This window comes from Leptonotus elevatus, chromosome 4 (assembly GCF_054856555.1).
Source record: "Leptonotus elevatus isolate MCC_2025b chromosome 4, RoL_Lele_1.0, whole genome shotgun sequence".
Classification (NCBI taxonomy): Eukaryota; Metazoa; Chordata; class Actinopteri; order Syngnathiformes; family Syngnathidae; genus Leptonotus; species Leptonotus elevatus.
This window is the reverse complement of record NC_141242.1, coordinates 26,742,870-26,887,048: the sequence shown is the minus strand read 5'-3', so window position 1 is coordinate 26,887,048 and position 144,179 is coordinate 26,742,870. Positions and strand designations below refer to the sequence as shown.

Sequence of the window (144,179 nt, the reverse complement as noted above, 5' to 3'; positions counted from 1 at the left end):
GTGCACTTTTGATTGAGACTGGCAGAAAAGATTCATTTAACCAGATGTTTGTTTTTTGCAGGGGTGCATAACTGGACCACTTGACAGCTGTTTCAATACCTTGGCTCGTATTGGATCACATCACATCATATTGATCCTATTATTAATAATACTAACAGAGATTATTGGTTGGATATTGAAAATCATCAATTACAGCCCAATAGTTTATTATCCATTATGTTTTCTAGGATACATTTTTTAATTAATAATTTTGTCATTAATAATACCTCAAATATGTGGGGGGGGGGGGGGGGGGGAGGAGAAAGCATCTTTTAGGGGTAGAGATATGAGATTTGGAATCATCCTTCTATTAGAATTCAGGGTAATACTGTACATTAATGTGGAAAACTTCGATGAATGGTGGTGTGAGGACATTATCATTCGTTCAAGTAAAATACTTTCATTTGATATATTAAAAGATTGATTTAATCTTAAAGACTCTGAATTATTTAAGTACATACGGTTTAAAAAAAATGGATTAAAGAAAATTGTGATATAGAGAACGGAGTTCCAGCAACAGTAAGGTACCTGTTGGAACAGAGTAATCAGAAAAATAAATTTAGAAGTGCTCTTTACAAATTCTTTATCAATGCTAAAATTAGCAATGATTTATTAAGTAAAATATATGATGGCTGGGACAGGGACATACAAAACTTTGAGGCCAAAATAAGATGGAAGGAATGTTTACAGTTTACATATTCAGTTACAACCAATGCAAATCTCAGATTGATCCAGTATAAATTGACAAGAATTTATTATAGCAGGGATAAAATTGCTTGCAGGTGCTCACACAGAATGATCACATCAATGTATCTCCTTACAAGTTGATTGCTGAAAATTCCAGCCTTACTGTTCCAATCATGTTTTCTCTCATAAGGTGTCTCTTTGGGTGCTACTCAAACTTTTGTCTACATCATGTTGTCCGAGCCTTGAACGATGGCATGAAAGCAAAGCCCAAAGGGGGGTGGGGGGGGGGAGAAGTATTCTATTTGCACAACAATAATAGAAGACTCGCTGTGTAATGTAAATAATATTGTGTGCTTATTTATTGGATATGAAAACAAGTAACAAAAATATTGTGATAGAAAGTAAAAAATATATATATATAAAAGAAGAGAAAGCTCAGTTCAAAATAGAATAGGAAGAAGTAATAGAGTCTGATCTAGTCATACCCTGTGTTGTAAATACAATCTCTGTATTGTTTAATAAACTGAAAGATTGATGCAAACAGTGAAGTTTGTTCCTTTGAGAGGATCCCCTTACTTTTTTAGGCCGTACCCCACTGAACTGCGAACATTACCGAACTTTGCGAATGTAAAATTCACAAAATATGAGGTTGTCGTCATTTTACAACATATCTGCAACGTGTTTGCGATGTAAAAGCGACATTTGAGACAACGCGCAAATTAACCTAAATTTGAGTCAAATTGACCCACACAACAGATTAAAATTATTTTTCGTTTCTTTTTTATTAGAAGATGTAATTATTGGACATTTTTGTCCAGTCAGTCATCGCTGTCGACGCGTTCATAAAACCACCGTAAGGACTGGTTGCACACATCAATTGGCTATGTCGCACTCCGCTCCATGATTCACTTCTACAAATGCCTTTTCTCCCCTTTCTTTCTCCAAGAAAGAATATGAAACCTGATTGAGTAATATCTAAATTATGGCAACATACTTGACACATATGCCTATTCATTTTTATAGCACAATATAGTCCAGGAAATAAGTCCAAAACGAACAGGGCCATTTGCCCCCCTGCGCACCACGTTACAGCATAAGAAAAAGTTCAATATGACAGCGTACATGGTATGTCACCATTTTAACACTTAATGGGCTTAAACCTTTTTTCAGAGTCAGATGCCATTTATATTTTAATGTTTATAGAGCCTATATGCCCGCACGACAACATCTTGTTGCGACCTGCTTGACTGTCCGCGCTGCCCATGGTGGGCTGGGGCACATTGAGTAGGCTACTTGTAAAACATGAAATACAAAGTAGAAAATATGTTCAACATATATCTCGAAGCTAGCTTTTTGTTTTTCGTTTTTGAAATATGATTTCAATGCGTGTGCTGTTCCAGGAAGAGCCACACTTCTCCAAACAGAGTGGGCTCCGCCTCTACACAAGCCCTCTCTCACGCTCTCACCGTAGTATATGGGTGTCAGAGGGAATTTATGAATGGGACCTCGGAAAGAACTTTGCAGACACATTTATAATAAATTACGATGAATTACTACGGGATTACGAGCAAATGTGCATGTTGACGAAACGATGGATTCGCGACAATGGTGACAACTACGAATAACACTGAAGTTAAAGTTAAAAAAATTAAATAAATAAAAAAGTTAAATAAAATAAATAAAAACTGCGTAGGACATATGCATACACATCATTTTGGAAGAGAATGACATCCCAGGCATGAAATTTCAACATGGTTCAATCGACTGTTTGAAACACACTTTGGAACATCTTAAAAGTGGGCGAAAAGAAAGCAGTTTTCGTAGAAAGGTAAGAGTTATTGTATGACCGTTGCTGCCACTCCGGTGCGGTCTAAATGGCTGCTAATATCGTGTTGGTCACAAATTTTCACGAAAACGAAACACAAAGTAACGATTTTCATGATGATGATCAAGATTTTAAGCCTACCTTTGGGCTGTTACTTCTGTCTAGTTACTTTTGTTAAAGTGGCGTGGTGACACAGTGACCGCTCACACCTTAGTGACGATGATCAACTAGCATGTTGTTGTAGGCATAGGGTTCTATAGCGCTAGCATGTTGTGCAAGGCTAGCACTGAAAAAGCAGACGATAAACATACCTGCAATTGATTGGTTCTGGATTTTCAGCTGCTGGCCCATTTCCACCGACGAAATGTAGAGAGCACATGTAGGTGTGTTCTGTGACATTTTTTGCGTAAATCACTGCTGTTTAATTGTACATGCTTAAACCCAGCGGATACATTCCTTCATTCGATCCCGGTCACAACATCGCCAGTTACATAGCGGCAGAGGTTTGTTGTAACCATAATACGTCTGTTAAGTCTGCTAAGTATATTTATGGTGAAATAAGCGAGTCAGTTCACAAGTTTTGCCTCGTACGAATACACTCCCTCAGTCGCTTGCCAGTGTTTCTTGTCAGAAAATCAACTGGCCATGCCCATGCGCTGTTCTAAAAATAGTAGTTTGGGCGTAATTGTAAAACTGCCCTATTCCGAACCCTGTAGAACTCTGGCGAAACGCTCGCAACTCAGTGGGATAGGGGCTTTACAGAGATCCTGCTGATAACAGTATTTTCTATGAAAACCGCATTGAAGTTCTCAGAATAAGAGCAGCAACGTAAAATGGATGCCCTCTGGTTTCACTCATGAGGGGCCATTGATGGTCCATACATATGTAAATCCGTGGATTCCATTGGATTACGCAGGTGCACCTAATAAAGTGTCCCCAGTGAGTGCGCTCTTCCTGACTGACCTTGACTGAACGCAGAGAACAGTGGCCTTTTTCTGTGTGCACCTTGCAAATGTCACACTCCATGTTCTTCACCTGCACGTTGCCTTCGGCTTGAGTGCTAATAAAGAGATCTGTGACACACATGCACATACTTAGAAATTGCAGATAAATCAGAGTGTCTCATAATCTGTAGCTAATTTACACAAATGCATAAATCATAATTTGAAGTAATGCATTTGCACTAAAGTTAATTCAAAAAAGAATTTGCCATACAGTAAATCATCCCATTGCACTACTATACAAATGCATATTCTTTATATTAAATCTTCTCATTTATTGGTTGCAATTTGTGTTGTACATTGCATACTACTCATGATCACAGCCTGTTTATTATTGCATTGTATAATTGTGTTGTGTCGTATTGTGAACTCACTGCTCTTGATGGGTACAGACAAATGGACAGACAAGCTACTGTCCGCCCTCTCGGTCGAGACAAGCAGCTCCTTGCCGTGGTCGTCGTAGTGGACACAGAAGTCCTCCACGTCCTCCCCCTGCTCCCCTCCGTAGACCGCCACCAAGGCTCGGTCTGCTTCGGGAAACGCGTGCGGGTCCAAGGGCCGGACGGAGATGCTGCAACCCAGACGTGCCCGCAACGTGCTGAAGGGGCTGACCTTCACGTTCCACTCCTTCAGCGGCGGCCGGGAGCTCGCCTCGCCCTCGGCGTCCTCTCTGGCGAATTTGCCAGCAGAAGACGTGAACAGAGACCGCTGTAAGTGCAAGCAACGCCAGCGGCTGGCGGTTCGACAACAGAAGAATCCGACGCCGCCCCGTAGAGCATGCGAGCTCCAAGACAACATGGTAATTAATTAACACATTTACGACCGAACGGTACGTTATTACAGGCGTATTCCGTTGGTCGAAGCTGCCATACTGGGACAGCGACGCCACAAGTCAACGTACAGACTGATGACGTAAAAATCTGACTTCCTTCTCAGAGTGTCGCACTTCCGCCCTCAAAGCATTCGAGGCAAATGTAAACAATAAAGATGGCTGATTCCGATAACTTCTTGCCCCCCCCCCCCTCCCCCCCTCGTCCACACACAAGTTGTTGTTCTGGTTAATGCAGTCATTCCAAATCATGTTGTGTCACGTAAACATATGTCTTGTATTTGTACATTTACCTCGAACGCTTTGAGGTCGGAACTGACATAATCCGAGTGGGATAATTCCGATTTCCCACTGCCCTCGAATGCAGCATTTTTCTGGGAGAATGACGCTCTCAGCTCATTGAAAAGCATTGGACTTTGGATCGTTGCGATTTGTAATTGTTTGTGAGTATTATTTTGATTTGAAAATGTGATAAAATGTTTGACTACTATAACAATATGCCTGGTTTGTTGCTAGTGAAAGCACTACAACCCCTTTGCATTTATGTATTGTATAGAGAAAGCACGTAGCCTTCCACAAAATGAAGTCTAGCACTTGTTATAGTTACAAAATAAAATAATTGTCTTTATCGATTGATAGTTTTCATTTTTCAAAGAACCAAACAACACTTTGTTTGTCATTTTGTGCTTTAATTTGCAGGGGGGGGGGGGGGGGGTAGTAGGTATAGAATGAAAAGGAGAGAGAAAAAACAAATAATCCCATCAACCTTTCAAACACTTTCACGCTATATCACAAAGCCTTTATAGCTGTACAATAAACACTATGTTAATTATCTCATCACAGGAGTGCTCTGTTCATGCCGCGGCCGAATTTATTGCTTTTCTCTTTGGTTGTAAAAGGACCCCGTTTATATCAGCACACAAGTTACTGCAGCATGAAAAACTTTCCACTAGGGGGAAGTATTGTGCCAAATTGGCCAGCGCAGGTGTGTATTGAGTACTGTTTTTTTTCTTGAGTTAATGTTAAATGGTACAAACTGAGTTGATGTGATTGATATAAACACACATTACTCGACAAAAAAAAATAGGACTATTGAGCTTTTAGTTGCCATTTCAAGATGAGCCTAAAATGCACTATAATCTTCAAAGATCAATTCATTTTGACCTTGAATGCCAGTGCAACTGTTTGTTTTTGTTTTTTTGTCTCATCCTTAAATTTTCCCCAAACCCCAATATCCCTAACTTTCTGAAAATAGTATTTAACAATAATATGTTCATGATAAAAATCCCCTTGGTCGGATCATCATCCTGACTGTTTTAAAAGACTGCCTTTCATTTGTGAGGTAGAACTCGGTGGAGATATTATGCCAGGCCCCCCAGTATATGCCATCTCGTACCCCCTTGTACTTCCCAAAATAGTACCTTCCATTGAGGTTTGCAGCCATGCATGCGTCAAACCACCAGCCGGAACTGTAGTAAGCCCCGCAGTTCCCAGCTGGGTAGCGGTCATTGTCCCTATCAGGGGTAGTGAAAGCCTGGTTGTTGTGGTTGTAGCTGGAGCCGAAGCTGAGTGCATCTCCCGCTGTTCCAGAATAACCCCCCACCGTCAGCCGAAAGCGCATCCTTTCGCTCGCCACTCTAAAGTGCTCATACTCTGCGTACCCTGACACCCCAGAGAAGTCCTGCAGCTCCACTCGCAGTGTCATGTCCTTGACCCGGGTCAAGAGGTGGATATATTGGTTACCCAACCAGAACTCCCCTCCCTTCAGTAGCTGCCCGAAGCCTGATCGGTACTCAGCCCAGGTGCGGTTGAAACTGACGCTGCCATCTTGCCGGAGCTGCAGGAGGGTCCATCCTCCACCGTGTACCTCCATGTCGCACAAGACCGGAAAACCGCTGCCGGCATGGAGATCCGGAGTCACTTGGTAGATGCCACTCTTCATCACCCGCCCTCTGACTTGGTGATCCGAGCAGTCCCTCTTTACAGCAGAAACTGCACCTGAGGAGCATTTGATGGAGACACAAGTCACAAGCTTGTCTTTGATTGGCCGAGGCCTCACTTTAAAGCAAGCGTGTCCAAAGTCAAGTAACTGAAATAGTAAAGTTTCTATTCATACCACCTTGATGACTAAAGATAATTCAGTTGGAGAAGCAAAAATGGACACTTCTACTCAAGGTCCGATTTGTGAAGCATAACACTAATGACCCTTAAGTTAATACTGCTTGAAAGATTGTCATCTTGTTTTGGTTCTGAATGTGGAGTTGGGGTTCTGCTGCTGATTGCTGCCAAAGCCAATCTTCTCTAGTAGGATACAGGGCCATAGGTCACTTGAAAGTTCTTGGAAAATCCTAAACTTATCACGTCAAATATTAAACTGCATGAGCTGTTGTTAAAAAATATACTGTATAAAAACAATATACAATTGCTTGACTTTACAATTTAAAAGTGAAGAATGCCAAATTGACCCTTGTATTTTCCATTTTTTTCTGTACATAGCCATTGGAGGTAAAAGTTTAGACACCATGCTTTAAAGTGGGGGTAATTACGATCACCTTGCAGCAGGAATGTAAAAATGAGTTAACAAGTGCAACACGACTACTTTCCTACTGTAAACGAGGTCTGTCAACATATTACCATCCCAAGAGTGGACCTCCATGGTGGATGCGTTCGTGTGATTTATTTAATAGAAAATGTTTACTTTTTACCTTACAGGATATAAACACTTTATTTTATGGTTTGGAAAACACGCTAATGTTGATCTAAGAAGATGGTATGGCTTTTAAAAGCAATTAACTTAAGAGGTCTGATTCAAATAGTGGTTAAAGGGGAGATCAACCCCATTTTTTCGACAATAATATGTTCTATGCAGCCGCACTAGTCTAAATACGTTATTCTGTTTAATATTGCATTAGTGGAATATGAGTTAAAAAGGCGAAATCCAGCAGTTTTTTAAATCAATATCAGAAGGCGGCCATTTTGCCACTTGCTGTCGACTGAAGATAACATCAATGTTGCTCAGGTCTCGGGTAACAACCAATCACAGCCCAGCTTCAGAAAACAGGTGAGCTGTGATTGATCGTTGCTTGAGCCCTGAGCAACATTGATGTCATCGGCAATCGACAGCAAGTGGCAAAATGGCCGCCCCTGAGATGAATTAGAAAAAGGGCTGGATTTTGCTTTATAACTCATATTCCACAAATGTAATATTAATCACAATGTCATGTTTAGACTAGTGAGGTCACATATAACATATTATTGTCAAGAGATGTTTAAGGTTGACTTCCACTTTAAAGTATGGGATTCTTTGGGTTTCCATGGTCCCAACTTACGACTTTTCGAAGTTAAGAGTGATATGTAATGTAAGAATATGTTATCACAAGGCACAAAACAACAACGAAAGAACGACTTCACCAGAAGAAAATCAATGTTCAGAATAGCCCCGCCCAGAATCCTGACCTAAACCCTAGAGTGCCATGCACAAATTTGAATTTGATTTATTTAAAAGAGGACATTGGAATTTAATAAAACACATAAAAAATTCACGAATTAAAAAAGCCAGAATTAGCCAGAAGGCTATTTTCCATCTGTAGTCCCCTGGCCATGATGTTAAAAAAGCAATAACATACAAAAATATAAGTACAGCATAGACACACAATTAGTAAAAACATACAATTAATAATAATAATGCATTGGATTTATATAGCGCTTTTCTAGACACTCAAATATGCTTTACAATGGAATGGATACATAATAATTCTTGCACTCAGACATTCACACCGTGTGGCAGGCTGACTGAAGCGTGGCTACCAGTGTGCGCCTACGGCCTCTCTGACCACCACCAAACATTCGCACCTTCCATACACCAGTGTGAGTAGCACTGGAGGCAATGTGTATGAAGTGCCTTGCCCAAGGGCACAATGACACATTACTCATTGAACAGCCGACCTTCTGGTTACTGAGCGACCGTCTCTACACCCTGAGCTACGGCCGCCACAATTTGACTAAACAGGTCAACACACTAAAAAGACAACACAACTTTGCTGTTAAGAATAGAAACAATACAATACATTACAAATACACATAACAACAGATTAAGTATATTTTAGTGTTGACAAGTATATGATTCAACAAGCCACTTTTTCAAATGTTTAGTAAAAGCCCTATATGTTAACTGTCTAATCTGATCTGGCAGTGAGTTGCATTCCCTGGCCTCTCTCACAGTCCAGGCGGACTGACTGAAGATGCTCTTACGAAGAGGGATAACAAAGTCTCCTCTCGTAGAACCTCTCGTCACACACTCACTGTTATTTCTCTGAATGATAAACTTGGATAACGGAGCTGGGGCTAAATTGTTAGTAACCTTATAAATCAAGCACAAATCTGCAAACTTACGAAGGTCAGTCCAGTTTAGAAAACCATATTTGTCTAATATATTACAGTGGTGGTAGTGACTTGTTTTTTTTAATCCAAAACTTTGATGGCTTGCTCATACAAACATATAATACTGGTCTCATTGTGTTATTTGAGGCCTGAGACCAACTCGTCAAACAATAATTAAGGTGGCTAAAAATTATAGTGTAAAAAGATTTTTGCCGCAATCAGCAGACATTCCATTCCTGATTGAACAAAAATTTGCAAGATTTAACTTGATTTTTTTTTTACATAATTTGTCAACATGAGCTTTGAAGGAAAGGGTAAAGTCAATCAATAGTCCAACATATTTATATTGATTAACAGTCTGTAGTTTTTTTTTTTAACCTGAAACCCATATATCAGGACCATGGGAATTTTTATTGGTTTTACTAAAAAACATGCTGACTGTTTTGGAGACATCCAGCTGAAGACACCACTCTTGCAGCCATGTAGTAACATTATCCATTGCTTTAGTGAGTTTGACTGCATCAGTGTCTTTGGAAGGACCGTAAGCAAATACAACTGTATCATCTGCATACATGATACATTTGACATCTCGGCCTATAACTGATCCCTGAGGAATACCTGTTGATAATTTGAGAAGCTCAGATTCATAGTTGTTAATTGAAACACACTGAGAGTGATTGTTTAAGTAGGATTCAATCCATTTCACTGCAGAGATGGAAAAGTTAAAATGTGAAAGCTTAGTGAGAAGAACTGAATGATTTACCACATCGAACACTTTCCTAAAATCCAAAAATACTGCTCCTACTACACCACCCAAATCTAGAGATACTTTTATTTTTTCTACAGACATATAGCTGTCTCGGTCAAATGTTTGGCCCGAAAGCCAAATTGCATTGGGTGGAGAGTGGAGTTGTTGTCTAAATGATGAACAATTTGATCAGTGACCCATTTTTCTGCTACTTTTGAAATAGTTGGAAGAATACTTATTAGTCTGTAATTATTTAAAGAGGTTGCGTCACCATATTTAAATACTGGAGAAACTGTAGCAAACTTCCACACATCTGGGAAGTAAAATAAGAGAGATAGTGCTAGCAAGAATTGAACCCAGGTCCTTGAGCATGCTCGTGTCCATTCCAAAGATATCTTTAGCCTTAGAGGCTTTAAGTGAGTTTATAATATTCATAACTTTGGTCTCAGTAATATTTTTTTATTGAAAAATGTGCAGTAACCTGAACAAGATAGTAATTGTTTGATTTTGTAAAATTTTTAGAAAAATCATTAACCGAATTAATAAAGTATGAATTGAAGGCCTGTGCTATTACATTTGACTCTCTAAGGATTTTTCCATTTAAGTGGATTTCCAGATTTTTTTTGAATTTTAAGGGGTTTACCTGTCATTTTTTTAAATGTAGTTCCAAATAATTTTGGTATTTCCTCTTGCACTATTCAAAGAAGTAATGAGAAAAATCTGCCTTGGCTTTTCTGATTTCTTTAATTACTTTGTTTCTTAAGGGGACATACTGATGAATACATCCCATCTTTATAGTCAATTTTAAAGCATTGTCTCGTTCTTTTATTAATCACAGAATAGATTTATTTAACCAGGGAATGTTGTTCTTCTTAGCTCTGTGTTTAATTTTCTGTGTGAATTGTAAAACAATTTCTTTTAATTTACTTGTTAACAAAGAACAGTCACGATCTACGTCAAGTCCTGAAAACAGTCCATTCCAGTTCACCTGCTCTACTGAGTTTTGGAAATTGTTTTGTTCGTGTTTTGGAATCCAATAAGCTTCTGTGACAGGCAAACGCTTTATTTAGTTTTCTATTTATCATGATCATAATCAGATTGCGATCTGACAAACCAGTCAGCATGTTAAATGATTTTAGTATTCTCTCTGGTCTGTTAGTGAAGGCTAGATTTATCTGTGTACTTGCGCAACTTGCTATTCGTGTGGAGCCATTAATAACTTGAGTCATATAAAAATTATAACCCTTTTCAGATGGTTTCCGTTTTGTTTAGCCTCACAATTTACATTTAAATCACCCATAATAATCACTCTTTGGTCAAATTGAATTGTTATAGAGAGCTATGAGAGTAAAATACATTTGCTGTGACAAAGTTAATTTTAAAGCAATAAATTCGAGTCCAATTTCATGTGCCACATGTATTTCATTACAATTAAAAGTGTCCTTAGCATAAATCAGAACTCCTCCACCCTTTGAGCCCCATCTATCTTTTCGAAATACTTTATAGCCAGGTACAGACAGTATTGTTGGAGCTGAAAATTCATGAAGCCATGTTTTACAGAGGCAACGGAAGTCAATATTTGAGTCAGTAAGAAGATGGTGAATTTGGTCACTTTTTTACTTCAAACCATGTATGTTTAAGCGAGAGAGGCCCTTGTAGTCTGACTCGCCATCCATCTATCTCTACAGGTTCTTGCGATAAGACCTAAAAAAACGTTATCATGGTGTGTGAAAAATTGTGTCTCTTACCTTCAGATGGTATCAGCCTCAGTGATCCGCTGGCTGTCTTGCTTTCATTCTCATTATACTTTGGCAGATCTTTTGGATGCCTCTCCGGTGGTGATCCTCCATTTGGGCCCAATTGACTGCCGTTGAAGAATGCCGCAGCCACCTGCTTGATTTTCACACGCAGCTCGCGAGCGCTTGACGTAGATGACGTAGCAGCCGGGTGAGCCACAAGGCCAGTGGTGGTTGTTGAGCTGAAGTCGGAGCTGGAGGTGGTCTGGGCACGAGGGGGAAGGGGTTGGATAGTCTTTTGAAGGGTTGCTACTTCATCCCTAGCATGAAGCTTTGCGGGGCCTGGAGTGTTGCTCGGAATAACATTGTGGAGCCCGATCGGTTGTGTTGATTTTGGAATTGATGAAGGTTTACTGGTTGTTTGTGGCCTCAGATCAGACACCGTCCCACTGTGTGGGCCCATGGGCAGGCTGCGTACGCCTGTGAAGGTCTTTGGAGTGACAGTTTTCATCATGCTGGGCTTGAACTCTGTGTCCACTCGGGAATGAGTCAACTCAGCCATTTGTGAAACAGGGCCAGGAGTAGGAGGAAGGTGAGCATAATAGAAACTACCTGTTGTCGTCCTGTTAAATTGGTGAGGTTGGGGTGTTGTTGTGTTCTGGTTTAGTTCAGTTGGTGTTGCTTCTGGCTCCAGTGTCAGTTTCGTTGGTGGTCTGTCATTTGAGCGAGACCAGGGTTCAGATATTTTATTGGAGTCCTCACCAGGACTTTGAGTAGACACAGATTGATGGTCAAGATCAGCAAGTATTTGGCATTCTTTAGCGTTTTGGTTTCTTGCAGGATTGGACTGCTTTTTTTTAAGTTTGGGCACCTGACCAGTTTTGGGCTTTCCGTTAATATTGGGAATTTTTTGGCTGGATTTCAGCCTTTGATTGGGATTAGTTGTAAATGTGTTTTCTGTCTCAGAGTTCCCGGAAGAATTATAATGAACTGATTCTGTCAGTTTTTGCCTTTTTTTAGAATCCGTCTGCAGATCTGGTTGGAGATGTTGCTTTGCTTTATTTTGATCAAGTTTTTCTTTTGTGTCACTTTTTAACTTTTTGCCAGGTTTTTGCTTCTGGTCATTCTTTATGGTTTTAACAGGTTGAACAGGTATTTTGTTTGGATTAGATTTTTTATTTAACATTGGAGTTTGGTCTGATTCAGGTTCATCGTCTGTCACAGGTTTAGCTTGTTGATCAGTTGCTACGAGCTGCAGATTAGTTGTCCTGTCTTGACCATGTTTGGGTTTTGGGGTTTTGAGATAAGGATCAGTTGTCCTATTGTCAGCTCTTTGAATTTGAAACCTTTTAGTGTCATCACCAGGTTTTAGTTTAATCTCTGCTTTGTTTTTCTGTTGAGGCGGTTTTTGTTTGGTTTTAAAGTCCAGTTTACGCTCATGCTTGGAGTCCTTTGGCTTATTGTTTGCATCAGTCTTCATTCCAAGTGTATGCTTTTCCTCCGGCTTGACTTTCAGGCCTGGTCGGTGCTTCAAGCCTGCATCGGTGCTTAGCCACCTGTTGCCATCTGTGGCTGTGAGGGAGGAAATAGTTGTGTGGAGGCTGTGTTGAGGAATGATGGAGGCGGAACTTGAGCTTGGGGAACTTATTACATCCAACTGATTCCTTATGGTGGTTGATTCCGTCAAAGCTGTTTCGGTTCTTTTTGGATTAATAACTGGTAAGTAATTGGAAGTGGAACTGGAGAAGGGAGGGGATGGAAGAGATGACGTGATCCTCTCAGTCTCATCCAAGTCTACTAGCTCGGGCCTTTGAGCTGAGAAAAACGTCAACACAGGAGTGGGACTGATTGAAACAAAGTCTGTCCTCTGAGTGGTTTTGCTGGATGTTGATTCTCCATCGCCATCTCGTTGCACGTTCTTTGCTGCTTTTGCTCTCTCTGTTTTTACACTTCCCATTTCTCCGTCCTCCTTCTCCACCACTCCGTCCTCATCTTTTTTTATAGGCTCTTTTTTGTCCGCGAGCCCTCTGTTTGCATTCTGTGTTGGTTTCTCATTACTCCAGCTGGTTTTTACCCCCTTTTCTATTTCCTTTTTCTTCTCCTCCCGAATCTTCTCTTTATCCTGCCTCCCACAGTCCTGTGACGTCTTTATTTGTGTATTTTCCTCCATTGCATTTGTTTCATCTGGCCACATTTGATGCTCTTGATTATTTCTAATCTCTTTTCCACCATCCTCTTTGGCTTGTTCACTTTCCTCCTCATCTTTTCCAGCTGCTTCCTTTAGGGATACTTTTTTGCCACTTGATTCTACATCGCACATAGAGCGTTCCACTGTCTTTCCCAAATTATCTTCGTCTTCTAAACCTCTCTGTCCTAAACATTGTGTCTCAGAGTGTCCCTCCTCGCCGTACCTGCTCTCTTGGTGTCTCCCACAGTCGCCACACATCTTCCTCAGCTGGTCCACGTCGTCCTTCAGTGTCTGTAAATCCTTCATCAGCTTCTCTAGCTCCCGGAATTGCTGCGGCAGGTGTACAGTCAACGGTGGCAGGCTCAAAACATAAGGGCACCCGGCTTGCCCCAGTCTGCACAGCCCCCCGGCCCGCAGGGTGGCTGTGCATTGGCCGAATCCCTCGTTCCCTTCCCAAGAGAGGCTGAAGGAGGTCAACAAAGTGAAAAATGTGTACGGTGCTGTTAACTTCATCTTGAGTCACAAGAGTGAGAGGAGGAGAGGAAGAGAGGGTAAAATAGAGCCACCCCTGTCAGTCAGTGCGGCGGTAGCAAGGTGGGCGGGAGAAGATAAGGGAAGGAGGTGGAGTAATGGAGCTCTTAGGCTGCGTTCAGACTGCAGGCAAATCGGATTCCTCCTCAAATCAGATTTTTAGGGCCGACTGTCCAGACTATTTTTAGCAAGTGTCCAAATCCGATCTGGCCCTGTTCAGACTGAGCCACTTCATTGACCCATCTGACAGGTTGCTGTAGCAACGACGTCGAACGGAGGTGGCGCCCAACGCGTGTAGTGTTTGACGTCATGGTGACGTTTACTGCTCCGTACTTCCCGTTTCTCGCAAGCACGTTAAGCGGTTTTCTTTTCTTTTCTTTTTAATTCTTTTTTTTCTTTTCTTTTTTTTAACGACCATATATCTATGGCTATGACCGGGCACTATTTCGCTATTTCCGGTTGCGCATGTGAAGATCTGATAGGGTAGCGAGACCGGCTTCAGTGCAAGTAACGTAAACTGTCACCGTATTTCCGGTTGAGCATGACAGGAGCCGACGGGGCAGTGGAGTCGTCAAGGCGATTGACTGCCGAGCATGCGAGGAAACAGCCGGGCAGCGAACCGATTGGATATTGACAGCGCGAGCGCATTGGTTTTGCACGCGTAGAGTGACATCAGGACAGTCAAATCAAAGAGTGTTTCGAGCTGATCAGACTGAGACGCATCTTGTCCAAATCAGATATGAAACTACCTCCCGAATGTTTTTTCAATCCGTCCCGCAAAAATCGGATTTCATGTGCTTGGAGCTGTTCAGACTACAAACTGCTATTTCATTGCAAAACACCCACCATTAACTCATTCAATCCTAAAAGCATGTCTACATGTTTCTTTGTTTTTAATGCAAGAGCATACAGAAGGCTTTGATGCAGCTCCTGACATGAAGAGGTGGCTTAAAACAATTGTAGTTGTTACAAAAAACGGCCAACAGGTGGCAGCAGCGCATAAGATATCAGCCAGAGTCATGTTGCAAGAAGCTCTTTTTCGCAGTGTTTTTACCAGGAATAGAACACAATATTCTGTGGAACCTCGAAAAATGAGTCAAAATCCAGTATAACAGCCGCGAGTGAAGGGGGTTGCTTCAGTGAAAATGGCTGGGAGGGAATAAGTTAATGTGACCTGTACCACAACTTTTCAAGAGGGGAAGTAAAAATAAATAACTGAGATAATGCGATTGGGTTGCACTAAGTGTGCTCAAAATTAACCAATCACTTTCAAATTCATCAGTCATTCATGAGTACAGCATCATACACTTGTCAACATTTAAAGTGATTAACCCCAAATAAAGTTCAGATTTTCTTGTAGGCTTTTCCAGACAGTCTTCGCACAAAACCCTCCGGTTTCTGCTAGAAAGACGGAAGAAAAGAAGTTTGGGAAAGTCTACTAGGAACAGCTGAACTTTATTTGGGTTTAATCATAGGCACCTTAAATGATGGCAGGTGTGTACTGACTTCAATTTCTGTAACAGTCATTCTGACTGTAACAGTCATTCTGATTAATTCTGAGCTCAGCCGCATCCCCTGTTATAAGGGTATGCACACTTCTGCAACTACTTATTTGTTTTTTAAATTTATTTGTGCGGGTTAAACGTCACATTAATGGTGGGGAAAGTTTTGAAATTGATTTCTTGGTCTAATTTTTTTAATATATCGTAATACCTGGCATTTAAACAGTTTTTGTACACTTCATATAACCACTTACTGTCAACTGTATGTGTCCTAATATTTACGACAAATTTCATGGAAACAAAGAAGGTTGTTTGTATCGTTTTCCACAGTACTGTATGTGTGCCAGGTTTACGTATGTCAGTTTGTCATATTTCCACTCATCATAATTAGGCTCACATTGTGTAATGGAGACCACTCACGAAACATTCTTCCTGCATGCTGTCATGCAAATATAGATGACCAAAGGCAGGGATGCTTGCATGTGTGTCACACTTGCAGATGAGACACGTTTGACGTATTTCATCATATTTAATGACTGCATCTTGGTTGTATTTCATCTTAAAAAAAATAAAAAATAATAAGCTAGTGGAAAAGATGGTTTAGATTATAAAAGATAATGTACTGTATGTCTTAAATCTAACAAACTATTTAATATATCTAATTCACGTAGGCAAGTCAGCCTCTAGCATGAGTTAATATTATTTTATTTATCAATTTCATGTACATATTAAGCAAACTATCATTGTTTGTGTTTTAATATATATTTTAGTCTCCTGTAGGTTTCTCAGCTCATTGCGTATTTAATAATTTTATTTGATCTTTTATTATTTACTTTATTGATTAAATTAATGTGGAGAGCAAACCGACAATTTCACTCTATTCATAATTAATTTGGTTTACATTTATTATGTTGTGCGGTACAATTAAATTTGATGTTTGTTTTATTTAGTTTGATTTTATTTCATGTAGTTTAATTTTGTTTAATGGGTTGATTTTTTATTTTATTAATTTGGTTCATTGCTTGATTTCATTTTCATTTGTTTGAAGTTTTTTTTATTAATGAATATGAATTTATTTTATTTTATTTTATTAAAGCATATTGAATCAATTAAGGAAGTGTCTTTGCACAGCCGCCTATCATCAGGTGCTGGTGGGCAGCAGGAACTCGTGTTGTGTGACAAGAAAAATAATCGACTGCACACTTACTTTGTGTTTTTATTTGAGGGAACAACACGTTTCAGCGTTATCAGGTTCACCTCAAATCTGACATGATCATTCACAGGTGGGTATAAATGCTACAAGATAAGCAAAATACAAAAATAGAATATTATTATTCATGAAGTTGGAAAAAAATTGTTATCAACCATTAAAAACAAATACATAACAGCAACACGTGATTTAACAATACACAGCAAGGAAACAAAGCATGTATTGCAATCTTGCATATCTTGTAGCATTTAACCGCACCTGTGAATGATTATGTCAGACTTGAGGTGAACATGATGACGCCGGATGCAAAACATGTTGTTCCCTCAAATAGCACAAAGTAAATTCTATGTCAGTGTGCGGGGTATTATTTTTTCGTATCACATATATAAAATATATTCATTTGGTAAATTCTGTTTAATTTAGTTTGAATTCTTCTTTTTTTCATGTAGATAGTAGGCAGCCTCACGTAGGTTGCTAAACTCACTTTGTATTGTTTAATTAAATTTCAGTTTAATGTTGTGTTGTTGGAATTTTTCCCATGTAGTTGACATTAGACATTGAGCCCTTGTGGGTTGCTAATCTCACTGTTCAATTGAACTTAATTTTGTTTGATTTTACTTTGTTTTTATTCATGTCAGTTTCTCTTGTGGCTTACTAAGCTCAGTGTGTATTATTTAATTCTACATTCTTTTTGCTAGAATTTAATTTATTTTCTTAACATAGCAATGAGATGAGGGGAGCCTCTCTTGTGGGTTGCTAAGCTCACTGTGTTTTACTGTTCCAATGTTTGTTAAAGTGTTTTACTAGTCTCCTCACCTCCGCCCAGCAACGTTCTGTTTTTATCACCCACTTATTCATGTGTTTGTTAGGGGGATTTCATGAAAAAGCAAAGAAAGAAAAAAAGCTCAGGCCATTGATATGGTACATCGGCCAAAAGGAACCCATAAAATTTTGGTGGTGATCCGGCTAATGGTGCAGATCCAGAGAATGTGTTTTTCCACTTGTGTTAGCATTGCGACATCGCTCTTTTGGTTGTTTTCATTCATTTCTACTTGTATAAGGCGTGATCTTACAGACAAAATATGCAAGAGGTGGGTACTGTATCTGAGAAGATGAGCACTTAGGTAGAACTGATTATCCTTGGCGGAGGTCTGCACTCTGAGCAATACTAGCTTTAGCTGTTGTGACCTTTTCAATTGTTGTTTTCTGCCTCCTGGCTGGCTGCTTGTTATGACAGCATCAAGGCTGGAGACATTTTTCAGATGTCTTTTTAATAATGAAATATAATGGCTACGAGTGTGGGAAGCACGCGCTTTTAAATGGAAAGTTAAGTGAAGGAGATAAAGTGTGGAAGCGATAAGCTGTGACCAAATTGGAAACAGAGGCATCAATCAAATCTTTGACTTTAATTAAACCGTACAGTGAGTGATACCTCAATTTAAGAGTGACCTGACTTACGAGTTTTTGGGGGTGCGCCGACCACAATGCAATAGGCGTACAATGTCCATTGAATTAGAGCATAAAATTATTATGCTGTTGTTTAATTCTTTACATTCCATCAAATAAAGCTGAGTTTAGCAATAATGTTATTCATGTTTTAGAAAACGACAATTCTGTAAAGTGCTATTCTTTGTAATAAAATACGTAAAAATATTGTCGCAAAATTATTTGTTGGTGTTTTGCTGGGGCTGAAACAAATTATAAAAGTATAAAGTTATAATTTAAAATAGCAATAATTTATATTTTAGAACAGGGGTCACCAGCCTTTTAGAAAGTAAGAGCCAGTTCTTGGGTACTTATCAATGCTAAGGGCTACCATTTAATGCCCACTGCTGAAATAACACATTTGCTCAAATGACCTTTAACAATGTTATTATTGCATCTTTCTTTATGTGAAGACTGATCATTTCTCAAGATTAGGAAACAGATAAATGTTAATATGGAACACTATTTATATTCATCTCTGCCAGTGTTTTACGTTTTCAAATGATCACTTATACAACATTCCTAGAAAATCACAATGTTCCATCACTGATAAGCTGTTTGTAGAGCAGACACACGGGCTACCCATATAGTCCTTGGGGCCTTGAGTTTGTTGACTAGCCTACTATATATTGTATGCATCTACATGTATTGCACCACCGTTTGTGTTCAAAGATCCATTGCTTTTGGGTTGAAACACTTCAACATAGATATTGTTGGTTAGTCGGGCTATGTTTTTTTATATTTTGTGTTACCATGAATCTTGTGAATTTTAGGGCAAAGTTCTGTGGCACAGACTATGGATGGATGAGTGGCTGGAATATAAATAAAATATACACATATGAATATTGCGCAATAAAATGAAATGGGTGCTTATAACCGAGTGTGGCTGTGGATCATTCTCACAGATATCTTCTTCTCTAGGCTTTTAGCCATTTATGGACAACAGGTTGTAGTCGTCGAGGTGCCCTCCTTGTGAACACTGTTTTGAATTCCTCCCCTTGGCTCACTCTCTGTCCTGGCTGGTGTAAACACTGAGCTCCCCCTTCCCCTCCGCCACCACCACCTCCTCGCCGATAGAACAAACATCTGACCATTTGTTCAGCTTCCAGACAGGCAAAGAGGCCACTTCATCTCCATCCAAGTGATATTGTTGAAACAAAGCTTGAACTCTACCTGGATCATTCACAGACATCATATCTGTCTTCATCCCATGGATCACACAAGTATCCAAACTCATCTTTTGTCTTTTGTCACACACTGTGACTCTCATCCACTTAATGCTTCATAATATGTAGAGACATTCTTTCACCATGTGTCAGGATGACTTACTAGTCGCTTGAAAACAACGGAATGTGTCTGGTCACATGTAGGATGGGTTTGCTGTGGTGAACCAGCACCAGATTAAGTCTGGTCAGTCCATCAGTCAGTCAATAACCTCAATACCTGTAACCCATTAGGATATTGTTGGACATTAATTTTCCAAAATTAAGCAATCAAGGTTAAGGACATGATGCGTGCAAAGCTTCAGGGCCTGCTATAGCCTGATTAGCTAGGGTTAGTTTAAATAATAGATGGCAATCATCCACTCATCTGTTTTCTATAGCGCCGCTGTAATCTTTCCCAACTGATTTATGAGAGACAGGGTGCATGGCCCTAAACTGGTCCAAAGACCATCTAGACTTGCAGGAAAACTCCCGGTGGGCCGCAGGTTCGTTTCAAAATCAGCAGCAACAACAACAAAAAGCCAGGCCCAGAGTGACTAACCTGGAGCGGCCTGAATTTTCCTGCGTGGTCGGCCTGAATTATGGACCATTCGGGATGTTATTTCGTGGAGAAGGGATCATACAAGCATTAGCTAAGCAAGCGTCCCGCTCACTCCCTTGCTCTCTCTCGCTTACTCTGTCTCCCCTCCCCCACTCCCGCCATTGCCAGCTGACCTCGCTGGCCAACAGTCAAACAATACTCTGTCCGAACTCAACTCGAGCTTAGCTTAGCTTCACACAGTCACAAAAGGCGCAGTCAAAAGTAAAGATAGCAATAAGAGAAAGGGTGGCGCAGAAAAAGGCAAAATTAAAGAAAAGGTGTGCAACTGAGCTGACAAGGCCAAATGCGCCCAAACTCAAATGTATAAATCATCACAGATCCCTGAAGTGCATAGTCTAATATCATGTTTGGCTAATAATTTTTTCTCCTAGTAATTTAATGTTGTGGTATTTGTATTTGGAATTGTAGATTACACTTGAGACAAAAAATTAAAATAAGGCCATGCCCCCTGAGAAGACTGAGAAGGAAGAGATAAATAGCAGGGCTTGACATTCTTTTTGTAATAATAAATATAAGACATACAATGAAAAACAAATAGAAATGACTGGTTTTTAAATGTGATTGAGACTAACATTAGCATTTTGCATTAAATTTTGTAAATCCTGCCCTTGCTGTAATTCAAACGCGTGAGCTTGTAGTTGTGATTGCAGTTCATTAACAGTTATAATAAAGAGCAAGTAAGTGATTGAATGTTATGCTTGTTTCATTGCTGACTTTTTTGCGATATGAATATCAATTTGTTTAGCACTGGAACTATTTTTGTTCTCACAATTTTACAAATAAACTTTGATTGTGATTTAGTAAGGTATTAAAGTTATTATTTTAATTTGTTTTTATCAAATACAACATAAATATCGAAGCTGTGGAATGGTAAGCTATTTTAGATTGATACACTATGATGCATAAAATTATACATCTTCATTAAAACACTCTAAAGTTGAAAGATTTGAGTCATGAAACTACAGGGCTGAAAATGAGTCCATGCGGCCCTGCATATAGACATTTATTCACATAAACACCAGTGGACAATTTAGAATACCCAGAGAAAATACACAGAAGAGGGGAGAACGCCATCTCCACAGGGCAAGGGAAAGCAGCCTGAGATTTGAACCCAGAATCTTAGAGCAGTGAAGCGGACATGCCTCAAGAAAGAAAGAAAGAAAGAAAGAAAGAAAGAAAGAAATAATCACTGTTAGGCTACTTGTCACTACTGAGTGTGAACCATGTGTGACCACTTTTAACTGGACTGAGAGATGAGCAACTTTTTTAAACAACAAATTGACGTACTGCATTTATTTCACTATACTGCCTCTTAGCGACGTTGTGAAGAATTGCAAGTTTTTGTTTTGTTTTTTTACATGACTAATGCAGGCGTGCCTTGACGTTTTTTGTTTTAAAAAAAGAGGTTTTATTTTTGGATTATGTTTTTAAAGTTTTTTTTAAAGTAATATTTTACTATGTAATAATTAGTAGATTATATTTATTTTGTGTTCGCTGTCCGATTTTACTAAATAAATTACTAATAAAATTATATAAATAAATAGCACTTTGTTTCACCTGTGTTTGCTTTTTGAAGTGCTCTTTTAATAAAGCTATTGGTAGGTGAATTTGAATGAAAGGAATTGTATCTTGTTTCTTTTATAATATATATTCAGAAGTACACGTAAACGACTTTGACGTTTCCCTGCTCCAACGCACCTGTTTCCAATGAACAGGACAATTATCAGGCTTATGCGGAGCTTGCTGATGAGTGTCAGGTGTGTTAGAAAAGGGAAACCTACAGGACTCCGGTCCTCGGGGACCGACTTTGGACACCACTGAGATAGAGTATCATAATAATAATTGCAATTACAATAATAAAAGTTTTTGTTGTTTGTTTGTTATTTTGCATTTGTGGAGATATACTTTATTTAGCCAGGATGAGTAACACATTTTATAATTAAAAACATATATTTTTTTTTTCTTTGCCTTCTAAAATAACAAAATTAATCATTTTCCCATTTTAGAGTGAAGTTCTTGTAGAACAGTCCAGTCATAAATCAAATTTTTGAATTAATAAAGAAAGCAAATTTATTTATTCATTTATTTATTTTTTACACACAAAAAAAACAATACACAAACTTTCGCTGGGAAATAACATTTGTTTTGCAAACAAAAAAAAACAGCAAGGCACTTTTACATTTCTATAAGCCAACTATGTTCAGTTTCACAAATAATTTGAGACCTCTTCATAAATCATCTGATCTGGACCTGAAGTCCTTCAAGATTGACAAGGAAACAAAATGTGACTGCAATTCAATTTAAAAAAAAACAATGGATGGCTTTCTATTTTGCCATTTGTGAATATGGTATGTCCTTCCAAAAAGCTGTCAAGTGCAATACAGAAGAACCTGTTGATGAAAAACAGAGTTTGAGAGGAAGTTTTTTGAGGTCATAATCACATTTTAACAAAAAATCTATTCCACCGACTTTTTAGAAGACAAGGTCGAGTGGGACCCTATTAATTGTAGGCTCTGTAAAAAAATATTTAATCAGATCCTGCTTTGATATGTAATGACATTTATTTCTCCAAATGTTATCATATTAATGGTTTTTGTAATCAAGGGAGATACAGCAAGAGTGTGCAGTGCGCTGGATATATTAATCCAAACTGTCCATTTTTGTTAACATAATTAAGATCCCTTTGTAACCATAGATTCAGAAAAGCTTTACAATCGTCAACTTTGTTTTTTATGTTCATCTTTTAAGAAACCAATTTGTCTTCAGTAATTACAATGCCTATATACTTTACCTCTTTTTTCCTATTTTTATATTATATAATGATTGCATAGATTGGTCTTTTAATGGTAACAATTCACATTTATGTAAATTTAACTGGAGTCTGGAAGCCTTTGAAAACATACTTATTACTTGCAATGCGATTGGAATTTGAAGCTCATTTTTAAGAAATAGTGTTGTATCATCAGTAAACTGAGATATTATAATTTGTTCATCATTCAAATGGGGACACCATTTGAATTCAATTCTAGAATTATTAATCAAAATAGACAAAATATCTGCAACCTTTATAAATAGTAAAGGGGAACTTCAACAACCGTGCCTGATAACCCGCTTAATATTAAATATTTTACAAGACCCACTGACACATAACTATTAATATTCTTGTAAATTATGCTAATAATATCTTTAAACTTATCCCCAAAACCAAAAATAATTAATAGTTTCTAAGATAAACACATGTTCAACAGAGTCAAAGGCCCTATAAAAGAAGAGTATAAAACCATCATCATCATCAATTAAGTCGCTATACTCTATCAAATCCATAACATGTCTAATATTGTTATGAATAACTCTTCCTTTTATAAAGCCTGACCGTGTCTCACTAATAATATCTGTTATTCCCTTTTTGAGTCTGGTTGCAATTAATCCTGAATTTTTTTTTTATGATCTGTATTTAATCATGTGATAAGTCTTAAATTATCCATTATTCTTTTATCTTTCTCATGCTTTAGAATCAAATACCTCTTTATATATTGAATTATTTTTTTTAAATTAAATGATGAATGTTATGAAAAAGGATATTACAGTTCTCTTTTGAAAACTTAGAATAAAATTTTGAATACAATTTATAAACTTCATTTTCTATGTTTAAATCTTTGCATTCTTCGCCGCTTACAAGAAGAGTAGAGATACAATTTCTTTGTTGTAGGCGTTTTTCCAAATTGAAAAAAAATAAGGATGGGAGTAGTCACTTCACATGGAGTAAAATCTAGTTAATCAGTTTACAGTTTTTAAGCGAGCTCACAGCAAACGCGGTGACTACTCCGCAATCTTGGTACCTTTTTCATAAGTCCGTGGTTTGCAAATACTGTAGTTCTGACCTATATATATATGGTTCTTACGTGCAACATAACACTTCTGGTTTGATCTTCCGTCACCCGTACGTGCTTACGTAGCTATCTAAGCCCCGCCTCCCACTGGTCCTGACGCACCAGTTACGTCTGGCCGTAAAAAATAGAAACTTCCAAGATGGCCGAGTCCGTGGACTCCATGCATTTCGCAGCGAACAGCCAAACAAATTCCCCTCAAGCGTTGTTAGCTAAACGGCCGCCGGAGAGCCGACCGCAGTCTTCCAGCGATATTCACCCGCCACCCCCAAAGAAGGTCCGCCTGGAGGAGAAGCGGCCCAAGCATCGGAAAGTCAACGGAGAGGTGTGCGCAGGGGAAAAACACAACGGGAAACCTAGTTATGGGAACCCAGCGAAATTGAGTTTTGGCCCGGCCAAGGCGAGCCACTCCGCCACCCCCACTGCCACCGCGGTGCTTGTGCCAGGAGCGGTGGCGACTCCCGCACGGAAAATCTTCAAAATAAGCAACTTCCTCGCCTCGCCGTCCAAAGAGAAACGGGCGAAGGAGAAGCGGCATAGGGAGAAAAGCGGCGAAGCGCAGCGCAGTTCGGCCGCGGCTGTGGAGAAAGTCAGCCCCGCTAGCTGCCATACAAAGACTGAGAACGGCGACGTGAAGGCGCTACAGAGAGGTAAGACTGATCCCCCTCGCGCTCCACATTCTTCCCCTCTCAAATACTGAACAAACTCCATGGTTGTGATTAAAACATCTGTTGAAATATTACATAACGGGTCTTGTGCCGCAGGCCACTGTGTGTGCGCGCATCAGGCCCCGAATGCAATGCAATGCATGTGGACCACTCGCTCACACGTGGAAATGTTTGTCCCTTTATCGCTTCAGCATGGATGATAATAACAAGCGTCACTTTGCCCCCCCCCCCCCCCCCCCCCCCCCGCAGATCACAACAGCAAAGACAAGGAGCGGGACAGCAAGAAGGAAAGGAGCAGCAAAGAGTGGAAAAACCACAAACTGCCGCCAGAACGTGACATCTCAAAGGAAAACGGGGAAGTGGTGTTCCTTCCTCAGAGAGGTAAGCAAAAACACCCTCAGATCACACCAAAGCTTAGATTTATGCCATACATCCAAACGCCCAATTCCCATTTTACATCTCCAGATAATCCACTTGGATATACATTGCAGACTCATCAGCAGTGGTAAAAAATGTGAACGATGACTCACAGGAGTAAAATTCATACTTCTGCAACAAGTCATTGCAGATGTAGATTGATGGGTTTATTACCTCCGCCATGAAGGTGTATTCATCAGTATGGCTTTGTTTATGCTTCCCATCTTCTACAGTTGTAGTTAGTGCATAAACTTGTCTCATCTTCCAAGCTTATTGTACGTTTGGAGACATTGATAACAGCCTAAATATAATCGCTATCTCAAACGAATTATCTTTTGTATCTGAAATGTGTGCAGGGTCTCTTTCGATTTGTGTAATTGTCAGCTATTTCAGTTGATTATGTTACAAAGCGCTTTTGTGTGTGTGCTAGATTTAATCTGACTTCACACTGAGTAGATTGTACCAATTTTCTTAATTTTTCTTTTAATTTAGGAGGTGACAAATGTTTAGGTCTGTTTAATTTGTATTAGAGCTGTAACGACTAATTGAATAAATCCGATAATTCAACTTCAGTAAAGTAACATCTCTGCCTCAAAGCTTCACAGCATAGCCTAAAAATCCTGTCACAAGTGTTTCAAGAACATTTGCGGTGACTATATTTTTGACGATATGGGTAATAATTATTGAACAATATGTTTGTGATTGGTGCTCCGGAATAACAGCAATTTATTGTGCACAATATTTAAGCCACCATTTTTTCACAATTGAAATGTAAACAAAGTGCAAAATTGAAAATATTGCACAACCGTAGAAGTGACGCAGCTTGAAATGGAAATAAAAATGGGCCAGTTAGTGTTTTCCCTGCAAGGTCTACCATAATTTCCGGACTATAAAGCGCACCGTGCCCTGACTATAAACTGCACTAGCGAAATTTGGGGATTACCCCAGATTGGTCCATGTATAAGACGCACCCCGACTGTAAACCACAGGTGTTTTAATGTTACCGCGCCGGTATATAAGGGTTTCCGCTACCACAGGGGATTGTGGGTACGGAGATGACTTTTTGGGAACGCCCATTTATTAACATCTGAACAGCATTCGTGAGGTGCACAAATAATAGCGCGCACGTCCTGCAGTCATAGTAAGTACAGTATAACAACAGAACAAAACTTACAGCACTTGACAAGGCAATAACGTCAAATGCATTAATTGTGTTACCATTACTGTAACAAAAATAACCAGCCTACTATGGCAGAAAAGTCAGTCATTACCGGTAATTCTCGTGCCATTGAACCCCTCATCCTCAGTGTCGGAAACGAACAGGCCAAGAATGGCCTCGTCAGCCACTCTCTTTCCTTTGTTGTCGCTCTCCAAACCAAAAAACTCCCCTTCGTCAGTGTCAAAATTGAACAGGTCTTTTCGGCCTTTAACTTAAATGCAGCATCTTATGCACAACTCGGTTTCTTTTACATAATGAGGGCGCAAACTGACTCTGTCTCGTTCTGTCTCTACTACTATTTGGGCTCACTGGTTTGTTTTGCTCTTTCTGGCGTTCTTAAAGGAAGCGTCCATTATAGTGTGCCCCCTCGTGTCCTGGTTTATAAGCCGCACTGTTGTATTAGCCGCAGGATCAAACGCAAGTGAAAAAAGTAGCGTTTTATAATCCGGAAATTACGCAGGGTGTGCGCTCCCTGTTCGCCACGTCGCCAATGACGATGTGAAATGGGGAGTGGCAAGGTAACTATTCCCCACGCTCGCGGCCAAAATGTCTGTCAAAATTGCACTTGGGGAATATCACTATACCAGGCATAAGAGTCTGTACGGTACGCAAAAAAAAAAACATAGCCGTATGCAAATTGAAAACAGTAATCCCACAATCCTCGATGCGGCCAGTGACGCACACGACTGGTTACAGTTTTATCAACAACATCGCTCCAAGGCTAATGACAGCATTGTTTACATCTGCCGGTAGCAGCATGCTGATGCTAGCGAGCATTAGCAACATTAACAAGCAAGCCGTTCTGTTGTGACGCGAGGACGGAGGAAAACGCCAATATTGTGTCTGTTTCTGCACCAAAACGTAACTATATTGACCCGAGTCGCGTAAAACAACTGTGGATTACCCCCTGGTAACATGCTGGGGGGAAAAGGATGACATGGCAGACGAACTCTTTAACCTTGCAGTCCAGGACACGAACCCTTGTCAAATCTTTGTGGTTTGGCAACTCCCCTGGATTTGACAGGACAAGGAATATGTTAACCTTTTTGGTAAAGTGTGTAAAAGAAGGATAATCAGATGCTTTCACAAGCGGGAAGTCAGACAGGACCAGCGTTATTTTGCTGTGAATGTCTCTGATTGGTCAATCAGAAGAGCAAGAAATTATTGGCCTGCTGTTGAATGTCCTGATTGCTTGTAGACATTTACAAGCGGTTATGAATAACAGCTTAGCGGCCGGTTAGCATCACAAAGTCATGTCAACTAGGAGGCGAGTTGCCGGTCACAGCAAAATAACCACTGCTGAATGTTTATCTTGGCCAAACAATACGCGACCGCTTTGGCCACCGTCCACCCACCGTCTGCTTTTTTTTGTTTTGCTTGGTTGAAACTTTTGTTCCCTTTTACGCCAAACAACACTAGCTGGTTTCACGTCCTCCTCATGTGTCTTTACCCTGCGCATATTCAGCAGTGTGTTAAAGCTAGTTTGTGTTTTCTCCCAACTTTAACACAACATAACAGTTTTCCTGCACATCTTGCAAGCGACTGTATTTTTGCGTCATATCTGACCTCTTGTAATCAAACGACCTCCACACGACAAAGGTAGCTCCTACTTTAGGCACTAAATTCTCTCAATTCTAAAACGTGACAGAACTGGCTGCTCACACTCACCAACATTGTTCTTATGCAGCAGCGAACGAAGCCTGTACGTCCAAATGGACACAATGACATATGATGTTATTGATTATGTCATCACATCACACCCCTACCGTGTCAATTTTGCCATAAATTTTTATCGCAAAAAAATACACTGGTAATATCGTAGAAGGTATGATATGGAACACCCCTACTTTACAGTGATAATTTTTCTACACCAGCTTATGTTAATACAGTTGCATACACCTCTCTCTGTAAAAATAAGTTGGTGCAATGGCAGCGAGCCAAGAGGAAGGAGTTTGTAAAATAATATTTGTATTTATTCTTTGTTTAACCAGGTAAGGCAGTTGAGAAGTGTTTCCCATTTATAAAATATGTTTAATTCCATATCCAAAGTTTGATCTTATTTCAAATTTACTAAAGTAAGACGACGTGCGATTTTTATCATCCTGAGTTACTCACATTAGCTGATGCCCACGTCACTCACCAGGCCTGGCCTGGCCTTTTAAAGTCAGACTCAGACAGTCACGGATATTGCAGTAATTTCTGGAATATAAGCTGCTACTTTTTTTCACTTTCAATCGACCCTGCGGCTAATACAAAGGTGTGTCTTATTCATCAGATAATAAGTGGGCGCACTATAAAGGAAGCGCAAGAGCGTCAGGTAGAGCAAAGAAAACCATGTGAGCCCAAATACAGTAGGAGAGACAGAACGAGAGCGAGACAATATGCACCCCCATTATGTAAAAGAAAGTAGCGGGAAATAGGGATGCTCCTATCTGATACGTGGATCGGGTACGGGCCCAGATATTAGGACCTGGTATCTGTCAAAATAGTCCCACAGAGGCTTATCTCCAGGGCGCGTGCATGTTCACGTCTTCAATGACGAGGTGAAACGGGGAATGGCGAGGTAAATATTTTCCATTTGCTCCGCTGGTGCAGCCAAATGTCTGTCAAAATTGCACTGGGGGAACATCGGAAGCCATTTGGCGGGCCCCGCGTTGCCAGCTAGCGGAAGCCGTCTCGCTGCCTCGCCGCAGTCGGGGTAACTTCGCGAGAACGAGCGGGGACTGGTTGGTCTCACCGCTGGCCAAGCTGGGACCTCCGCTCTTTCTCTTGCGAAGGTCCACCGTCGCCCGATTGGGGCTGGCAGGCTCCGTGGAAAGACGGCCGTGTGGGAAGCGGCAACAGAGTTTGCCGAGGCGGGCGAGACAAAGAATAATCAAATGTAATTAATTATGCTTGCTGTAATGGCATTTTGTACATAAAGGTGGCATTTGGTGCAGACATGACAGACAGTGTGTAGACAGAAGCAAGTGGCGCAGGAGCCTTGGCCACATCGAACTCATGGTAAACAGAAGCGCTTGGAATCAGGCGAGCCTTGGCCCCATTATGCACAGTTGAAACATTTACACTGCTTGAATGTAAAAAAATACAAGTGTACCGTCACCTAAGTAATGATTACATTCATTCAATATACATTCAATACATGTATTGAAAATATTGAATCAAAATCATACTCCAATAAATGTCAAAAAAATATTTAGAAGACATTAATTAAATAACATCTGAAAAGCATTTTAGTTTTTTGTGTGTGTCGGCAGATACTGAACCCAAGATATCGGTATCGAATCGGTAATTTAAAAAAGTGGATTGGCTCCCCAAATTTAGCTAGCACGGCTTATAGTCAGGTGCACCTTATAGTCCAGAAATTACTGTACAGCAGAATCTGAGAATTGTGGTGCCAAGTGGATAAAAATAATACATGCACCTCACCTGCATGTTGTTTAACGATGCAAAATAAAAAAAAATACCAAATTACTCCATTAATTGTTAACATAATCGGTAGAATACTCGATTGTAAACATTTTTGATAGCTGCAGCCCTAATTTGTGTTGTCCTGTTGTATGTCGCAGAACCAAAGGAGAAGCCCAAAGCCAGTTCTCAAGAAGACCTCTTGCTCAAGAAGCTCAAGAAGAAGAAGAAAAAGAAGCACAAAGATGGCGAGCGAGCCAAAGAGAGGCACGGCCGCCCCAAAATGTACCACCGCTCATGCCAGACTGTTTATTCCGGAGTCTCTCTTGGATTGTCTGAGTTCCTCAGCCGAATTAACGGCAACAGTGGCGGTGGCGGGGGGCTGCTTCACAGCACACACCACCAAGACCCTCCTTCTATACCCGCCATGGTCAGAGACCGACTGGGCTACACCTCACCGCTCCACTGCACGCCCACGCCAAGTCTGCCCGGGCTGGAGTTCGGTCACCTGATCCATGTGGAGATGCAGGCCAACGGGGGCGCGTCAGTGGCACACGCCTACAGCGAGCAGCTCTCGGTCCTGTCGCCGGCAGAGATGCAGCGCTTTGCCCAGGAATTTGTCACATTATCGTTTAGCGAGGACGAAGCACAGGCAGCGTGTTTCGTCATGGGCATCATTCACGGAGCGGCGTCCTATCTCCCGGACTTCCTGGATTACTTCTCCTACAACTTTCCCAACGCCCCAGTGAAGATGGAGGTGCTTGGGAAGAAGGACATCGAGACCACCACCATGGCCAACTTCCACACTCAGGTGAGATTTTCAGTCATTGTCCATTCATGAGTCACCTTCCTGTGTCTCAGGCTACAAAGGGTTGAAAACTCTCCAGTAAATTTCTATAGGAAGAAGTTGGGAAATATGCCAATTTGGAAACCCTCCACCTGAATCAATAGGAATTAACTTGCAATTAAAGGTTATGTAATGGAAAGATTTCATACGCAAGCATATCAATAAAAACATTTTATTTTGTCATAAGCAGACATCCAAGCAAAATAGCTCATTCACTGTCACCAGGGGTCAATATTAACAATGGTCCGGGGCCACCACATAACTTGTTGGGCCATTTAAAGTTCACCAATGGTGGCCTAAATAGACCAACTCTGTAAACCTCTAAGGCCAACTTATTAATAAGCCTGGATGTGTTCTGGGAACCACAGATATGCAAAATAGGTTGACATGACACATCCGTAACTGTACAGTGCTGTCATGTACTCCATGTTCGTGGAAGACTGTACGTCAAGAAACAAAAAATCAGTGATGCATGTTCTGTATTGACAGCAAACGTTTTGCTGTCAAGAAAAAGTGAAGTGAAAATTGGTTGGGATATGAGCAAGTTAGGATTTCTTTCACATACAGCAATACTTGGGAACTTTTCAACCTTCAAAAAATATTTTCATAACTCTTCTAATGAAACATTGACATACAGCTAGTTAAATGGTACCTTTGTCATGGCCGGAGGAGGGGGTCTGTATTAATGCTGTCACATACGAATCTGTTAAAAATCAATTTTCATATCGATTATTCCATTGATAATTCAAATAACCCCCCCCCCCCTTTCACAAATTAAGTTTTATTTAAATTTTATATTTTAGTTTGTTTGTTTTAATCCACTAGATTTAGACGTAAATTGAATTGAGTGGATAATATGTTCATAATTTATTATCATCTATACATATGCATTATTAAACACCAAAAATCGGTTAGCAGTTGCGATTAGCATTAGTGTGGTCGTGATTACCACTTAACTCTTTGACTGCCAGACGTTTTCAGAAAAGGGATGCTGTCAGTGCCAGCCGATTTAAGCATTTTGACTGATCTTTCAAGGTCCACAGAAAATTTTGTGTTTGGACTATGGAAACACACTTACTACCAAATGAAAGATTGAACTCTCATCTTTTATCAGAAGAAAGAAGAAAGTTTGTTTCTACCTTATTCCGTTTTTCAGTAATCAACGATAGAAAATGGTTAGTTTCACCCAAATGCTCTGTTTTGAAACAAAAAACGGAGAAATCAAGCTTTTTGTGAAACGATATTATTTCATGCACTCTAGTGAATTTTACACCTTTTTTTTCCATGAATGATGCCACAAACACCTAAACAGTGCTTTACTTCTGTAAAACACTACCACCAACAATGAAAAAGTGTTTTTTGATAGCAAAATACGTTTATTTACATTCAACAGTGTAACAATTTTTGACAATTTGACAAAACAATTTCGCAAACCATTTACAAATGCGTGCAACTTTGGTACTATTTACAATTATGTGGATGTTTCAAATACAGTTTTTCTTTTTGTAACACTCCCCTGCGTGCAATCTGATTTGCACAACAGATTAGTTTCACTGCAATTGCCCCTTTCGCGTGCAGACGCTACACTTTCTTGACGGCCTTTTTTTCCGGGGAATAGCAAGTATATACTGCAGTGTGTGTTTGGCCATGTTGGCATCAAGTCTACTATCAGGATCATGATACGGTGACGTTACGGTGGTGTTACGTTTGGCTTCCTCATGTCCTTTTCCTATACCGGGTGGTTGATCCATCTCATCCACTCCATTCATGGTGGCATCGTAGTCCAGAACCAGTGTCTTCTCCGTGATCAGACTGTACCCACTCCTCCGATGAATATGCATTGTACTCGGGGTACTCTTCATCGTCCGATTGAACGTCCGCCAGTGCAGAAGTGCTCGGTTGTGCTCCGCGTTTTCCGGTGTTAGCATCGCTAGCCGGTGAGGCTTTATGACGTCGTCATAGCCGCCGCGTCAACGCTTCCAACTTCGGCATCAACCTCGGAGCCACCATCATCATCATCGTCGTCAACACTGTGCTCTTTAGCATTGGTCGATGCTTTTCATCTTTGGAAAAAATGCCCAAGCGTGAGCTGCTTGCAACCGGTCGCCATTGTTCGCTTCCTCAGCCATCTAGCTCCGCCTCACGTCTTCTACTGCCGCGTCAACGCTTCCAACCTCGGAGTCACCATCATCATCATCGATGATGATCATCGTCGCCATCAATGTGCTCTTTAGCATTGGTCGATGCTTTTCGTCTTTGAAAAAAATGCTCAAGCGTGAGCTGCTTGCAACCGGTCGCCATTTTTGCTTCCCTTCCCCAGCCATTGTCCCCTCTAGCTCCGCCTCACGTCTTCTACTGACGCCTACCCAATCTTGTCAAGAGAGTCATCGCTGCCATCTAGGGGCCAAAAATAGTCATTAGACTAACTAGATCTGCTTGATACTTTCAGCACAGCTGGCCAAGGCTTTCCTCCACCCGTTTCCCCCCCCAAAAAAAATAATAATTGGTGAACGTCTTTTAACGTCCTTGGCGGCCCTCCGTAGGTTTTTACTAAACGTTATTTAACGTCTTTGGCAGTAAAAGAGTTAAGGTAAACATCTATCCATCCATTTTCTAAACAGCTTATTCCTCGCAAGGGTTGGGGGGTGCTGGAACCTATTCGTACGTATTTTAAAACTATAAGGCGCACTTAAATTTGTTTTATGTGAGCACCGAGTTCCGGAGACGTTTTCCTTCCAGCCAAGCTTCGGGGCAAAAGTTGCTACGCCAACGCACGTTTCTGATTGGTGGGCTGGTTCACGCTCGTTATTGGTTGGCTACTAGCCTGTGTTGGGACCGCGATGGACGAAAGGGGCGGGGGGCTGGGGAGGGTGGGCGAAAGCAGAAAAGAGTTAAAGCTGTATGTACTCGAAAGTGGAGATGAAAGGGAATAAAAAGAGACAAAATGAAACGCCAGATTGCATTGTGACCTCCTATCTCCTGTAGTTAATTTCGTTTACCCCGTTTGTACCCCCCCTTTTTGGCGATGTGCAGCGACTGGGCCCTATCCGCGGAAACGACTCGAACTCCGTAAATGGCATCAGCTAAATCGAGACATGCTTACAAGGCGCAATTTAAACTACAATCTATCAGTTACGCGGTTGTACATGGGAATAGAGCAGCCGCGAGATAATTCCTCATCAATTAATCCATTGTTCGGAAGTGGAGGAAGCAACAAAACGTCGGGGCTTGCCATCATTCCGGGATGATGCAACCGCTGGACATTGAAATTTTGCGTTCCAAGTAAAGTTGCGAGAAGCATTGGAGCGATCGACCAAAATAAATTGGGAGGCCGAGCCGGCTGGACGAGTTATGCCACGTATGTGAATGGATTGTGAACTCCTGTTAAAGTGCAAGGCAACGAATAACGTGACTACCGTGAGTTAAATAGTTGAATTATAAAGTACAACTGAACTCCTTTTTTTACTCCAGTTGCAATTTTAAAACACATGGTAGAATGCTTGCTACTGTATTTTAGCATACATGCTACCGTTTGTTTTTAGCATGCATGCGCCAAGTATGGTCGGTGCGCTTGTTTCGGAGCTGCAGTTACCTACAGTTAGCCACCAGTAGCCCTACGTGTGTGTGTCGGTGTGTGTGTGACTGTTGTTTAGTTGTGCCTTTGTCTTTGCTACATTGTGGGGCCCGACTTGAAATTGTGGGGACATTTTGGTGGTCAGTGGTTAGTGTTGTACTGATACTGATATTAAAACAGTGGTATCGGTATCGGCAAGTACTAACAAGTAACATGCCGATACTATTATTTCTGACGCTAATATACACTATGGATTCAGCATCTTGTGCCTTGCTCGTGCACAACATTCACTGATGTGTGACGTGTTCACTGCATGCCGAGCCAAGATAATCGTATTGGGCCTTAAATGCACTGAACCAATGGCAGGACAGTTTTTTCATATTGAGAAAAAGAAAAACTAGGTATTGGTACGGTATCGGTCAATACTTTTAGGGTGTTTTTAGTCTCATGTCTCTTTACTCTCTTACACATTAAGACCCTATGTGTTGACTCAAGGAACCGTTCATTTTGGCATGTATATTACTATATTGTTTAATAACATATTAAAATGTGTCTCAGCTTAAAGCTGAGTTTTTATTCCCCCATTTCCAACATAGTCCTACGCAAATATAGGCTTTTCTTTGACAATGTGTGAAAGGTCTGAAAAACCAAGAATGTAAATTACACATCAGCACTTTCTAGATATATTACGAAGCATCTAATTATATCCACGGCCGACCGCAGCAGCGTGGGACTCAATACGACTGCACTTAAATTATATTCTGGTTTAGTAACAGCCATAAAATGTGCCTTCTGTGTAGTCACACACTGAGAGGGATCCATTTAGGTCACACTAACCTAAAATTATTCCATCCAGGGGCCCCTCTCCGTGAAGAACATTTGCCAAGGTCTTCCTTGTAGAGCTTTGTAATCAGATTATTTAATCGCCTCAATACACCAGTATGACGGGCGTGCGACGGCTGTCTCCTGGCGCTTGATTATTAGCATATATTCTTACTTGAGCTGCTTTGGGAGATACATTTTTGACAAAGTAGCTGCGGGCGAGCAATTAAAAAAAAAAACATGAGCTGCGAGAGAATTGGGATACAGTTGGACTAAAAGACCTGGCCTAAATGCACTAATAAAAGCTAATACTAGACTTGCATCTAAAGCTCTTATTCATTTGTGACATTCGTAACCAAGTTTATGGTTAAGGTAAATCATTTTAAGATTAAAAAGAAAACTTGGAACGTTGTTATTAAGCCAACATTTTGTCGGATATATATAAACTCTATATAGCGTTCCCTCAGTTTTCGCGGGTGATACGTTCCACGCCCGTCCCATAAGTAGAGGTTATACAAAAAATGTATAAATAAATAAATTAGAAGTGCACCGATCGATCGACTGGCAGATTTATCGGCCCAGATTTCCTTAATTTTGGGGGATTGGTGATAGGCCGATCCCTTAAAAATAACCCGATTTTTTCCACCAAACTCATCTCCCTTCTAAGACGTCTGAAAAAGTCAGCCACGGTCCACTTCTGCTGAGATGACTAATAGGCTTTTCATTTTTATTTTGAGGGAACTACTTCATGTGCAGTTAAAACAACTCGTTTGTGTTACTTCACAGATATTTTTCAATGTTTTCCAATAAAACAAGATTGGAACACTGAAGGTGTATGCTACTTCGGTATTGGCAAAAATCGGTATCGGCAGGTCAGACTTTTTGAAAGATCGTGAATCAGCTGGAAAATTGTGAACGGTGAACCCCTAAAATAAATAAATATAGTTTTGTTTTGTTTTCTTTATGAAGAAGTTCATGGCTTTAAAGTGTAAGAGACACCTTAGGCCAAATTTTAATATTTTGTTTATGTTTTCTTGAACAATATAATATACACAACAAAATGAACGGCTCATCGAATCAAAACATATTAACAGAGTATTTCATGATTTTTAATTTACTCGTGCAAAGTCTGCCCAGTGACGCACTCCCAGCATCCAAAATGGATATCACGTCAGAAACCCACAGCGTCCTAAACCTAAGTTTTTTATTGTAAACCTTCAATATATATTTAGGAAAAAAAGCAACTTTACACAAAAAATCCAGTAAAACAAACAAAATTGTAATCGTAATACAGACTTTGACACGTTATTTTTTGTTTGAATTCCTTGTGTGAAGTTTGATGATTTAAAAAATATATAATAATGATTGTGTGAGCCCCATACCAATAAATAGGCCAATAAAAGTGTTCATCTCTTGCACAGTCGATTGAGACCATTGACATTTTTGTCCTAGCCCAGGGGTCAGCAACCCAAAGCCATGTGGGGCTCTTTCATCCTTCTGTTGTGGCTCTTTGTGACAAAAAAAAAAAAAAAAGTATTTCATTAACCCATTTCGGCCCAAAAAACTCCCTCTGAATCATATTATATATGAATTTTTTCTATTTTGTACTTTGTTTGGAAGAAAATAGCATTTTTGTGACCGGCAACAATTGTTGTCAGTGGTCACTAAGCTTATCACTATAGTGAAATGTAATAAAATAATAGTATAGAAATAATAATAATAATAATAATAATAATGGTATACTACGGTAATTACAAAATAATATAGTCATAATAAATAAACAAAAAGGTGGAGGGGGTGAGGAGTGTAAAACAAACAAACAAAAAACATCAAACGGAACATGGATACCAATGGATATGATCATCCCAGGAAGGTAGCTGTAATGATCATGGTTCAAACCTTTAGTTCCCCTGTATAAAATTCAAAACAGTAAACAATTTCAACTGGTTCCTTTATTTGTAAATAACATTTGAAACAACACAGAAATACAATGTATATGATAACCTACATACCATATTCTCAAATATCCATATACTCAAAATCTCTAAAGCAGTGGTATCCAAACTCTGTCCTCGAGGGCCGGCAGTCATGCAGGTTTTGGATGTTTCTCTTCTCTGACACAGCTGAAGCTCATCTGCAAGTTCTGCATTAGCCTGATAACGATCCTGTTTATTGGATCAGGTGCGTTGGAGCAGGGAAACATCCAAAACCTGCAGGACACCGGCCATATTCTAAGCAATGTTCCTCATCAGTTATCGCCACCATAACTGAAAATGTTCGACCCTGCCTACTTGGCTTTGTTTCATGCCATACAGAAAGTTCTGGGATACCAGCCTCTGGAAGGAGAGGAGATCCTTCTCCCCACTTTTCTGGGCCTATGAATGACAAAACAAGCAGATATGATTCTATTGATGAATGTGTACCTGTAATGGCACCAGCTGTTCACCTTGGCACTGTTCAAGTGTGTGAAGAAGCGCACCTCCATTTTCACATAAATTGTTTTGTTGGCGACCAAAGCAGCAACAAATAACATTGAAATTAATTTTAATTTAGTTTGTTTTTAAATCGCATTCTAAAATTGAAGATTATGGTAAATGAGTAACATTAAAATAAAATGTTTTTAATATTTTGGTTGGCCAAAACAATCCGCCACATGATCCACCGATGTGCGACACTCAAATATGTTTACACCTGGCGTACCTCACGTCAAGCACCTCAAAGAAACATTAAGATTTCAGAACATCTATTACCAGACTTTAAAAACAAAGATGAAATATTTCAGAACACAACAGACATACATCTATCTGTTGAAGATGGAAGATTGGAAATGGTCCCCATTTTATTTTATTTTAATTATTTTTTACACTCAGATGAACGTTGACTTCACAGTTCACACTCCAGCATACATGGTTAAACACAGAAGCAGACTTTGCATTTTGGTTTGCATTGGGTTTTTTAGGCTCTGGTGAATACTATTTTGATGAGTTTGGATTTGTGTCTCTTAAATACGAGGAGTAGGGAATAGGATATCCTTTTCTCACTTCCGATACCAATATTGCAGCCGAGAGTACTGTCCGATTCCGATATGCTTCTGTTTGTGGTGTTTTTTCAACTGCGAGTTGAAATTTTCACAAGGGAGATTTATTTTTGAAAACTTTAATAATGCGGGTATTTAAAACATGCTATTGAATTTATGGGCTAACCAAGTGTTTTTCTAGAGAGAGAGAAAAAACATACGACAAACACAAAAGATGTATTTGAGGGGAATGCAAGTAAACTGTGTCTAGCAGTCTATGAAAACATGCCGTATATGTATGCATGTATGTATATGCTGTGTACTTTATGTTAAGCTAAATATGAATACTGTACATTTGTGTTGACCCTCTGTTTTAGTTTAACTTGTTGGCATAAGAGAGGTACTTACTTGCCCGATCCTGACCGGTATGGTACCAGAGGGGTCCAGTCGAAGGCAGCATTCCAAGACGTCGTACACACAATAAACTCTATTTCGTGAATCTGGAGGTGTTTCATCATATTTGAATTGCAACCTCCTTTTCACGATCCAATACCTTAAAATAAGACTGGTATTGGCACCAATAGTATCGGTAGTCGCCCATCATAGTCAGGATGGTACCAAATAGCTCTTTGATTACAAAAGGTTGCCAACCCTTGTCTTAGTGTGTTTGTCCGGAGTGTGTTGCTCGGGTCACTGTAAATATTGCTTTCAATACCGATGTGCCATTCTTCTTCAGTAAAAATGTCACAGTGTAGCATCTGCGGGTATATTAACTTTCAACACTGGGGCGCCGTTGTACCGGTAATTACCTCTGTGATTCGAGTGATAATTTGTCCTTTCAAAACCGTCAAAATGTTTGACATCCTCATTATGTCTTAAGTTACAATATATCACTGTTGACTGTTTCTACTGGTTGGAAATCCTTCAGCGCCGTTGTCTATCACGTCATTTATTTCATAACTCTCGCGAATCTGCATCAGACATGAATGCGCAAATAAAATACACATGAAATTCTACGAGGCTTACATCTCGTTTATGTGTATATTATATTCTGATGCATTTCATAGTCTAAGAGACAGAGAATTGGTCAAAACAAAATAAAATTATTAGGAGTGCACCGATCGATTGGCCGGACGATTTCTATAATTTTGGGGGATTGTGATCGGCCGATCCCTTAAAAATAAACCAATCTCATCTCCCTCCTCAGAGGTCTGAAAAAGTCAGTCACTGTCCTCTTTTGCTGCGAAGACTAATAGGATTTTCATTTTTATTTGAGAGAACTACGTCATGTGCAGTTAAAACCCATTTGTATTATTTCACAGATATTGTTCAATGTTTTACAATAAAACAAGATTGGAACACTGAAGGTAATGGTATATGCTACTTCTTATGGAAAAAAATCTGTATCGGCTAAAATCGGAATCGGCAGGTCAGACGTCTAAAAAGATCGGTGATCGTCCGGAAAATTGTGAACGGTGCACTCCTAAAAATAATGCATCTGCTTTCCCAGTTTTAAAGGTAGAAGAGGTTCAAAAAAAATTGTGCCGTGTGCTCTTAGCATGATGTTACGCCACTAATTAGACCAATATTGAAAACCACCTCAACATTGGCCAGATTGATACTGTGAATCACTCAAAGGAGTCCACAATATCAATCTGGTTACTGGTTACTGGTTGCTGTCACTTTAATCCAAGATCTCCGCTAAATGACGTAGGAGGTAATGTGGGGTCACTGCAGTCAAAAGTAATTGTGAGTCATTTGTTAACATGGCTTTAGTTTTCCCAAAGCAGTTTATTTTGAACCTGCGGCCAATTCGATTTTTTTTCTTCCCGCGAGGTGGCAACTGCAAAAAAAAAAACAATTACGGTTTTACAGGTACAGCCAGCTGAAGTCTACTCAACTCTAAAAACATTTGTTTTCAGTATTAAATTTCGGGATGCACGATAATGCTATTTTCCACCGATACTGATAAATCAATCATTTAGAAAGTACTGATGTCGATAACGATAAGTAAGCCGATAATTGTTTGCAAAATTAACTTGAATACAAATATACTTTAGAATCTATAAGTCTAACATGTACAAATACATTGAAACATTGTGTAAAGCACCATGAATTTTGATTATCTCTGCTTCAAAGACAACCAGTAACTCATTTTGAGTTTGCCAAAACAAGTCACGTTTTAAAAATGTAACAAAAAACTGTGAGGGTAACATTTTGGGGAGTGTTGTGGAATTTTCAGCAGTGTTAGGCGAGATGAATAAAACAAAACAATTAGTTTTTTGTGTTTCTTGATATTTGAAGCTTCAAATATACACAAGTCTTACAGAGAAGTCTACAAGAAGTGTTCTGTGAGAGCGTGTGCAGTAAATTATCATGGGTAAATTGTTTATGTAGCCTGGTTAGGTTTTGGAAGGAGAAAAGGAGGGTCAGCTAAACAGGAAAGCAAGCGGTCTGTCCCGAGCAGGCTTATCAGTCAAGGTCACGTTGATATTGCTTCATATACAAGAAGTGAAAAGCCCATTGTTAAAGAAAATACAGGTGTCCACAATACTTTTGAAAAGAACAGTATGTGACTTTTTCACCTCTGCCGATCATTAGTGGATTGATCGGTCATGATCAGCGGTTGATTGATTCGAGCACCATTAGTAATCAAAGTGAATGATGCTGCTTGCCTGCTTCAACGTGTGATGCGTCTCCCCAGGTGAAGCGGACATACTCCCAGGGAACGTACCGGGCAGGGGCCATGCGACAAGTCAGTCTGGTGGGCGCCGTGGATGAGGAGGTTGGGGACTACTTCCCTGAGTTCATCCGCATGTTGGAGGACTCTCCCTTTCTGGAGGTAGTCATTCATCCATCCAATCATTCATTCATTTTGGAGGCAGTGTGTAGCAAGGTTGCAAAGGGGTGAACATTTTCCTGTAAATTTTTGGGGTACATTTTCATGGAAAATCAACTTTGAGAGGATTTGTGAATACATCCAATTTTGTTAAATTCCTGTTTTATTTCCAATCATTCCTATAAAATCTCGTAATTGCCAACTTTGAAAAATATTGGAATAGTGCTACCCCAAAGTGACTACTAAAATGTCTGCCACATTGCCTCACTTGATTTTTGTGTATTCACGCCACCCCCCAGCGCACTCTGCCCTGGGGAACCTTCTCCAGTCTGCGGCTGCAGAGCCCTACAGAAAGCGACGACGGCCCCATCATGTGGGTCCGACCCGGAGAACAAATGATCCCCATGGCCGACATGCCCAAGTCTCCCTTCAAGAGGAAAAGGTGTGTTCACTTGTATGGTTTCAAAGGGTTGCAAAATTTCCGGTGAAATTTAAACTGGGATTTTGAAAAGTATTCATTCTGAAGTGGTTCCATGAGAGTTTAGTAGATTTAATGTGTTATTATAAAGGTTTTGTTTGGTCATGAGCAGACAAAGAACTGCTTTCTTTTCCCGCATATGAAGGCATTACAGTAGGCCTACCTCAATTGCTTCATTTTTTTCTTCACTCTTTTGTTTTCACTTGGGCAACAACATCAATCTTACTCGTACTACTAATATAAATTTTGGCTCGCAAAGTATAAAATCAACCAAACAACAGCTCATATCTGGAAAACCAAACGACGGCTGATAAGTGGAAAAACTAGAAAGTTGTGGTACTCGCAAGTCAAGGTACCACTTCACTTACATAAAACCTGCGTGTTTTAGTCAGGACTAGGCTAAAATATATTTCTCCCAACACTATTTAAATACCCTACTAGAAGTCAACTTTCAAAGTTGTAAATTCCTGGTCCATTGCTGTTTGTTGCCATTATTTCCCATGGAAAGGTTCTTTGAAAATTCCCAGATTTTGTAACCCTATTCATTTGTTTTTTTGGTTCGTGAGTCTTGTGTCTTCCGCTGTCACCTCGGCTCACAATTTAAGATCAGTTTTAACTTATTTACCAACGTTTTCACATACCTTTTACTATTTTAACAGTTTTAGTGCCAATACTTTCATTGGAATGCCAATCGTAAATTTTTAACTGCTGGATCCAGTTTTTACGCCGCTATTTTGGATCGACTCGACCGGACGGCAACTGACAGCTTGTGGAAATCGAGCATATGCACATAGCGGGCCCTGTAACAGGCCATTGCCAAGCTTGAGGGACAGATCTCAACTAGGGGTGGGGGAAAAATCAATATTGCAATATATTGTTGTGCTCTCTGTTGCAATAAATATATTGATACACTAACGGCAGTATCGATGTATTATGACGACACACGTAATGGATTTTTGAATGTCAGTGAAGCTTGAAACGTACTCAATATAACACGCCTAACAACAAGGCTAACTTAAAAAATAAAGCTTTACCAAACAATACATTTATGCCAATGCAATTGCCTTGGTGAGCTTTTACTTTGAGTGGCGGCGACGTGACCGCCATCTTGACTTCCTTTTTTGACGTGTTTGCTTATATATCGAAGTTTTTATTGAAGTTACATATTTTCTACAAACATTATCACAATGCTATCCCGAAAGAATATTTAATCGCTAATTTAGGATGCTAAGAAACCGCTTGTAATTTCCGTCGTCATTGTATGATACGCCGCAATTCTCCGACGTTAGTGGCTAGCAGCTAGTGTTAGCATTAGTGCCTGGCTAGTACGGTGGCCCTGGAGTGTAAAAAAGGGTTGGCAACAGTAATGAGTGACAGCTACCTGGCTTTCTTTTTTTACTTTTTCTTGACTTTTTCAATATCCTGGGCCTAGGCTACTTTGTAATTCACTCTCCATGTTTAAAGGAAGGGAATATGCCTTAAATTGCACTTTGTCTTTTTTATTATAAAAAAAAAAGATGGAACTTTGTCTTCATTTATTTGATAAAACACCTTTTCCAATAAATAAAAACATTCAACTCACAATGTCAAATATTGACGTTTAGATTTTAGGAAAACAACTTTAAGCCATTAATACCTTGTTATTTTATACATTGACCAGGTATAAAAATAAGAATGTATCTGCCTCTTATTGCACTTAAAGTTGTGTTCCTAAATCCTAAACGACAGACATTTTGAGTTGATTTATTATTATTATAATTATCATTATTATTATTTAATGGGCAAAAGTGTTTTATAAAATAAATCAATTTATCTTGTTTTGTTTTGTTGTTTTGTTCTGATCCCCAAAAAATTATTCTGTAACTCAAATCCGTGATCCAATCCGAACTGTGACTTTTGTGATCCTTTGCTTGTCAGTTCTTGATCTGTCCTGTCCTGTTTGTGGGGGCGCTAATTCCCTAAGTGGTGGTAAAGTAGGCAGAAGCAGTGGCGAAGAACTGGTGTCTAGACACTATTGGCAAAGAACAGTCGGCAAGTTTTCACTGTCACTCACATACTGAATATCGTAATATATCATTGAAAAAATGTCTGACAATATATCGAATATCGTAGATACCATGATATTATCGTTATCGTGGGCCACATATTGCCACAGTATCGAATCTTGAGTTACCCGTATCATCCCACCCCTAATCTCAACGCTCTATAAAATCCACAATGAAGAGATGTACCTCGACTCCCTGGTCACACACAGTGGGCACACCTCCTGACTCCACCGTTCCTTCGATGACAACCACTGCCGTAAATTGGGTGTCAAACGAAGACCGGATTGTGTTTCTTTACCCCGAACCCAAAAGTCAAGTCCTCCACCCCCATAAAGGCTCGCAAACTGTCCATAAAAATACTAATCCTTCCCCTTCCCAAGAACTCCTGCTCTCCAACCGCTTCCCAATCTTCGAAGAACATGACTTTCCTCCGTTGAATCTGGATCTCCATCGCGAGGCCAGCGGTCGTGAACCGGAAGCCAACCTGCCACTTTTCCCTGGCACCTTTGCAGTACCTGATTGCCCGCCTGCCCCGATCTCACCACAAGCGGTCAAGTCCGGCCTTCCTCGGGTGGCTTCGTCTCCACCACCTGCCGTGATTCCACTGCCAGCTCCAGCTCCGCCATGCCCGCCACCATCCAACGCTCCTCCTCTCCTCACTTCCTCTTTTTACTGTCCACCCTGATAGTTGGGGACTCCATCATTAAAATAGTCAGCTTTTTTTAACACAGCCACCGCTGCTTCCTGGGAGCCACCTGTATAAACTCCCGTGTCTACGTTCCTCCCACCATCCGTCCACCATGTGGTGGTGCACGTCAGGGTGAACAGTGTCACCACCACTCACAGCTCACAAAACTGGATTTCATGGCCCTCTTTAAACTTTCAAAACCTGAAAGTCTGTTTTTATCTCCGGCCGAATGCCAACACTGGGGCGGGGCAATGGACAGTTTTAGCAGGATCCTTCAGCTCTACACTTGGCTTCAGCTCACCTGCTCCACACAAGCCTCTTGTTGTGGAACCGCTGCTCATTTGATTTTACGGACGGCCTTCACCCCAGCAAGCTGGGTTGCTGCGTGCTAGCAACTAACATTCAATATGCCATCCAAACTTTTCGTGACTGACTATTTACTGGGCAAAACCTGATTGTCAGTAGTACTGCCAAAGATAACACTGTCTCACAGGACTCATTCCCCAGTCAACCTTAATAATGCGCTACTTGATGTTGTAAGGTCACTTTCCAGTAAGATATTTTATATTAATGGTTTTATTAACACGATCTGTATTTTTTTTTTCTCACTGAATGCTGGCTTTTTTCCACTGCTAGTGCTATTCTTTTTGAGGCGATTCTCTGTTAGGCAAGACAGAATGGGAGGTGGTGGTTCAGTCATGTATTCTAGGTGCTTTCACATCTTTTGAATACCTGGCCATTGTTATTGGAACCCACAGCCATGTCCTGGTATTAGTAATTTATAGACTTTCTAAACATAATCCTGTTTTTCTCTCCCAGTTTCTATGGATAGCTCTGATTAAATATGACAAAGTACTCCTGCTGGGTGATCTGAACTTCCATATTAAAGATGTCTCAAAGATTCCAAATCAATGGAATTCTTCAGCCACTACTGTATCTACAATCAATCATAAAGCAAACATTTTTTACACTTGTTATATTGAATCTCATTTGACAATTAGTTCATTTTCTGGTGTCCAGTTAACAATGTAAACTGTTGCGTTGCAGGTCCACCAACGAGATCAAGAACCTCCAGTACCTACCCAGAGCCAGCGAGCCCCGCGAGATGCTGTTCGAGGACCGGACGCGAGCTCACGCTGATCACATTGGGCAGGGCTTCGAGAGACAGACGACCGCCGCCGTGGGCGTGCTGAAGGCCGTACGCTGTGGAGAAGAGTGCGTGTGCACCCATTATACGGACTTGTAACTGGGCTTCACCACACAACTTAACCATACACAAATGTGTGTGTGTGAGTGGGCATTTGCAGCCCACTGTGCATTTGCAGCCAACTAATCTAGATTAATGTCAAATGTTATTGAAATGATTAAAACTGATTAAAATAAGTTATTTGTTAAAATTTAATCTGCATTGAATTGCATATAAAGTGAAATGAGATTAATTTGAATTATACTGAGTTGTAATGCAATTTAGATAAATTTTCTAAGGTTTCATTAAATTATATTTATAAAACAGCAATTCTACAACTAAAGAACTCCTCTAATAAATACCTTACCTGTAACTTTTTGAGGAAATGCATTGTCTGCTGCAGAATCCCAGCTGGCTTGTGTGTGTTTATGCTGAGTGTGTTTGTGTTTCAGGAGCGACACACCTGCGCGCATCACCAAAGACGTGGTGTGCTTTCACGCCGCAGACTTTCCAGAAGTGGTCATGAGGCTGCAGCTGGACCTCCATGAGCCGCCGCTGTCTCAGGTGTATACACAAAAGAGCCAGAAATTGGGTGCTGCTTTCATCCTAACACTGCTCATGTTGCCCTGTGTACACTGCAGTATTTTTGATGACGACATACTGTATGAAAACTAATAATTTCATGCTCTGGCTTAGCTGTTTTGCTGTAAACCTTTTCTCAGTGATGTCGTATGTACTTCTGAGTGGCAAAAGCTCGAGCATTCACTCTTCAAAGAAATTATCACGTCATTTGACCATGGCAGATTGATTGCGAAAACAGGGTAAATGGCTTCAACGTTAATTTTAGCCTTCTTTTCTGTTAGTCCTAAAACAGTTAATTGAATAATTGCATATTTTGATTAAAAAAAAAAAAAAAGGTAAAAATTGCTTTCACAAGGATAATTATTTTTCTCATGGACTAATTTAATTATAATTCCACTACTCTGATCAGAACTCGAGTGGTGGACTTCTGTGCTCATCATGGGTTGTCCATAACGAACATCATGGTCAAACATAAGAGTGTCCATATGTGCACTTGGCACCAGGACACCCTGGGCCATGATTCGATGATCGGCTTTGATTTGCGGCCACGTGTTTTGGACACTCGGGTTAGGGGCGGAGCTGTCAATTGATCATCACCTGGTTGTGTTTTGGCTCCGATGGTGATGGTGAAATACCGGTTTGACCTGACTGACCCAAACATATTGTGAGGATTTGCTTGGAAATACTGGCAGAATCCCGTCAGAAAGAGTTTCAATACCCTCCTCCGGCAGATATCTCCCTTGTCTTGGGGGCTGCGGGGGGGACATTGACTCTGGGTGGCCCATGTTTCGCGCCCCCATTTTTAAGGTGGCCGATAGGAGCTGTGGCTGTAACGTGGTCAGTGCCTGTCGTGGCGGCAATTCCCGAACCGTAAGGGTTGCCATTGAGCGATCCCGGATACAAGCAGCCGAAATGAGTTTCCTCCGCAGGGTGTCCAGCCTCTCCCTTAGAGATAGGGTAAGAAGCTTGGTCATCCAGGGGGGACTCGGGGATGAGCCGCTGCTCCGCCGCGTTGAGAGGAGCCAGCTGAGGTGGCTCAGGCATCTGGTTCGGATGCCTCCTCCGTGCATGTCCCACCGGCAGGAGGCCCCGGGGACGACCCAGGGAACACGCTGAAGAGACTATGTCCCTCGGCTGGTTTGGGAACGCCTTGTTTGAAGTGGCTGGGGAGAGGTAAGTCTGGGCTTCCCTGCTAAAGCTGCTGCTCCCGGACCAGACCTCAGATAAGCAGTGGATAATGGATGGATAGAAGTTGGCACTAGAAGTTTTTAAGTGTTGGCGCTTTAGTAAACTTTGGGGAACTACTGTTAGTGTTGACCCAAGCATATCATTTTTATTTTTGTTTTTTTAAAGACTTATACTGTTTACCCCAATACAAAATGTTTCCTTAAAATTGCAAAATTACATGAAATTAACGGCTGGCAATTTTCTATTCTTGTAATTTCGTCAAATGGCCACAAGAGGATCGGCCGCCATCGCGAGTACATGCATTGAAATAAGTCCTGGAATTTTGAATTTTTTGTTGATTAATTGCATTTTAAAGCAACTGAGACAAAATAGAGTGCACTGCCGCTATAAGAAGTTGAGCTACAGCCCATCCCAATCCCTCATAATAGTTTTGTCCTTTTAAGACTCGTTATGGAAAATCTTTTTTTATTTAGTTTGTTATGTAACATGTATATGAATGTTTAATGTTTTTATAAGAGTTGGGTCGTTCTCCCACATTCTGTGTTCAACAACATCCCCTAAAACTTTGTCCCTGTTTTGCATCCTCAGTGTGTCCAGTGGATTGACGACGCCAAGTTGAACCAGCTGCGGCGGGAGGGCATCCGCTACGCCCGCATCCAGCTCTACCACGACGACATCTACTTCATCCCCAGGGGTGTCATCCACCAGTTCAAAACTGTATCGGCCGTCTGCAGCTTGGCCTGGCACATCCGACTCAAGCAGTATCACCAACACGACGTCGTGGATGAGGAATTAGACAAGTGTTTGCCTAGCGACATCGTGCTGCATATCAAGGAGGAGGAGCTAGAAGAGAAGGTGATGAAACTGGAGGAGGAGCTACCTTCACCACTGCCCTGTAAGGAGGAATATGAGTCAGAAGCTCTAATGAAGGAGGAGGTGAAAGAGGTGAAAAAGCGGGACGAGGAACATTGTCCATGTGAAGTTCAGGAGGAAGGAGGTGCTTCATTAAAGCCACCGCCAATCAACAAGGACACAGGGCAGGACAGGAGTAAAGAGGAAAATGAGAGGACAAAGGAGGAGAGGGAAAGGATTAAAGAGGAGAAGGAGATGAGTCGAGAAGACGAGAGGAGTAAAGAGAAGGAAATGGGTCAAGAGAAGGAGAGAAATAAAGATGAGAGGGAAATGAGTAAAGAGGTAAGAGAGAGGAGAAAAGAGGAGAAGGAAAGGACTAAAGAGGAGAAGAAAAAGAGTAAAGAGGAGAGAAAGGACAAGAGTAAAGATCGAGATGGGAAGCATAGAGTAAAGGATAAGGACAGGGAGAAGGTGAAGACAGATTTAATGACGGCGAGGAAGAAGGACAAGGAGTCGGGAGGAGGAGGAGGAGGCGGCACCGTCTCAATTTTGTCTCTCAACTCTCGGCCCGAAGAGACGCGAGACATCTGCAAACACAAGTCATCGCAAGGTAAGAAGGAGAAGAGCGGCCACCGGTCGGACGCTTCCATACCCAAATCTGACGCATTGGCACCCAAGTCAGACCCCAAAGTCTCGCCCAACAAGCCGGCTCAGCTCAGGCGAGACGGCAAGAAAGAGGAGCCCAAAAAGCTTCCCAGGACGCTCATCACCTTCGATATTTTCAAGCCCATGGAGGCCCACCAAACGGTGGCGCTCTCCTTTAAAACTCACCATCACCCCCACCACCAACACAGCAACGCCAAGCCCGCAGACAACCGGACGCTGGTTCCCTTCAAAGGGAGCAAAGTGAAAAGCGGGCCCACACTTCCGGACCCCCAAACGCAGCAACAGCACTCGGTCCTCAAGCAGACCCTCAAAACTCACAAAGACTTCCTCATATGAATGTCGGCCCTTCTTTGGTGAGCATTAAACGCGCACGTACGTGTCTACACTACTCTGGAAAAGTTAGAGATGTTTGGCTTTTTGGGGAAATTTTGGGGTGAGCCTAAAATGCACAAGAACCTTAGAACCAGGTGAACTTAATTGCAGTTGGGGCTTTTCTAAGTGAGTGCTGGGTGTCAAAATTCACAACAGTTGTTTGATCTGTGAACATTTCTAAGGAATTCCGCTGCTGTGCCTTTCTGTGACTCCTCCAGTCTCTCTGTTGCAACCTACTGATGTCACTATGTTCCCTCACCTCATCCTGAGTCACAAAAAGGCTTAACCGTGAACATCCTTGGAAATTGTTATAAATGTTGTGCAAAAATGTGTGACACTTGTGAACAGCTTTCAAATTAAGTTCGACTATAACATTTAGTTTGTCCCCAAATTTCACTCCAAGCTAGTATTTCCGAAACTTTTTTGTGGCAAGTGTACGAACAGGATGCACTCCCACATATTCAAACGGAGGAAGACGAATGTTAGCTAAGTAGCTCGCCTCGCATTTGTATTTGTTCTGCGAATGTACGTCGGCGTCTGCCAGTGCCTGCTCACTACTTGGCTTTTTTTTCTTCTTATACTGAATCATGTTTGCCGTTTAAAAAATATATATATATTAAAAAAATTCGGTTTGAAGCACTCCACAAATGGGGATGCAATGAGGGTTTTTTGTTGTTGTTGTTTTTTGGATGGGACTTCCAAGCCAACACCGAACTGTAAATTATTCTGTATGTACCAAAAACTGTACAGCATAAATAGATGTTATTAGCATCAATGTGAGGAAATGTATACAGAAATTGCATATATTTTTTTCTAAGATGAGTTTTATTTTCCATAGAACTTATTTATATCATTTAACTGTCTTGTTTTTATTTGAGGCCAACGTACATGGACAACGTTGTTTTTTAAAAAAATGTAAATACATTTTATTTCCTAAAATAAGACTTGTTAGTGTGATTTATACTCTGATCGGAACCTCAATAAATGGTTCAAAAATATGGATGTCACTGATTAATATTTGCCGTCTAGGTTCTTCTCTCAACTGCTGTATTAAAAATGTAAATTCTTCCTTTTAGTAGAGATAATACAATTACCTGTTAACTAAAAATTTGACTTAAACCAATCAAACATTTTTTTAAAGATTAATTACAAATGTACTTCAAAGTGAAATACAACTAAACAATACTTAACAAGCCACTGTACTGGATTAATAAAACGCTTACGCTACTAACGTTCACAATTTAAACTTGAGTTCAGCGATTATTTTGTGCACCGCACTTTGCAAATCTTGGTTTGAACAAGTTTATTGTGGTTTGCAGTGCATTCATACTGACAACCAGAGCACAAATGAAACAAGAGCTGCAAGCAGTTATAAAGGGCTCCAGGCCACGTTGGGGTACTTGCACGTTAGGGTACTGTTACAGGAACAGTCTAAAATTGTCATGTTTTTGGCAAGCCTTGTGTGTGCAGTTTCATTAAGAAGGCCAAAAATGGTGAGCAATTCCCAAAATAAAATGAAAATTGCGAACTTCCCGTTAGGCTATAAAATACTTTTTTGTAGGTCTTAGGCTGATGTGTGTGCAGTTTCATGAGGTTTCGCCCATGTTTAGACCTTTAAAAACAGCATTAGTTTTCTTTACAATCAGTGCATTGCCACGGCAACAGCGTGCGATGAAATAAAAAGCTCTCTAACTTTTAATCTTGAACATCTTAAGATTTAAACACCAATTTTGAAGACGATCGGATATGTTCTGTATGAGGACTTTGTTAAAATAAGAAAATGACAAAATAGGAACAAATTCTAAAGTAAATCAAAAAGGCGGACTTCCTGTTTCGTTTAGCGTATGGCTCCAAAATACTTTTTTGTACGTCGTCACTTCACTCATAATTCCACGCCCTGCTCCCAGGCCCGGACTGGACCATCTGGAGGGGCAGGACAATTCCCGGTTGGCCGTCCTAAATTTCGGGCTGCGAATCTGCAGGCAGGAACCCACATATTTGTTTCAAATCGCCATTAATAAAGAGTATCCACGTCAAATTGACTGTCTCATTGTCAATCAACTGTAACGCTAATCACCCTTACAGGCCATTTTATTATATATAGCACTGACTGCCTGCCTTTGTTACTAAGGTTGTCACAGAGTCATGCTCTTGACGGCCACCAAAGAGGTAAGCGATTGTCTTTATATTAATTTTATTATTATTTTTTTTTTTTTGGGGGGGCGTTTGGCACTACACCGACTGCCAACAACAATATTGAATCCCGAGGAAAAATGCTGAAATGGCATTGCCACTGTTGTTCGGACCTGTCTTGCTTACCGCCTGATTATTACTTTTTTTGCCTTTCGGGCAGCTGTGACATGTATGAGAATGTATCTGTAGGGCCTATTCTGAATTGAGGATACAGGTTTATAAGCGGGAAGGATATAATAATTGAAAGAATTGAGGTGTAGCGAGTTTTGTTGGTTGTGCCCACGAATTTATGAGTATAATTGCGACCGCGGCGCACACAAAAAAAAGCAATAAAAAATTGACCCCCTACAACTATCAAAGACGTAAGACAACCAGATATGACATATGACAAACAGGGGGCACATGGTGCTAAAGGAAGGATAGCTTGTTGAAACTGGATAATGTCAGTGTCAGTTGCATAGGACGATGTTTTGAGAGAAAAAACTAAACTTTACCGCTGGATCAGGTCTTCAACTGAACATTATGTTCTTTGACGTCTATACCAGTGAATTTGGCACCACGGATATCATTCTCGGACAGAATTTGTAAATTTAGCGCAGTAGACATCTCACTAGTAGACTGTTTACATGCATCTAGCATGACTAGCCGGGCGACTTTGACCACCTCGCTAGACTCATGAATATTAATTAAGTGTGGTGACGTTTATCTTGCGGTACCCCATTACCGTTGCTCTCTTCAAGTTAGCGTTAGTCGGCTCAGTAGTGTGCACCAGAATTGGTGAGAACACATTTCAAAATAAGAGTTTTAACAGGAAGTACAGAGTTAGCTGCCTTAATCTTGCTGGTTTAACTTCATTCAGTAAGTGTGTCTTGTGAAGTGTAAAATGTCTTATCCCATTAAATGTACATTTGCTTATTGGTTTCTTTTTTTGGTTATCTTTCTTTTTCTTTTTTTTGCCCATTTTATTTTCACATACTTGTTCAAATTAACAAAGACCGTGCTCTTGTAATAGCATTCCATTGTAAATTAAACTTGTGATCAAATGCAATATGAATATCGTTGGAGGGAATGCTCATCTATTTTACATTGATACACAAACTGTAACATTGTGTATATTCATTAAAATGTGAACTAAAGCGGGCCGGTCTGAGCCCTAAAACTCCAGGGCGCGAAAATGAGTCCTAGTCCGGCACTGCCTGCTCCGTTGATACCACGCCTTCCACGTAACATTCGAGTAAAAGTCTGAAACTCAAAAAACTGATTTGAAGCTGAACCACTTAAGATTTTGAACTGTAAAATAAATAAAATCTGAATTTGAAAAGATAAAACATGCTGAAAAAAATACCTCAAATGTCAAATTACATATGAAAGCGAAAAGAATGACTAAAGTGAATCAAAATTAAATTTGACCCGAAAAAATGTCTCTTTTTTTATTTTTAATACATTTTTATATTTTGCAAAAATCAAGATCAACACGTGAATTTTCAGTTTCAAATTTTATTTTTTCCAAGTACAAAACTTTTGACCCAATTTAACTTTAATTTAAGTTTATTAATATGTAACGACATATTAGCTCTCCAAAGCCCAAACTATTCAAGTTAGTTAAATTTAAAGAAACAACAAATCATCAGTAACATCAAATCAATTTATACCATCTCATATTATGGGGTGCGAAACAAATCAAGGATGGTGAATTTTAAAATGGAAGGATTTAATTTGGTTAAATCAAAACATGAACATCATTATACGCAAGAGTAAAGTTGTAATTTTGCATGGTGGAAAAAAACTAACATATATTTATATTCCAATATATTTAGTGCTGTACTATTGGTATTGAAATTGGTAAATTTGCTACCATATCTGTGTAATTTAATGTAAGTGGAAGCCCTGTTGATTTTCAAACAATTGTATTGTTATGTATTAGTAATTCATGGATAGATAGCCTTTACTGTCATTATACAAACAGATGTACAATAAGATTTAAGTATCTCCTTTTAGTGCAGTATCTATATTAAATAGAGATAAAAACTATGGCTTCCTAAAATAAATATCAAATATAAATCGAATATAAAAATATGTAAGAAGATTGCAGTGTGTTGGAGGTACTGTTATACATGTGTGTGTGCGTGTGGGGGGGAATCTAAGATTTCAGAGCCATGATGGCTTTTGGAGAAAAAAAAACTGTTAAGTCAATTTGTCCTGGCTCTGATACACCTGTAGTGCGGCTCCCCGAGGGCAAACAAACAGGTCGGCTCCAGGGTGGTAGATGTCCTTGATGATTTTTTTGTCTGTCAGGGAGGGGAGAGGGGGCACTTGATGATTTTCTGAGCTGTCTCTTTCTCTTTCTGCCCTGGTGCAGTCCTCATAGTATGTGAGAAGACGCTGCTGAGCCTTCTTGATGATCTGAAGATGTTGTCTGTCCAGGAGATGTCAGAGATGAGGAAGCCATGGTAGGAGGCCAATGTGTGAACCCTCTCCACACACACACCACGGATGAAGTTGACAATGATTTTCTTGGTTCAGAGTCAGGTTGTTTTCCGAACATCAAGTTGCCAACCCCTCTGTAAGCTGTCTAGAACTTTATTCTCCTAACATTCAAACTTCTTTCTGGTCGTTTTCGACTTTATTTTTGCAGATTTTTTTTTTTTTGCTTAGCGTTTTATTCCTCTATAGAAATCTTACTTTACTGCAGACTGCTAGTTAAATGCAAAGAAAGAAATTGCTATAACCTCCTGACACAAATGAACACAGTCCAAGTACAGCAGTCCTCTGCAAAGTGCTTTGTGTTCCTCCAACAAATCACCACAAACTGGAATTCATTCGAAATTGGGTGCATTTCTAACCATTGCAAGTTGCAACTATATAGATACCGTATAGAATAAGGGTGTGAGACTCATCAAGCATAGAAAAATAAAATAATTAAAGCTTGCACACTTTTTTTGGGTTGTTTTTAAAATAGAAAATGGCCCCTGTTCAATTTGGCACATGGTCTTGAGACAATCTTGCGTATCCTGGAGGTGATGGCACACAGCCAGTTACACCCTTTGAAGATGTTTTTACTTCAATTAAAGCATTTTTTATTCATTTGGATGCATAAAAAGATTTCAATAAACTTGAAATGTAATGCTTTCAAGAGCCACGTCTCATTTTGCACAGGAGAAGTTACGTATTGTGCATCGTCTTGAACAGTGGAACCTTTAGTGATGATCACTCACCAGGCTGCTGTGGAATGATAGACGTGACACAGTCTAACAGGTGTTGGGGCAAATTGTATCTCACTTTAAAGGCGGGGAGTGGACCCCTAAAATGAAAAATGTTGGAGTCATCAGTGGTAAGAAAAGTAATGAAAAATGCAAGCAAGGAGAATGACCAAGTTCATTCCCTGCGTGTGCGGAAGACACTGCGTCCCAACTCCAACAGGGAGCCCCCCAGGAGGACCCAGAGGGGAACACACACCACACTGAGCCACACGTCAGTCAGCCCCTCCAGGCGGGAGCACAGGCTCAGGCAGAAGGCCACCTTTAAACCCACGGCCAACAGGTACCACAGTCGGCGGGCCGCACCCGGGTCGCCCTCGCGTGGTTCCGGGTCGGCCTTGCACCGACCGGCCAGCTTGACCAGCAGGAGGAGGACGAGGACGGCGTCCAGCGTCCACACGGGGAGGAAGATAAGGAACCAGTTCCAGTTCACCTTGGCATCCAACTTGAGGACCAGCATGATGAGGAAGATGAGGCTGAAGATCCACGACAGGAACACTCGCTGCATCAGGGACATCTTCATCGACGGGCCACGGCCGTCCACGCGGCCAGGACCTGAGAACAAGTACAGGGAATAGCAATTTGAATATTAAATATCTTGTCTTTCGAGTGCATTCAATTAAATAAAGTATCAATACTGTCATATTGACCAATGCAACACGCATATTGCAAAGACATGCAAGTAAGTAAGTTTCATATGGAATTGGGGTTTTTTTTCTGAATTTGACCAGTCAACGTAAATGTGCATCGCCATCCAATAGTTGATAAACATTATCTAGGGTAATTACAATTTCCTAACAATACATTGACTTTCTTATTTAGCCTATAAAAAAAAGGTAATTCTTTCTTTACATGATAAAAATGTCATTTATTTAGATACACATTATTGGTGTATTTATTTATGATTGTATTAATTATTTGAACACTTTTATAATGGTAATGGTCCCTTGGGATTATAGTGTGAGTTTTTTTAAAGGTGCCTCAAGGGTTAAATTGGATTCGGAAATAAAAATTAGACTTTTGTTATGAGGAAAAACAACAACCCAACATGTTAGCACAAGTTTAGAACGAAGACTATAAAACATGGTTGAAAACGTCTTACCGAGCTCAGCAGGCGATTCGCCACCAGTTGGCTCTTGACGTCGGCCTCTGAGCGAACGTTTATCCAACAAGACCCTTTTTTGTCTCCGTTTACGGTAGAAACGTATGTTTGTCTTGAGCAGCGAGAGTAGCAGTTAGCTTCCAGTTACTGTGAGTAACGCGAGACTTCCGCCGTGTCGACACGGCGGAAACGGAAAGATCAGGCTACCGTTTCACAATGGAAGCACATCAAATGAAAGACTAAATGTTTTGTTTTTTAAACAACAGTTTCTCCATCTGTATGTATTTTTATATCCATTAATGATATTCTCTTTTTAAAAAGCACATTATTTAATAATAATAAAAATCATTCCCCTTTTCCCATTTAAAAAAAGTCAATTTTCTTTTAAAACGTTTAGCTGCTTTTTATTGAAAGACGTTTTTCTCTTTATACAAAGCATGTATCTATATATCTGTTTGTAAAATGGTGGTCAACTTGGTGAAAGGAAGCTTATTGAAAAGCATTGTAATTTGGATTGTTGTAATTTGATTTGTAAGGATAACTTTTATTTCAAAATGTGATTAAATGTCATTTGACTACTATAACAATCTGCCTGTTTTGCATGCGAGTCACAGGCAAAAGCAATGCGCCGTTGGTTTTCACTGTATAAAAGAAGAAAGGGGTATAGCAAAGTCTACCGGTATTTTACATTTTGTTAGACATTTTCATTTGTTATAAAAGAATGGCATTTAAAAAAAATATTGATTCAAAGTCAGAAAATAAATAACAGCATGACCGCAAATATTGCATTTTTGTGGTTGATCTTTAATAACTAGACAACACAAAAAGAAGACAAACATGATAATCCACATTTGAACATTTTATTCAAATCTATTGTTTTCATACCAGGCAAGTATAACAAATGAATATAAAGTACAACTCCAAAGATTGTACAAAAAAGTAAAGTACAAAAAGATTGAGGTAAAACATTTTTTGTTGTTGTTGAAAAAGATCTTTTTTTTAAAGCCCTTATTATTCAAAGTTTAACATCGTGACTTTTTTATTTATTTATTTCTAGCTGTCTGAAAAACTAACAACGCACTTGTATTTACAAGGTGCAAAATACAGTGTGTGAGACAACATTCAGTACAACTGTCTTTTGAAATGTAAACAAAAACCTCAATGTCTGTTTGTACAGAGCAGAAAAAACACCACCACCATCTACAACGCAACTTGTTCCCTTTGGACCTCTACAAGCAACAACATTAAACCATCCCATTAGCCACAAGATGCATTGACCAAATGCAAAAATAACACACGACACTTTCAAATATGGTGCAAATGTTTAAAGATTGTGCGGAAAAACCCTTATGTAATTTTTTCTTGGTCTTTTTATTTATTTATATATAATTAAAAACATTTTTTAATGGTATTCCTTTTTACATTCAGAAAAATTATGATGTGATCCTCATTTGAATGAAGCTGCTCATCATTATTATTATTATTTCAGTTGGTAAACAATAGAACTAAGGTGACCTCTCGTCACTTTTAAGCCAACACAATCAATAAAAAGAAAAATAATCATTTCGACAATTACCTCCCCCAAGGAATGTGAGTGAAAACAGCAAGAGAGAGTTCCACAAAATTTATGTGTGGAGGTGTGTCGAGGAGAAGGCAGAAGCGGTTACATTTTGAACAGATCCAAATAAAAGGTGCAGATCTAAAGTGACCACTATGAAACGTTTGACAAGAAAACCATTTTCATTATTGATATTTTAAAAGCATGTATGACCAATGTTGGGATTAAAAATAAAACCATGTATCTATACTTTAAATAGAGCATTATCATCATCCATCCATTTTCTTAACCGCTTAGTCCTCATAAGACCATGTATCTATACTTTAAATAGAGCATTATCATCATCCAACCATTTTCTTAACCGCTTAGTCCTCATAAGAGTCGCGGGGGGCTTTGGGCAGTAGGTACACCCTAGTACACCCTGAACTGGTTGCCAGTTAATCCAGGGCATTATCATCAGACTTTTTAAAATACATTTCTATTTATAAAGCCTGTGTCCCCTGATTAAAAACAAAAACATGACTCTCCCTTTAAAAAATTTGAAAACATGTATATCCAAATTCAGTTTTTTTTTTTCCTTCAGAAAATTCTGAATCTGAAAAGTTTTTTTCTTTCAAATTTCTTTTGATTGATTTTACAAGTGCATCTCCAATTTGCTGTAAATGTAATTTAGCATGCGTCTGCAGTTTTTTTTTTTCATTTTAAAAAGCATACATCTGTAATCATCAAATTTTGCAAATATCTTTCAATTTATAAAGCTGGACTCCCCAAAATGTGACTTTTTAATAATTATACATTTTCCACTTTTTTTTTTAACTTGCATCTCCAAATTTTGTGATTTGTTCTATTTTTTCAAAAAGCATTTATCTGCTTTTATTTTTTATAAAGCATGCATCTCCAAATCTACTAATTTTTGAGGTGATTTTTGTTGTTTTCTTTTAAAAGGCACATGGTCTGTCTCTGTCTCTTTCTATTAAAAAGCATATATCACCACTTTTGCCCTCTGGAACATGTAATGCACATTTTGTTAAAACATACATCTTCGGGGTTTTTTTTTTTAAAAGCATACATCTGAATTTTCATTTATCACCAAATGTTCTCAGTTTTCAGTAAAGTAACAAAATGGCTCAACTTTTTGGGGGGAGATCAAAAAGGGGAAAAGTACAAATATTGGACATACGTGCTTTTCAATGGCTAGTGACCGCATGCATGTTTATCTCGATCTACACCAAAATGCCACCGTCCTTTCTTTGGCCCATGCTGCATCCCTCCAGAAAGTTTTGCGGCAAATGACAACATTTTTAAGGTATTGTTCTTGTACACAATATGAATAAACAATCACTGCATTTTTGGTCACTTATTGTTAGGAGTTTAACCTTGGTGGAGGTCTGAGTGTTCTTGTATTGAAAATACAGTGAACCCCTGCTATATTGCAGTTCATCGATCACACCCATTATATCGCAGTGATTGTTGTTGTTTTTTTATTTAAGTTTTACAGGATACAGGCAAGCCTGAATTCAGAGTTGCACACCTTTAGTGTGCACACCTTTAGTACCATGTTGTGCCACAACATGCCTGGCAGCACTAAGCTTTACTGGAAGACATGCAGCTTGACAAACAGCAAGAATAAGAGGCAGAGAAGGTCCCCTACTAAGCTGAGTACATCGTCGTCATCGTTTCAACAGAGCAGCAAGAACATATGCTTGCAAGTAACTTTCTGTTTGTATGTTCTAATGCTCCAAATGTGTGAAAGTAGCAGTTGCTGGTTTTATGATTACCAACCAAAAGAGCTATGCTAATTTCCGTTAGGCAGTCTTAAATAGTTTGGTTGAATGTTAAGCTATGCAATTGCAATGTTCAACTGTCTTTTATTTTACGTGTCATAATAAACTTCAAATGGGAATGAAAAATAAACAGCTTGAAGCAAGTATACTGTGTCTCTTATTTGGAGTCTTCTTTTTGTTTCTTCAGTGATGTTATATGACAATGTCCCGTTTTTTGACAAGAAAGTATAATACTTTCAAAAGTGTGTTTTAATAAGTTTACATTTGAAGTATGTGGGAAGGGTAGAACACAGTCTTTTGTTTTCTTGAAGTTTTGCTATGGTCCCTGTATTGTGGATTTTCACATATGGCAGGTGGGTCTGGAATATATCGATAAACAGGAGTCCACTAAAGTTTCATCTTTTTTCAAGCCTTTAACTTTTATAATTAAATTATTTAAAAAAAAGCATCATATGGATGGAGAAGAAGAGGATGGATCCAAAGCCATGAAATGTACAAACAATGATCATCATGCATGTGCGTGCATGTATGTGTGTGTGTGTGTACATACAGCTACACTGTGCTTTGCCTGCTCTCGCGCCCATAGCCGAGAGCCTCGGAGGAATGAGGCGGGAAGTCGATGAATATCCCGTCCGAGTCGGAGTCGGTGGACTGGAGCACTTGTCCGATGATGGTTTCTGGGCTGGACGACTCGCTGGGCGGCGAGCAGGACCCTGCCTTGCTGAGGTTGGTGACAGTGGTGGTGGCCTCGGTGCCGTGGAGGGCCCCCAACGAGTGCAGGATGGACGGGGACGACAAAGGGAGGTCCATCGAGGTGGCTCCTGTCTGCATCATGCCTGTAAATTAGTTATCACGTCATAGTGACATATTTGCGCTATAGCAGTCACAAGTTGACTTATTTGCGGATTTTTTGCAACCCTTACATATGAAGGCAAGTGATAGTTAGGCCCGGACTAAGAAGGCGGGATCGGCGGGATTTTTCCCAGTTGGCCACTAGAAGGTGCTGTTTTCTTTCAGGCCATGAGCTCGTTTCAAAAGCAACAATTATAGCATATTTCTGTTGGGGCCCAGCACCGCACTGCTCGGCTCGCTGGCGGGTCAACTCATCCCAACCCACACACGCAATGCGTTTCCACCTCCAATGTGCATCCGGGAAGTTGGGCGGAAGTAACGCATAACCGGCTGCGACACAATAGTAGAGCGCGGGAAACAACACATAACCAAAACACGGAAGCCATGGAGGACGGCGCTGCCCGGTATCGGTTAGGGTTTCTGTTTTTTGTGGTGCTTCAGATGTGGCGCTTCTTCAGAGCTCGCAACTCAAGGAGGATCGCCGCCGCGAAGAAAAGGACAATGTTTTATCGTCGGAAAGCCCTCGAGGCTATACACGCTGATAGCAGTGGGAGTGAAGAAGAAGATGAACACTTGTCAAAAAGAACACGGCTGGTAAGTTGTTGTTTTTTTCCCCCCTCGCCGATGTCCTTTACTGATGGCATCACAGGACCGACCGTCCAATCAACTGCCGTGGTGTTTTACGTCATGTCCTGGGCTCGCTCTGGCCCAACGTAGGTGTGAGGGCCGCGAGCAGCTCTGCACGGTCCACTTCAGACACGGTCAGCTGTAATGGAAACGCTCGCCAACACCGTGCTGGCTTCGCAGGGTACGGTGATGGGCCCAAGCGGAAATACGCAGTGAAAGTGTTTTGGTAGAGACCTAGCTAACTTGGAGTGGTCAGAATTTTCCCACTTGGTCGACTTGAATTATGGACCTTTTGTGCAGAATGGATCATACGCATTTTTTAAGTAAGCAAGCAAGCACGCTCTCTCTCGCACACTCTCTCTCTCTCGCTCCCTCACCGTGACGGCCGTGAGTAAAGAAAGTCAGATAGCAGGAAAGCGTCACTTTCTCACATTATCTTAATTTTGGATCAGATACATCATAACTATTGACGTTCGTTACTTATTCGAATGTTTAATCTATTTTAGATTGATACATTAATACATATGAAATATACATCTTCATTAAAACACTGTAAACTAAAGTGTGCCGGCCAAGTAAAAAAATGTACCTATATAAATGTTTAGGAATGAACAGTTCTTAAAGATTAAATGCAAAACATATTGAATTTGTCAGTTAAATACCACTGAACTGTACTTAGGAAGTGATTATTTTGCATACCACTAGAGTCAGCCCACATACTACCAAACTTTGAGAGTTACTGAACCTATAGAAATGACGTGCTTTGGAGGACTTCTTTCATTTAACTCATTCATACCCAAAAACTTATAAATACGTTTTTAATACTTTGTCCTTCACTCCCAAAAACTTATATATATGTTTTCTTTGTTTTTTTATTCTAGAGCATACAGAAGGCTTTGATGCAGAAGAGGTTGCTTAAAGAAATTGTAGTTATAAAAAAAAAAAAAAAAAAAACAGCAGTTGGCAGCAGAGATCAACCAGGGCCATGTTGCAACAAGCTCTTTTTGCCAGTTTTCAACAGGCTTGTGAATAATGATGAAACTAAACTATATTCTAATGCCAATTGCTGCAAAACGGAAACTGATACAAATATACTTTTTTTTCCTGGTGAAAGAAGATACTCTAATCTTTCATTTGGTAGGTTCCATGTTTTTATAGCAATAGAGCACAATATTCTGCAAAATCTGTCAAAATCCAGTAAAACAGCCAGGAGCGAAGGGGGTTGCTTCAGTGAAAATGGTTGGGAGTGAATGAGTTAATACTCATTCACAAACTTGTGTATGGATTTTAAATGCAGTACAAAGTCAATATGTACATAAACAATGACCATTGAATTACACTAGTTTTGCTGGGTTTTCATTGTTGTGGGTTCAGATTGGCTGTTACTTGATAACATTAAAAATACAAACATACCTTTGAACTGTGAGCCCACGCATAATCTGTTGGAGGCGGAGCCGGAGAGGTCGGAACTCTCCGCCAGCTCGGCGTAGTTCAACTTCTGCTCTTCCAGGCAGGAGATCATCTCGCAGGCCGAGTGGCGGCGGATTCCTCCGCTGCCGACCGAGCCGCAGTCAGCGGCATACTCTGCTACAGGCGTCAGGAGCAACGGGATGTTGTAGCTTTTCGATCGCACCACCGGGTTCTTGGACAGATGCTCAGCAGACTTGGACCAGCCCCACTGGAAGCGTTTTTCTAAGGGAGGAACAGAAACAGGAATAGGCAGATCATCAAACACACCTTTCGTGTTGTCATAATATCAGGACTTTTTTCTTGAAAAACGCAATTTCAATATTGTCATATTAGGACTTCTCATTTAAAACACACTACCTTTTATAGAAAAACATGACTGAATTCCTAAAAAAACATTAACTGGAAAAAAAAAATCGATGTCAAAGAAATTTATTTATTCAAAAAACCTTAGGCTGAGACATTTAAAGTAGTTGTGACTAAGCTGACTAAGGCCCCGTGCACATGAAAGCCAGTTTCAATGTGTCCTCACAAGTTTCTTACCGTTCAGGCCTTTCGTCCACACGATGGCGCGGTTTCGGAGCTTGAAACCGATCACTTTTGAAACCGGGCTCCAGAGTGGAAAGATTTCAAAACGCGCCCTGTACGCGTCCGTCTGGACACCATATGCAGGATACTCCTCCAGTGATGACGTAATGGTCGCAGGTCGATGACGACGCATTGTCACAGATTGATGACGTATGCGCCAATTCTCGCGTGACTGTCAGTCTGTCAACAACAATGGCGGGTAGCCGTGTCGTAGTCGTTTTGCGCAGCCTCCTTTGCTTGCTTATGCTTTTGCAGCAAAATATTTAGCTTCTTTACATACGTTCTTTGAAAATAAACATATAAAACTTTTTATTGAATAAACACTTTTTCCACAAATATGCAGTACTACTTTTTCTTGAATAAATGACTTTCTCAATTGTTTTTTCTTGAAAATATACTTTTTTGAAAAACTAGATTTTCTTAATAAACAATGTTTTCTCCACAATATATACTTTTTTCCTGAAAATATATATTAAAAATTTGCGAATATGCATGCCTTTTTGCTTCTCCTCTACATTTTCTTATAAAGATATATGCCCCATTGATGAACGAATAAAGGTGATCTTAAATAATCATTTTTTTCCAAGAATGCAGACTACTTTTTACTCAAATATATACAGTGTTCCTTCGCTATAACAGGGTTCACTTTTCGCGGCCTCACTGTTTCATGGATTTTTTTGTGTGTGCAATTTTACATAATTATTTTTTTTACATTAGTTTATTTTTATTTTTATGAAAGTTTGAACTTTGAGAATGTTTAAACAAGAGATAAATGTGATAAAATACATATGCCTTTATCAGAAAAGTGTATGAAATGTGTGGTGAGGGTTTTTACAGCCTTAAACACATTTAAAGTAAATGTAAAAAAATAAAACTGACTACTTCGCGAATTTCACCTATTTTTTGGAACGTAACACAACCTCCTCGACTATATACTACTTTTTAAAAATAGATATGACTTTCCCCCAAATGTTTATATCTACTGCTTTTTTTCTTGAATACATATACCATTTTTTAAAATTAGTTTCTATCACTGAGCCCCAAATTACATATGGGTCTCACCCAGAACACAGCAGTGGTCCTCAGTGTCATCTCCAGAGTAAAGCCCGTGAGTGCCCAAGTAGGGAGAGACCACTTTCTGGACCAAAGACTCCAGCCGCAGGTAGTCTTCATTCACACCACGTGACTCGTGAACGCCCTGCAGTGACAAAAATAACTGTCAATACATCACACATGGATGGATGGATCAAAAATATATTTTTTGTCACAAAGGCTGTGGATAATTATTAGCATGTGTGAAAATGAGTGCCATCGTAAACAGTGACAGGGGCGTTACCTGCAGGATGAGTAGCATCTGCGTAACAGAGGGCGGCACGCGCGCACGGGGCCGAGACAGGGCGTCCTCTAGCTTGACGCTCAGGACGATGGTGCTCCTGAAGTGCAGCAGAGCCAGCTGGCGGACAGACGGCTCCTTGCCCTGCGCCAGACAACAACAATAACAAGGATCAGCACAGTGGTGATGGTGAATTTATTTATTTAGTTATTTTATCAATTTATTCCCAACATTCTCCTCATTTTGTAGTGTTTCACTTGGCTGCACTGCTTCCAGTGTGTGTATGAGGGTGTTAGATTTATTGTCCAATCAGAATTCAGGCGTTATGTGTTGCTATAGTCTGTCAATCTACTGTAATCTGCCCCTAGCCTTCACAAGGCATATGACTGTGTATTATGTACTGTATGTTATGTAAATATTTTTTTCCACTAATTTGCTCCCCAAAACTTATAAATACGTTCTATTTTAAATATTACTATGCTCCCAAAGACACATTTATACGTTGTTGTTTTTTTTAAGATAGAGCATACAGAAGGCTTTGATGCAGCCTCTGAACTAAAGAGAATGCTTGAAGCAATGGTAGTTATTACAAAAGCAGAGTATAAAAAAATCAATATTTTGGTAGGTTCCATGTTTTTATACCAATATAACACAATATTCTGTGGGCCTTGCAAAATCAGTCAAAATCCAGTATAACAGCCGGGAGCTGTACATGTGTCAGGTGTCTCAGTGCATCTATGTAAATGGTTAGCAAAATGAACCCACGTCTAGCACATTTAATAATTAAATGTAGGGTCTGAAGGATTTCCTTTGCAGTTTGTAAACAACATTAAAAACTAACACTCCTCCCTTCAGGCTAAACAGTTCACGCCTTCACTGCCTAGACAGCAACACAGCCCAACACCAGCGTGTCACACACCAAATGCGGGAGACTTGAGGGCCCTGATGACGTCATAGCAAAAATATTACATTTGCACATCCAAACTACACTGGCTAACACGACACGCATCCACTGCCTAATGACTAATGACTGACTGACTAATCCCAGACTGTGTTCCCTGCAACACCACTAATAGTAGCACCGTAGCACGCCTCCACGACCTACGATCGCGTCGCACCCGGTCTGTACAGGGGAAAAAACACCAGAGAAGCATTCACTTATTTGCTTAGCTTCACCTATTGAGTCTCGCTCTAGATTGCAACCTAGCATGCTGCTAAATTAGTAGGCTAAGATTCTGTGCACACTTACCCGACCGTCCAAGAGCAAGGAGGCCAACTCTGCGTCGCTCTTCAGCCCAAGTCAGGGCTCGGAAGCGGATAAAAGCAAAGCGGATATGAAACCTGGTTTTCAAGCGTACACAACATGTTTTGTTGTGGAACATTTTCTTTTTGACACTGGCAGCCATTGTTTTTGCGAGCAATCGGTCCAGTCTGCTGAAATGTCGCCCCGCTAGCCCACAGTGACATGCCTTCTGCTCTGTGATTGGCTGGAGCCTGGAGAGAATACATCGAGTCTCTGGCCAGAAATGTCCCGAAAAGGCCAAAACAAAACAAAAAAAGGCGGCGGAGGCAAAGACAAAATTATCTCCACACATTAACAGAAACCCAGAGGTTAATTGAGACGAATTTCATTTGTATACAGCTAGCATTTATTTTTGAGGGAAATCCTTCGGACCTTACCTTGAATTAGTAAGGTTACTGATGTAAATCGATTAGTTGAATTCTCAGTTTAATGGCTGCTCTCTCCAAAACATGTCAGCATGATTTCAATGTGTAGGTCATCATATGCACAATAGTCTGTCCGACTGTCAAAATTAGTCAAACACATAATACCATAAACACCATATATGAATTAATTGGAACATTTGTTTGAAGCATGTGTGAAAAAATTTTGACGCGCTACATGAGCTTTTGCTGGTGAGCTGTATTGTTGCGCAGAACTGTAAGACTGTTTGGCCAAAAAATCTTATGGTTTAAAGAATGTCATCTACGGAGAAAAAGTCCCCACTGAAGACCAAGGAAAGAAATGCACCCTTTGTTGAGCTTGCCGTTTGCCCTCTTGAGACGACGGCCTACCTGGACGGGATGGAAGATTGCCTGCAGCATGGAAAGCACGTCACAGAAGAAAAAGTCCCACGTCTCGGCCAAAGAGTCAAGTAACTTCTGACCTGCAAGTTGGCAAACAAAATAACACTTAAAGTTTGCTCCTTATTTGTGGAAGTTAACCTTAAACATGTCTTCACAAACATATGTTATATGTGACCTCACTAGTCTAAACATGACATTCTGATTAATATTACATTTGTGGAATAAGAGTTATGAAGCAAAATCCAGCTATTTTTATCTATCTCAGGGGGCGGCCATTTTGCCACTTGCTGTCGACTGAAGATGACATCAATGTTGCGCAAGTGTTAATTTTTACGAGAAATTTTAATTCAGTTTTAGTTAGTCTTTTGACTAAAATTAATTAGTTTTAGTCATAATTTAGTCATCTGATTGTATTTTAGTTTCAACCCAATTTTAGTTGACGAAAATAAAGAGCAATTTTAGTCGACTAAATTGACAGTTTAGTCGATATTTTCCTTCAGCATACATTTCAACTTTTATACAAAAAGTCATAACACACCTATTTGTAACTGTAGTTTAACACGCAAGACACATTTAATACAACAGTGTCTTAATTAATTGTTTCAATGAAACATGTTGAACTGACAATAATATAAATTAGTTTTCACCTAAATAAAAGTGCATAATTGCTTGAGATGAATCTTACAGCTGCAGAATGAATGCAAACATGTTTGAACATTAAATAAAGTGCAGTGAACACTGAACAGTTTCTGAGTGGTTCTTTTCTCCCACCTGCGTTTCAGTCCTTCTGATTGGATTGTGTGAATTTTCGTCACTGCGTTCTTTTCATTTTTGCTTTAGTCATTGACGAAATTGTCAGGCAATTTTAGTTATCGTTATCGCTTCAATGAATGGCTTCTATTTTAGTTTTTGCTTAATTTTCGTCTGAAAATGTGTTTTTCGTGACGAAAATCTTTCGTCGACGAAATAATCACTGGACTCAGGCAGCCACCATTAACAGCTCACCTGTTTTCTGAAGCTGAGCTGTGATTGGTTGTTACCTGAGACCTGAGCAACACTGATGTCCTCTTCAGTTGACAGCAAATGGCAAAATGGCCACCCCCTGAGATGGATAAAAACGGCTGGATTTTGCTATTTAAGTCATATTCCACTAACACAGTATTAACCAGAATACCATATTTAGATCAGTGGGGCTGCATAGAACATATTATTGTCCAACAATTTGGGGGAGGTTGACTTCCCCTTTAAAGGGGACATTTTATGGAAAACATAACATTTTAATTGTTTGCATACAAATGATACACATCTTTAGTAATCTATTTTTTTTTTTAAATGTGTCTGTCTCACTGACTGTGATGCAACAGTGGGGCTAATTTACAAAATAACCACCTCCACACAAAGTTGCCAAGTTCCAGCATCTGAAGTACTATTATCTCAAAGCCCTAAGGTAAGCAGAGCTGCATGACGTTTTGTTGCATGGACAGCAAAGTTTTATCTTCAGATGAGCTGCTAATACTTGATTGCTCAGTGTAGTTGTTGACATGCAATTTGGGCATGTGTCCATGCACCACATACACACAGTAAAGCATATGACTTGCTGCATCCATGAGTTGAAATGCTTTTATAGATTTAGGGGCGCTGTTTTTTTGTGTGTGTTTTTTAAACACGCGCCCTGCTCTGCTTCCACAAATAAAAGCAAGCAGCTGGCCAGCTACATCCAGCCCATATTGTCATGGTAATGGAGGCCGGACATGCTATTTACACAGCAGGTTATGGGGTTCACTTGTATCAGACTGATATTTTGACAATATGCCATTAAGATACCCAGGAACAGCTTCACAATGTAGCAGTGATATATTATAACATATTGTATCTCTTTCAAAGGAATTCATACCTTCGTAGAACCTTATTTTATCCCTCAGGATGACCATGCCCTTTGTCAGCAGCTGATTCTGCAACATTAAATAAAACAAAGACAAAGAAACAAAATAAAGAATATCTGCCACCAACATGTAAAATGTAATGATTCCCAACAGAAAAAGATGATTTACTAATACTACATATAATGTGTCTTTGTTTATTTATCTATGCCAGTGACCTATGGGGTAGATGCCACGGACTTCCGACTTCCGGCGTTCCAACACTCGCACCCCAACCCCTGTGCCTCCCAACTGCCCCAGCCTCGCACCCGTCGACGGGAACGCGCAACCCAGGGGCACAAAGGTGGAAGCGCAAGTACTGGGACGCGGCCCACACGTCGCAAACCGGAAACGGAAACAAAATTGATGGGTGAAAAACCGGAAGTCCTGCCTCCTCCGTGGCATATAGTCCATAGTGCCTTGCAAAACAATTATCTTCTGTGTATCCACCTATTGCCATTCATACAACAGAATAATAGCTTTGTGTTCAACTGAACAGATTCCACAAGGAGTATGTTAATTTGGGAATAACACATCTGAATGAATCTAATTATGGCATTTGGATTAATATTAAGTTTTTGGAATATGATTTAAGCCGAAAAATCCACTGAAAATGGCTTCAGAGTGCCGAAGGGCTTAGGTAGCGACCGACCAATCATGGCTCACCTGGTTTCTGGGAATGGTCATGTGACATTTGCAAGATGAGCCTTTCAGCACTGATGTAATTTTCAGTTGACAGTAAGTGGCAAAATGGCCGCCCCCTGAGATAGATCAAAACGAGTGCATTTTGCTACTAAAAAGGTCAGAAGGAATCGCTTTGGCCTGTCCGGGACATTTGTGGGCGGAGAGTCAACGTTTTGCTTCCAGCCAAGCCACAGAGGCAAGCTACTATAAGTGGCATATGCAAATTTCTCCGTTCGAACGCCCGCTCCAGATTGGTGGACTGTTTCCGCATTACGAGTTTGAGTCCTGTGTCTTGTTTGCATATGCAAATTCTGGTGTGCAAACCCCAGCTCCTGATTGGTAGGCTGGTTTCACACTCGTCCTCGCCTTCCTCGAGTGTCAGTTTTGAATGTTGTGTTTACAAACAGCAAAGGAGAAACGTTGGACAGCCTCTTATATTCCACAAACGCAATATTAATCTGACCGCCAAGTTTAGACTAGTGGGGCCGCTTAGAACATATTGTAAAGAAAGATTTGGACTTGACTTACTATTTAAATGTTGCATTAAGATAGCAATGAAATACAAATTATATGCTTTAGTTAAACATTTTGGGTTTTAATGTTTAATGGTCTTTTATTTTATGGGTCAGTTTTACAGTAAACTTCAACTAGGAGTGACATACTAACAGCCTGGAGCAAATCCGGAGGAATGCGCTTATCTCCAGAAAAAAAGGCTATTGTTTTGGTTCAAAAACATTTTCTCATTATAGGCTTTCAAGCTATTTTCAGCACTTTAGATTGTTTAATAATTTTATATATACACACATATATATAAATAAAAGACCCTTGTGGGGACTGACCGACAGTATCAATTTATGAAAAAAACTGAAATTGACTAAATATGGACAAAGAAAGATTCTGCCTAACAGTTACGTACGTATGCTTTACCTTGAATTTGGAGAAATGTGTTAGCAAGAGTCTTTCTTGTTCTTATGTTCTTCTTTGAAGTGATATTTTTACAAGAGTCTTCCATTTCTTGAAAATGTGCATTTTCAAGAAATATGTTAAAAGCGCGTTGAATTATTTTGAATATTCTTTATATTGCTCTGTATACCACAGATTTTCACTTACATATTGCGACTGGTCCTGGAACATGCCGCGTGTGATAAACTGAGGCTTCACTGCATGTGCCTTGTCTTAAAAAGGTTGGAAAATACTGCTCTAAAAAGTGTCATTATAATCATTGTTCTACTGGGATTACCTGAAGGTATTCCGTGAAGAAGGAACCCAGCTCGGTCTTCAGCAGGTGCCTGGTGGAAGAACATTTGCTTTATCAGGTGACTTGAGGATGAAATGTGTCAATCAAGTCATGTTTTCAACCCACACAAAACAAATGTTTACTTGTCTGCGCTCCGTTACAAAACAGGACATTGTGCGTCTTCTTTATCTTTGCGTTTGTTCGTGCCTGTGGGTCTGTCTGCTACCGTGTACTTTACGGTTTTGTATTGAGTGTGTGTGTGTGTGTGTGGGGGGGGGGGTGCAAAACTGGAGTGTGCAAAGATAATGACATATCTGCTATTAACACACAGCACATACACCAGTATTGTGACATAAACACCAAGTGCTCAGTCAGCAGTGCACAATCTTAAGTAGAATTCTAACAACAAGAAACTGGAATGCCCCAAGATATTTCAGAGGTGGCAAAAGTAAATCTGATCCATTATTATCATTATTACTTCAGTAGAAGTAAAGCTAGTAGGTTTTTTGTTTTGTTTTTTACAGTGGTGACATTTGATTAGTTCTGTCTAGTATCTGAATCTTTCCTCATTGACATAAATGGAAATGCCATTAATCCATTCTAACACCAACAAAATATATTTTTTATTTTGTCCTTAATAAGAAAAAGAGCAGTTAATAATAATGAAAAAACATGCAGTAATAACATAACTAAACAGAATTTAAGGATTAAGCAGTTCATAATTCTACGGTTCCAAGGTTGTCATAATAGCCAGCAGCATAATAGCCAGCAGCGGTGGCAGGCTGACGGTTCTATCTACTCAAATCTATGATAAAGTCGCTCAGTTCCCAGAATACAGTACGTGGCGCAATACATTTTAATTAATGAAGTTATAGGACATGAATCCTTTTCATATATGTGTCTGTGTTACATATACGTACTGAAAATGCATCTTAATGGACAGCTGTCAGCCTTACATGCCTTTAGTTACTGATCATTAAATGGCCACAAGAGCTGTGGCCGATACCAGTATCGACCTCCGTTGCGAGTACCGATACCTTAAAATATGGCTGGGTGCCGGCACGATATCAATACCTGGTATCGGTACTCGCCCATACCTATCATTACTTTCAAATGTATTCCCTTTACTTCCCATAAAATGGAATCAATATTCCTCTGATTCTCAACTATTCGAACTAAGGACCCGGCCCTCAAATAATAATAATAATAATACATTTTTATTTGTAACACACTTTACGTTTAGAAAATTAATTTCAAAGTGTACAGCACAGGCAACAATAAAAGCACACAGTAAAAAAACATTCAATAAAAATCAGAGTAAAAATAAATAAAAAATAAATGAATAAATAAAAAAAAGAAGTCAAGACTAAGATCAAAACAGAAATCAATCAAGAAAAGCGTTTTTAAAAAGAAAGGATATGAGTCCTTTTTTCAAAAGCTTCCACCTTCTGTGGAACTCTGAGGTGATCTGGGAGAGCATTCCACAGACAGGAAGCAGCAGACTCGAAAGCCCCGTCGCCCGAAAAAAACAACAACGAAAATCCGTGTAGTTATAATTGACCCCCATTAAAATGCATTTGGGAAAAATTTTAATAAAAATGTTAAACTCCAAAAAGTCTTCAAAAAATGCTGATAAACATTCAATAGCCTTTTCCAAGAAATGGGGGGAAATGCTTGTTGATATAGTCCCCAAAAAACAACAACAACAAAACAGTACATTTGAGGTCTTAACCTACCGGACGCCTTCGTTGAGAACGTAAAGTTCATTGTCACCCAAACCTTTCTTCTGGAAGACTGCAATCACAGCATTGTGGATGCTGCAAACACACACAAACTAAACTTTAAACGACATTCTAGTCTACAATCACAGTAATATGTTGCGAGTTGGGAAGTTGCAAATTTCTGTTTTGATTTGGCTACTCTGGCTTCCTCTTGCAATCTAAAAACATAAATGTTTGGTTGATTTTCGACTCTTGTCTAAATTACTTGTAAGTGGGAATGTGATGGATTGTGAGTCTTGTGATTGACTGCTGGCCAGTCCAAGGTGCACCCTACCAAGGACAAGGAAGTGTGGTCAGGATAGGCAGGATTGCAGAGCCTCCCTTGAATGTGAAAAGTTTATTACAGTGGTACTTCGGAGTTTGAACACAATTTGTTCTTGTAAAGTGTTCAAAGTCCGAATTGTTCAACCTCCGAAAAAAAAATTCCCCATAGGAAATAATGTAAATGCAATTAATCCGTTCCCAAGCTCCAAAAATATAAATTTCATATTTTCATTACTATTAATGTAAAAAACATGTACACCCTGTACAGTATTTAAACAATAAAAAATACTTTACCTTTTTTGTTGTGGTGTGATCGCCTCACTGGATGAAAAATGCTATGTTAATGAATGCATGCTTTAGTTTAGTGCTGAGTTAGTGTATTTTACATTGGGCATATTGTTGATTTGCCTACCAAGGGGTCCTTGTGCGCTGTTTAACGTCAGGCACGTTGTTGAACAGCTAAGGGGGGTTCATGTGCCAGTATTTACGGAAGTAGTTACAACGGCGCGATAATCTCCTTACTAAATCCATTATGGTTCGTAGCACTGTACGTTTTTCTTTTCTGCCACCGGCACTGTTGTCTTTCTTTGGGCCCATGTCGAAGAAAAATGTCATGGAAAAATCAAAATGAGCGAATGTACGGAGCACCTCCGGGAGTATTCACCCGCTAGAAAATGAGCAGCGCTTCGTCTCCACTACCGCAACGTGAGCATTCGGCATCGCTCGGCTTTACTCGGCTAACCAATCAAGGTACGTTCGGCTTTGCTTGGTTTGCTTGGATGTTCTAACTCCGAGAATGAGGTCAAACTCAGAGGCATTTTTTACTCCGATTTTTTGGTTGGAGTCCGATTTGTACAAGTTCCGAAACGTTCGAACTCCGAGGAGCCTATCCCAGCTGGCTTCGGGCAGTAGGGCTCGGTATCAGATTTCCAAAATAGATTTGATTCGATTCAGCAGGCCCCGATTCGATTCGATTTACAATTCACATTGGTTTTCGATTCAGTTAAGGATTTAAGGCAGTAATTTTACTTTTATATAGAAGACATTCTCAGAAGTATAATTGCTGCAAATTGAAACTTCTTACTCCTAATTGGCGCATTAGTATGAATTTTTGGGGGGAATATTTACATTTAGAATTGAATCCAATCCAGTTACATTAATCATGTATGTTTTATTGAACAAGACCTGGTCAAAACAATAAATTTGACCCAGAAATGAGTTGAACCCCAACCGAACGTACCTGTTCCAGGTGGCGTTGGCTCCAGCCCTCTTCTGCTTCTCGCCTCTGTCCTCCGGTGAACCCTTGTCGCTCTTGGCCAGCTCGCTGAGGCTGGGCGAGCTCATCAGCTTGAGCCGGTGCAGAGTCCTCATAGGAGTCAGAGAGGAGGGGTTACACCAGCAAGCAAAACACACTGAGCAATGTATACAGTAAAAAAAAGGAAGGTTGAGAGAGAGCGACACAGAGGAAATGGAAGACGGGAAGCCAGAACGAGGATGACGCAAAAGAAAGGGCAAAAGTAGGACAGAGTGATGCGAGATGAGAAAGTAGGATAGGCGCTGCCCCGAGGTCCCGAGAGAGGAGGAGAGAACAGAGGTACCGATGGGATTCCCAAACAATACCGCCATTGATGCCAACAAATATTTATGCAGCAAACAGATGCCAGTGGAAGCGCGGGGTTAGCGGCAGCTGAGCGCCTGTCACTGTAAAGCTGAGAGGAGGAGGAAGAGGAGTAGGAGGAGCGTTTGCATGGCTTATTAATAACAATAAACAAGAGCAAGAGGAAGTGGAGTTATAATACAGGACAATAAAGGAGCTCTTCCTGTCACGCAGGAGGACAGGAGTACAAGGTAGCACAACACACACGTTTAAAAGAGTACAGCGAAATCCCGCTAACAGCGCGGTAGGATATGTTCCACAATTGGTGACAATCTGCCACATAGAGAGACCATAGAATAATTTTTGAAAATAGTTTTACCAGACCTACATGCTTTAAACATGTTTGACAGTGGCTGGAAACAACTTATCAAGCTGTTGTACGGAACTTGCCTGGCCTGTTAGAAGGCTGCCTTGTACTGACACTTGCTATCAACTGAAAATGACATCACAGTGCCTAACGATTATCACGGCCATCTGTTTGCTGGGTTTGCTCATGTGATGTCTGCAAGCTGTGACCTTGGGCACTGTGATGTCATTGTCAGCCCACAGCAAGTGGTAAACAGCAAAACCCACCCATTTTTATCCATCTCAGGGGGCGGCCATTTTGCAACTTGCTGTCCACCAAAAATCACACTTGCTCAGGGCTCAGGTTTTGACCAATCATGGCTCACCTGTTTTATAAAGCTGAGCCATGATTGGTTGTTAGCTACGTCCTGAGCATTTGTGATGTCATTTTCAGTCAACATCATGTAACAAAATGGCCGCCTCCTGAGATGAATAAAAACAGGTGGATTTTGCCGTGTTTAGACTAACAGGAGCGCATACATATTTAACATATGTAAACAGACATTGCACCATTTTCCATAGGATAGTGGTTATCATCATATTCGCCAAATGTGAAAAGTTCCCTGTTTGACACAAAGTGCAAACAACTAATTTTCTTTCCTGTCTTGTTTGTAATACAGCAGCAGGGTGGAGTTTGTTTACCTCACACGCTCAAAGTCTCCTGTTAGATAGAATGACCTACTCTGTTAACAAGTAAATATTTGAACCTTTATTAATTGCACTTAAATTGGCTAGTTTTAGTGAAAGAAAGACAGAGTTTGGAAAATAACCTGTGTTATGATGATTTCTTAGTGTTTATTTCAGATCCAGTAACTACGATTCCCAAGACAGTTGACTTGCTAAACACTTTTGGAACTTTTTCGGGTTGTTAATTTAACTTTTCAAAGAGTATATGTTTCCCGTAAATGACCTACACTTTCAGAAAAAAGGGTTTTGAGAAAAAAATCTTTTGAGTACTTATGTACTTTTTGGCCACTTTGGTCAATTCCCAGAGTGCATTGCATCATGCAATACTTTCCGTCCCAAGGCTGTTTATCATTATCAAGTGTGTTTATGTTAGGATGGTGTTTAGCTCAATGGTAGAGCACCATGTGCTGAGGCTAGTCCTCAACCAGCAACCCTGCTCCAATTCCCAAGCAGGTCTTTCCTTCTCTCTCTTACGCAACACAAGCTGATTCCAATCAACAGGATTGTTATCAGGCTTATACAGAGCTTGCTGATGAGCTGATCATATATCAGCTGTGTTGGAGAAGGGTAACATGCAAAACCTGCAGGACTCCGGCCCTCGATGCCCACTTCTGCTTTAGAATAATAGCAACCATGTAAACCCCTAGGTGGTATCGTGACCCATTTTGGGCTTTTTGATGGTTCTGAGCAGGCTATTTTAAAATAAAATACCACCCATAGGTAAAAAACAGTTCTTGTTCTTCAAATAATTACTTGAGTAAAAGTAAATACGTATTTCGTGAAAAGACTCCTCAAATACTGAGCAACTGGTGAGTACCTTCTGACGTTGTTTTTTTTCCATCAGAGCAAAAAACAATTCAAGAAATTATGTGGCAATTGTACAAAAAAGTAAAATAAAAGTAGCAAACAGAATTCAGCTCAATGTAATGGCATAAAAGTAATGTTTCTTCTTGACATATAAACTCAAGAAAAATAAAGAATTACATTACATCAAAACGACTCTGGCAAGTGCAATTTATCCCAAAAGTCACTTGAGTAAATGTAACATGTTGCTGCCCACCTCTGGTGATAACCTAGTACAGTGTTGATGTTTAGCTGGTCGGCCTAAAATGTATCCCTTGCTAAAACTGCAGGTTCACTGCACTGTAGGTGTAACGCAAATCTTCCCTAAAAAGGGTCAAAGATGGTTTCAACTAGATGGGCACAAGGGCTGGATTTAACGGCACGCAAATAAGTAGATTACCCAGAATGCTCGGCTTTAGTAACCATTAATCTTGACGAGTGAGTGATGCTTACCTCCTGATTGGATGCTCATTGCCACCGTCCGAGTCCGGGCTTGGGGGAGGCGCCGAGAAGGTGCTGAAGTTGAGGGAGAGGGGCCGCGGGGAAGAGCGGGAGGCGTGCCTCCGCCTGAGTCCATCCAGCATCTCCATACGGACAAGCACAAAGGACGTTAAAATATGATGAGGGCAGGAATACTTAAAAGAAGAGACACCACAATGAAAAATCCTTTACAGCACAACTTATTGTTAACCTGATTATTGATCATTGACTTTTCTGTTGCTCGGTTTAATAGCACAGATGTGCTCTTTTTAATGATTGACCTGACCTCTTAGTAAAAATAACTGTCTTCAAAGATCATTTTTGAATTAACATTTCCCATCATTACCTCCACCAAGGTTGTTATGTTTATACAGTGGAAACTCTAAAGTCAAAAACAAATGTTCCAAGAGGCTGGTCAAAGGTCACTTTGAATAAAGTGTGTCCAGAAAGTATTCACAGTGCTTCACTGTTTTTTCTTCACATTTAGTTAAAAAGGAAGTCAACCCCAAAATGTTCTTTACAATATATTCCATACAGCCCCACAAGTCTAAACATGTTTGTACAGTATTCTATGTGTTTGTGGAGTATGAGTTCAGCAGCAAAATCCACCTGCTTTTATCAGTCTCGGCGGCGGCCATTTTGCCACTTGCTGTCGATTGAAAATGACATCACAGTTGCTCAGGGTTCAGGTAACAAGGGTCAGCTTCAGAAAATAGGTGAGCCGTGATTTGATGTTGGATAAAAACAGGTGGATTTTGCTGTTTACTGTACATCTTATTCTACAAACGCAATATTAATCTGAATACGCGTTTAAAGTAGTGGGGGCAAATACAACAAACATATTATTGTAAAGACACGTTTTGGGCTGACTCTCCAAATTTCATATGATTTTTGATACAATTTTTTAACAGAACATTTTGGAAAAAAATTTGTGCGTCAGAAATCTGGATCTGACCCGTGAGCCTCGAATTGGACAACGGTGTTTTGAAAGGTGTTACCGTACATGTGCAGTCTTGAGCTACAGTATTGTGTGTGTTCTTTCCACACCAACTGGGAGAGTTTTGCAATATTTGCTCAACTTGCGCTGCCACATAACCACACGCGCACACACACACATTAGCCAAGAGTAAAAGCATGTATGTACATGAGCAGTGTGAGAAGGAGAGTGAGTGTGATAATTCCATATCCTTGATACCCTTGATGTCCATCTTTAGATACGTTGACTAGTATGCTCTGTCCTCACGAGTATGACACTAGTAAACACTACTAGTAGCATTTCATTTCCTCTAATAGTGCCACTTTTGACCCACTATTATGCAACCAATCAAACAATATGCACTTTGTAATCAATTAAATCAACTACTATGCGTCACTAACAACCCTATTACAAGCAGGCCCAACTAATACGATTTTCCATTATAGTTAGTTTTAATTTCACTTTGACTTGTTTCTCAAATGTAGTTGTTGTTGTAGTTAATTGTTTATTTCTATTTCTTGGGTATTGATTAATGTGAAGGGCCATCAGTTTGATACACACTTCTGAAATTATTAATTTGCTCTAATGACCTTTATTAATGTTATTATTAATAATAAATAATACAGTATTTATTTATGTGAAGAGACCGATCATGTCAATGATTGATCACAATTATAAGAAAACTGATGAATATCAACACTTTATTTATATAAAACTCAAAAAAAATTATCATTTCTACAACATTCCTATAAAATAACAACATCCCATCACTGGTGAGCTATTTTTTCGGGATACTCATTTAGGCCTTGGTTGGCTACCAACATGTTGGTGGTAGTAATAATTAAATTACATTCACTACATTTTTGTTTTGTTTGGGATATGTGTCATCAAGGAAATACCACTTAACAACATAGTACATGGACTTTCAGTGAAATATCCTTGATATAAAAGGCAATATTGAAAGCCGCCTGAGCGTTCATTTGTTGATAAGGAAAGCGACTAGTGTAGGACACTGCCTAGTAGTTGGGCATAAATTAGTAGTGTGGATCAGCGGTAGAATGGTCGTCTTGCAACCCTAATGTTGTGGGTTTGATCGCAGGCCAGTGTGACCATGTCGAAGTATCCTTGAGCAAGATACTGAACCCCAGTTGCTCCTGATGCTGCATCATCAATCAGTGAATGAGTAGTCGAAATGTAAAGCACTTTGAGAGCCTTGTAAGTTGGAAAAACGCTATATAAATGATGTACCATTTACTAGAGCGCACAGCAGTTAGCTATTAAAGTTAAATTGTATATTAGTAGGCTAACAAGATACTTGTAGTGGGTAAAAACATTACAAGTGAGACACAGTCGTTCTACTAGTGCTCTGAATTGCCTTACTAGTCAGGACAAAGATAGTACATGGGATCTATGCTGTATATCAAGGATATGGAACAAATGCTCAAACGACTTCCATGGTTGGGTGACATGTCATAACGCTACTGTTATTTGTGTCTCACCATAGAAACGCGCCACCCATCAGAAGGGTGAACAACAGTCTGGGCGGCAAGTCCCTTTTTTACGACAAAAAGAACAACGTATTATATTCATGCCTATCCACAGAACAACGTATTATATTCATGCCTAGCCACACCTAACACAACATGGGTGTGTTTGTTTTCATGTCTTCAGTCAAAGGTGAGGTTGGAGACCACCAAAGACAAAGACAATCATGGGGGGGGGGGGGGGGGGGCTTTCCACCCTCTTCTTTGTCTATTTGCGATAACATTTTTCCGACCACCACACAGCATTGCTTTCCCGGCCTATCGCAAGCAGACTGCGACCGGGCCTGTTGTGATTATTACATACAAAATGGCCAATCAATCTTGCGCACGCATGCAACAGTCCACGTTGATCCAAGAAAGGAGTGTTCGAAGGTGTTCCCCACACACAAACACCTTGTAGTCCACAAAAAAATGCATCACAGCGTGGAGTTTGTGGACCTAAAGTTGCCACGCTCACCGTTCCGTGTCCTGTTGCCTGGTTCCAGCCGAGATGACGAGTGCATATAGCTCCGATATCAGGTCGGTTCCGTTCGGGCTCATCGGTGGCTCAGCGGGGCTCGATCCACGGATAGAGCTCCCAGTCGGGAACCGGGCGAGCAATGAGTCCGGTGTTTGGTCCGTTTGAGGTGGTAGTGGTTTACTGTTAGCTGCACAGTGCAGACCGCGGAGAACTCATTCATGAAGCATGCGCCTCCGCTCGCTCCCGTGCGCGCGGCCCCGCTTTGTTTTGACGAGAAGCACCAGATACAGCAGCGGCACTCTCACATGCACGCGCGGTAGTGTCTATTTACGCAAGGTGTCATGTTGGAAGACGAGTCCTGCTGTTTACGAGACGTCCCTGAACGCCACAAGCAACCCAGTGACAACAAAGGGAACGGTTGCGCGAGTACACACGCACACACATCTGATCTTTTTATTTCTGAAAAAGCCCTGTTTTTTTTTTTTCAATTATCATTTTAATTGCATTGAATGCCACAAGCGCTCGGGCATTTGTGGGGAGTTGTTGCTTTCAGAGCAGCCTATTTCCTATTCGTACCAGTGTTCTAGAGAACACGCGTGGGAAGATAAAGATGTGTGGAGTCTGTGGAGATTATCAGATGGTTATAAAATCATTTTAACAGCCATTCACAATTACAAATGCACACAGTAACCGTTGCATGTATGAACTGTTCATACATATATTCATTATGAACATATAGTGTTCATTAATAAGCCCACTAATAGAATGTATTAGCAGTGTGCAGGGCTGGACTGCAGTGAGAATGGCGAGGGGAAAAATAACAAAAACGAAGAATATTTGGTAGCTTTGATTGACTGCATGCTGGCATCTGTGCGAATAGAATGGTTGGGTCAGCATATTCATACAATAAAAAATAATCATAGCTTCCTAGCTGTGTCATTATCAAAACACAGCCACTGACATTATACGCAATCAGTTAAATGTTTAGCTTTATCTTGTTAGCCAGAAAAACAACGAAGATTTTGTCACATCTTAATATCAGAAATAGTGGTAATACTGATAGACACAGACATTGTTTATAAACATTCCCATTTGCATTTTTTTATTTGGCTTCAGTGTTGAAAGCAAATGTGTATGTTTAAAAGTGTAAGAGCCTTTTATTTTAACTGTTTGCAAAGCATACATTGCAAAAATACTGACATTTATCAATAAATTGTAATATTTGAAATAAAATGATTAAATACAGAGGATAAAGGGTTGAGGTTGAAATACCTGTAGCGGCTTAAAGATCCACTCGCAGTAAAAAAATAAATAAATAAATCTTACCTTCATACTAAAACTTCTTTCTTTCTGCCCACTTGGAGTGCTCTGCATGTCAACCAACGTTTAAGCTGTTCCACACGGTGTTCGTATATTGAACCATGTTGCCTTTATCTTGGGATATGGAGGTAAATTTGGTGCAAAACTATGGAGGTAAATTTGGTGCAAAACTAACTTGTGCAAAAAATTTGTACCTGTAGAAAAAAGTCTAAATTTGTATCTGTAAAAGTCGTGATTTGTATCTGTAAAAAAAATGTGTGCCTGTAAAAAAAATTTTTGTGTCTGTAAAAGAAATTTGTACCTGTAAAAAAAAAATGTGTATGTGTAAAACAAATTTGTATCTGTAAAAACAAATTTGTACCTGTAAAAGTCATGATTTGTATCTGTACAAAAAAAAAATGTACCTGTACAAAAACTATAAATTTGTATCTGTAAAAGTTGTGATTTGTACCTGTAGAAATGACAACTTGTAGTCAAAGAAGTCGCCACTAGGAGTCACAAGTGGGTTTTCTGCTGCTGTTCAGTGACGTGAGTTTTGCCCCATTTGTCGCGCTACAAATGGAGCAAAACTAATTTGTACTTGTAGAGCGCCGTGATTTGTACTCGTAAAGAAGGGGGCGGGCTCTGGAGGATTTGGGCGGGCTAAAACTCAACCTCATTGGTTGAGCGAACGACCGTGGGTTGAACTCAAATGACGCCCATAAATCCGCAATTCCAAACAGAGTAGCCACACTAGTTTACGCGTCATTTTGGAAGAAGAGGACGTCCCAGGCGTGAAAATTTCAACATGGTTCAATATACGAACACCGTGTGGAACAGCTTAAACGTTGGTTGACATGCAGAGCACTCCAAGTGGGCAGAAAGAATGAAGTTTTAGTATGAAGGTAAGATTTATTGTACGAAAATAGCTCGTAATCCGGTGCTAGCTAGCTAGCTCATCTCATGTTGTTGTCACGAAAACTGAACACATTGAAGTCACGATTTGTATTTCAAGATTTGAAGCCTACCAGTGTAAACATACGACCAATAGCTTGTACCTGTAAAAAAAAAAAAGTGGACAGTACTCAGCTACTTGTATTTGACTAACATTATATTCAAGCATCTGTACTCTTACTATCATAATAAAATGAAAACAAAACGTTTTTACTGCGAGTGGATCTTTAAGCCGCTCCAGGTATTTCAACCTCAACCCTTTATCCTCTGTATTTAATCATTTTATTTCAAATATTATAATTTATTGATAAATGTCAGTATTTTTGCAATGTATGCTTTGCAAACAGTTAAAATAAAAGGCTCTTACACTTTTAAACATACACATTTGCTTTCAACACTGAAGCCAAATAAAAATAATGCAAATGGGAATGTTTATAAACAATGTCTGTGTCTATCAGTATTACCACTATTTCTGATATTAAGATGTGACAAAATCTGTTTTTTTTCTGGCTAACAAGATAAAGCTAAACATTTAACTGATTACGTATAATGTCAGTGGCTGTGTTTTGATGACACAGCTAGGAAGCTATGATTATTTTTTATTGTATGAATATGCTGACCCAATCATTCTATTCGCACAGATGCCAGCATGCAGTCAATCAAAGCTACTTCTTGATCAATCGCTAGACGGTGGCACATGGTGTGACATCAAACCTGCTTCAAAGTGGCTGTGAAGTCCAACAAATGAGAATCCTTGATACACTGGTTACGGTTCTGAGATAATTTCACTGCAAACACCTTTGGGAAAGTGAAGAAATTATGCTTTCTAAATGTCTTCCAATTTTGAGTTTGAAATGTTGCAGGAGTACAATTTAATCCATATTGAGAGTTATTTGAAATAGTCAGATCAAATAACAACATGTATCATTCAATAAACAAGATTGTGCATCATTTGAAATGTTTTATTTGATGTCCAGAAGAGCCGTTTCTGCATCCATCCAAGACGAGAACAGTATTCTTCTCACAAACAGAACAAAAGTTATTGATGGAGCTGTATGAGGAATTCAAGACTCACCAAAAAGGCAATACTGCTGCTATCACTAAGACGAGGGAAATATGATTGGCAAAAAAAAAAGAAAAAAGCAGACCGACTAAATATATAAGTTATAATTGTTTCATGTTAGATGTGTATTTCACATTAATCGTGTTATTAATTATTGATTTAATGTAAAGCACCTCAAATTTACCTACATATTCATTCTTCACTGTTACATCTCAACAGTAGCCAAAAGCGATCATGGCAGCAAGTCGGCAAGTAGCCTATAACAATATATATATAAAAAATAAGACTAAATAGGTGTTGCCCATTATTGTAGCCACCAGAAAAAAAGACTGACCACTGCCACAGGTAGATCTGCAAAATAATTTTCCATAATCCAGTTTGATGGAATACCCCCAGGTGTCATCTCCTGTCTCTTGGCTGCTTTCTGATGGAGTGGGTCATCCTTTTCACTGATGCTTCAGCAGTGTCTCCAGCTGTTGTCTCCACCTTTTGAGCAATATTTTGAAATATATGAGATTCTCATTTAATTAAAAATAAATAAAATAACATTTGACCTAGTTACTTTTGTTAAAGTAGCTGCGTGACAGTGACACTGCTCACATCTTAGTAATACAGATAGACTGGCATTTCAAAAGCAGAATAGCCAATATTTAAATAAGAGTAATGTTACATTGGAAAATGTAACTCAAGTAGAAATTAAAAGCACAGAAAAAATACTTGCACAAATATTTGAGTACTGTGAGTGATGAGTAAACTAAGTGTAAGAGCAAAATACTGACATTTATCAATAAATTATAATATTTGAAATAAAATGATTAAATACAGAGGATAAAGGGTTGAGGTTGAAATACCTGGAGCGGCTTAAAGACCCACTCGCAGTAAAAACGTTTTGTTTTCATTTTATAATGATAGTAAGAGTACAGATGCTTGAATATAATGTTAGTCAAATACAAGTAGCTGAGTACTGTCCACTTTTTTTTTTTACAGGTACAAGCTATTGATCGTATGTTTACACTGGTAGGCTTCAAATCTTGAAATACAAATCGTGACTTCAATGTGTTCAGTTTTCGTGACAACAACATGAGATGAGCTAGCTAGCTAGCACCGGATTACGAGCTATGTTCGTACAATAAATCTTACCTTCATACTAAAACTTCTTTCTTTCTGCCCACTTGGAGTGCTCTGCATGTCAACCAACGTTTAAGCTGTTCTACACGGTGTTCGTATATTGAACCATGTTGACATTTTCACGCCTGGGACGTCCTCTTCTTCCAAAATGACGCGTAAACTAGTGTGGCTACTCTGTTTGGAATTGCGGATTTATGGGCGTCATTTGAGTTCAACCCACGGTCGTTCGCTCAACCAATGAGGTTGAGCTTTAGCCCGCCCAAATCCTCCAGAGCCCGCCCCCTTCTTTACGAGTACAAATCACGGCGCTCTACAAGTACAAATTAGTTTTGCTCCATTTGTAGCGCGACAAATGGGGCAAAACTCACGTCACTGAACAGCAGCAGAAAACCCACTTGTGACTCCTAGTGGCGACTTCTTTGACTACAAGTTGTCATTTCTACAGGTACAAATCACAACTTTTACAGATACAAATTTATAGTTTTTGTACAGGTACAAAAAAAATTTTGTACAGATACAAATCATGACTTTTACAGGTACAAATTTGTTTTACACATACACATTTTTTTTTTTACAGGTACAAATTTCTTTTACAGACACAAAAAATTTTTTTACAGGCACACATTTTTTTTTACAGATACAAATCACGACTTTTACAGATACAAATTTAGACTTTTTTCTACAGGTCCAATTTTTTTGCACAAGTTAGTTTTGCACCAAATTTACCTCCATAGAGGACGTCCCAGGCGTGAACATTTCAACATGGTTCAATATACGAACACCGTGTGGAACAGCTTAAACGTTGGTTGACATGCAGAGCACTCCAAGTGGGCAGAAAGAAAGAAGTTTTAGTATGAAGGTAAGATTTTATTTTTTATTTTTTTTACTGCGAGTGGATCTTTAAGCCGCTACAGGTATTTCAACCTCAACCCTTTATCCTCTGTATTTAATCATTTTATTTCAAATATTACAATTTATTGATAAATGTCAGTATTTTTGCAATGTATGCTTTGCAAAAAGTTAAAATAAAAGGCTCTTACACTTTTAAACATACACATTTGCTTTCAACACTGAAGCCAAATAAAAATAATGCAAATGGGAATGTTTATAAACAATGTCTGTGTCTATCAGTATTACCACTATTTCTGATATTAAGATGTGACAAAATCTTCGTTTTTTTTCTGGCTAACAAGATAAAGCTAAACATTTAACTGATTGCGTATAATGTCAGTGGCTGTGTTTTGATAATGACACAGCTAGGAAGCTATGATTATTTTTTATTGTATGAATATGCTGACCCAACCATTCTATTCGCACAGATGCCAGCATGCAGTCAATCAAAGCTACTTCTTGATCAATCGCTAGACATGGTGTGACATCAAACCTGCTTCAAAGTGACTGTGAAGTCCAACAAATGAGAATCCTTGATACACTGGTTACTGTTCTGAGAGAATTTCACTGCAAACACCTTTGGGAAAGTGAAGAAATTATGCTTTCTAAATGTCTTCCAATTTTGAGTTTGAAATGTTGCAGGAGTACAATTTAATCCATATTGAGAGTTATTTGAAATAGTCAGATCAAATAACAACATGTATCATTCAATAAACAAGATTGTGCATCATTTGAAATGTTTTATTTGATGTCCAGAAGAGCCGTTTCTGCATCCATCCAAGACGAGAACAGTATTCTTCTCACAAACAGAACAAAAGTTATTGATGGAGCTGTATGAGGAATTCAAGACTCACCAAAAAAGGCAATACTGCTGCTACCAATAAGACGAGGGAAATATTGGCAAAAAATAAATAAAATAAGTTGTTGACAGACTAAATGTATAAGTTATAATTGTTTCATGTTAGATGTGTATTTCACATTAATCGTGTTATTAATTATTGATTTAATGTAAAGCACTTCGAATTGACCTACATATTCATTCTTCACTGTTACATCTCAACAGTAGCCAAAAGCGATCATGGCAACAAGTCGGCAAGTAGCCTATAACAATATATATAAAAAATAAATTTGAAATTTATGAGATTCTCATTTAATTAAAAAATAAATAAACTAACATTTGACCTAGTTACTTTTGTTAAAGTAGCTAGGTGACAGTGACACTGCTCACATCTTAGTGATACAGATAGTCTAGCATTTCAAAAGCAGAATAGCAAATATTTAAATAAGAGTAATGTTACATTGGAAAATTTAACTCAAGTATAAATTAAAAGCGCAGAAAAAATACTTGCACAAATATTTGAGTACTGTGAGTAATGAGTAAACTAAGAGTGTAAGAGCAAAATACTGACATTTATCAATAAATTGTAATATTTGAAATAAAATGACTAAATACAGAGGATAAAGGGTTGAGGTTGAAATACCTGTAGCGGCTTAAAGATCCACTCGCAGTAAAAACGTTTTGTTTTCATTTTATTATGATAGTAAGAGTACAGATGCTTGAATATAATGTTAGTCAAATACAAGTAGCTGAGTACTGTCCACATTTGGTTATAGGTTTAGGTCATCTTGTAAAACATTCAATAGGGTTCTGTAGCTCTATAGTAATTTTCACATCTAAGCACTAAGCAGCAGTTTAAAAGTTTTTTTTTTTTTTTTTTTTTTTTTTTTTTTTTTACAGGTACAAGCTATTGATCGTATGTTTACACTGGTAGGCTTAAAATCTTGAAATACAAATCGTGACTTCAATGTGTTCAGTTTTCGTGACAACATGAGATGTGCTAGCTAGCTAGCATAGACTACTACTACCGCTTTGACCGTTGTCTTTGTATTTGTCTTCTCAACCATTCCCAACTGGATCCATTCACCGTCCTACCACATGAGGCAGTAATGAAGTATTCAAAGCGTGTGAAGACGAAGCCACGACAAGCGGAAGAAGACGGCGCGCCCATTGAATTTTGAAATGTTGTTTTTCCTGTAGCTTCACTCGTGTAGTTATCTTACTTTCTTTTTTTCCGCAATTTCAAAATGTCCAACATCACCGAAGAGAGAAAGTCGTCTCCCAAGTGCTTTGGTCAGGTAAGGATAACGTTATAAAGCAACTTTGAAGATAATCTTTTCAAAACTGCCATGTATCCAAACGAGCTTGTGCACAACGGAAAGACAGGTAGCAAATTCTAATGTATTTGTACTCTGTCCCACCCACCTCAGTGTGCTTACACAGCCGAGGAGCAGCAGGCTGTGCACAATGCACTGCGCCAGAAGCTGGGGCCAGAATTTATCAGTACCAGACTGGCTGGAGGAGGACAGAAGGCAAGTTTTCGTGCTGTAAAATAGCTTTCAAATGAGACTTGTGCATTTTCTTTCCCACAATTTGAAACCCAAGTGTCTTAATAACATCTGTCACATGCTTTCGTTAAAATAACCCCAAGGATAGAGAATTATAGGACACGTTGACTGATTAAAAGGATTGATTGCATTTTCACTTGTGAATGCATCACTTCATACACTACACTATGCTTATATGTACGTGACGCATGGACACACAGCAAAACATAAAACACTCTTGACCCCCCACCACATTGACATCTTCACTTAAGTACCATGTACCACTTATCAGAAGCTAACACTGTTAGCTAGTGCTAGTCTGCTGATCCAACAACACTCAATGCAGTTCTGCTTATCTTTTACATGATAAGGATCCACTCATCCACTCTTCTGTGTCTAAACTTAAAAAGAGTGCCCTTAACTGAGTGCTCGTAGAGATCAAATTGTATTTTCACTTGTGGAGGCAGTATTTCATGATCCAGCTGCCAAATGACACTTATTAATGAATGTACGTAGCTGTGTGGTGCATCACATAACCAAACACAAATATACCCACCACCCCAATGTTGGTAGCTTAGCTGAACATTTAGGACAGATTGTTGGATATTGTAGATAGATGGATGGCTACGTTACTCATCCCAGGAGGAAATTAAATTGTCACACGTATAAACTGAAATTTTCAGAGGCCCAACTACTATACAAAGCACAAAAATGGCAAATTTCCCCATTTGATTGTTGCAGGTGTGCTACATCGAGGGCCACCGTGTGATCAGCCTGGCCAATGAGATGTTTGGATATAACGGGTGGTCGCACTCCATCTCACAGCAGAACGTTGGTACTGTAGGCCTCAGTGTCCGTCTGCCTTGTCTGTCACCATCGCAATGTGTTTCCATGACAACCACCACCACCACGCTCTGCGTCTCAACCTCGTGTTTGCCTTTGTAGACTTTGTGGACCTGGTTAACGGGAGGTTTTACGTCGGCGTCAGCGCTTTCATCAAAGTGCAGCTGAAGGTGGGCCGTGTTGGGAATCATTCCCTATTCGTGATATGGTGGCCTATATAGGGAGTAGTACTGTTCGAATGTGTAGTGAATATAGGTTATCCCCTGGCCTATATAATGCCCTTCATGTATCTCACAATGCATCTTAAAAAGTAATAAATAACAGATGGGTGCGAGAAAAAACTACATACAGTATCCCATGATGCATTGCGTTGCAGCAAAAATGCTTTCGATGCAATTAGAGCAATAGGGATTCCCATAAAATACGACTGTGGTTTAGTGGTACCTTCACCTGCAAGTTGAAATCATTCCGTGATCATGCTTTTAGGCTCAAAATACTTGTATCCCAACTCAACTGTAAAATTGAATTCAACTGTAAATGTTTTAAACAAGAAAAATAGTACCGTGCAGTATTGGCCAGAAAAAAAATATACCGTTGTCACCTAATAAAATTGGTTGACAATTTATTTTCACTTCACTTCTAAATCTTCCAAACCAATTTCTGCATTTTTCCTTGCTTTCAGATGCTTCTCCGTCTTTTAATAGGCAGAGGTCTGCAACTTACAAATCATTTTAGATCCCCCGGCTGACTTTCCTCTTTCAGTATACTGAAATCAATATTTGCGCCATGAGACGTGATTATATTTTTTCCAATGTTTCATTTTGTTTATAGAGCCCTTTAAAAGCATCCAGTAGCTGCAGCATGAGAGATAAGATGGGGGTGAGAGCATTTCAAGATTTCAAAACCAATACCATCTTGAAATGAACTGCAAGTGTGCAGATCAGCCAGAACTGGAGTCATGTGCTCCCTCTTATATGTTGCAGTTAAAAAGTCAGCAGCAACTGGAAACCTGTTCCAAAACTATTTTTCATTTGACTATATAGTCTACTGTATAAAAATCCTACATAGTGATTGGGGACACGGCAAAGTGTCATTGATCCTGTGACAGTCCTCCTAATTAAATATCTTGTTTTTTGTGCCAGGATGGAGCTTTCCATGAGGACGTGGGCTACGGCGTGAGCGAGGGGCTGAAGTCGAAGGCTTTGTCTCTGGAGAAAGCAAGAAAGGAGGCTGTCACTGATGGCGTGAAGAGAGCGCTCAAGTACTGGAAGATTGCCATCCCCCAGTCGTCATAGTTGTTGTCCTTGTTGCCTTCAACCGCTGTTTTTATTCATTTATTTATTTTAGGTGCTTTGGGAACGCCCTTGGAAACTGCATCCTAGACAAAGCGTACCTTCAGGCTATTAACAAGATCCCCAAGCAGGTGCAGAGACATTCGCAATCGTTCATGTTTTCCCAAATCACTATATGGGGATTTTTAGTAGGGGTGTAAAAATGAGTGCGTTAATTTTTTAGTTTATTTAAAGTTCCATTAATGCCACTAATTGTTTTAACGCAAGATTAATGACCGCCCCTTACTTGGAAAGCCTGTACTGGGGGAAATACCCGTTGCATGACTTGTGCATGTCAAAGTTTAGCAGTAATACATTTCATAATAATGCATATATTTGTGGAGAAAGGGGTCATTTTAAAATTTAAAAAATGTGCTGTTACTTCATGTTGAAGATTCTAATATAGATCTTAATATGAAAAGAAGAATGCACTGAGCTGTTACCAATCTCTTAGAAATGCAATTATGCCATCTAGTGGCAGAAAAATTACCAACACAAATCAACATCACACTTGTTTTTTACAGTACTTTACAGTAATTCTTTTTAAAATTTTAACTAAATTTTATGAATTATTATGACTAAAAGATGCAGCCTTATTTCTATTAGTTGACCCCCCCCACACACACACACTTTTATGTTAACAAGAGTATGGAAACTTAGATTATTATTTTTTTTTTACATTTTATTGTACATTTAGAACAGATATAACATTTGAGATTAATTGTGAGTTAACTATTAAACTAATGCGATTAATTCCGATTACAATTTTAATCGCCTGACACCAATTTTGTATATATGGTGGTAAATTGCATACAGTAGAGGTAGTTCACTAGAATCTAGTGAGCAAGGAATGGTTAAGAATGCTGTTCCCCACACCATTTTAATATTTGGGTGGGCCAAGTTTTCAAGAAAATTTAATAATAATATATGTATATATATATATTTTTTTTTAAGTGTCGCGGCCAGATATACTGCATGTAAAATTAGTTCGCCATCACTCACTTGTGGATCATGAGGTAAGTGGAAGATTCAAGTAACAGGACTGAGAGCACCCCCCCCCCCCCCTCCACAACTGAGTCCACCCACCCAAGTCGATTTTAAATCTGTGGGAAACACTGCGTTACCTTTGCTCTCGGACTTTTCCTAACATTCCCCATTATATTCCTGTACATGTTTTCAGAGTCATATCATGAGTCATAGCACTTCAATTAGTGACAACATTTCCTGAAAGAAGCCATTTCCATCCACTTAGCCGCTGCCTGCTCTGGACCCTGCCCAAACCAAGCGCTCGGAAAGCGAACCCTCCGTGGAGAAGGCTCGTTTCTGTAGCCTGGTGCGAGAGGCTAAACTGGAGCCCGCCGTCGCACCGCCGGAGCCCCGAGTCGCCAACCGAAAAGAGACCTCCAAAACTCACACCCCTGACGCTCACGACGTTCAAAGCGAGGGCGAAGGCTCAAGGTAAAACACCCTCACGAGTCCATTGAAAGGCAGTTGAAACAGCAAGAGGGTGGGGGTGGGTGGGGTGGGGGGGGGGGGTGCTAGGATGAAGCATTTAAGACATTTAAAATCACAGTACAGATATCCAATATTGGAATTCAGGTTGCTAATGTGCTTGTGGTGGCCCACCACCCACTGCTTGTTGCCCCAGACAGGTGTCGGCGGACTCTGCGTTGTCGTCCGAGTCGCACACGGACCCCAAGCAGCTGCGCAAGCAGCGGCAGCAGCAGCTGCAGCAGAAGTTTCGCATGGAGATGGAGGCCAAGCAACTGCAGCAGAAGCAGGAGGTGGAGAATGTGGAGCTCCTCTTTGGAGAAGGAGGTGATGGACTCAGCTGCTTTCCTTCGTGGCATCGCGATGGCTCCATTGTTTTTCTTCACTTTAGCTGAAGTTTCTCCGAAACTCAAATTTTGCATCGAGGGCCAAAATCGGAAATGCTCTAAGATGCCACAAGATGGCGCCAAAGCCAATCCTAATTGGCAGATAGCAATTGGTGTCAATGAAGTACATTACGTTGAAGTGATATATCTTCAATCACGGGCAGTTTTACTCTCTCTATGTCCCCGTTTACTGTAAAATAGTTTCACCTGAGACCCTTTCTCATCTATTGTCCATTTAGGGTTATTGTGGTGTGGTGCATATAAAGTACATATTCTCAATACATTCTGGTCGAAAATAGAATTTATTTCAGTTCAATTCAAAAAGTGAAAGTCAAGTAGATTTGTTACACACAAGGGGGGAACTATTTCATGGCTTTATTCATTATCATTTGAAAATGATTATATTTAATAGCTGATTGAAATCCACAAGTTACAATATTACATAAACAATCAATAAAGTGATTTTATTAAGAAATTTGGTAGAATTTTCAATGCAGTGAAGTCAACTTATGTTTCCACCTCCTTCCCCTCCTGATTGTAGTCCTTTTTTAATAATAATAATAATAAAAAAAAAAATCCGCCAAACACACCGGACTCGTGGACTCGTTACCTCAAATAGCTCCACTTCGGAATCCGATTCATCTTTCTTTACCAAGTATGTTGAAAACATGCAAGGAATTTGTCTCCAGTAGTTGGAGCCACTCTAGTGCTACAGTGAACAAGCTATACATTTAGGACATTTTCAGTGAAAAGGAAAAACAGTTATTTGTTATTTGTGTGATATCTAAATTAAATAAATTAGTTTGATATGCATTCAAAGGTATTAATAAATCCTGTGGCAAATGTTCATAATTTTTTGCAAATGTGCCCTTTTTTACATTTAAAACAATTTAAAGAAAAAAATGTTTGTTTCTTTTTTAAAGCTGCCCTGCGGAGTAATTTGCCCAAAAATATCTTGACAATAGCCTTTTTATTTGAGCATTTATGGCTAAAACACCTTTTAATTAGAAGATCAACACATAAGCTGTTCACAATGGGTACTGCTGCAAGCCTCGCCATTAGTTTTCAGACTGGATTCGGGTTTGAATTTCCCACCCTCTGTGCTAATGTGACGTCATGTGTGCAGTTTCAATTTTCAGCCACACGTGAAAGTAGAGATTCGAAATTCAATCATAAGTAGCATTCAGCAGCTTAAAAAAAACTGGAATGTTCTGTTTTAAGCTTTTATCTTTTTTCCATAACCTTTTGATGCAGGCCTTGTTAAATTTTATTTTAAAGTACATGCAGTGGGCCGCGGCCTTTGGACACCCCTGATTTAGATTCACACTGGCTAACTGTGAGCCTCTATGAGAGTCTATTACAATGCCGTTTTGCTGCTGGGGTCGGTTTTCATTCCGTCACGTCCGCAGATGATCCCGAACTGTGGAATTTCTCCCTGAATGGGATGGAGGAGCCACACCGCCTGAGCACGCCCAACAGTCACAAGATGCAGATGCGCAGCAAAACCCCGCAAAAAAGCGCCGCCAGAGTGCCCAAGCAGCAGCAGTTGCACGGCAGAGGACACGTGGGCACGCATCAGGACGGACTTCCCCATCAAGCCAGAGCAGGTTAGACCAGGGACCAAGTTTGCTGCGGGGGTCACGTAAAGCTCCGTCTGTGCTTTAATCCAGCCCACCGAGCACTTTCATAGTAATTATGCCCACCCCACAAAGTTCAAATGAAAATGCATTGCATTCATGATTTTATTTATTTTTATAAATGTATCCATGTCAAGAGACAAGTAGTTAATTTATTGTATACTGTATAATACAAGACAGATCTTAGTGAAATACAGTATTTTGCACTGTAATCTAGCATTTTTGTACTCAATAATTAATCATTTCACTTGGAAGCGCCTTACAAGACCCTCAAGGCCGCTGTACAGCAGTTAAAAACTAAATTTAAAACAAATTCTACAGATGAGAGAATTATAACTAGTTGAATATATTGTAAATGAACAATTTTGCATGCTGTATAAAAGATTAATGAATGAATGAATTGCTCAGTTTATAATGAATAATTAAATACACATGGACCAAATAAGTAAACAATTTTAGATTTACATTTTGTCTTACAATTTGTTATAGATTAAATGAAAGTTATTGTGAAATAAACAACTAAGTATTAATGAATGGGAAAAAAATAATTTATAGTAAATAAACTGTATGAATGTATAATAAAAATTGTACATATATTACATTAACAATTTTTTATCTGTCCATCTTCCAGTACACACCTCAAGTCCGTACAGAGTACGGCAGTTCATGAAGAAACGCAGACTGGATACATGACGTTGACATCCTTTATTTAATTTTTTTGAACATTTTTCCTGAGTTAATGAGGCTGAGTTTCAACACATTGCTGCTGCATGTCAAAGTTTTTTGATGAATAAAATAACTTTCATAATGTCTCTGAATTCATTGGTGATGACTGATGAGCAGTAGGGGTGGGAATCTTTGAATGTTTCACGATTCACTTCCGATTTTTGGGTGTGCGATTCGATTCAGAATCGATTTTCGATCACGAACGATTTTTGATTGACAATGATTTTTGCTTCAATTTATAGATGTTCAAGGAATTGTAATGATCCACTCGCCTGACTCGCTAATGCTAATTAGTGCGCTACTCACAGCACTTTTATCACTCAAAAGAACAGCTCCACACTGCAAAAACACAACTTTTATTGGAATAACTTGATCGTGACTTTTTCCTTCTACTCTCTAATGTGGCTACAACTTAACAGTATTAGACCGCGTGGAACCACACTGCCCCTAAGTGGCCAAATTGGGTACAACATGAACAGCGCTCTCAATAAAGGCACACACAAACTAAGGGAAGACAGTATAAAATTATTTAAATCAAATAGATTTTTGGACATTTAAAATCGATTCTGAATCGTACTAAATGAGAATTGCGATTCTTATGAGAATCGATTTGTTGCCACACCCCTAATGAGCAGTGTTGTGTGCACCAAGCAAGCAGGTGCTTGTCAAAAAATGAGATTATCCTCAAAAAGTTGAATAATTTCCATAATTCCATTCAAAAAGTCAAACTTTCATAGGGCTCATAGTGATTTCAAGTATGTTTATTTTTACATTATTTGGGCTTCCAGATCATAAAAAACAATGAACATGTCAAAAAATTTTGAATAATGTGAAGAAATCACCATGCATACTTCCCAGTCTTTTGCATAGGGAAAAAAAGATGGTATTTTCAAAACGATATGTCAATCTTCATTAGTTGGTTGGATTTTTACGTTGCCTTAAACACTGCCTGAATGCGCCATTGCATTGCCTGGGGGTCTTGAAAGCCCAAGCTTTCTTGATGCTTGCTGTCAGCTCTTTGTTTTTGGGTCTGGTGGCCCTTGTTTTCCTCTTGTAATACAGTACTATCAAGAGGAAAATGAGGGCCACCAGACCCAAAAACAAAGAGCTGACAGCAAGCATTAAGAAAGCCTGGGCTTCCAGTATCCCCAGGCAATGCCACGGTGCATCGAGGCAGTGGTTATGGCAAAGGGAATCCAACTATTGAAGATTGACAGTTTTGAAAATACCATAAATTTTTTCCCCATGTAAACCACTGGGAAGTATGCATGGTGATTTCTTCACATTATTAAAAATTTTTGTCATCCGTTTTTAGGTGTTTTTATGAGCTGGAAGCCCAAATAATGTAAAAATAAATACTTGAAATCTCTTGAGTCGTGGGCCCTGAATTAGTAATCTATGAAAGTTTTACTTTTTGAATGGAATTACAGAAATTATTCCACTTTTTGAGGACATTGTAATTTGACTGATGTTTTATACCGATTATTAGTAGTCAAAGAGGCCAATAAGATATTTGAAGCCAATGTTAATTTGGTGCTAAAAGGGAAAATGTGTTTAAAAAAAAAAAAAGTTCTTAAGTGATCTTAGTTTTATACACATATATATATATACACACATATATATATATACACATATATATACACATATATATATATACATACACATATATATATATATACATACACATATATATACATACACATATATATACATACACATATATATATACATACACATATATATATATATATATACACATATATACATACATATATACATATACATACATACATATACATACATACATATACATACATACATATACATACATATATACATACATATATATATATATTTATATATATATTTATTTATTTATTTATATATATATATATTTATTTTATCACAAAAACCAGGCTTTTGAACAGCGGTGTGGAGACTTTATACCAACGAGTAATGCAAGTCATGACTTGACTTACTTGACCATGGTCCATCCACGTGTAATGTTCTAAATACAAAAATACGCAAAATCCACAATATGGGCAATGTACTTGATTTTTTTTATTTATTTGTTTTTACATTTTGTACAATGTGGAAAAACACACAAAAACCATGACACCGAATCACAAGAAATCAATACGGAAAGAATAGAATTGTCAGTAGCCTTGTGTCTTTTTTGTTTTTTTGGAAGTCCTTCATGGATCTTTTAAGCTTGTGCTGTACAGTGGCTGTCAGATTGAACACCAGTGAAGCTGGCATGCAGAAACACATTTTAGTTAATATATGCCGCTATTGAACTTGTGCCTGTGACATTAACAATGCAACGTGGTGATGACCCGAAAAGGCAAACAATCCTCAATAGTACTCCCATATCAAAAAACAGTATGCCAGCTAAATCAGTAACCCTCGTCGGCATGCAAATGACTCCATGAACCCTCCATCCCTATAAAACTTTGCATATTCTGCATTGCAGGAACTTATTTTTTTCTCTAGAGAAGATTTAACTAGTCGTCCAAACTACGAGCAGGCCGCTGGAGCGCCTCTGTGAAATGGTTTAACGAGAAATCCACACACACACAAAAAAAGCTAACCGAATGCATAGAATGAGCCAACTAGAAGCAGTGAATAACCCGGAGAACATTTCCAACCTCTACATTGTTCGCGGTGCGTTCACATTGCGTACGGGGACTGAGATGGGACATGTGGGGAGAGAGCAGTTTGACATATTCCATATCCTTCACATCTAGGTTAAGGTCCATGTATAAGCACACGTTAGGGTCACCGTTGACTGACTAAACATTTCTCTATATCGGACCTTGACTACTGTATGAAATTTTTGCACGCTAGTGACACCTACAAGTGAAAACAAAGAGTGTACTGGTAAATGTCCTAAAGCTGGATATCAAAGAAATGGAATAAACGTTCCAACGGCTTGTCATAGAACTTATCAAAAGTGAGGATGCAAGGCACTAAAATGTTCCTCACGTTTGACGGGGGTAGAGTGCGTGTGCGTTCTCTATTTAAAATAAAAACAAACAGAAAAAGGAGTAGATAGCCGCACATTAAACTACAGTATGTACAATAAAATAGAAAGCAAGAACATAGGAAGGGTGGTGGTCGTTTGGGCAGGGATGTCAGATAGAAGAGCTTCATATACAGCAGGATGAAGAGTACATCGAGATAACAAACCCTGCAATTGCACTTTTATATTCCTTTAACTACATGTTGTTTAACAACCTTTAATAGTAATTACAGTGAGACAACATCAAAATCTGATGGCTGAATACAGGTCCATAAAGAACATTTGTTTATTAAATAGATAATAATAATAAAAAATACCACAGAAAAGGAGGGAACCCCAACTAATGAAGCGGCAAATCATTTTATGGGCTGTCTGAAAACTATTCGGCTTGCATGCGAGTTATGTGGCTTTGTGTGGAACCAAGGTGGGATTCGTTCAATTCAAGTGTAAACCAACAACAACAAAAACAAAACACCCCCCGAGCCAGATTGTGATCTATATAGCAGCATCACCTTCACTTCGCGGTGCTCAACACCTGGATGCCTTTTTTTTTGTTTTGTTTTTTTTAATTATTATACGACTTGGAATTTATATGTGTGTAGAAAACGCAAAATCACAAATGACAGCAGACATAAATATGCCGAATATCTTATGTACAAAAATGTCTTCAGGGAATAAGGCCACAGTTACAAAAGGGGCAGTTGCTTCTTTTCTTATCTCAATTATTGCATTGACGTCACTTTCTAAGCCTTCATTATACTCCTGCTCAACTTACTGACTCTTTCTACTTTCTCTCATTATTTCCCTCTCACCGACACAACTTCACCTCCCGCCTCACAAACAGGTTTATATTTACTCCGCGTACACGTCCCACTTTTGGCATGGAATGACAACAACGCTAGTAAGTATATTAGTGACAAAAAGTTCTGACGCTGGGCTTTTGGGTGCAAATTCGGGGTGACTTCAAATGCACGAGAACCATCACAGGTTGACCTCATTTGGACTTTGTCTAAACTTTTGAACGCTTCTCTACTTTTTGCACGACTCGCTGGTCTCTTAAAAGGAGTTGAATGGCAAATTTCACAACTGTTTTCAAGGCCGTAACCTTCTGTCTTTCTGTGACTTCAGAGACTGGAAGCATCACAGAAAGCCAGATGAGTATACTGACACACGTGCCTTTCTGGGACTCTTCTAGTCTGTTTCAACCTGCTGATGACAGTCTGACGCTCTAAGCTTAGATCCATCAGATGACCAATATACATTTCCACTTGTATGCCTTTATGCAACTCACCCAGTTGTTCTGTTGCCACCTGCAGATGACGCCGTGACGCTCAGTGGCCTCTTCCCTCCGACTACATCCTATTTGAAGCCTCGAAGTGGCGGGGGAAAGCATCAACAGAGTCGGGAGGAGGCATAGAAAAGGTCAAACTGCGTTCACCTGTCAAGGTTCGAGTGTATTTTAAGTCCAACCTCAAATTTCACCCAAAATGACTAATGGCAAACTTTTTGTTCATGGTGCACGTCTGCCCTTGACAACAAGAAAATAAAGACATCTTTGGCTGACCAATCAGCTCGTCACAGCTCAATTTCACAGCTAACAGGCGGGCCCGAGTGTATGCCGTGTATTTGTGTGTGTATTGCACGCTCCCTCCGACGGGGCCCGGCAGACTTCAATATGCCTGGGAGGACGACATGTAATAATTTTTTATTTCTTAAAGCACAGAGAGCTGGTTCTTGCGCGTGCTTCCAGCTGGACTGGGCTACGTAGGCCTTAAATTGGATCCTCCCTGGCTGACTGATTTCTGGGTGGCTGACGCTGCGGTCCCCATGTGGTACCCTTGGTGCATGGACACCGCGGCGGTCATAGGCTGTTGGTACTGGGCGGGATTGAGCATGCCGACCGGACAGTTGGCCGTGGGTCCTGCCCACTGAGGAGCGCTGTACGAGGCCGAGGCATACCCGTACCCGGGACCGACCGGTCCCAGAGAGCCTTTCCGGGGGCCCAGGGGGACAGAGGGATTGGCGGGGTGGGCTGTGGTAGAGGTACCAGTGGTGGTGCTGGGAGGCGTGGGGAGGGATGGGCAGAGGTAGCCGGGAGCAGAGAACTTGCGACCCATGTTGGCAGGAGGGATTACCTGTAATTGAGAACCAGAAAAAACATCATTAGATTAGAGAAAAACCCTGTATATTTGCACATATAATTTTTGTATCCTCAATTGTAAGCCTCATTCTCTGTTTTTGCTCAGACCAAAGCAAATGTACTACTTTGGCACAATCTGGTGGAATCTTGGTGTCATAAGGTCTAACTCATTGATGGTTCAATTAGCCCTGTGAATGGCAAGGTTCACTGTATATTACGTTTTGTGACTTTTTATTGGGGGATTCGAGGAGGCAATTTTTCAATATATTAAATGGCTTAACAAACGAGACGTTTTTGGGTTTTCCTGAAAAGTGACAACTTGGAGATACAAGGATTCCACCCAACGCCAGCGATATGTGCCTTGGCTCAATGAAGGTTGGCAAACACTTTTGAGTGGTCCAAAGTTATTGAATATCTTACATCATGTCCCTGAGCTGTCTGTGGCCCGGTTTTAGGACCCCTCTTGCCCTGCGAGAGACTGATGTCTTTGGCCCAGTTATCCACCAGCTGGTGCAGGTCATCCGTAAAGGTACCCTTGCACTTCTGTGTGTTAGCGGCAGTGGCAATGGAAGCCGGCCCGCTCGCATGCGTCAGGGAAAGCGAGTGGTTTTGGTAGGGACCCGCGCCATTTGTGGAGGTGGTTCCACTTGCTCCTTGGAATACAAGAGACAAAACAAAAAGGTAAGGCTGGTGGGAACAAGAAGTGGTAGGAGGGGACAAATTACACTTTGTTAATATAATTCAAGTTATTTTGTCAAGTTTGCTTTAGTATTTATTTTCCACTGTTTACTTTTATTCCCTACATTTGGGGGGGGGGGGGGGTAGCTGCACTTTGGACTTCTTATTGTCACTTTCCCATACCATGTAGTGAGTTTTCTAAGTCAATAGAAAAGGGGAAATTGTGTTCAAAGAATGTTCACTTTTGCTGTGTCAAGCTATCAAAATGGAACAGACAGAAAAAAATTGTTTTCACTTTTGTACTTAAGCACATTTCAGACTGTGTACTTTTTTATGTTTAGTTGAGTTGATTCAGTAATTTGGCAGTCTTTTACTTTTGCTAGCTCTACGGTCAAGGAACGCAGCTCGGTGAGTGAACATTTTCACATACATACCTGTGGAGACACTGCTGAGACTGGGCAAAGATGGAGAGGATCTGAGCTCTTGTAAAGATGTCCCAACTCCTGTTTGGGAAGGCTCGGGAGCCAAAGGTGTACTTTGTTTCGGAGCAGACTCCGAGCCATGAGTACTGTGAGATGAGGCCGGACAGCCTGAACACATTAGACAAGGGTGACTGAATCACAACTGAACCACACCATTGCACAGGGTGTCCGGACATTAGACAACTGACATTGGCTTTCTTTTTCTTTTGTAAATCTTTGTGTGTGAGGTCTGCCAAAGATTTTGTGTGTACCAGGCTGAAGAAAGAGTGATTTCCACTGGGATAAGGAGGCATTGTCACTATGCCAATTGCATGAACAACAATAATGTTAAAGTAATTAGCAGTATTAATGGTATTAGTAATAAGTTAATGATATTAATTGTAGCATAAGACTCATGTTGTTATTGCATTTTGCACTATTCTACAGTATTTTCAGGGTTTGTGTAATTTGAATTTGACTTGATCTCACATCAGATAAATGTATTTTTTTTGTGTCTTCATGCACTTTTATACTTTATTTTGCACAGACAGGTGGACATGCTACAAATATGCCATTTTATCCATCCATTATCAGAACCGCTTATCCTAGGGTCGCTAGCGTGCACGAGCCTATCCCAGCTGTCTTGGGGCAGTCGGCGAGGTAATGTCGTTTTACAACACAATCATTTCCAGACTTTTTGCAGACCCTGTCTATTCGCCCAACTGGCCAGTGGTCTTTTCTTACAAGAGAATATGGGGCTTGGTTGTCCACTGCTTCGGGGAGATTTGTGGCTTTTGCTCTTGAGCCTGCGACGTCCTCCTGCCATTGCCCCAGCAGGAGAAAGGACAGAAGGAGGAGCCGTTTTCCCCAGCCGAGTGAAGAGTGCCTCGATTTCCTCTTTCTGACGGGTCTGCAGGGCCTGGACCTCCAGCATGTGTCTGGAAAAGCAGCACAGAGGCATTCAATAGGATCCACTGACATACTAACACGAGTCACTTCGCCACTATACCCGACCTGCACGACACCAGACGGCCTCCATTGCATTTCCATTACACGAGGCGCAACCAAGCTTGCACACTTGCCGCGTGTGTGGTTGTGCCATAACATTAAAAAAATAAAATAATAATTGCCGTTGCATGATGGGGCTACGTTGCAAAGTATAGCCCGTCAAATGTACAAAAGTTTTGTAACATATAGACAAAAAATCTGTTTCCGGGTTTTAAAACAGCGAGGCATAGGCGTCCGCCGTCCGGCCAGCGTCAAATCAAAAATGCACACTATATGCAGTACAAACATTAGCATTTTTACAATTTCATATGTACCATGGATTAAATACTGCAATAATGATTTTGAGACCGGCACGCGAAACTTGTCGTGCGCGCTCATTCATTATGAATGGCAAGCTCAGTTTCATTCATTTGGCTGTCTCTATGAGTCAAAAGCTTGTCATCCTCACTCTACGGCGTCCAAAGCTCCTCGGGGGCCACAAAGCCACCATCCCTGAGGTGGGAGCCATGACAATGGGCCAGTGGGATGACGGGGCGCCAGGCTGGGGGCTGGGGGCAGCTCTCATTCAAGTGACTGGGAGCACATGACCCGGTGAGCGGCGTGTGCGCTCGCATTTAAAAAAATTTTACCACAATAATTAAAAATTCATCCACTAGTACATGTTAACTCATTCACTGCCATTGACGGCTATACACGTCAACAATTAATTTGGACTATTAGTTTCATTTTTGTTAAGAGTATGAAAACCTAGGAAAAATGTTATTGTACATTTAGAACAGATATAAAATGTGTGATTAATCGGGAGTTATCTAGTGAAGTGAATGAGTTAATTTGTAAATATGGTTCAGCGTTGTTGTAAAACTCTAATATGGTTATTGCATATACTGTATTTTTATGACTTTGGTGACGGCCAGCATGCGCCTCTGCCTTGCTCGTGTAAAACCAGGAAATAGGCGTGTGCCACGGAGTTGCTCACAGAATCGCGGTCAGCAAATTAGATGACAGTGACGACACGGTCCCGCTCGGCCCTAGACGACCGGTGCTGAAGAACCACCACCGAGATGTTTCTGGCGGTTCAATTGTAACTACTCGGCCCCCGAAAAGGCGCATGGAAACGCAAACATCCGGGGGCAACAAATCGGCGTGGAGCCGGTCTAGTGGAAAAGCGGCAATACTGAAGATAGTACCTTTCTCTGAGACGACTAACTTCTTTCTGCAATGCCTCGTCCTCAGTTCCCGAGTCGTCGTCATTGTCGCTGCTGTATGGGGTGTGTGCTTTGTGAGGGTCCAAAGAGGAGGGCCCGTTTTGGACACTCGAACCATGTGATGCGCTGGAACCTGCTGCTGATGTCACTGAGTGGAATGAGTGGAATTGACGAATCAGAATTTGAATAAGGTCGGGTTGACCACTTAAGCAGAGTACACACATTTTCCCTTCCCTTGCGATCAAAGTCACCAATAGCCCGGTTATGGAATATCACTGAAAGATTACCCAGAGCAATTTTACTGTGGTGTGGGATGTGTTAAGACTGACTTTGCCTCACCAATGTGCTCATAAAACGGTTAGGGCTGACAAACGTAATTTTTAAACATGTTGAATACTTGCTATGGCAAATCCTTAGGTGCACGTCAATACCAAGTTGCGCAGAGCCACAAACTGCGTGATCGGGATGTGAAACGTAACAATAGCCAATGTGCTCTTTACACAAAATGCTGCGACATCATCCATTGGGGATACAGCGGCTTTTGTTCTTCCAGTTTAGCAAACTACAACAGCTGTGTATGCACAACCAAGTATGAGGATTTAAAAAATATCTTTTTTTTTTGTTCCAAAAGCAACAAACATTACCATAGCCATTATTGTGTTCCAATGTGCACATTGACATCCAAATTCAACAGTGTTGTAAGCAACCATGGGTTTCCCAGCGATGTGTAACTCGTGATTACGCACTGCTCTGTGATAGAGCTTTTTTTCATTGCAGGCCCATATGTGATATGCATCGGATTTTTTCAAGCAATGTGAACAGTATAATTCCAATTCTTTTATACATATCTCGGAGATGTAGTGGTATAAACGCTCATTCGCACACGTCCGACCTATACATCAAAAGCCAAATATGCTCTCCCTGCAGGCGGAGGAGTGCACATGGGAGACTACTAACAATCTTCGCGAATCTCAGAATCTCACGGTGTGACGTCTTTAGTAAGACGTCTGTAATTGCCTCCTCCCGCCTCATTCCTCTGTCATTCTGAAATGAGTCACTACATGTGGAACTATATTTACGTCCGTAAACACTGTCACATTCTCTTCATATTAGAAGTCGCATTTGTTTTTGTAATGAGAACGAGTACTTAAAAAGAAAGGGGTGGGGCCTGGGCAGGAAACGTACAATTATGAAGATGTGTATATTATTCTGTATTAGTTATCTCAAGTTCAACAGACACTTTTCCTTATCATGTAGAGTCTTCAACATTTAAAACGTTTATATCGGTGTAACGCCCTTTATTTCCACCCTGTTAATTGTTGTGAAAATTTTGATCCATAAAGGACAAGGCAAAGTGAAATACACTTGAACTAAAATCCTAGCAGAAGCTGATAAACCCGCTACACACCTGTGACTGAAAAGCGCCCCACTTTAGAGGGAGCAGTTTGTCCTGATGAGGCATTGGTGCTGGTGGAAACCTGGAAACGCCCTATCGCTATGGTGGAAGAACGAGACGAATCCCCGTTGTTATGGTCCATTTCACACACTCCGGTGGACAGAGTGGACGAGCGGTGAAGAGTGTTTTCAGGGCTTGAAGGGGAGGATGAAGAAGAGGATGACGAGGTGAAGGAGGTGGATGAGGGTGTGAGAGAGGAAGAGGAGACAACACTGGCAGGATCTGAAACGCCACTGGACGCACCCTCGGGAGCAACAGACACCTGGGCATAGAGATGGTGGAATTTTAATGAACCGTTTATGGGGTTTGATTATCTCAGTAAACACTGAACCTACTTTGAAACGACCAAGAGTGAAACCGGCTGCGGGAGGTTGGACTGTGTTGCCCCCCTGAACAGTCTCTGGGCTCAGAGTTCTCCTCAGCTGGGCATCCAAATTATCCAGAGGCTGCTGTGACTGTTAGTAAAAAAAGTAAGATATAATTTACTCTCTTAGGTATAAAATAGTAACACCCTTTCATATAAAAGGGTATAAAATCCAAAGTACAATAACAGTACCACTGTAAACAGAAAATATCACCTGATTAGGACCAGGTAATGGGGGTAAATTGTCCGAGGGCAGTGTAACAGCTTGGTCAAACCCAGTAGGTAAAGTCTACCAAGACATACAACAAATAAGGAATAATATATTATGGTATGAGCACAAATATTGCTAATAGGAGTGCACCGATCGATCTGCCCCAATTTCCCTAATTTTGGGGGATCGTTGATCGGCCGATCCCTTAAATATAAACCAATCTTTTCCACTAATCTCATCTCCCTCCTCAGAGTTCTGAAAAAGTCAGCCACTGCCCCTTCTACTGAGATGACTTTTCATTTTTATTTGAGAGAACTACTTAATGTGCAGTTAGAACAACCCGTTTGTATTATTTCACAGATCATGTTCAATGTTTTCCAATAAAATAAGATTGGAACTCTAAAGGTGTATGCTGCTTGTTATGAAAAAAATCGGGATCGGCATATCAGACTTTTTAAAAGATCGGAGATTGGTAATCAGCCAGAAAATTGTGATCGATGCACCCCTTATTGCTAACAATAAAAGCAACATGCATATATGAATGTTTGAAATCAATTTGAATTGCATTAATCCATTCCACTCCACAAAAAAAATGGTTATCCATTTTTAATATAGCACTGTATAAAAAAAACACAGGAATCTACAGAAATAACCTGACAAAGTGTAATTTGTGTACATAATGTAGTATTCGTTAGGGATACACAAATACTAATAGTGGTGTGTCTGTTCATCAATACTGTGCACAGATAGCATATCAGTTGCACAAATCATGCTCTTCTTCAAAATGGATAAGGATGTTGGTACATACTGATTCAACAGAAGTTGATAGTTTCTTATAAACGAATATAGGACTTTGTTAGTTTCGCTTATAACACAAATATTACCCTAACATATTGTGGCACACAAATGTGTATTTTGTACTGTACCTGTATTTTGCATAATATTGATTGAATACTCAATTATTCACTAACCTGTGCCCTCTGCTTTGATGGAGGCGTCTGGGTGTGTCCTGCAGGGGTTAACCCCTGACCTGGGGTAGTTATAGACAGCGGAGTGACGGCCTGTACCCCAGAAGTGAGTGGGAGGTTTGAGGGAGGAACCAGAGCGGCACCAGGAGGAGGGGAGGATGTTCCAGTGGGAGGGGACGAGGTCCCGGTGTTTTGACTAGGATCCACTGATGCGCTTGAGGAACTTGCACTCTGGTCTTTAAAAAGTGATCGCAGCTTTTTGTCAAGGGCTTGGATATCATCTCTACCCGCCGCTTTGGTCTGGACCTCAGCACCCTCAGACTCTATTGGTTGGGGTTGGTTCTGGCTGGGCAATGGCTGAGATGCATGTGCGGCTGAATTCATGGGTTGGGAAGATGTAGGAGCACTGTTAAACTGTTGTGGCTCGGAAGCAGGGACAGAGGCTGTATTAGTGCTCTGCTGGGACATGTGCACAGCTGGGACGGATGTTGGCACGGCTGGTGCAGAAATGGAGGAGGAGGCGGGGACACTGACACAGGGTGCAATCTGCGAGGCAGCCGCTTCATGTGACGTGTGGGCCGGTGGAAGGGACTCACTGGTGACAGGAGGTGGCATCTGAGACTGAGTTGATACGGTTGCAGGAGAAACTCTTCCATTCGGGGGATGCGTCTGAGGTGTTGCAGTGGATACGAGCCCGATAGAGGGGAAACTGGAACTAGTAGTGGAGGGTACCGCTTCGGAAGGAACCAGAGCACTCTGAGTGTTTGGGACTAGTCCAGCATCACTAAATGGGAATGTGCCAGCTTCCTGATCAGCGCTTGGAGGATCAACCATGCTGCTACCTTTTTCTGCATGATCCTGCCTCATTTTGCTGAAAGCCTCTTGCAGAATCCCAGAAGGTGCAGACAGAGAAAGGCCTAATGTCATAGCGGGCCCTGGAAAAAGAATCACTGTTGTTAAAATGTGTGATCATATTGCATGCATTTACATATGGACGAACAGTGGTAAACATGGCTTCTCCCTTCTGGTGTATATCATATGCATTGAGCTTATTAGTGAAAGATTTCCTTAAATGAATTATTTATTTTCATAAATGTGAGAATGACATACAGTAATAGAAAGAACAGCAAAACAGACAAGATCAAAATACTCAAATTGCACAATGCATTCAAAAAGGAGTAGAAAGTAAGGTTGGGCAGTATTCCAATTTTGACACAGTTTTACCGTCTCCACATTTCACCAGGGTATACGGTAATACCGTTGCTAATTTTTGACTTTTTTTTCCTTTTTAAAGACTTATCTTGCGCTGAAAACCAACAGCCAATCTGTCTAGAAGTTAATGGTCACAGATCTGTTCACTGTGTGCTCCGGTTGCATTTGTAATAATCTTTTGTGTGACGGAGCGCATTTGAATGTCTGTCACTCCATTAAAGCACGTCTTTGGGTGAAGTGTGCAGCTGACGTGCATGCGCTCCTTTTACGCTGCGGAGACAAGCTCAGATAGCATTACCGTAGCATAAACTGCTTCCTGCTTTTTGGCGCGCTTCTGGATTTCATATGGACTTAATAGTACCAGTAGTTGGTAAACGAATCGTGGACTCTGTGACAAACTCATCTCTTTGCAGCAGTGCATGAGCGAGGGATATTGTTCCTCAGATACAGGTAGATCCGGAGATACGAAGTAAATTCCATCCCACACCGTTACAGTCCTTATGCAGATTTTGCATACAGGCCTCATCGACATTTGCTGCCAAATAGCAGTAGCATTTTTTCTTTTCTTTTTAGGGGGCCGCTTAACCGAAGGTGTGCTGACTGGTCATTTTGTCTCGCTCCGTCTTATGAGCGGTCATGTGACTGTCACATGACTAACAGCTTACTATTAATTTTAAACTGTTACAGTAATATTAATTGTTATAGTATTACTAATTTAAAAACACAACTACAAATGTTGTTATCAAAAAATTATGTTTAATATCATAATAGGTCATTATACGCTGCAGTTTTCTTTCTTTTTTTAAATGACAGTATTGACAGTGACACCGTTCATCAAAATATTAAAGTTAAAGTACCACTGAGTGTCACACCCATCTATGTGGGGCAAAATAAATTCTCCGCATTTGACCCATCCCCTGAGGGAGCGGTGAGCAGCAGCAGGGGCCACGCTCGGGAATAATTTGGTGATTTAACCCCCCCATTTCCAACTCTTTAATGCTGAGTGTCAAGCAGGGCAGCAATGGGTCCCATTTTTATAGTCTTTGGTATGACCCGGACAGGGATCAAACCCACAACCTCCCAGTCTCAGGGCGGACACTCTACTACTAGGCCACTGAGCTAGTAAAAGCTATTACTGTAGTAATGCAATGACACCAAAGGGGTTGTCTGAGGGAGGCAGTCCTTTTTTAAGGTTTTTAAAATGGTTAAGGCTAGACCTACTGTACTACTTGCCGTCATGTATAAATATGCAATTATGTGCAAAAGTCTAAGTAAAATACAGTTTTTAACCTTTTTTCACATTTTGTACAATGTACATTTTCTTTGAAAATAAATTAAGATTGAATGAAGATTTAGGGCCGTCAAATTTAAAGCATTAACTCTGGAGATTAAACTCTTTAAAGTGCTAAAAAAATTAACTTTTTCAAAAGTTACGTTTTATTTCCTGTGGCGGCCTTTAACCTCGGCCAAACTTGGAGTCAGTGGCAAGGTGGATAAACACAGACTATGGGTAGTTTTACTTGCTTGATACTTGTTAGAGGAGTCTTAAGAAATTTGCACACTTAGCAAAGCAAATTAAAATAACATATTGTATGTCTTTGGCGCATCATCTAAGAGCAAGTTACCTCCACAGGGCCTCCCAAACAAATGTTGGAGTGTGGTGCACATGGCAGAACTAAACCGAGTGAGGAGTTTTGAAAATTGTTTCTATAAGTAAGATGCCTGTAAAGCAAAGTCAGTTTTTATCATTTTGTTCAATAGTTGTATTTTACAGGAAAAGTACATAAAAAAAAAAAAAGGCATTAGAATTGTCTTTGAATATAAGGCTATGGTCACATTGCAGGGTGTGATGCCCAATTCAAATTTTTTGTTAAATCTAATCTTTTTATTTACTTGTTAACATGACAAAAACAAATGTGACTACTAATGTGAACGCAACTCGCCCGTGATGTGACTAGCATGTGCAAAAAGCACACATCGAGTGCCGTGAACCCAAAACGACATCACGTTGCAGTGTTTACAGAAGTAAATATAGTCCCCAGGTACCGACTGCAACGTTTTACCTCCAGCCAAGCCGCTGAGGCAAGCGACTTTTATCAGTGCCATATGCAAATTTAGCTGTGCCAACGCGTGCTACCGACTGGTGGACTGAAGACTTCCGGGTTAATCAGCGACAGCGTGACATAGATGCGGTGTTTTCTCCCCCCCCCCCAAACCATTTAAGAGCTGGTTAGTGTGTCTGTCCACTGTGGCATGCCGCTGATTGGTGAGCCTGAGGGAGCCCTTTACACAACCGCAGCTTTGACAGTCTCGAATTCATGTCTGAGATCTCAATGTCGGTTCCAAAACGATAAATCAGTCCGAGCTGCCACAAACGTTTATTTAGCTAGTCGACTAGTCACTGATATTAATAACGCAGTTTAAGACAAATAGCACTGAATTGTATAAAACCATAATAAAGGAGTATAAGTGAAACCAAATAAGTTAACAAATTTTACAAAGTGTAATTACTGTAACTAAGATTCCTGTGTCAGATTTGTGCCTTAAAAAGGTGTGGTCTTATAAAAGTCTGAGTGTGAAATGCGGCCTACTTGTGTGTTTGAAAGTCCCATTCAATAAATGGCAGAATGCGAATCGGCACCGCAGTGTCTTACTTACATAATTGTATTGTTTGCTTGTTTATTATTATTTTTTACCTTACTACAGTGCAAGTGTATCTGAAGATAACTTATAACACACATTTTGCCCAAGCAACGGCTCATAATTTGGAAAAGCTGTTTAGCTGGAGCACTCTTAAGTCATGACACCACTGTATAGTCGTACCTGGGCCAGGCTCATCACCAACAGAGGTATTAGCCGAAGGCGCACCAAAAAACTGCTCTCTCAAACGGGACTCCGGTACTGGGCTTACAATGAACCTTCGTCCTGCTGAATGCACCACCTGGGCTGTAGTGCTGGGCGAGATTCCTGTGGGAATATGTACACGCTAGATGTAAAGTGGCAAAAAAATTCACATTGATATGGGAACGAGAAAGGTCTGTGTACCAGGCAGCATGGGAACTGAAAGCTCTGGCTGCTGTTGAAGCTCAGTCATCTGTGGATAGACCAACAATTACATACATGAGCCCGGTGAAGAACTTAAATGACAATTTGGTTTGATTTACACTGCATGGTTTGAGTGAAAGCATTTAGATGTTTTTCCTATCAAGTGGCTTATGACTCATGGCAGCAGAGGAAAATAAAAACTACCTTTAGATCACAATCAAGCCTCTTCTAAATGTGGATTAAATTCAGATGCTTATCAGATATTTGCCAATGCGAGTGAACAGCTACTGTAGTTAATGAACAGATCGGATAAAGCCTGTGAAAAATAGGGATTACATTGGAATTGGACACGGCAAGTGTCAATCTGGCCTTTAACTACCTGCTAGGGGTGTAACGAAAACTGATTAGAATCTTAAAATTTTATCTAAAAGATGCGTATGCATTGTTACACCAACTAATGAATGAGTCTCGATGTAGCTTAAGTTTTTCACCAATCCCAAAATTATAAAATGGTATAAATTAGGTTTACGTTGCTGATTGTCATTTTGGGGCATTGGAGAGCTTCTACCCGTTACCTGATAATTAAAAATTAATTTTTTTTTACCAATACACAATTTTTTACTTTGATAAATCTCCGACAAACTGCCACATTTACAGTACTGACAAATTAATTTAAAATGCAGTAGGGAGTTTTTCCTTACCACAGAGGTTACGTGCAAGGTTAGACATTGCCGTGGAGAGCCTTGAGGTGACTCTTTATTTTGATTTGGTGCGTTTTTTCATAATTTCATAATTATTGAATTGTTTATTTCTTGTGTTTTGTAGTGCTAGAGGGTTAGGCACAGAAAATTAAGTTACGTTTTTGCTTCTGCCTACAACCTTTCTGTTGTATATTTATGGAATTTGTTTATGTCTATGTTGAATTTCTTTACATTTATCTTGTCAATGAACATAATATACATTTTCAATCATTAGTTCATTATGATTGTCCATTTTCAACAAAAACGATCAAATTACCTGAGGAAAGGCTTCTTTCATGCCCTCTCCTTTCTCATCAGCCATTTCAATGACTTCACGGACCTGCTCGATAAAGGATTCTCGCTCACTTTCCAGGATGAACTCACTCTCAACCTGGAGCAGCAAACAAACATAAGTAAATCCCAATTTTGTTAGAGGTAGACAACAAACACAAGTAGGATTAAACGATTATTTGCAATATGATTGCAATATGTTAAAACGTAAACTGCAAAGGATGCTAACTGAATGGTCAATGGGAGCGGAGCAGAGCGATTCAGAGCAGGCAAAGATGTCAACACTATAATTAAAGCCTACTGTGGAATTTTTGGTCTCACAAGACCATGAGGCTACTATCAAACATGTTGGGTCGTTTTGGCCTCGTGAGGTAAAAAAAGAAATAAATGTGTGTTGTGTATTTTGTGTTGTTCCAGCTGTCATCTTTTGTGTTTATGCAGCTATGCCATAGCATCAGGAGACTCAGATGCAGGGCTTGCATAAGAACTGAACTCTTTTTTTGCGCCCTTTGAGTGTCCAGCACAGGTCCTTGCCACAACGCTACATCCCCCAATGAATTCTAAGGTATAAAAAAAGTTACTTTTTTTTAATTGTCTGGCAATTTACAGAAAAATGCATCCAAGCTAATCAGGAGAAACTACATCATGCAACAAGACAATGACCTAAAACACAATGCCAAGATAAAAAAAGGACTTCATCAGGGGGGGAAAGTGGAAGGTCTTAGACTGACCAAGTCAAGCACCAGACCAAAACCGGATGGAGCCTGCATTTTAAATCCTAAACAGGGTTTTTCCAGTGAACAAAAGGCGGCCACCTCCACCTAATTTGCACACCACCTCCAGCCTGAGCCACTGATATCGCTCAACACAGCACTCCAGCTGTGTTGATTGAGCTTGGCAGCAACGCATTTTAACTGCAGTTGTAGTGTTGCGCCATTATGGAGGCGCTATATCAACAACAATGCACCGGAAAGACTTGAAGCAACAAACAAAGAAAAAACAAACTTTTTTAAAACTTTAATGTACCGAAGAAGAAACAGATCATGGAGCAACCGTTGCACACGCCCATTTCCAGAGGTGGCGCTCCAGCCATCGCAAAAGTCATAAAAACACACTATATACAATAAACATAATAGTATTTTACAACAACGCTGAACTATATTTACAATTTAGTGCTAGTGGATGAATTTTTAATGATTGTAGTTAAAAAGTGACAACAATCAATGGCAACTTTGTATTCATATAATTTCTCATTTCTAGTCCCTGATCGTAAAATGGCTGCAGGAGTGCAGCTGATAATGGTATAGGTCACCGCCGCGAGTACCGATATCTTAAAATAAGACTGGTATTGGCACCGATACCAATAACTGGTATCGGTAGTCACCCATCATAGTCAGGATGATACCACCTCTGCCTCATTTTGATCCAGGAAAAACCCTGCAGAGGAGACTGAAGGGAGAAACCGCCAGAAACAAACAAGAACAGAAAGAGGTGGCAGTAAAAGCCTTGAAAACCATTTGAAATGAATTATGCAACAGCTTGGTGAGGTCAACGCTGGCTTGATGCAATTATTGCAAGTAAGGGTTACACCACCAAATATTAAATGTTATTCACTTGAAGTTAATTTAATCATGTCTGCTGGGTGGGTTCAAACAAAAGGTTCTCTGTCCTGAGTTGTTCAATACATTTAGATGTAAAGATCATGAAATAAAATCTGGAATTCTGAATATTAGTCTCATATTCACTTTTTGATCTGAAAGACACGACTTGAGTCTACAACAAAGGAATTAACCTTGTCGTTTCAATACTGTATGTTTGTATCTGTGTGGCAGAATTATGTTGTAGTAAACGCTTACAAGACTGGAAATATGAAAGAAAACTCAAAATATTTACTAAGTTTAGACCTGTAATTGTAGTAAATAAACTGTCTTTCATATTAATGGGCTCTTTGCACAAATTCACTACTTCCTGAACTCAGTACCACTCCATTGTCGTTGTGGTTACTGAGGTCAGGCACACCTGGATTAATCAGTTTGTCCAATCATGAAAGACAGGAAATGAAGGAGTGGTATTGAGTTCAGGAAGTAGTGGATTTGTGCAACGAGCCCATTGATGCATCATTTGCCTTCACACTATAATAGATATGATATTGTTCATTGTAATTAAGATGAATTACTTGTGTTTGTTGAAAAACACAGTAGAGAACGACCTTGAAATACTAATTGCATATTAAATCTATATATTAAATATTTAGGGCAAAAAATAAAATCGCAATTACATTATTTCTTTAAATCAGTCAGCAATACATTTCTAAGTAATATTTAAAGGAAAAATATATTACCATTATCTGTGCAATCTCCTCTGGATTATCACCATCAAGATCAAATCTGAAAGTCACCATTTTCCTGTTGTGCGTTTCCAGCTGGCACTCTGCCACTCTGTCTCCTGCATTTGAGATCTACAAAAAAAAATTTGCGTTCAATTAGTGTCACAGCAAGGAGTTTAACAACAAACAAATCTGGAATAAGATTTGAGAAGCCTACACTTATAACATTCAGTTTGGCCTTGGTGCCCTTGTCGTGACGAGAGCGGCTGCGGACGGACCGTCGCTGGTACCGCTTCAGTGAGCGGCCCTCGTGGCGGCCTCCTGATGTTGAGGAGCCCTCATTGCCGTCACTTAGACCTGAAGCTGCGTCTGACAAACAGCTGAAAAAGAGACATTACCGTAAGACAAATGTACAAGATAACTTGCTTCTATTCTGAAAGTATGAATCTCTCCTGCTTACCTTTCCACAGACGGCGGCACAAGAGAGGAGGTCGCTGTTGACTGCTCAGCTGATGTTGACTGAGTGGCAGAGGCCTGAAACACAACACTAGACGGTAAACCTCACTTCGCCATTAACTCTGGTGTTTTGTCTTGGCATTTATGTTGCAGTAGTTAAATTAAAGAATTTTGAGAATGGAGTATGTGTGCGTGTGTGTAGTGTTACTTCTAGTTACAGGGTGCGCAGAATTATTAGGCAAGTTGTATTTTTGAAGATTAATTTTATTATTGAACAACTATATTGTCAATGAACACAAACGACTCATAAATATCAAAGCTGAATATTTCTGTAAATTGGAGAGGGGCTTTTTTATTATTAGTATATTAGGAAGATATCTGTGTGTGCAGATGACTATCAACTGTGCATAATTATTAGGCAAATTAACAAAGAACAAATATATACCCATTTCACTTATTTATTTTCACCAGGGAAACCAATATAACAACTCAAAATGTACAAATATACATTTCTGGCATTCAAAAACAAACCAGTGACCAATATAGCCATCTTTCTTTACGAGGACACTCAAAAACCTGCCATCCATAGATTCTGTCAGTGTCTTGAGCTGTTCATGATCAACATTGCGTGCACCAGCAACCACAGCCTCCCAGACACTGTTCAGAGAGGTGCACCGTTTTCCCTCCCTGTAGATCCCACATTTGATGAGGAGCCACAGATTCTCTATGGGGTTCAGATCAGGTGAACAAGGAGGCCATGTCATTATTTTTTCTTCTTTTAGACCTTTTCGGGCTAGCCACGCATTGGAGTACTTGGATGCGTGTAATGGAGCATTGTCCTGCATGAAAATCATGTTTTTCTTGAACGATGCTGAATTCTTCCTGTAACCACTTCTTTAAGGTGTCTTCCAGAAACTGGCAGTAGGATTGGGAATTGAGCTTGACTCCATCCTCAACCTGAAAAGGTCCCACAAGCTCATCTTTGATGATACCAGCCCATACCAGTACCCCACCTCCACCTTGCTGGCATCTGAGTCGGAGTGGAGCTCTCTGCCCTCGACTGATCCAGCCACGGGCCCATCCATCTGGCCCATCAAGACTCACTCTCATTTCATCAGTCCATAAAACCTAAGAAAAATCAGTCTTATGATATTTCTCGGCCCAGTCTTGACGTTTTATCTTGTGTGTCTTGTTCAGTGGTGGTTGTTTTTCAGCCTTCCTTACCTTGGCCATGTCCCTGAGTATTGCACACCTTGTGCTTTTTGGTACTCCAGTGATGTTGCAGCTCTGAAATATGGCAAAACTGGTGGCAAGTGGCATCTTGGCAGCTTCACGCTTGATTTTCATCAGTTCACGGGCAGTTATTTTGCGCCTTGCTTTTTCAACATGCTTCTTGCGACCCTGTTGACTATTTTGAATGAAACGCTTGATTGTTCGATGATCACGCCTCAAAAGCTTGGCAATTTTAAGAGTGCTGCATCCGTCTGCAAGACATCTCACTATTTTTTACTTTTCTGAGTGTCAAATCTAATTTCTGACCCATTTTGCCAGAAGGAAGTTGTATAATAATTACGCACACCTGATATAGGGTGTTTATGTTATTAGACCATACTCCTTCTCATTATAGAGATGCACATCAATGATATGCTTCATTGGTAGTAGGCTTTCAAGCCTATACCGCTTGGAGTAGGACAACATGCATAAAGAGGATGATGTGGTCAAAATATCCATTTGCCAAATAATTCTGCACTACCTGTATGTTTGATATCACTTTTTATTAGACTGATACCAGTATGAGAACTCCACCCTTGAGTAGTTACCGATACCAATACCAAGTAGGGACTTACTTTTATATTATTTATACAAAATATTTCTCCCAAAAACAATAATTTCCTAATATGATGATTACAGTATCTATCCAATTAGCGTTATATACAAAAAAACATTATTATAATTTTTTTTTATCACAACATGGTATGTTTGCTATGTCTGATGGTGGTAAAAAGTAACCAAGAAATAACACTAAACTATTATCTCATATATTCAACTAACAATTATTCTAACAAGTGATTTATCTGTCTATTATCTTCTGGATTAATCAATGAATCAGATTGCCCAATCCAATTTTAAAAAAATTGACATCAGAGAATGCAAACAAATTGATTATGATTCTGCTACTGGTTTGTCAAAGAAAATGCAAAACTGTTAATCATGTTTTCCAAAGTAAGAACAGATGAAAATGTCTTATTTTGATGAAACACAAACAATCAGTCTGCCTTTATGGAGGACTACAGAAGTCTGAGAATATTAATTTAAGAAGATAAAATTGTAAAAATTCTTGGAATTTCAACTTTAACAGTCTCTAAACCATTAGTTGATTATCAAAATAGCTGTCAATTAATTTGATCATTGATTAGTTGTTGATTAATTGTTGCATTTCTAATTTATTTACATTTTTTACTCAACCTTCAATAAAGAAAAAAGAAAAAAAAAAAAGAGTAAGGAGTTGGAGCCAAAATGTTACAACCTAAACCACAAATACCCAACCACACACATTGATACAATGCACGGAGTACCTGCAGTGCAGAGAGGCAAGATGCCTGATAAAGGAAGAATAGATGCTCTGCATTGGGCGGTGGAGACAGGATAAAAGAATTTGGACTACTGGCCCAAGACTAAAAGTCATGCAGGAAGTGATCAGCATGCAGAGATGACAAAACAAGCAGAAGATAAAAAGCCATGGTAATGAGAATCACAGAGAAGCGCAAAAATAATGGCGTGTGAGAAATGTAGGCAGCAAAATAGGGAGTGGAATAAAATAATGAATGAATGCATATGTATGCTCTCACCTGTAACGGTTGAGTTGCAGCCTGTGCCTGTGGTAGAGAAGAGCTTTGAATGACCGAGTTGTTCTCCGGCTGCTGCTGCTGTGGTGGTGGCGGAGGGGATGACTGAGAGGATGGAGGCATTATCACTTGTTGGGTGGGAATCTACAAGGACCAAAGATTAAGGATTAATTAGCTACTTACTGAAATCTTGATTCCTTTATAATTTAAGCATTGTGTCTCGAAGACACATTTCATCTACTTACCATTTTTGTGTGTGTTTTTTTAACAGTACTCAATTGTCAGTTTGTTTTAATTGTCTAGTTTGTCATTGATCCTGGACATTCAACAGGCATACAGTAGATTTCGGTGTATATCCAAGTTATTTGACTTTTAAAAATGTTTATGCAGAGGCTGTAACATGTTTTATGGAAAAGCTTTAAAAAAAAAAAAAAAAAAAGGCACCAGACATCAATTAAACGCACCCACAAAAAAAAACGAGGAAGGAAAATTAGACATTTTATGTACCTTAAGGGGTAGTGATGGTTGGTAGTATACTCCATACTATAAGAAACAAATAAGACAGGGTAAGAGTGGGAAAGTTGGAAATTGGAGAAATTAAAAAGCAAACGATGAATTGGGGATTCGGAACCTGCTCCATCACTGCCACCCGAGGCAGCACATAGCAGCTTGAATCGTTAACGCAACATTATCCCAAAAGCATCTGCAGCAATAGCTGACAAATTTGTTTAAATGGATGCCTTTAGAGAGTGAAAATATGACAATTTCCTCTTAGTACACTGCAGTGCTGTTATAATGACAGGTGAGTGAATAGACTTACGCAAGTGTGTTACTTGCAGCCCATGCAATGCTTTTCCTCAAAACAGGTTATTTTATGGTGCTTCTTGACTTGGTATGAAATGGCCCAGAAGGAAATTACTATATAAACCTGTGAATACCTGCTGTGGGGCTACTGGGACAGACTGGATGCTGGGAAGAGTTGGGACAAGTTCAGCTTGGAGACCTGGCATTTGGGGTTGAACCTTTAACACAAAAGAGATAAAACATCAGCATGACAAAGGTAAAAATAAGATGACTATTAAGGCTACGTTCACACTGCAGGCTAATGAGAGCCAAATCAGATTCCCCCCCCCCCCCCAAATGTATCTGACTTTTTTGTCGGTATGAACGTCTGAAGGCCGAGGTGCCAGGAGGTCCACCGGAGCGGGGCGGGCACAACACCTTCAAATCTGACCTGGGGCACTTTCATATGTGGTCCTAGATCGGATACATATCCAAATTTTTTTCTAGATCACGAATTAACAGCTATTTGGGAGTAATGTGCGGGCTAACAGTTAGCCCGCAAATGGTTAGCTCGCGAATTAACGGCTATTTGGGAGTTAGCGTGCGCGTTAAAAGTTAGCCCGCAAGTTTTAATTACTAAAAATTTTGACACCAACTTTTTCTTTTTCTTGCAAATGAATAATCGGCTTCAAACATCGGTTATCGGTCTCCTTGACTACCGATATTCGGTATCGGCCCTGAAAAAAGTGTATCGACCTATCTCTCGATATGAGATAATAAAACATGAGGCCCGACAACGGACTTATGAAAGTCTGTGGCTCAGACACTCTGGACCATACACATTAACTTCCGTAAACACAATGTTGTGAGTGATGGCATCTCTTCAGCGCATGCGGGCCTTTTTGCGGATGCATAATATGGTTCACACAGCAGACATAGGTCGCAACTAATATGTAATGTAAACGATTACATAGGGGGGGGGGGAAAGTATTTGGCCAAAAAATCCTAATTGAGCATTATTACCTGCAGTGTGAACACAGCCTATAAGCTTTGGGGTAAGGAGTACTATTTACTCCATTGCATGTGAAATGCAGTTGGTTGAACAGGTGTGAAACAGATTTAGAAGCAACACAAGTCCACATGGGGGGGAAACTGGACATGAAAACATAAATAGAAAATAGATATGGATTGATAGTTCTGATTCACCATCAGTGGAATTGAGCCCATTTGGAAAATAACTCACCACTGACACATGCTGCATTTGGTCGTTTTGTGTCTGAGGGCATGGCACTTGGGGCTGAAGCTGTTGACTGGGAGGAGCGCAGAAGGACATTCCGGGCTGAGCAGGCTGAGCTTCGGCAGCGAGGACAGAGGAACCAGTTGGTCTGTCGCCTACGTGTGCCACTAGCAGGGTTGGGGGGCGGGGGGGGGGGGGGAATCAGTGTCTTGCTCTCAGTTTAACTTGCATGGTGACAAGATGAATTGAAATAGGAACACAAGTGTAAACATTTTAAGTGAAGTATTTCTGAAAGGGTTATATGGTACGTCATAACAAAAGTGAGTCAAAATTTAAAAAATAATAAAAGCAGTAATTTTTGCACCATTCATCGTACAAATCTTGAAACTCAAAAACCAGCACTCTATGGTGTAAAATAGTGCAAAAGAACACTTAACACCGCCTATATTGATTATAGTTAATACATTTGACCTTATCGTGCAGATTAATTTCCGGTTTACAGACATGCGAGCTTACAGTGTAGCCATTGTATTAATTTCGCAATGCTTAATAATTTACATGCTAATTTGCAATTCATAGTTTATTACTTGCAATCTCACACTGTTCCATCTTAAAAGTATACTGTATAACCTAGGCACTTAATGTAGTATTATTCTGCATTAGCTCAGAGGTTAGCATGTTTCCTCCTGTACCGTCTTTTGTGTCATTTTATATATATATAAAAAATTGCTACAGTAATTTGTGGATTACAAGGCGCACCTGACTTTAAGACACGCTAGCTATATTTGGGGAATACTCAAGTTTGTTACACATAAGCCGCACCTGACTGTAAGCCGCAGGTGTTTTAATGTTACCGCACCGGGTTCCCGCTACTTTCTTTTCCATAATGAGGGCGCAAATTGTCTCACTCTCGTTCTGTCTCTCCTAGTGCATTTGGGTTCACTTGGTTTGTTTTTGCTCTGCCTGACGCTTTTGCGCTTCCTTTATATAGTGTGCCCCCTTGTGATCTGATGGATTAGCCGCACCTTTGTATTAACCGCTGGATCAAATGCAAGTGATAAAAGTAGTAGGTTATAGTCCAGAAATTACTGTAATTGTCATCGTCCTTTAGTGATAACCAAACTTGTCAGAAGTGTATTTTATTCGTCATCATTGAGGTGAGGATTAGTGACCTTGGTGAGTGTCTCCTCAGTCTATTTAACCATGCTAGGTAGCCAGCTGCGGCTCTTAGCTGGTGTGGCGCAAGGCAGCTAAGCGACTGCCATTTCCACGATATTTCCTGAGCAGCCAGGAAAACAAGATGGATGGGTGAATGCTCGACGTAGACGCACATGTGCGTGCTTAAAGCCATTTTTACACTGAAGCAGACACGATGATCATCAGCGAGTGTTACTGCAAACAGACGGTAGAGTCCAAATCCATACCATTGGGCACATTCAAACCAGCAACCGCATCGACAGCGCATCCTTAGTGTAATATACAAATATAGTAATATTTTCATACACACCTCCGCCACTGTGCTGATGTTGGTCAGCCTCAGGCTCCTCTGACTCCGGCTGACTGGTAGCCATACTCTGACTCTGAATTTGGACTTGCCCAGTCGACTGGGGGACATAAGAGACCCCCTGTGTCAAGCCCGTCAGCTGGGTGGGTTGAGAAGTGTTGTAGGTAGCACTGGGAAGGCTCTGCTGGGATGCTGGCAGAGCTGGCATGGGTGTGCTGTGTTGGTTGGCTTGTGGAAGAGGAACATAAGCAGCTGGCTGCGGCACCGACTGGGAGAGAGGCAACTCTTTGCTGGGTGGGTGGCTTGGTTGCTGGGCTGTTTGTATCTGACACAGTTGTTCTTCTTCAATACTTTGCTTCTCCTGATCTTCTCTGACCTTTAAAGGTAATCAGAACCAAATGCATTAAAATCCCTTAATGGGCATTTGGGCTGTGAAGCATGTTTGAAAAGAGTATGTAAACAAAACTGGTGTCTAAAAACACACCTGCTGTCTCTGTGCTCTCTTGCGACTTATGAGAGACACTCTGTCCTTGATGGCCTTTGCAATAGTCTTGTGGTCACCTTCGCATACATACCCGGACTCAACCTAAAACAGCCACATGGCGTCAACCTCAGTAAAGATCGTTTATGAGTTAGAAGAATTTAAGGTTTAAAGCAGGCTTCCCCAATCCTGGTCCTCGAGGGCCGGAGTCCTGCAGGTTTGAGATTTCTTCCATACTCCAACACACCCGATTCCTATAATCCACTCATCAGCACTCTCTGCAGAAGCCTGATAACAATCCTGAGTTCGAATCAGGTACGTGGGAGGACGAAAACCTGCAGAACTCCGGCCTTCAAGGACCAGGATTGGGGAAGCCTGGGTTAAAGGGTTAAGCATAATAATAACAGTCAAATTCACCATTTCCTGAGCCACGTCGTCCGGGACGTCCTTGCTAAGGTCGAAGGAAAACTCAATCGCTTCATTGTCTTTGTACTTTCCCTTTAACTTCTTGATGTCCTCAATTCTAAGCCACAACTTAATTGCTTCCATCTCGCCATCATCCTCTTCAGCCAGCTCCACGCGGACACCTGTGTCCTCCTGGAAGAAGGCATGATTCAGGAGGTCCTTGATTGAGTACCTAAATACGAGAAAAGAAGTGAATGTAAGAAGCTGATGTGAACCGTAGTTAAGTCGGAGATTCTCCTCTCCAAATGTCATGTGCTCTTCTTAAATACGACACCTCTCATCCTTGTTCTGGCGAATACATCCCTCGATGATCTCCTTCACCTCAGGAATGGCCACTTTGTCAAAGCTGCCTGGCTTCACCCCCTACAGGAAACACAGAACACTGAATGAGAATAGTTTTCCCCTAAATGGGCTAGATCTAAATTTGAAAGCTAACCCCATACCTTTTCTTTGAACCCCTTTGTACCGCTACATAATTATCTTGGCCAACAGCGATGGTGTGGCTGTTTGGCCCTCTGTTGCCAGAATTACACAAAAGGTGCATGGTTATTTGTAACTGAAAAGCTGAAGATCAAGGATTACACTACTGTTTTTGTAGCAGGTTAATTTTTTCCTCTCCCAGTTATTTTATAGTTAAAAATAGTCTGTAGGTGATTGTTCAACAGTGACTAGACGCAATATTGAATACAAGTTAAAGCAAAACTGATACATATAATTACATTAATTAAACTAATGGCAGCATAATTAAACAAGCTCAACTCTAAAACGGTGACTGAGACAATGGTAAGAACAATGCACAGTCACCTCAGGGAAGACATATGTAACATTAGAATACGCGACACCTCCTAAATGTCGGCACAGCAACACAATAAGACTATTGTGTTGGGTTGCCCAAAGCCTTTTCAATTACCTTTGGAGGATCAGTGTAGCTTCAAGCACAGTATGTTGGCAATGCTTTAAAATACTGTGGCTGATCAATTGAGGGCCTAGTATTTTCCATAGGTGTATTTTCCATAGGTTCAGCCTCCTCTTGTCTATGACTGTATGAATCATGTAGCTAAAGTAGTAGTATGTTATGATAATATGACATCTTGAATTCTTCGGCTGTTACTACTGTTCATTAATGACCAACCGGAAGATTAATCACACAGTAAATGACATAACAATGCATTTCAGCCTTCAGCTGTTAATGCCAGAATTCTGCACGCTTCTCCAACACACATGGCAATTAAGAAGGAATGGTTCCTCTGGGACTTCTACAGATTTGTGAGTCACTCAAACTCTGGAATGTTGTTTAAGTGTATAAAACAATCCTTGTAATACAAAAGGAGCTAAATTGGATTAGGCGAAAAGACAGTAAATTCCAGAATGGAACATTTCGCATTCTTGGCACATGGGAAGAATGCAAGGTAAAGGGGAGCGACCTAAAACGAAGACTTACGCTGGTCACTCTGCGGTAGATCTGTGCAGCATTCTGGCACTCTGAGTAAGGGTACTCTGAGGTGGCCATCTCCAGCATGCACATTCCAAAGGCATACACATCCACTGACTCGTCGTACTTCTCCTCATACATCTCAGGCGCCATGAACTCAGGGGTACCTTAAATCAAAACAACTATTCAGAACTCTCTTCCTTACTGACAGCGTGGGCTTCTCAACCCACTGCTTCTTCTCTGCTCCTCTAACCCGTGAAGGGTTGAGGAAGCGGAGGATGAGAAGAGTGACGACATCTCCTGGGGTAGACCCTGCGAGGTGGAAGTTGGAAGAGAGAGGAGAGAGAAAAAAGGGGGAAGGAAGGCAAACAAAGAGAAAAAAACAAAAAAAGGAGGGAAAAGCTGAACTCAGTTACACTGTCAAGTAGAGGGCACATGTTTGTCTGTGTAGGACCTTCAAATTTTGGAAATTTAAATTTTTTCTGAGGTAGCTGATGAACAGAAACGCCAAATTTCGAGCAAGTGGCAGTCCAATGCCATATTTGAATATACATTTGAATAAATCACTTGAAAATGCAAGAATGCCAAAAAGGTTATTTATTCCAAGCCTTGTCAACAATTTTGTCTGAGAAATACAACTAGCTATGGAAATTAACTTCGGTCAAGAGCTTACCTTCAAACAATACACTTTGCGCTTTATAAAACCACACTTACCTTAATAAAGTCTGACTTACCAGCTCTCCTTGACCTGCAGATTTAATATGTTATTTATGGTCAAGGCTGAGTGAAGTATCTTCCATAGTTAGTTACTATTCCCAGCAGTGCATCCCTGAACATCAGCTCCTAGTTATTAACAGTTTACCCTCAATTTAGGTCATACACAGAAAAACGTTATTTGTTTAATGGAATGCATTCTTTGTTGTTCAAACTGATGCGTGTTCCAGCACACTGTCAAGACTTACCAGGCCCATAACAGTTCATACTTTTCTTCACTGACCAGCAGTACCCTACTTATTCCAAACAGCAGAATGGGGCACAGCCGTAGCTAGAGCCTACATTTTAAGCAAAAAGCTAACAAGAGAGAAAGTGGTGGAGAACTCCCTGGAATGTGAACGACAGGGAAAAGCAATCGGCAGTCCTGGAATATTTTTAAAAGACAGTAAAAGACAAACACTAGTGGGGAAACCTGTTGAGGCAAACCGATAGACAGATTTGTTAAACATGATGTGCCTGATTGGCAAACAGACCACATATTTCCAAACCACAGAACAAGACCAGTCAGTCTAAGACAGAAACAACGGCCATACCTTTAGCCATGGCCAGGTTAGCCTGCAAGAAGCCATAACAACTATTATAGTAATATTATTGATTAACAGCAGGAGAAAATTAGGCGCTACTTACATTCAGTAGGTGCCTGGAAAAAAAACTACTTTGGATAAGCATCGAAATATTCTGTACAATGACCAATACTTGAATGAACAAAGTGTGAAATCCCTGTGGTGATCTACCTAAGATTACCACAGTAATTGGCCTACATTTGAGCTGTGGTTTGAGGGACAGCTGAAACGCTGTGGTCTGTTTTTGAACCACATCGTCAAAAACAATTATGTCATCAGGTCAAAAGACTCCCCCATTAGACACCATTTCAGTTTAACATTTTGTGACTCCAGAAACAGAATAGCCCCCCAGCAAGTAGTGGTTCAACAGTAGTAATGATGTTGGGGGTCATACCTATAACACTCTTGGCAAAAGATGAACGCTTCAGTGTGGCCAGTCCAAGGTCTCCAATCTTTACAGATCCCGTTGGGCCCGTGATGAAAATGTTGTCGCACTTCAAGTCACGGTGGATGATGGGAGGTGCACGAGTATGAAGGAAGTGGAGCCCCTTGAGGATCTGTCGACACCAGCTCCTCAAGACTTTAATCTTCATCACCTTGAACCTCTTCAAATAACTTAAACATGTACAAAAATTGAAAAACATAAAATTTAATAAATTACATCTCCCAGACATTACAGTATGTAACAGTATCAGTCTGTAATCATGTATTTTATTAACTGAAATGACAGTTTTATAGATACATACGTTTTGAGTGTTCCCGAAGTCATGAGTTCAGTAACCAGAACAATGCACTTCTTGCCCTTGGAAGGTCCCTCCCAGGAGTCGTAAAAGCGGACAATGTTGGGATGTTGGAGGCCCTTTAGCATCCCCGCTTCCTCCTTAAAGCGTTGCCGCTCAGTCTTTGATAGTTTTCGGTCCTGTGAGAGTTACAAGGAAAACGCTTAAGACCGAACAGAATTAGACAATTCATTCATAAACTGCACCAATGATGTTTGGAATGTTGATTACAACTTCAAAATTTGGCCAAAATCGTACATTCAAATTTTTATGGCTCACCTCTCTTGTACATTTTATGGTATGGCTACCAAAGTCTTTTTTGTACATCTCAGGGTGTTACAAAAACTGTAGTCCTAGGTCAAACATATCAGAAAGTCGTGAAACGTAACGATTACGTATTTCCTACCACAAAATGCGGAAGTGTGAAAAAGGTCTATTGGGACGATGCAGCAGATGCTGCTCGGGCTCTAGTAAAGACCCTGTAAAGGGAATTCAGATATTTGTCTTTAAATACATTAAACATGAAAATAATTACTGTAAAACATATAAAAAGACAGACTTGTTGAGCTATAGCACTAAACTTTTTTACCATTTCAGTTATTTTTGACTTTTTTTGGGCATGGTCAAAAAGATGCATCTGACCGAGAGAGAAAAACTTCCTATTCCACTCAAGCCACAATCTTTGTCATAAATTAAAGCACTGGACTATTTGCACAGCAAGAATGATGGTAGGGCATAAAAAGAAAAAGTATGGCAAATTAGCTTACGTCGTCTGTGTAGACAAAGCTAACCGAGGTCTACATTCATGACAAAGCTAGGGATGAAAAGCAAGTTCTGTACTGTGTGAGCTGAAGTGTTTGAAAAAGCAACTTATTAATATCTTTAGTGATGCTTGTAAATTTATCACCACATATAAATAGGAATAGGAAACAGCAATATTACTGTCGGCAGTGCACCAAAAATCTGGAATGCAAATAGCCGCCCTACTCAAATTTCCTGAATACTTCCAGGCGTGACCTACATTTTCAACATTTGGAAATTTAGTCCAGTAAGACTGCCCCCACTGATTCCTGACTGCCAAAGACCTCCCCTGAACACCCCAGAGACTTGGCCACCAGCCAGACTGTCCAGGAAATTCAACCTAAAGTAAGAGGCGAATGACTGCTCTGACCTGTACACGCATGTGAGATGAACACAAAACTTAGATTGTGACTGATAGATTTGGTATTTGATTGCGGTTGCTTTTTATTTGTTGTTTTAAAGTTCAGTGTTCGGAATGTCAGCAGAACATTGGGGGGGGAAATAAGTCTATGAAAATTAAAAGTCAGAGATGATACTAAATCAGCAAGTTGCACTCAGACCCACTGACCTACTTTCCAGAGTGTTTGTCTTGTAGAGAAGTGGTTCCTCTTTCACTTTTTGCACACCAAGTGATGACAGCCATGTCTAACAACCACAGCGCACACAGGCTCAGTCAGGGTTCCTACACTAAGCTTGGCAAATACCAAGTTAACCAATTAATGGTTGTGTTTCTACTGCCTTTGCGCTTTTACAGATGCCTAGAAACAAAACCTCGCCAAGCCCCAAGCTTATGTTAAGGTCTAATGAGCAAAAAAGCTTTGGTAATGTCAGGTTGCATGTAAAGATAGATAGTGCAAGATAATGAGACATACAGTGGCGGAAAACATTTAGCCACTACTGACCTCATTGAAGCAATTGCCGTGTGGCTAGCAACACTAGGACAGTAAGTACATTTTAGTGCTTTGCTCCTTTTCAGGATTCTCTCCAGTAACTTATTGAAAAACGTTCTGGGACTTGTCGCAATATGTGAAACCCACATGACAAGTTTTTCCTCTTTGAAGTGACCAATCAGCACATCTACAAAAAATTTACCTTTGCTTTGTTCAGTGGTTGAGAAGAGAAGAGAGAGTTGTGGCAGGGCAGCTTGCTGCCTCTTCACCGTGACAATGCGCTTGCTCATATAAATAAAGAAATCCACCGATAATAATAGACATGCCATTTTGTTCCATTTGTTGTGGGTCAAGTTGTGTCTAACTCCTCAACCCCTCCCCTCTCCTATGGTAGTGTCGCATATTTATGACATCATAATGCTCGCGACCTCGTGTTTACAGAAGATGCATCATGGCGACATGCCAGTGTGGGCTTTCTTTACTGTGTCTCCCCAAAATGTTAACATTGCAGGTTTTTTTTTTTTTTTAACTTGATTTACAGTAGAAAACTTTAGGGAACTATTTATTTGCTTAGTTTTTAATTTAGCTTAACATGCTGATGACCCTGGATGCTCTCTGCAATTTAAAAAAAAAAAAAATTTTAAACACAGCTGTCAATTCTTTAGATGTTTAAAATTACAAGAAAAAGTCATGTTTTTAAAATGTTGACGCTACTATTTTCCCTTTACTGCAAATGAATATCAGCTTGAAATATCGGTCTCCTTGACTACTAATAATCAGTATCTGCCTTGAAGAAAACATATCGGTCAATCACTAATCCAGGCTCTCATTTGATTTGTTTTACTGACAGCTACTGTGAGTCAGTCCCTTCTGAAGAGAGTCAAGAGTAGAGCAGTACAGAAGAGCAGAAAATGCTTCTAGGCAAAGACTATCATAAATAACCCAACAACCTCTAAAAATAGTTGGAGTAAAAAAATATATAATGTTGAGGGCTGGCTATGTCAGGTCCTTGCACTGAGGTTGGCACTGAGTGCTTGGATAGAGGCTTCAAGGTAACATTAGAGAGGGTCTGGCTCAGACGGTTCAAAAAAAAAAAAAAAAGTTACTCAGTGACTGCTTGTGTGCAACGTTGTCGTGGGTGACGTATGACAATGAGGTCAAAGATTAGTGTAACGGTCAATCAAACTGTCAACAATGACAATACAAAATAAATCAAAACTAGAGCTGCTATTAAGTGCCCTCGCAGCCTGGGCCACTTGCACGTTGGGATACTGGCCCATTGGAATTTTATTATTTTATGGTTTTAAATGGCACAATAACCTTTTTATATTATATTTATTATTTATTTTATATTGAGGAAATGTCCTTGCACAGCCACCACTAGTCTTACGTTCCTGCTGGGCAGCATGCAGGAACGTGTGTAGTGTAACAAGAAAAAAAAAAAAGAATCCTCCGCACACTGACCAGGACTTTAGTTAGTGAATTTATTTAAAGGCAGTGATTAAAATGGTTCAGTATTAGGAGAATTTTCTGTCATTTTGTTTTTTATGCAAATTGATGTTGGTGACAATCGCTGTGATTGGCTGTTAAGATAAGAAATGCAAAACAGTTGTCACTTTTCCCCCCTCCAGTAACCTGCCTGAGTACATATTTTTTTCCCCATTTCATTAAAAAAGATCAAAACACAAATCAAAGTCCAGTTAATTGTCATTATCTTTACTAGATAGAGAAAAATGTTCCAGGTGAATTCAACAATTAAATTGAACTAATAATTGAGCACATCACCCTTACATAATGGGCTGCAATGCAGTTTGTTCGATTGGAGTTGCCGTAGCGTGACGTCATCGGAGATTTTACCCAGATGAGGAATGATTTGCATTTGCGAGCTACACTCTAAAAACAGTTGGGTCAAAAATAACCAACTTTGAGTCAAGAAATGAGTCTTTTAGTGTAAAAGAACACATAAATATTTGTCAGATCCCAAAAAATTGGGTAATTTTGTATAAAACAACCCAGAAATTTGGGTCAAATTGACCCATTAAGTGGATGGGTCCATTTTTTACCCATAATTGGGTTACTTTTGACCCAACTGTTTTTAGCGTGTACAGCCAATTAGTGATCTCCATTTTACACACTGCAATTGATGGCAGCTCAATTGAAACCATGACTACAAAGTACAATGACTCAAAACCTTCATTTTACTTTGATATGTATTTTGCTTGTATTTTTAATACGTTTGGAATTGTATTTAATGAGCATGATGCATGCATGATCATGCATAAATAAGCATGATGGTAATTGGTCTGACAAGCAATGACTTTGGAAGTACGTTATGCAGTATGCCGTTTCTACAACTAGGTATCCGTAATGTCTAACGCATGGAGTTCCATGCGAGCCTGACATTAAAGTTAGGTTGGGGTGGGTGGGCATTCCGTCAATACTGACAGAATGCCCGTCAGTCAACGACGGATGCCATGGCGGACGTCCATTTCGCTGAGGGAATGACGAATGACGGCTTGACAATTACAATGTTGTTCGGCTTGAAATATTGACGATGGCGGAAGGGTGTCCTGACTGTTGACGATTGCCGAATGACGGACGCTCAAAATTCATTGGTGCGCCCACCTCTGGTATTCAGTACATCACGGCTCATTTGGAACCCAAGAAGGGCAAGACTCACAGAGGAGCACATTGACATGCTAGTCTTTATAGCACAAAATCTTCCAACAGCAAAGAAAAATTCAGATGGCAACTGAGACAGTCATTCACAGAATAAAGTGCACTTTCTAATGATAGTGACTAAAATACATGTTTTATAGTACTTAAGCCTCAATGTTAACACTGGTTATTTTTTTTACTTGAAGTTTTAAAATGTTATTCAACACATTTTATGTACAGTTATTGTTGTACGACGCTGACAGTCTTACTGAGAGGGATTATTTTGTATTTAAGTCTAGAAATCAGACAGAAAAAATTCTAGCAAATGGATGGACATAAGCAACCAGCTGGACAAGCATCCACAAAAGCCTCTGGGGGGTGCCTGGGGATCCCTTCCTCGTTCTGAATGTTGGCAGAGCTTGTAAGTAAACAGGTGGGAAGGGAGCAACTGGAAGAAAACACTGATGAAGATGGACGAGTGTGCGGTGGAATACGGGAGTCCCCTAACTTGTATTCTTTCCACTTCCTTACTGATTGTAAAAGGGTGCTTGTAATGTGAACTCCAACACAAATCAGTGGGTTAATGGATGGGTTAAAGGGTGGGGTTCGACAACTCTTTTCTTGCAAAAAAAAAAAAGTTTTGAATGCACAATGTTAAAAAAAAATTGCCAGATTCCATTCCAATGGGCCTTGTAAAATTATTTAGATTACTTCTGTCAACTGGAGTTTACTGATGTTAAACATGTAAAATACTCCCCATTCTCCAATTGGGGTTTTTGTACGCAAGAAATATTTTCAGTGTAGCGCCATCTGTAATAAACACGAAAGACTCACACCTTCTGCCCTTTGACCGTTTGTTAAAGACAGTGCCAAGGGATCAACGGAAGCAAAACCAGTCAGACTTGTCGCATTAGCATACAAGCTTTCATCTGGCACCAAACTCCCAAGGAACATATTGAGCTCATTTGTTTCTGCATCACTGAGTAGAAAATCAACAGGAACCAAAGCAGCAAGCGGATTAGATGAGCTCGATCATGTTTTAAAATGTTTAAGAACTGGGTGTACATTTTTCCCAGTTAACATAAACGTTTTAAATCTATGCACTAGGGATGTGCCAGGAAGGAAAAACAAAGATATGCATGATCATGGGACAGCTTTAACAATCATGTGAGGGGATTTTAGCTTCACATGTGCAACTGGAACATTTCCAGTAAATGAAAATCAGCACAACCACAGGAATTTTTTGTTGTATTTTCATGCTTATATTTCGGGTTAGGCCAAGCCCGCACGTGACACACTTCTGATTATGATTAAACCATGAAAACATCTTTGAACACGATCAGAATTAGTGCAGTGATGTCATCATACCTTAACAAAACAACTTATTTTTGTAACTCCCATCCAATGGTCTCCGAAATGCATTACTTCTGTAATAATTTTGCTGGTATCAATAAATATTTGTCAATCAATGGATTTGAGAATGTATAACAGCCACTGTCATGAAACACAGGTCCAAAGAAAGAGTCATTCTGCAGAAATAGAGTTACTGATTCAGGATGGCTCTATGCTCAAGGTAATTCAAATATGATAAGAGAAGAGTTTCATCGGCAAACACTAAAATATATATATTTTTTAAATACACAAAAACAGGACCCTTTTTTCTAGTGTGGGATGATAACGCCCAGAGGAAAGGAAAATGGGCATGCAAGGAGACAAAATACACACTTATTTTTTTCCCCTCAGTGGTGCCGATGAAATTTTTTTTTTTTACGCAAATCCCTTTAACGCAACTACTGTGATACATAGACAAAATAACTCCAACTTGTTAAACCATGTGATGATCTGCAAGTCACACCGTAAGGCTGTAAAATTGCTGTTCTGATTAATGTAGTGGTGCATGTAAACGGCAAAACCGAATACATCTCGCCACACAATAACAGAGGACCAGAGCTCTTGCTGTTGCAAATAAATAGCCATTTATGAAAAAGAGTGCGAAAACTTGCACGCTATGTGACTAATCAGTCACGTCGCTTGGTTTGTAGCAGGCCTTACCTGCCAATCAGGCTCCAGTTTCTGACATCACTTACTAGGCCATGCCCCTTAAATGCAAAACACTAATACTGAAGTACAAGCAGCAATTAATTTATGAAACTAGTTTATTTCTTGACGTTGTTTTAAAATGTTTAAATGTGATATTTGTCTTTATTAGAAACAAAAGAAATGTGGTGGATTTTTGGGGCTCCAACAGATTAATGGCGCTACAACGCATTTCAATTTCAAATTGAGTTACAAACTTGGTCAAGGAACGTATTAAACTTGTGAATCAAGAAACCACCATATTTAAATCAATGTTTTACCATACTAATGATAAAACAATAATTTTGACAACGTACATTGGATGATAAAGCAGCTTGGGGTGAAATGGTTAAATAATTAAATGTGAACTGGGGCCATTCATGAGGAAGACAAAAAAAAAAACAGATAGGCCGAAACGAGCCTTGGCAAGCCAGCCTGCTGTGCTTCACACAGGAGATTCTTCTGTCAGGAATGTGACCCACTTTACATTCACACAAGCCTTCTGAGCACAAGCACAGTGAGTATGCGCACTATTGGTGCCGTGTAAGGGGGAGGGGCATGTGCCTGTAATTTTCACATTGTTAAGAAGTGTGCATATGAAACTATGGCTGCTGTACATGAGTTGCTGTTGGATAAACTGAGAGCGTGACAGGAAAAGCCAACAATCATGTGGCGAATGAGGTCAAACTTTGCTCAGGGCCATGGAGCTGCCTCAGATGGCCACACAGCATAAAGCTACTTTATCTCCATCTCTCTTCTTCTTTTTTTTGATTCCCAAACATATTTTGCTTAGGTCACGACTAATTGGGCCAAATCCAATTCAAAATTGCGTATTTGACACAAAGCAATTACATTAAGTGGCCATATAACAGGCAATAATCAGATTTTGGCCAAGAATAATTTAAGCAACTAACTTGTACCTAAATAACATTTAAATGCATTTGGACTTCAATTGCACTAACTTTTTATGACATTTATAAATTTATAAAATTCAGTACCATCTTCGACATGCTTTCCTCTTTTCCAAAATGGAGTGCAATTGTGTCAATCGTAGTCTATGAATATCAGATTGTGTACACTATTAGTCCAACAGTGCTAAACTGGCTCTAGTTTCTTAATGACTTAAGAGCGAGCAGGCCAGCCCAAAAATGATTTTTTTTCATATTTTACATTAAACAATTAAAATTATGATTACTGATTAACTGAAAAAAATACAATGCTTAAAATAACTTTTTTTTGGTCCCCTAATACACTGTGTGGAGGGGGGGGGGGGAGGAGAAGTTTGTTGGATTCACATTAAAAATATATATATATATAAATAAATACTACGGACATTAGTTGCATGCATTAAAATAATGTTTTACCAACATGAATATTGCACAAAGTCTAATTATTTATGTTGGGGAAATATGATTTTAATGTGTCCATATTGTGCAACCCAATGTCCGTAATGTTTTAATGTGAATCGAACACTTTTTCTTTCGTGCATTTTTCCTTATATTTACTGTACATGAAATTCATGGCAATTTTCTATTATCTTATTTCTTTGAAAACAATATCAAGTGGGAAGAAAATGTCCCAATCAATATGTGGTTGAACAAATTAATTTCAAGGAATACAGAGAAGCCAAAGTTTAATGAGTTATTTGTCAATATTGGTAATGACCTACTGAAAGAAATTCCTGAGCCAAGAAATAAATACGAAATGGATAAATATATAAAAAAATTAGGGATGCGCCGAAATGACATTTTTTGGCCGAAAACCGAAACGCAGAAAAAAAATTATACCATTTTTTTATTATCATTGCATTTATTATAATTAATTAAAATTATAATATTATTATAAAATATTTCGGCCTATTTAGCACGGGCATTTTAACAAAGCACAATATAAATTGAAATGCTTCCACACCACAGACATCAGAGACATGATGGTGAATGGTACATTAACTCTTTTACTGCCAAAAAACTTAAATAACGTTTAGTAAAAACCTACGGAGGGGCGCCAAAGACGTTAAAAGACATTCGCTGTGTTTTTTTGGGGGGAAACGGGTGGAGGAAAACCTTGGCCAGCTGTGCTGAAAGTATCAAGCAGATCTAGTTAGTATAATGACTCGTTTTGGCCCCGAGATGGCAGCGATGACTCTCTTTGGACAAGATTGGGTGGGCGTCAGTAGAAGACGTGAGGCGGAGCTAGAGTGTTGAGGGGACAATGGCTGATGAAACAACAATGGCGACCGGTTGCAAGCAGCTCACGCTTGAGCATTTTTTTCAAAGACGGAAAGCATCGATCAATACTAAAAAGCGCATTGATGTCGACGATGATGATGATGGTGACTCCGAGCTTGACGCCGAAGTTGGAAGCGTTGACGCGCGGCTATGATCAAGTCATAAAGCCTCACCGGCTAGCGATGCCAACGCCGGAAAACGCGGAGCACAACCGAGCACTTCTGCACAGGCGGACGTTCAATCGGACGATGAAGAGTAGTCGAAAAGCATCGACCAATGCACATTGATGATGATGAGGATGATGATGATGATGACTCCCGAGGTTGACGCCGAAGTTGGAAGCGTTGACGCGCGACTATGATCACGTCATAAAGCCTCACCGGCTAGCGATGCTAACGCCAGAAAACGCGGAGCACAGGCGGACGTTCAATCGGACGATGAAGAGTACCCCGAGTCAAATACATATTCATCGGAGGAGTGGGTACAGTCTGATCACGGAGAAGACACTGGTTCTGGACTACGATGCCACCATGAATGGAGTGGATAAGATGGATCAGAACATCTACCACCCGGTATAGGAACTGAAGAACATGAGGAAGCCAGACGTAACACCACCGTAACGTAACCGTAGCATTATCCCGATAGTAGACTTGATGGCAACACACACTGCAGTATATACTTGCTATTCCCCGTAAAAAACAGCCGGCAAGAAAGTGTAGCGTCTGCACGCGAAGAGCCAATCGCAGTGGAAACTAATCTGTTGTGCAAATCCTGTTGCGTCTCCTTGCACGCAGGGGACTGTTACACAAAAAGCAAAACTGTAGTTGAAACATCCACATAATTGTACATAGTACACCACTGTTGCACACATTTGTAAATAGTTTGCCAAATAGTTGTGTCAAATTCTTACACTGTTGAATGTAAATAAACGTATTTTGCTATCAAAAAACACTTTTTCATTGTTGGTGGTAGTGTTTAACATAAGTAAAGCACTGTTTAGATGTTTGTGGCATCATTCATGGAGAAAAAAAAGGTGTCAAATTCACTAGAGTGCATGAAATAATATCGTTTCACGAAAAGCTTGATTTCTCCGTATTTTGGTCCAAAACAAGAGCATTTGGGTGAAACTAACCATTTTCTATTGTTGATTACTGAAGAACGGAATAAGGTAGAAACAAACTTTTTCTGATGAAAGATGAGAGTTCAATCTTTCATTTGGTAGTATGTATGTTTCCATAGTCCAAACACAACATTTTCTGTTGACCTTGAAAGATCAGTCAAAATGCTTAAATCGGCTGGCACCCACAGCATCCCTTTTCTAAAAACGTCTGGCAGTCAAAGAGTTAAACACCAAACGCAGGGTGAGCAACTGAGCATTTTCTGGCGGTGCAATGGCACTTTATAGTCAATGTACAGTACTTCGCACCGGTCCGGATTTGTAGGCTCTTTGGAGCGGGACACGGTGCGGCGCACTAAAAATCGGCACATTCACATATTCACCAACGTTTAAAAATAAATGAATTTATTCGCACCAGCCAATCGGCTTTGGGAACAGACTGCAAAATCACACATGGCGTCCTGGACAGATCTGTAGTCACCCGGATATAGTGTTTACTTGTTTAAAACTGTTGATAGCAATAGTGCTAACATTAGCTAAAGTATTCAGCACGGCCACCAGAATGCAAGTGAAAAAGTGGAAGCGGAAGTGGAAGAGTTGCTCACCTGTAGTGCAGTACTTGGCGGCGCTCTCTTTTTTGACATATTTACCAAGGGACCCTTCTCCTTCTCCGGGGTGCACAAAGGCAAACGCCAGCAAGCAAGGCGGACACTCAACTCCCGTGTTTGGTGTTTAATTCAAACAGACACTTGCTTGCAGTGGGGTTTTGTTTTTTGCGTCATCCTCGTTTTTTATTTTTTTATTCTTTTGGCTTGAATTTTATTTCAAACAAATGCCCAAAATGCAACTTTTTGCCATTTTCAGCCGAAAATTTTCAGTGGCCGAATCTTCGGTGCATCACTATTAAAAATAACTCCTACGCTACTTTTCTTAGTGCTGTAAATGAAACTGACGATTTAAATGTTGTACAATACTAAAAAATAAAAAGTCCACTGATTGCTTCAATATTGACATGACAAAAGTATCATTGAATATGTTATGCAACAATTCACAAAGATCTGTAGTTTGTCATTCAAAGCTAGTATCTTTCCACCGAAAATGAAAACTGCCAAAGTCATCCCTATTTAAAAAAATTAGATAGAGATTTATTCACTATAGACCAATATCACTTTTGCCACAGTTCTCACAAAATGTAGGATTTTTTTTTTCACATAGGCTGCGCACTTTCATTGAGAAACATAAGTGAAAATTTATATGGATTTAGAGGAAAAATTATCAACCTTGATGGCAGTCATGGAACTTGTAGACACTATAGCTACCAGTATTGACCATTTGCACCAACGTCACGTGATCACGTGACTGCCCTATGATGGACGGCGGAATGAAATGATTGTTGAATGGAAGTGGTCGTGACCCGGAGCGACTTAGTGACTTAGCGACTGCTATTTTACAAATTAAAAGTTATTATTCCCCATAGAGCCATGGAATCTACTACTTCAACCGAAGGTCGCCTATTAGTCGAAGTTGCACATTTAGTCGGGACTCATAGAGCGTGATATTTACTTAAGTTGGAGATCGCTAGTTTGAAAACAGCCCCTTACCTTCTGTTGCCTGCTGTTTTTACCAAGTTAATCAAATCGCCGACATTGCCGCAATTCACAGCGCACAACCTATATCATTATGTAGTTAATGCAGTCTCTTCTCCTTACACCGGGGCTGATTTAACAGCTTGTCGCTGGCTGAGTCTCTGGGACGAGATGCTATGCTCACACCGGGGGACAATATACCTCGTAATGCAAAGGTAAAACTTGTTTATCATGCTAACAGACTTATTTTTTCATCGTTCGTTCTATATAGAAACACTGTGATGATGGCAGGTGTTTTTATAGGCTGCTCACTATGCGAAACAATCAAAAGGAAATGCAACTCAGTGGGGTCTTTAACAGGAAATGTCAGCAGCTGTTACTCAGGTAACTGCCAAAGGAAATTGCACTGGCTCCAAGGCAATTTTTTTTGTCCTTTTACAAATAACTGGGTGATATAGGATAAATATAGGTTTTAATAATCATTACATGAGGGAAGACAAAAATGAAGCCTCTACAAATCAGAATACACCCAAGCTGTCTCTTGAGGAAAATCCCAAGATGCTCATAACTCAAGAGAAGCTGCCAATTCATTAGTAGACAAAAGACCATTACTCCACCACTAATAGCAGTTGAGTACAGCCATCTCTATAACGCACAGTTTAATATGAGTACATGCGGTGCGAAAATCAGGGAGCACCATGGGCAAGCGCCATTGAGTTAAATCAGTAGTGTCAAACGTACCGTCAAGGGGTCCAATCCAGCTCATGGGGATAGAATGCATTATCTGTAATTTTTCCATAAAAGTAAATGTTGCTGCTAATTTTGTCCACTAGAGGGTAAAGCTGCACCTCTAAGAGATATATTTTTTGCTGATACACTGTATAAACGGGTGTCTACTAATGCTGTCTACATGTCCCGGTCATTATTTTGAAATTTTAGTGCTTTTTAATTTTTATAATTTTAATGTTTTTTTTTTGAAAGCTTGAATTTGGGGCAAAAAACGTGTGTGTGTGTGTGTGTGTGTGTGTGTGTGTGTGTACGCGTGTGTGTGTGTGGCCATCTTCAGGTTAAACACTGGGACAAACACAATTTGGCTGTTTGTCCTTTCATTGGATGAGAAGTGATTTACTACGTCACTTGTACAGTATGATGTAGTCGCTCTGCCTCAGTGAGTTGGAGTAGTTGCAAACATCTTTATACAGATTTTCAAGTTAGTTATTTATTAGCATAGCATTTGGTTAGTTTATTTAGCATAGCTTGCTGTAGTATAGAAATTATTTAGATCGTTGTTTTCGCTGCTGCTGTCAATCACAGCGAGACCACACCCAACCATCCCCCCGTTTGCAAACCCAACAGTCCTCCAGGCAGCACTCCATTTGAGCGCTGTTTTCGAATATTAGTGAGGGGTGGAGCAACAGTCTGATTTCCTGCTGAGTTGCACTTTAAGGTATTATGAACCACCCCACACGGTTCCCACCCTTCTAAATACTTGTGTTACACTTAACTAGGGCTGTCGCTATGAAATCCTTTTAAAATCGATTATTCTATCCATCCTATCCATCGAATAATGAATAAAACAGAAACGCTGGTAATGTATACTGATTTTAAATCAGTTTTCTCATAAACTTAACATTCTTAATTGTAAATGATACAGGTGGTCCTCTAGTTACGAACATCCAACATACAAACATTTGCAGATACGAACAAAGGCTGACTGATGTCCATAAATGCCATATTTCGCTAACAATAATTTTTAGTGCGTGCCACGTCATACATTACAGTACCATAGTTCCCCTCTCTGCCACAACCCGGCCAAGAAGCACCGCACCATTTACGCATTTCAACTACCTTTCGCTCCTGCACGCCACAGATGCCACGGCACAGTAGCTTCGCAAGCAATCCCAAAACAAGTAGCTTTCTTGCTACAACACATTGGTGCGTTGTTCCATGTTTTATACACTGTACACAATATCGAAAGCACATTTTATGCAAGACTTACTATCCCATGGTTTCCCGCAGCGTTTTATAGGCCTGAGGGAAAGCTTTTCAAAAGCCCCCCTCCACCACATTCACCCCAGTGAATGAATGGATAAAATGAATAAAACAATCCAATTTCTTACCTGCAGCTCACACCAAGCCACTTCTACTGTAGTTTCTGTATCCAAGCCCTTGTAGACCGTCTTGAAAGAGCCACGTCCAATTTCAATGTCAAACTTCAGAAAACGTCCATCTGGCGACGTTCCCACTGCTTTTGTTTCGGCCTCCTCAATGTCCTCCTGCACTTTCTTCTCTGCTTCCCTCTGCTCTGCCTCAGCACGAGCTTTGGCAGCATCCTTGTCCTCCTCATCGACGTCTCCTTCATGCAGTACCTTTGAGTCGGCAGAGTTATCCGGCTCGCTTTGACTCAATTCTGGCAGCGACTGTGTCTCTACCACCAACTCATTGTCACAAACATCTTGTATGATCGACGCCTGTTTCGTAGGTACTACATCCACCTTGGCAATTTCCAGGTCTTTCCGCTCTCCTCTTTCCTGAGTCTCAGCGGACTCCTCTTTACGAGACACACTTTGTTCAACCTGCGTCGCACGTACGACGGCGGCCTGTTGCCGCTGCACCGGGACCTCTCGCAATTGGTTCCGCTGAGCGGCAGGTATAGGGATCCTGCTAGGCAAAGGGAGGGCCAACGCCGTGGCATTGCAGTCGCTGATCACACTGCGGCGGAAGAAGCGGTGCTCGGGGTTGCCACGGTCACGCTCCATGGTGTGATGCCGCCGCCTCACTTCAGCTGGACGGGATTCGTTGACCATCGAGTCCGAACCAGTGCTGGGACTGTTTCCACTCTTCGGAGGAGGAGCCAGGAACTTTACCATTTTGTCATCAGGCTTTTCGGACATTCCACACAAAAGAGTACGAGGAAGATTAGAACAGAAAAATTAAAATAAGGAGCATTCCATGTTGGCTAAGGATTTTTGTATAAAGCAGTATCTAAAAGTAAAAGAAAGAGGGGGGAAAAGTCTCAAATTTCCTTTTCTTGTCCGTCTTTATACACATAGTGCAGAGATTGGAGGAGGTGGATGGACGTTCTTTTGGAAAAGGTTTGAGCACCAATACAGGGCACAGAGTGCTGATGTTGGTATGCCAAACTCTTTAAGTTTGCACCACCCATTCTGTAAGACACAGGCTGCAGCTTCTGTCAAGCATATGGGCTCGCTGTTGAGGAACAAACACGCACAGCACTCTTACAGATGCCCGGCCTCTGAGCAAAGGCCCACTGGTAAAATAATCCAAATTTGCTCTTGTCCAATTTCACTGCAAGAGAAAAAAAAACAATAATGCTTCAGATTAGCCAAAGAAAAACACAAAATGGAAACAAATGTACTTGAGTATTGGAATAGTATTTGGCGATGTTAAACATACTGTATGATATAAAACTAACACAACATATTTTGAATTACAGCAAAGTGTGTATTTAGCAGTAAAGTCACTGTTGAACTCTTTGAACAGATCGTCATGTATTTTTGGGGCTTATGTTTGTCACAGAGAATGTGTCCAGTCTAATTAATGACTTAGATCATTAATTATTGAGATATGAGCAAGTTATTTCTTTCACTTAAGTTTCAAATCCATCCTCAAAACCACACTGCATTGCTTGTATTTGACAGTTGAACTTGAAACGCGTGTGGCGGTTAGCATAGCATCTAGCTTTGTTTTTTTATTTAAGGTTTATAATAATAAACTATGGTTTGTGTGAACGCCACAGGTGTAAGCTCTGAAATGTTTTTGGAATTATGCTTCTATCTGCTTCAGGAGCTGAGATATAATTATTTAGTAGGCATTGACAATATTGTTGACTATCCAGGAAAATGTCAGGTTTTGGGGGTGACACAAAAGTCACCCATAAATTTTAGAGGCATGTTTTGGCAGGCGCTTCAGGCATTAAGGCTTAATGGGTTAATACAGTGTGCCTTATGTTGGTGAAAATAAGGTATGTTTATTCTATACAATATACTGTATTTTTATGACTTTGGCGACAGCTGCAGGGAGCCTCTGCCTCGCTTGAAACCAGGAAATCAGTTTTCTTCTTCGGTAGTTGCTTCAGGTCTTTCCGGCGCACTGCTGTTGATATAGCGCCTACATGGTGGCGCAACGCTGCAACTGCAGTTAAAATACGTTGCAGCCGTGCTTAATAAAACACAGCTGGAGCGCTGTGTTGAGCAATGTCAATCGCTCGAGCTGGAGGCAGCCGCCTGCAAATTTTGAACGCAGGAAAAACCCTGTTTATAGAATGTGCTATAGTTATGTTTTATTTAGGGATGCACGATAATATCGGTGGCCGATAACTATCAGCAATTATCGACCAATTTGACATCATACAGATAAACCAGATATTAAAGAAATCCGCCGATAATAATAGACATGCCACGTTGGTCCATCTATTGTGGTTGTGGCTCAAGTTGTGCCCAACCCCTCCCCTCTCCTATGGTGGTGTTGCATATTTGTGATGTCATAATGCGCATGACCTTGTGTTCACAGAAGATGCATCATGGTGACATGGCAGTCGCCATTCTGGCCTTTCTTTTCTGTGTTGCATTTTTAAAACATGACTGTTTTGTTTTGGTAAACTCAAAATGAGTTACTGGTTGTCTTTGAAGCAGAAACATCAATAAAATGCTGCTCATGGTTCTTTACACAATGTTTCAATGTATTTGTACACGTTAGGACTTGAAAGTACATTTGTATTCAAGTTCATTTTGCAAACAATTATCGGCTTACTTATCGGTTATCGACATTGGCACTTCCTAAATTATTGGTTTATCGGTATCAGTTGAGCATTATCGTGCATCCCTAGTTTTATTAATTATGAATTACTTGATCTTTTATTAGGAATCATTACATTATTTATTCTCTTTTGTTACTTATTATTACAGCTATCTTTTGTTTTGCCAAGTGGTGTCGTGTTTGCGGTGAAGAAGTGATGAGTTCTGGTGATGTGCTGTTGTCGTCATCCTCAAAATCGAAATGTTTCAATCATTGACATTGCATCAGCAAAGAAAGCAAGCGATTTTCAACACTCAAGATTGGTGAATAATTTGTATATACACAGAGTATAGATTTGTGGAAAAAAATGTTACATTGACCAAATTCTGATGTGAGGTGGGGCCTGGGCGATATGGCCAAAGAATAAAATCTCACTTTTTACAAACATTCAGGACGTTTACGATTTTAATCTAATAAACCCATCAAACATTTATTTAAAGGTTTCATTGATTCAAAAATAATTCCTGTGCAAAATGTTCAGACAACAATAATGTATATTGATTCTAAATTAGTTTTGACATAGACTTAACATTCATAGTTTTTTTTCTTAAATGCCACAATTAAGTTGTTAGTAACTATTGTAAAAATGTATTGTAAAGCACCCATTCTAGCATTCTGCCACAAAAACATTTGAATGTAACACAACATAAGAACAAAAGCTTTTAAACATCCAAAAGACAAACTTCGATTTCACGTTTTAGAACATTTTCAACGATTCAATTTTTTAAATGACAATGTATTGAATTAATTTGATTTATTGCCCAGCCCTAGTGTGAAGTATCGGCCCAAGGCAAACGATATACAGGGCCGGTGTTGGTTCTGGCAGGTCCACCACAATTTGGCTCCTGATAGCCCGACAGGGCCACCACCCAAAAAGGCTCAACGTAGAACCCTGTGTACACATGTGCAAGGATCCAATACAATAGCTGTATCTCAAAATCCGCCGTTACTGAGCCATAACAACATGAGGTTAATTAAAATAATGGCTGTGGTTGGAGTTGGCAACCCTGTAACTGCACTTTCACTCTTTGACTAGAGGCATATCATATCGCTTTAAAAATACCATCCATCCATCCATTCTTTGTTTTTTTCCCCATGCAAAACAACACTGGGAAGTATGCATGGTGACTTCTTCACAGTATTCAAATTTTTTGACATTCTGTTTTCATGTGTTTTATAAGCTGGAAGCCCAAATGATGTAGATATAAACAAATAAATACTTGAAATCACTTAAATTGTGGGCCCCGGATCTATAATCTATGAAAGTTTGTCTTTTTGAATGGAATTATGGAAATTATTTAACTTTTTAAGGACATTCTAATTTTTTGACAAGCACCTGTATTTGCCTATAGTTAACGGTGGAAGGGCTTAATACGCGTGATACGGACCCTTTGAACTGGAAAACAAAAAAGCCAGAACGACGGCTTGTATCCCGCAAAACTTGGAAATCCGGTCAGGTCACTTAACGCACCACTGTATTTACTACAAGAAATCAAACAAACAGGCAAGGAATCAGAATCATATTTATTGGCCAAGTATGTAAAAAGTAAACATGAGAAATTTGTCTCCAGTGGTCTGAAAAATACTTTGTATGTTTTTACATACTTGCCAATAAAGATGATTCTGATTCCTTGCCTCTTAGAGCGGAGAACAAGCAGCTATTTACAGCAAATAACCATTATAATAAGTGGCTAGACATAAAAATAATACAACAGCTACACAGTAAGCACACACTTGGACACCTGAAAACGGTTACAGTTTACATCATCCAAGACAAAGAGCTTTTAATGTAACATGTTTATGATAAATGAATAGTCTATTAAATATTTATCAGCAATGTTTTCATTTTTTCTTTTCTTTTTTTAAGATCACAGTTTACACATAATTTTCAAATGTATGTTAACAAGCAGTTGTTCTGGCTTTATTGAACCGATTTAAAAACATTGCCTCTGCTATGTTATGTACTAACCAGCAAAGTGTCCGCCCTGAGACTGGGAGGTTGAGGGTTCAATCCCCGGCCGGGTTATACCAAAGACTATAAAAATGGGACACATTTGCCTCCCTGCTTGACACTCAGCATTACGGGTTGGAATTGGGGGGTTAGATCACCACAGAACATCAAATGCACCACCAGCTCCCTAATATTGACCATTTGTCAAAGCCCCCTTTACGAGTAGACAGCTGCTACTAGGTCGCCGGTTCAGATCGAGAATACGTAACTATGTAATCGAGATTATCACAATTGCATTAATCGCATATGAACACAACGATAAGGCCGCACAGTCAGGGAAGGTGGGGGACGTGTACTTGAATTTTTTTATCCACCAAGCCCATTTTAGCCCGTAGTTTGGCACCCATTTAAAAATGCAGTCAATGACAATCAATTCGGCTAATTAAATCATTCACAGCCTACCGTAATACAACACGAACCAGGCGGCATTGATGGCCGACCGCACATTTGAAACGCAGAATAATAAACAGTAGTGGCGTGTATAATAAAAAAAAATTCATGTATGTGGTAAAACTGCCATTTTACCTACTTGGCACGAGTTTTGTGTTCCTACGTTTCCCCCGGGTCTTTTTGTGACGCCGAATGCACCTTGAGCGGCAACATTTTCAAAGGCACAAAGCAAAAAAGCAGAGACCGGCTCTTTGTTAGCTTCCGAGCTAGTTAGCTCCAAGGAGCTAATCCCGAACCCGGCGGCCTAACCAGTGAAACGTCACCTCGCGCATTTTACACAGAATGCCCTCCCGCTGTTTGCTTTCTCAGATAGCCTAGCCGGCGTACGAAAATCTAGTCTCAAAAAGATGTAAAAATAGATTATGTTACCGTATCGAAGTCCATTTTCCATCCCTGAATGATTAACATGGTGCGCCAGGTACGTTCGGCCGGTGCAACGTTGGATGGAAAGATATACCAGGCGGACAGGCTGGCAGTGACAACCAGCGTCACTGATTTAGCTTAGCGTGCTAACCATTAGCTAGGCGGGTCTTGCAGATGGCCCTGAGAACTAAGCGTTAGACCCGCCCCCCTTACCTCAGTACAATTCAATGTAGTCTGTCTCTATTTAACAACAAAAACACTTGCATTTGTCACAGTCACGCCGTTATATTTCTACAGAACACACTTAGCTAGTAACCGAGTTCGTCTTTATGAAGAGGTAAATAAACGGTGACCTACCTAGCATCCACAAGACAACTGAGTGACATTCACCGGAGTTGAAATGCTACGCGCAGCGGAAGTGAATACAATGAGTACATGGTCGGTATCCGAGTATTATCGACATTTAAGGATCCAATGTGCCGAAAAACAAGGGCATTTTGGGGGGTCCAAAAAAATCCCCCAGCAACGCAGTTCCTTCGCATTGACGAAAAAACTGGCTTTTCTGTCTGCGCATGCGCTATTGTCCAACAACCTCATAACCACCGCGCTACCATATTCGAATTTGAAGCAAGATGAGTTACGTTACATCAAAACGACTTCGTATGTCGTAAGTAACGGAGCATTGTTTGACCGTTTCCATATGCTATATCGAAACAACTATTTTAGTTAGAAATAAGATCATACTTTTTCATAAGTAGTTTTCGTTTCAACAGATAAAAATCCATGCAAGCGGAATTAATTGCACATTGGACTCACAGCAGAAAATACTGGGGGGACATTATCTTGTGACTTTAATTGACATTCATATCGTAATCGATCAAAATTAAGGGAGCGTGTATTTGTAGTTGAACACTACTCCCTGGTGGTGGTGTTTGAGAAAACATGCTCCATGTTTCGCCAAAGGTCAATAGAATAAAAACAATAATATATAACATGCAATAGCTGTGCTTCTCCAGCTTTTTATACCAAGCACCACCTCAAAAATATTTTTTTACCTTGATGGCGAATGCCATTGCGGCACTAAATAATGATCGGGGGTGTTCTGTATAGTTGCAAACACATATGCCATTGCGGCACTAAATAATGATCGGGGGTGTTCTGTATAGTTGCAAACACATATATGATGCAATTTATTACATTAGTCAAGACAATACACAAGTCCTGTGTTCGTCGTACTAACATGTATCTGTAATTCTTTTTCAATTGTCTGATTTACTGGTTTTATTATTATTTTCTTTATATAATTGCTGGCACCTTGGGGACGACTGCGTACCTTTATTTCATTGTACTTGTGCAATAATAAAAATCCTTCTATTGTATTCTGTTCTATTCCATGACCAACATTCAAATATGGTAAATTTACATAGTGAGCCTGAATCAGGGGTTACCATTTTTATTTTTATTTTTACATAAGAGCTACCTATATTAATTTTAGGGCCTACCAGTTTGAAACACTCTGAAATAGCAAATTTGCTCAAAGTATAAATGACCTCCTCGTCATCATTGCACCATTGTTTTAATGAACGGCTTGGCTATGTGCTACAATACTGACCTTTGAACTGCACTAGTTTTATTTATGGAAATGGAAAATTTGCATCAAATTTTGTCATTGCACATCACAAGTACAGAGCAACAAAAGTCATTTTTACATTTATGGGATTAAACTGAATGCAGTTATCCCAAAAACGTAAAAATAAATAAACAAAATGGACGTGTGTGTGCGTGCGTGTGTTTAAATATACAAACCCAATTCCCCAAAAGTTGGGACACTATACAAATTTTGAGTAAAAACTGAATGCATTTATGTGGAAGTGCCAAATTTTAATATTTTATTCAGAATAGAACATAGAGAACAGGTCAAAAGTTTAAACTGAGAAAATGTATAATTTAAGGGAAAACTATGTTGATTTTGATTAAATTCCATGGTGTCAACAAATCTAAAAAAAAATTTGGACAAGGCCATTTTCACCACTGTGAGGCATCCCCTCTTCTTCTGCAAACGTCTGGGGATCGAGGAGACAAGTTTCTCAAGTTTAGAAATAGGAATGCTGTCCCATTCTTGTCTAACACGCGTT

At 40.0% G+C, this 144,179-nt stretch overlaps 7 protein-coding genes and 3 long non-coding RNA genes across 19 annotated transcripts in view; 4 read left to right on the top strand and 6 right to left on the bottom strand.

Annotated features, from left to right (window-relative positions):
• Window positions 1-4,490, bottom strand: part of LOC147176423 (protein FAM185A-like) — an 8,915-nt gene extending 4,425 nt beyond the window's left edge. Inside the window, exons 1-2 of the mRNA XM_086072576.1 lie at window positions 3,927-4,490; window positions 3,515-3,624 (exon numbers count right to left, since the gene is read on the bottom strand). Coding sequence (XP_085928702.1) covers window positions 3,515-3,624; window positions 3,927-4,350 — 534 coding nt within the window. The 5' untranslated portion in view covers window positions 4,351-4,490. The remainder of the gene's footprint in view (window positions 1-3,514; window positions 3,625-3,926) is intronic.
• A 604-nt stretch (window positions 4,491-5,094) lies between these two features.
• On the bottom strand, window positions 5,095-14,303 carry LOC147176422 (uncharacterized). The gene is made up of 2 exons (XM_086072575.1): window positions 11,258-14,303; window positions 5,095-6,379 (listed from the first exon to the last, which is right to left on the bottom strand). The coding sequence occupies exons 1-2, from the start codon at window positions 13,944-13,946 to the stop codon at window positions 5,655-5,657; spliced, it is 3,414 nt and encodes a 1,137-aa protein (XP_085928701.1). The 5' UTR covers window positions 13,947-14,303; the 3' UTR covers window positions 5,095-5,654.
• Window positions 14,304-24,012: 9,709 nt separating this feature from the next.
• Window positions 24,013-49,737, top strand: LOC147176421 (lysine-specific demethylase RSBN1L-like). Its single transcript, XM_086074357.1, has 8 exons — window positions 24,013-24,522; window positions 24,790-24,921; window positions 29,746-30,395; window positions 40,548-40,685; window positions 40,982-41,124; window positions 44,941-45,108; window positions 45,532-45,643; window positions 47,438-49,737. Exons 1-8 carry the CDS (start codon window positions 24,015-24,017, stop codon window positions 48,701-48,703), a joined length of 3,117 nt encoding a protein of 1,038 aa, XP_085930483.1. The 5' UTR covers window positions 24,013-24,014; the 3' UTR covers window positions 48,704-49,737.
• Window positions 49,738-52,462: 2,725 nt separating this feature from the next.
• Window positions 52,463-54,712, bottom strand: LOC147176420 (transmembrane protein 60-like). Its single transcript, XM_086073297.1, has one exon. It carries the CDS (start codon window positions 54,710-54,712, stop codon window positions 54,308-54,310), a length of 405 nt encoding a protein of 134 aa, XP_085929423.1. The 3' UTR covers window positions 52,463-54,307.
• On the bottom strand, window positions 54,595-78,825 carry prr5a (proline rich 5a (renal)). 4 transcript variants are annotated; one of them, XM_086073294.1, is made up of 12 exons: window positions 78,463-78,825; window positions 75,459-75,589; window positions 72,714-72,839; window positions 71,165-71,245; window positions 69,432-69,480; window positions 67,483-67,540; window positions 65,577-65,668; window positions 63,504-63,644; window positions 63,230-63,365; window positions 61,526-61,804; window positions 59,184-59,458; window positions 54,595-54,744 (listed from the first exon to the last, which is right to left on the bottom strand). In XM_086073294.1, the coding sequence occupies exons 2-12, from the start codon at window positions 75,587-75,589 to the stop codon at window positions 54,709-54,711; spliced, it is 1,404 nt and encodes a 467-aa protein (XP_085929420.1). In that variant the 5' UTR covers window positions 78,463-78,825; the 3' UTR covers window positions 54,595-54,708. The 4 variants fall into 4 exon arrangements, with proteins under 4 accessions (XP_085929420.1, XP_085929422.1, XP_085929419.1 ...); XM_086073296.1 differs by having other exon boundaries at window positions 59,184-59,469; window positions 78,463-78,821; XM_086073293.1 differs by lacking the exon at window positions 54,595-54,744 and having other exon boundaries at window positions 56,138-59,458; window positions 78,463-78,824.
• Window positions 78,826-80,451: 1,626 nt separating this feature from the next.
• On the top strand, window positions 80,452-81,669 carry LOC147176418 (uncharacterized). The gene is made up of 2 exons (XR_015094614.1): window positions 80,452-80,669; window positions 81,360-81,669. It is a non-coding gene; the product is annotated as an uncharacterized LOC147176418 (long non-coding RNA).
• LOC147176417 (uncharacterized) lies at window positions 81,660-83,180 on the bottom strand. The gene is made up of 2 exons (XR_015094615.1): window positions 82,922-83,180; window positions 81,660-82,267 (listed from the first exon to the last, which is right to left on the bottom strand). It is a non-coding gene; the product is annotated as an uncharacterized LOC147176417 (long non-coding RNA).
• On the top strand, window positions 83,071-84,530 carry LOC147176416 (uncharacterized). Its single transcript, XR_015094616.1, has 3 exons — window positions 83,071-83,354; window positions 83,644-83,768; window positions 84,229-84,530. It is a non-coding gene; the product is annotated as an uncharacterized LOC147176416 (long non-coding RNA).
• A 1,078-nt stretch (window positions 84,531-85,608) lies between these two features.
• On the top strand, window positions 85,609-92,691 carry rad52 (RAD52 homolog, DNA repair protein). Of its 2 annotated transcripts, XM_086073798.1 has the most exons (10): window positions 85,611-85,936; window positions 86,069-86,170; window positions 86,927-87,020; window positions 87,131-87,198; window positions 88,171-88,289; window positions 88,376-88,451; window positions 89,612-89,817; window positions 90,008-90,177; window positions 91,646-91,843; window positions 92,505-92,691. In XM_086073798.1, the coding sequence occupies exons 1-10, from the start codon at window positions 85,886-85,888 to the stop codon at window positions 92,564-92,566; spliced, it is 1,146 nt and encodes a 381-aa protein (XP_085929924.1). In that variant the 5' UTR covers window positions 85,611-85,885; the 3' UTR covers window positions 92,567-92,691. The 2 variants fall into 2 exon arrangements, with proteins under 2 accessions (XP_085929925.1, XP_085929924.1); XM_086073799.1 differs by lacking the exon at window positions 87,131-87,198 and having other exon boundaries at window positions 85,609-85,936; window positions 86,927-87,016.
• A 1,947-nt stretch (window positions 92,692-94,638) lies between these two features.
• Window positions 94,639-142,598, bottom strand: LOC147176414 (serine/threonine-protein kinase WNK1-like). Of its 6 annotated transcripts, none has more exons than XM_086072930.1 (28): window positions 142,402-142,598; window positions 136,523-137,711; window positions 123,014-123,186; window positions 122,662-122,882; window positions 120,940-121,097; window positions 119,773-119,861; window positions 119,451-119,670; window positions 119,037-119,138; window positions 118,556-118,928; window positions 117,055-117,215; window positions 115,967-116,050; window positions 115,536-115,571; window positions 115,032-115,172; window positions 112,187-112,260; window positions 111,944-112,106; window positions 111,742-111,858; window positions 109,387-109,500; window positions 108,370-108,418; window positions 108,148-108,291; window positions 104,116-105,047; window positions 103,148-103,222; window positions 102,905-103,024; window positions 102,522-102,831; window positions 101,096-101,261; window positions 99,645-99,838; window positions 98,874-99,029; window positions 98,182-98,414; window positions 94,639-97,756 (listed from the first exon to the last, which is right to left on the bottom strand). In XM_086072930.1, exons 2-28 carry the CDS (start codon window positions 137,294-137,296, stop codon window positions 97,382-97,384), a joined length of 5,754 nt encoding a protein of 1,917 aa, XP_085929056.1. In that variant the 5' UTR covers window positions 137,297-137,711; window positions 142,402-142,598; the 3' UTR covers window positions 94,639-97,381. The 6 variants fall into 6 exon arrangements, with proteins under 6 accessions (XP_085929056.1, XP_085929057.1, XP_085929059.1 ...); XM_086072931.1 differs by lacking the exon at window positions 142,402-142,598 and adding an exon at window positions 142,051-142,226; XM_086072933.1 differs by lacking the exon at window positions 142,402-142,598 and adding an exon at window positions 141,761-141,874.
• Window positions 142,599-144,179: the final 1,581 nt, after the last annotated feature.

Excerpts from the sequence above, each read along its gene's own strand:
- rad52 (XM_086073798.1), top strand. The coding sequence starts at position 85,886 with ATGTCCAACATCACCGAAGAGAGAAAGTCGTCTCCCAAGTGCTTTGGT. Across the intron at positions 88,290-88,375 it reads GGCGTGAAGAGAGCGCTCAA|GTGCTTTGGGAACGCCCTTG; the intron begins GTACTGGAAGAT and ends TATTTATTTTAG. Across the intron at positions 91,844-92,504 it reads TCCCCATCAAGCCAGAGCAG|TACACACCTCAAGTCCGTAC; the intron begins GTTAGACCAGGG and ends TCCATCTTCCAG.
- LOC147176414 (XM_086072930.1), bottom strand. The coding sequence starts at position 137,296 with ATGTCCGAAAAGCCTGATGACAAAATGGTAAAGTTCCTGGCTCCTCCT. Across the intron at positions 115,572-115,966 it reads TCCCAGTAGCCCCACAGCAG|TATGGAGTATACTACCAACC; the intron begins GTATTCACAGGT and ends TGTTTCTTATAG. Across the intron at positions 102,832-102,904 it reads TCACTCTTGGTCGTTTCAAA|GTGTCTGTTGCTCCCGAGGG; the intron begins GTAGGTTCAGTG and ends CTCTATGCCCAG.
- prr5a (XM_086073293.1), bottom strand. The coding sequence starts at position 75,589 with ATGCTGGATGGACTCAGGCGGAGGCACGCCTCCCGCTCTTCCCCGCGG. Across the intron at positions 71,246-72,713 it reads GCCAACGCCACCTGGAACAG|CATCCACAATGCTGTGATTG; the intron begins GTACGTTCGGTT and ends GTGTGTTTGCAG. Across the intron at positions 61,805-63,229 it reads GGACCACTGCTGTGTTCTGG|AAAAACGCTTCCAGTGGGGC; the intron begins GTGAGACCCATA and ends TTCCTCCCTTAG.
- LOC147176421 (XM_086074357.1), top strand. The coding sequence starts at position 24,015 with ATGGCCGAGTCCGTGGACTCCATGCATTTCGCAGCGAACAGCCAAACA. Across the intron at positions 24,922-29,745 it reads GGTGTTCCTTCCTCAGAGAG|AACCAAAGGAGAAGCCCAAA; the intron begins GTAAGCAAAAAC and ends TGTATGTCGCAG. Across the intron at positions 45,109-45,531 it reads GCCGTACGCTGTGGAGAAGA|GAGCGACACACCTGCGCGCA; the intron begins GTGCGTGTGCAC and ends TTTGTGTTTCAG.
- LOC147176420 (XM_086073297.1), bottom strand. The coding sequence starts at position 54,712 with ATGAAGATGTCCCTGATGCAGCGAGTGTTCCTGTCGTGGATCTTCAGC.
- LOC147176422 (XM_086072575.1), bottom strand. The coding sequence starts at position 13,946 with ATGAAGTTAACAGCACCGTACACATTTTTCACTTTGTTGACCTCCTTC. Across the intron at positions 6,380-11,257 it reads GAGGCTGATACCATCTGAAG|GTGCAGTTTCTGCTGTAAAG; the intron begins GTAAGAGACACA and ends AATGCTCCTCAG.